General features: G+C 44.0%; 3 protein-coding genes across 4 annotated transcripts; all 3 read right to left on the bottom strand.

Annotated features, from left to right (window-relative positions):
* Positions 1-4144: 4144 nt before the first annotated feature.
* LOC310658140 (V-type proton ATPase subunit S1-like) lies at positions 4145-52997 on the bottom strand. Its single transcript, XM_083399906.1, has 10 exons — positions 52572-52997; positions 42641-42770; positions 42465-42533; positions 39591-39784; positions 33203-33243; positions 32292-32377; positions 17569-17816; positions 14372-14425; positions 11505-11742; positions 4145-6662 (listed from the first exon to the last, which is right to left on the bottom strand). The coding sequence occupies exons 1-10, from the start codon at positions 52682-52684 to the stop codon at positions 6453-6455; spliced, it is 1383 nt and encodes a 460-aa protein (XP_083256032.1). The 5' UTR covers positions 52685-52997; the 3' UTR covers positions 4145-6452.
* A 6821-nt stretch (positions 52998-59818) lies between these two features.
* IQUB (IQ motif and ubiquitin domain containing) lies at positions 59819-94589 on the bottom strand. 2 transcript variants are annotated; one of them, XM_083399510.1, is made up of 13 exons: positions 94366-94589; positions 92215-93002; positions 90724-90858; positions 90142-90309; positions 89866-90041; positions 89490-89645; positions 87333-87543; positions 79498-79673; positions 70975-71145; positions 69572-69748; positions 67438-67686; positions 61448-61633; positions 59819-60158 (listed from the first exon to the last, which is right to left on the bottom strand). In XM_083399510.1, the coding sequence occupies exons 1-13, from the start codon at positions 94572-94574 to the stop codon at positions 59991-59993; spliced, it is 2970 nt and encodes a 989-aa protein (XP_083255636.1). In that variant the 5' UTR covers positions 94575-94589; the 3' UTR covers positions 59819-59990. The 2 variants fall into 2 exon arrangements, 1 of the variants encoding a protein (XP_083255636.1); XR_014502085.1 differs by lacking the exons at positions 59819-60158; positions 61448-61633 and adding an exon at positions 64476-65979 and having other exon boundaries at positions 66395-67686.
* A 3872-nt stretch (positions 94590-98461) lies between these two features.
* NDUFA5 (NADH:ubiquinone oxidoreductase subunit A5) lies at positions 98462-103126 on the bottom strand. Its single transcript, XM_083400170.1, has 5 exons — positions 102795-103126; positions 101736-101780; positions 101172-101288; positions 99744-99809; positions 98462-98652 (listed from the first exon to the last, which is right to left on the bottom strand). Exons 1-5 carry the CDS (start codon positions 102813-102815, stop codon positions 98551-98553), a joined length of 351 nt encoding a protein of 116 aa, XP_083256296.1. The 5' UTR covers positions 102816-103126; the 3' UTR covers positions 98462-98550.
* Between the last annotated feature and the right edge of the window lie 7486 nt (positions 103127-110612).

The raw sequence follows: 110612 nt of genomic DNA, 5'->3' as shown, positions 1-110612 counted from the left end.
TTATTTAGACCCACTGTAATTAAAGGACCCTTAGTTTAATTCTGGGGACAGCACCTGATTTACAGAAGCTGCCCCAGTTTCTGGTTTCATTCGTGAATGCCCTGCTTTTCCTTAGGACCTGCCTAGTTTCATTGGAGAAATGTTGGAGGGTATGGAGTTATGTGACCCTTGAGCCAAAGAAATAAGTAACTATACAACCTTTAGAAGACATCTGAAGGTGGCCCTGTATAGGAAAGTTTTTTTTAATGTTTTATTATGTTTTTATATGTTCTGGAAGCAGCCCAGAGTGGCTGGACCAACCCAGTCAGATGGGCAGGGTATAAATGCAACAACAACAACAACAACAACAGGACATCCCTATTTTCATTGGAGAAACGTTGGAGGGTATGGTTTAAATGTTACCCTGAGCTTGTGGTTTTCTGTAAATGGATGAGGTCCGATATGTTTTGCTTCTCATTTTGCGCTCCCCCATCCTAGGGCCAACTAGAGATGGGAAAGGCTCTTAATTTCGGCTACCTAAATAGATGCACAGATCCTCCTGCTGTACATCATGCAGAAGGGTTGAGAGTGGTTACTCCTTGGTTGTTTTGGTCTTCAGCTTCTACAAGCATTCCACTATTCGTAGACAACATTGCTGGAGAGAATAGGCTATCTTCTGAAGCAGATATTTTTTTTAAAAAAAAAAAAAACAACCAAAATAAAAATGCATCCTTATTCACCATGCCAGCACTGAAGGTTAGCCAAGCAGGATGAGTGGGGTGCTGCCCCACCAAGAACAATCTGCTTTAAGCTGGCGTCAACTTGCGTGCCTCCTTACTTACATACAGTCATGTAGGTGGCACCACCTGCCAGCTTCCTTCTTCTCAGTCTCAGTGTTGCCCTTCTAGAACTCAGCAGGGAGAAGGAAGGCGACAAGATGAGAATTTGTTGGTGTCTGCTCTCATTGGTTCTGGCACCACCTACAGTTGGGCTCCATGCCTTTCTCCCTACCAAGGCCCAGCAGGCTCCAGTCACCACTGGATGTACCAGCCGCTACATTCCCCCCATTTTCTTACCATCTTTGATTTTGAGATACATCTCAGGAAATGCTTTGCACGAGATCTGCCTCATCTTCCTCAGCAGAGGTTTCCATGTTAGAACGAGCTGGTTATTCTGCCAAACCTCAGCTCATGAGACAAAAGTTGGCAGGAGACTTTGCATAATAAACTAGGTATCCATAACAGGTGTTCTTTGTGTGCCATCTACTGGTGGGGATGTGGATAACCAAAATCTAGATGGTTTGATGTTGCCTGAAGGAGCTTCTCCACCCCTATCATTCTGCCTCGACACTGAGGTCCAGCTCTGAGAGCCTTCTGGCAGTTCCCTCACTGTGAGAAGTGAGGTTATTGGGAACCAGGCAGAGGGCCTTCTCGGTAGTGGCGCCCTCCCATCAGATGTCAAGGAAATAAACAACTATCTGACTTTTAGAAGACATCTGAAGGCAGCCTTGTTTTGGGAAGTTTTTAATGTTTGATGTTTTATTGTGTTTTTAATATTCTGTTGGCAGCCACCTAGAGTGGCTGGGGAAACCCAGCCAGATGGGCAGGGTATAAATATATTATTATTATTATTATTATTATTATTATTATTATTACTACTACTACTACTACTACTACTACTGCTGCTGCTGCTGCTACTACTATTTCTCCTGCTGCTTTACCCCAGGGAATCTGCTCTTCGGCATTCAGTCAGAACAAACAGCAACATGGGTTTTCTCCAGATTGACATTTGCCCCCATTTAGCACTGAAGAGAGGGTTTTCCCTGGCAAAGGAGCAGGGCAAGCAGAAAATTGCTTGGACCTACACTTTCTAGACACGGAACAAGTGGACGTGACCAGCCAGGCTCTTCCAAATCTGCAGTGGTTGAGTGACACTCTTAGGAGATCCCATTACACGACACGATAGACTTTGCAGCCACTTGCACCAAGCCTCAACTCTGCAGGCCTCTCACAAACACAGCTCTGCTGATGCATAATAAATACAAGCATGGGCTGGCGAGTTTCCACTGAAGCTTTAATGACAGGTTGTGTGGGATGTGGAATTTTAATGGTCAGGTTAAAGAGCACACAACCCGCTCCAGCCACTCAAACATGTCGCCTGCCTCTTTCTCTCCCTGTCAGGTCAGATGAAAGAGAAACCTGAAGAGGAGAGCTGTCTTTCATTTTCGTAGACATCTGAAGGCAGGCCTGATTTGGGCACCATTCAATGCTCTCTGTCTTCTTCTTCTTCTTCTTCTTCTTCTTCTTCTTCTTCTTCTTCTTCTTCTTCCCCTCTATATGTTTGAGGGAAGCTGCCCAGAGTAGCTGGGGCAACCCAGTCAGATGGGTGAGGTATAACAAATGCCATATTATTATATTGTTACAGTGGTACCTCAAGTTAAGAACTTAATTCGTTCCAGAGGTTTGTTCTTAACCTGAAATTGTTCTTAACCTGAGGTACCACTTTAGCTAATGGGGCCTCCTGCTGCCACCGCACGATTTCTGTTCTCATCCTGAAGGAAAGTTCTTAACCCGAGGTACTATTTCTGAGTTAGTGGAGTCTGTAACCTGAAGCGTCTGTAACCTGAAGTGTCTGTAACCCGAGGTACCACTGTATTGTTGTTGTTGTTGTTGTTGTTGTTGTTACAGTCGTACCTTGGTTGCCGAACGCCTTAGAATTCATACTCTTTGGCTCCCAAAAATCATAAATCAGAAGTGAGTGTTCCAGTTTTTGAACAATTTTCGGAAGCCAGACATCTGGCGTGGTTTCCGCAGCTTCCGATTGGCTGCAGGACTTTCCTGCAGCCAATCAGAAGCCGCACTTTGGTTTCCAAATGTTGTGGGAGTCGAATGGACTTCTGGAACAGATTCTGATTGACTTCCAAGGTATGACTGTATTATTATTATTATTATTATTATTATTATTATTATTATTATTATTACAGATACTTTGCACCATAGGCAGAAATCACTACTCCTTTCCTTTAAGCTGACCCGCTTATTTGAGTATAATTTTGAGTATATACAGTATAGTTCCCTTTGGGTTTTATGCTACCTTTAATTGTTCTGTGCTGATATTAGTTGTAGTTTTTTCTCGCTCTAACTGATTTTACCTAGCCTGGGGAGCGTTGAAACAGAAATTGGTTTAATTCCATTCAACTTGCCATTAATGCTTCCCCCGAAAGAATCCTGGAGAGTGGTGTGCTATAGATATGTATAGCAAAAGGCCAAATAGCTACTGAATTACTGAACAGAGATGATGATGAATTTCTTTTTTCTTATTTCTTAAGGGTCTTGCTTAGCCAAATATATCCATGGGGATGGAATGACTATGCATAGCTGGGACATTATCTTCCACTGCAATGCTCCTCAGCCCCATTCACATTTATTCAACAAAAATCTGAACAACCAAACAGGGCTTGTTTCTACATTTACTTAAGAAACCCTGGTTCTCCGTGTAACTGGTGAGATGTGGTTTTTCCACCTGCACGATTCATTCGTTTGAAACTCTTCTATCCTCTCTTTCTACCGACAGTGTTCGCAGCAACTCCCAATAAGGTGTGCAAAGCCATGAAAACACAATCAAATATGATGCTTATGACTTTATTTTTACACCAGAATTTTCAATATACGTTAAGCACAGGTTCAGCATACACCAAATATGCTAAGGAAAATCGTTAGGGACAACACCCAGTCGTGGAAATCTCCATTCAAAAGTTACTTTTATTATGCAGCAAGCAACTAGGATTTGCTTTGTTTAATTACAGGCGCAGGGGGACATTCCTCAGACCCACAGTATGCAAGAAAAACAGTTTCAACCGTTTCCTCCCCAACAATAAACACCCCCCCCCCCTTGCAGGCCAATGGGAACTTCTTTTCTAAGCCAGAAGGGAGCCAAATTTTGACAGGATCACAACTAGATAGAGAAGGTTTTAAACTCCCCTCCCCACATGCTGCTCCCTCTGAAAACCACATCTGTAATTAAATAAATTAAATTAAATAAAAAACACAGTCACATGTGATGTATTTAGTGCAATGTGTAGTTTACTCTTTATAATAATTGAGTGGGTGGCTGTAATGTATGACCAACTTTCTCACGCACAAGCCGTTTAGTAGATGCATAAAAGTAAAGGGACCCCTGACCATTAGGTCTAGTCGTGGCCGACTCTGGGGTTGTGGCGCTCATCTCGCTTTATTGGCTGAGGGAGCCGGCGTACAGCTTCCGGGTCATGTGGCCAGCATGACTAAGCTGCTTCTGGCGAACCAGAGCAGCGCACAGAAACGCCGTTTACCTTCCTGCCGGAGCGGTACCTATTTATCTACTTGCACTTTGATGTGCTTTCGAACTGCTAGGTTGGCAGGAACAGGGACTGAGCAACGGGAGCTCACCCCATCACAGGGATTCAAACCGCCGACCTTCTGATTGGCAAATCCTAGGTTCTGTGGTTTAACCCACAGCACCACCCGTGTCCCAGTAGATGCATAGCATGCACTAATTCTATTCTTTTAGAGCCAAACTAGGCAATATTGTCCGTTCCTTTGTTTGTTTAATCTGAGAATCATTTCCCTGTACTTTATCTGATGTAGGTAATGCCTGATTTTTTTTATTTTAAAAAGTCTTCCCTATTTATCGAAACATTTTTATCCCACCTTTAAAAATGTCTCAAGGATATGGAATTTCTTAATGAAGCTTTATTTAACAAACTGTATCCAAATAGTATTTTGTTTTTTAATCATTTGTGAAGCTCCTGGTACCACCTCCCAGTCTTCTTAAAGGCTGGCAACATCTGCGACTGGTTTCTGCTTTACCTGAGGGCTTTCATTTAGGCAGTGATTTTTTAAAAAAGTAATGAACAGCTGACAGAATAAACACTGCTGCCAGCAGCCTCCTGTTTTCAGGAAAAGATTCCATTGCCACAAAAGCTTACACCTTTTATTGACTATGTTGATGCTTCCTGCTGCATTAATACAGCTGAAGTTCACAGTTCTCCTAAGTACATGCACTATGCATTTAAAGCAGTCTCATATCACATTAAGGTAAAGGCACCCTGGACGGTTAAGTCCAGTCAAAGGCAACTATGGGGTTGTAGCGCTCATCTCGCTTTCAAGCCGAGGGAGCCGGCGTTTGTCTGCAAACAGCTTTTCTGAGTCATGTGGCCAGCGTGACTAAACTGCTTCTGGTGCAACGGGACAACGTGAGGGAAGCCAGAGCGCATGGAAAGGCTGTTTACCTTCCAGCTGCAGCAGTACATATTTATCTACTTGCACTGGCATGCTTCCAACTGCTAGGTTGGCAGAAGCTGGGACAAAGCAATGGGAGCTCACCCCGTCATGCAGATTCGAACCGCCGACCTTCCGATCGGCAAGCCCAAGAGGCACGGTGGTTTAAACCACAGCACCACCTGTGTCTCTGTTAAAAAGATTAGACCACATTACACAGCCGTGGCTTCCCCCACAAAGTCCTAGGAATTGTTATGGGTGCTGAGAATTGATTCTGGGATACAATTCCCAGAATGCCCTGGGAAGAGGGATTGACTTTTAAACCACTCTGAGAATTGTAGCTCTCTGAGGCAAATAGGGGTCTCCTAACAACTCTCATCACCCTTTACAAACTACAGCCGTACCTTGGTTCTCAAATGCTTTGGTACTCAATAGTTTTAGCCCCCGAACACCACAAACCCAGATGTGCTCCGGTTTGTGAATGTTTTTCGGAAGCTGAATGCCTGACATGGCTTCTGACTGAGTGCAGGAAGCTCCTGCAATGAATCGGAAGCTGTGCCTTGGTGTTTGAATGTTTTCAGAAATCGAACGGACTTCCGAAATGGATTCTGTTTGAGAACCAAGGTATGACTGTACACCTCTCAGTATTATTTAGCGGAAGCCATGGCTGTTTAATGTGGTATGATACTGAGATGTTGCACATGGTTAGCCCCCGTGTGCTGGTGTAGGAGGGCTTAGCTGGGTTGCAGCCATGACAGAGCTCTCCTGAGGCGTAGAGGGTCAGTGCATCTGTTAACAAGAAGTTTGGTGGTTTGAGCCACCCAGGAATGGGTGTGAGCAGGATTCCTGCATTGCAGAGGGTTGGACTAGATGACCCCGTGGGTCCCTTCCAACTCTACAGTTCTATGATTCGAAGAAGGGTAGGCCTTTAATCCTTTCCCTCTGCCCCATGCTGTGGTCTGATCAGATTTGGGGGCTCTCACCTGCTATTCACAATGGGAGAAAATCTCCAGTTTGATGCTACTGGAACTTTTCTCCCATGGGAAGGAGACAGAAAGGATGTCCATCAATACAATGGAGAGAAGGATTAGAGTAGCACCCCCATCATACCATGGACCTGATCCAGTTTGGATGCCCTGCAGCTGGCTATGATGATGATGGTGATGAAGATGGCTTGCGCAGCAGGGCCCAACCATGTGACAAATGTCACATCTGCTATTCTCCTTGCGGGACTGACAGAGGTTGATCTTTGGGGTCATCAAACCTATTGTTGGTTGTGAGGTTCACAATCATGTGGATCCCAAAGGTCAGGATCAGTAATAAGACTAGCGAGGACACCAAACCCATCCAAATTCCAGGGGTGAAGAAGGTTGTACAGTCACTGGCATACGAAAATTTGTGGCCTTCAACGCTAAACGCTTGAATCTGCAAAAGAGAAGGAGGGGGGAGAGGGTTGAGCTGCCAGGAATCTGTACTTTATGTCCCATGTCCGCTCGCAAAGTGTTCATTAACCACACACCCATCTTGTTTGTTGAACCATAGGAAAGATGTAAGTTAAAACGACGGAAAATCAAGGGGTATTCTAAGGATACAGCCCTGGGGAGAAGCCATTAACTTCAGCACATAGACATTGCTAGGCCACCTTCACGTAGCTAAAAAACTTTTCTTCCACCAAAAACAAAACAAAACAAGCCCCACAGAGTGATAGTTCAAGCTGCCCTTTGAACCCAGCTCCGTTGATTTTCTAAAGGACTCATCTATCTGAGGAAGACTCCTTAGGACAATGCCTGAGGCTGAACTTGGAATCTGACACAAAGTTGGGGGTCTCCCACTGAGCTAAGGCACCTCTCAAACAGGGGTAGGAAATAAGCAGGCTGAGTGTTTACTCACAGCTTGGCAACTCTATTTCCATTTTTTTTTGGGGGGGGGAGCCTGTATATTTAGGCCGTGGTTACATTTACACCATCATTTCATTTCGTTGCTTACTTTCTCTCATACCATCCACATTTCTCCAGTGAAAATAGGGATGTCTTATTCAATAGTAATAGTAGATGATAGATAGATAGATAGATAGATAGATAGATAGATAGATAGATAGATAGATAGATATAGATAGATGATCGATAGATAGATGATAGATAGATAGATAGATAGATAGATGATAGATAGATAGATGATAGATAGATAGATAGATAGATAGATAGATAGATGATAGATAGATAGATAGATAGATGATAGATAGATAGATGATAGATAGATAGATAGATAGATTGATGATAGATAGATAGATAGATAGATAGATAGATAGATAGATAGATAGAAGAATACTTGGCTAGTTTAGATGTATTCAAGTCTCCAGGGCCAGATGAACTGCATCCAAGAGTATTAAAAGAACTGGCAGATGTGATCTCAGAACCACTGGCAGTCATCTTTGAGAATTCCTGGAGAACAGGCGAAGTCCCGGCAGACTGGAGGAGGGCAAATGTTGTCCCTATTTTCAAAAAGGGGAAAAGAGAGGACCCAAATAATTACCGCCCAGTCAGTCTAACATCAATACCAGGGAAGATTCTGGAGCAGATCATTAAGCAAACAATCTGTGAGCACCTAGAAAGGAATGCTGTGATCACCAATAGTCAGCATGGATTTCTGAAAAATAAGTCATGTCAGACTAACCTGATCTCATTTTTTGACAGAATTACAAGCCTGGTAGATGAAGGGAACGCAGTGGATGTAGTCTACCTTGATTTCAGCAAGGCATTTGACAAGGTGCCCCATGATATTCTTGTAAAGAAGCTGGTAAAATGCGGTCTTGACTATGCTACCACTCAGTGGATTTGTAACTGGCTGACTGACCGGACCCAAAGGGTGCTCATCAATGGTTCCTCTTCATCCTGGAGAAGAGTGACTAGTGGGGTGCCACAGGGTTCTGTCTTGGGCCCGGTCTTATTCAACATCTTTATCAACGACTTGGATGATGGACTCAAGGGCATCCTGATCAAATTTGCAGATGACACCAAACTGGGAGGGGTGGCTAACACCCCAGAAGACAGGATCACACTTCAAAACGACCTTGACAGATTAGAGAACTGGGCCAAAACAAACAAGATGAATTTTAACAGGGAGAAATGTAAAGTATTGCACTTGGGCAAAAAAAATGAGAGGCACAAATACAAGATGGGTGACACCTGGCTTGAGAGCAGTACATGTGAAAAGGATCTAGGAGTCTTGGTTGACCACAAACTTAACATGAGCCAACAGTGTGACGCGGCAGCTAAAAAAGCCAATGCAATTCTGGGCTGCATCAATAGGAGTATAGCATCTAGATCAAGGGAAGTTATAGTGCCACTGTATTCTGCTCTGGTCAGACCTCACCTGGAGTACTGTGTCCAGTTCTGGGCACCACAGTTCAAGAAGGACACTGACAAACTAGAACGTGTACAGAGGAGGGCAACCAAAATGGTCAAAGGCCTGGAAACAATGCCTTATGAGGATCGGCTAAGGGAGCTGGGCATGTTTAGCCTGGAGAAGAGGAGGTTAAGGGGTGATATGATAGCCATGTTCAAATATATTAAAGGATGTCACATAGAGGAGGGAGAAAGGTTGTTTTCTGCTGCTCCAGAGAAGCGGACACGGAGCAATGGATACAAACTACAAGAAAGAAGATTCCACCTAAACATTAGGAAGAACTTCCTGACAGTAAGAGCTGTTCGACAGTGGAATTTGCTGCCAAGGAGTGTGGTGGAGTCTCCTTCTTTGGAGGTCTTTAAGCAGAGGCTTGACAACCATATGTCAGGAGTGCTCTGATGGTGTTTCCTGCTTGGCAGGGGGTTGGACTCGATGACCCTTGTGGTCTCTTCCAACTCTATGATTCTATGATTCTATGATAGATAGATGATAGATAGATAGATGATAGATAGATAGATAGATAGATGATAGATGATAGATAGATAGATAGATAGATAGATAGATAGATAGATAGATGATAGATAGATAGATAGATGATAGATGATAGATGATAGATGATAGATAGATATAGATAGATAAGGGGAAAAGGTAAAGGACCCCTGGACAGTTCAGTCAAAGGCAACTGTGGGGTTGTGGCGCTCATCTGGCTTTCAGGCTGAGGGAGCCGTTGTTTGTCCACAGACAGCTTTCCGGGTCATGTGGCCGGCATGACTAAACCGCTTCTGGAGCAACAAGACACCGTGATGGAAACCAGAGCGCATGGAAATGCCGTTTACCTTCCCGCCACAGCGGGTACCTATTCTCTACTCGCATTGGTGTGCTTTCAAACTGCTAGGTTGGCAGAAGCTGAGAAAGAGCAATGTGAGCTCACTCCGTCATATGGATTCCAACCGCTGACCTTCCAATTGGCAAGCTCAAGCGGCTCAGTGGTTTAGACCACAGCACCACCCACCCTTTATTCTAAAAACATAACAAAGTATTAAGCATTTTTAAAAAGCTTCCCTATACAGGGCTGCCTTCAGATGTCTTCTAAAGTTTGTATCTCCTTGGCTCTGGAGTCGCATAACTCCATACCATCCAACATTTCTCAGATGAAAATAGGGACGTCCTAAGGAAAAGTGGAGGGACGTGGGTGGCGCTGTGGGTTAAACTACAGAGCCTAGGACTTGCCAATTAGAAGGTTGGCGGTTCGAATCCCCGCAATGGGGTGAGCTCCCGTTGCTCGGTCCCAGCTGCTGCCAACCTAGCAGTTCGAAAGCACGTCAAACTGCAAGTAGATAAATAGGTACCGCTCTGGTGGGAAGGTAAACGGCGTTTCCGTGCACTGCTGTGGTTCGCCAGAAGCAGCCAATAAAGTGAGATGAGCGCCGCAACCCCAGAGTCGGCCACGACTGGACCTAATAGTCAGGGGTCCCTTTACCTTTAAGGAAAAGCGGGACATTTTGGGATCTAATAAAAATCTGGTGCAGCTTCTGTAAATCCAGGACTGTTCATGGAAAATGGAGGGTCTGTTCTTTTCAGGCTTCAGGCAAAAGTTGCAAAGGGAAGACACACATTATCTGGCTGGCTGGATGGCTGACAAAATGGTGAGGTTGCATAATGTTGTTATGGCTCCCACAGAGCACTGAGTGGCTATGAAATAATACAGACTCAATACCATTCTCGGTGCCAAAGTGCTTGAAGCATGTAACAAGGCTTTGATGTTGCTAAAGCACTTTAGCTGAAACAGACTGAGGAGGCTAAAGGTGGGAAGACAATGTTTTCAGGGTACAGCAATATTGATCTTTTTAAAGAATAAAATAAACCCGCAACACGCCAGTCTGAGATGTCTCTTCTGAAGTTTCGGTCTGGAAGTTTGACTGTCTCAATGTGCCTTTCTAGTTTTTAAAAATACCTATTGTAATTTCTGCACTTGGCAATATCCTTGCTTATATTTTGCCACAGCAGTGGTAGGGGGCAGTTGTCTCCCACTCATAAAATAAAGATGTGCCACCTCACATCGTGTTGTTGACAAGCAAGAAAAGCCTATAAAACAATATTCTCTTTTTGTCTGTAACTCACTGAAGATTTTTCAAGGTCTTTATAAAAGAATTCCGGCTTGTGCCATCACCTTTCCAGAATCTCAAGCGGAGAGTTCACCCCAAGTACTTTTAAGTTGACAAAGATTATGGCTTTTCATGTATATTGGATATACTCTATTACTAAGCCATGATTCACACATCATTCCTTTGCAAAAATGACCCCATTCACTGAAGTGGCAAAATACCATCTTTTTCCATGTATAAGACAATCTTTTTTGCTTATATTTTTTTAGTCCTATACACAGAAAAATACGGTCCAGAGCTTCAGCTGCTCGTTCTGCAAATTGGGGGGGGGGGGGACTCAACAAGGTTGGGTGATATTGGGTGTTTAAAATATTCATTTCTTAATTTAGGGTTCAAAAATAGGGGTTGTCTTATACATGGGGATGTCTTTTACACGGAAAAATACAGTATAATTTGTTTAGTTGTTTGATAGGATAGAAAATGGATAATGATTGGTGCGGGTCTGTTGCTTTCTATGGATAGCTTTTTGGAGAATCTTCTTTTTTCCTTCTTCTCCCCATTTTTAGGCTGCCCCAACCCTGTCAATCCTTCATCTTCACGCTACTGAAGAGCTCACTGGGGATCCAAAAAAGAGTGTTGGTTAAAACTTTCTCTTAGGGTTGAAAGGGAAAGTAAGTGGTGAGGCAGACCTTTCAGAAACTCCGACAGCAAACTAATAGCTCTTAGAATTGCCTCTGAAACCGCACTGTGTACTCACCTGGAACTCAGAGATGACAACCTGCCACTCTTTTGCCGCAGCATTGTTGGGAGTCAACGTTGCCCCATAATGGTCGCTTGTTCCCACCAGCTGGCAATGGAATGAATACTCCGCAGGACCAGAGATGGAAGAGGCAGTAAATATAGCCGTTTCCTTGTTGTCTTGTTGAATGTGAACAAAATCTAAAGTGAACCACTCTCGAGCAGAGCCTACGTACATCTTGTTGGTCATCAAAAATCTAGAGAAAGGAGAAACATAGAATGCATCAATTCATTCTGCCGTGGCATCTTTTCCTTTAGGAATTACCGGGCGGCTGTGAGATAGGATTAAGCAGGCGCATTTGGGTTTAAGAGATGTCTCTTCAAACATGCCATTCGGCTTAGCAGCGACAATGAGACCCCCAAGGTTGTCTCGCGTGCTGCAGCAAATGAAGGATACAAGGGTGGAGTTCAGTGGTTCATACTGTGATATACTCACAGAGAGGCTACAGAATTTCTGGGTTTGAGCCTTCTGCTGATGGGCAATGGAGAGAAGGGAACAAGCTGATTCTCCTTGGGAAGAAGAAAAAAGGCTTCTGTTCCTTAAGGAAAGGGGCCATGTGTGAATACGGATAAATTCACTGAAGAGCCATTGAGGTGAGCACAAGAAAGCATGTGCAAGAGGCGGGAGTGTGCCTCTAAACATTGAACCAAAGATGAGAGGAAAATACTTATGCACTCCCTTTATAAGCCTGCAAGAACTGAAGCACAATTTGGGCCTTGCCATGTGATTCCCATTTCCCGTCTCCTATCCTGCAGCTTCCCAACAACAACAACAACAACAACAACAACAACAACTTTATTATTTGTACCCTGCCCATCTGGCTGGGTGGTGGTGGTGGTAATAATGATGATGATGATGATGCAAAGACCTCAGGTTCAGTCCAGGCACCTCTAGTAAAAGATTCAGGTAAGAGATGCTGGGAAAGCCCTCTGCCTTCAGATCCTGAATAGGCCCTACCAGTCAGAGCAGAAAATAGTAGGATAAATGAACAAATAGTCTGATTTACTATAAGGCAACTTCCTTTGTTGCTGGTTGCATGATTCAGCTGGTGTTGCATTTGTCCCCTTCTCTGTTTTTTTTGGGGGGGGGGGATTTTTCAACAGGCTTGATGCGATTGTGTGCAATAAAGTACAATCCACCAACTGTTTTGAAATTATCAGGGTCTATACCAAATCAATGGGACGCGGGTGGCACTGTGGGTTAAACCACGGACCCTAGGACTTGCCAATCAGAAGGTCGGAGGTTCAAATCCCTGTGACGGGGTGAGCTCCTGTTGCTCTGTCCCATCTCCTGCCAACCTAGCAGTTCAAAAGCACGTCAAAGTGCAAGTAGATAAATAGGTACCGCTCCAGTGGGAAGGTAAACGGAAGCCTAGGTAGCTAGAGCGGATTTGTAATAAATAACACAATAATCATGTTTTCCAGTTTAGCGGGGCCTGTTTACAGCTCATGATACTTTTTGCAATGTGAGTTGTGCAATGGACAAGCTCTCCTGTCTGTCAGCAGAGGGTTATTTTTTACTTATTTTTCCCAGGGTCGTATTGTGTTGATTACAAGTCTTTCATTTGGCCCAGTGCCTGAGGCTATTCTAGTGGAAGAGGCTGTGATACGGCATTGCTTACTTTGGTGAACCATTCACTGCCCGGTTAATAGCACCCTAAACCGCAGTGAGGAAAGATTTAAGCTTTTTAATTTGAAATCATCTCTGTTTTATTCTATTTACTCATACCCGCGATGGTCTTTATTACTTGTTACAAATTTCCGGCCAGACATTCTAGCCTGACCTCAATCCCAAACTGTCTTTTCCCTGAAGTACCGTATAATCCATTTGCTAAGGCACCTTCTGAGGCAGGGTTGAAGACCCAGGACACGTAGCGGCACTAGCGCCAAGTGAACTACATCCTTATTCAGAGTGATTTAAGGAGAAATGCTGGCTTTAGGTAATAATAATAATATTTTTATTATTTATACCCCACCCATCTGGCTAGGTTGCTCCAGCCACTCTGGGCAGCTTCTAACACATATAAAAACATTAAAAAATCAAACATTAAAAAATTTAAAATATGGGACTGCCTTCAGGTGTCTTCTAAAAGTTGTACAGTGGTACCTCAGGTTAAGAACTTAATTCGTTCTGGAGGTCCGTTCTTAATCTGAAACTGTTCTTAACCTGAGGTACCACTTTAGCTAATGGGGCCTCCCAGTGCTGCCACACTGCCACCACGTGATTTCTGTTCTCATCCTGAGGTAAAATTCTTAACCCGAGGTACTATTTCTGGGTTAGCGTAGTCTGTAACCCTAGCATCTGTAACCTGAAGCATCTGTAACCTGAGGTACCACTGTATACAGTTATTTATCTCCTTGACATCCAATGGGAGGGCGCCACTGACAAGAAGGCCCTCTGCCTGGTTTCCTGTAACTTCACTTCTCACAGTGAGTGAACTGCCAGAGGATCCTTAGTGCTGGACCTCAGCGTCCAGGCTGAATGATAGGGGTGGAAATGCTCCTTCAGGTATACAGGGCATTTGTTTGTACGCTACAACACCTGGCTCCGTTGCAGATATAATCACCTAGCAGGTCCTCCTCACAGCCCTGTTTCCATGTTTCCACAACTGGTACAATGATATTTGGACTAATCATCACAAGTTTTAATCGTGAATAAAACTTGAATATAAGCAATAGTGGGTAGACTATCGCCATTAGTTTCTGTTTGCCTGGGAGTTTGTAGACTTGTGGGGAGATAAGAGGATGTCCCATTCTGTAAGTGGAAAGCACCTCGACATTCATTTTATAAAAAAAATGTATAAGTAAATTAATTCATAAACATACCTGATTTCCAGACTCTCAATGCCCTTCACTGGGTTGGTGTATTTTAACGACAACCTGACAAGGGGGTTGGGGAGGAGGGAGAGATACAAGAAAATGTTACATCATATAATTTTCATATGAACCTTTTTCATTATTATTTTTTAAAAATAGGATCACATCTAAATTGGTAGGTAAAGACAAAGAGATGGCGGAACAGAAAATATTGCAGAGCAGAAAGCTGCTTCCTTATCTCCCTTTCAAACAAAAGGGGGAATATATTGAAGACCTTGATCTATGGAGTTATTTACAACTCACTTAAATTTAAGTGGTGGCAAGGATTCCCTGCAACGACACCTTACAATGAAATTATTGCCTTGTATAATGTTAATGGGAGTTTTGATCGTGGTGGTGGGGACCAAGACATTTGAATAAAATGAGGGCACAGGCAAGGAGAGAGCGTGGCCGTAAGAGAAGACATGTGGATGAATAGAAGTCATGCATAATTATTCTCTTGGAAAGGAACAATGAAAGGAAGACAAAAGAAGCAGCTATATGTTGGCACAATTCTCTTTTTTGCACCTCATGAATACATACAAGCCGAACTGCTTATTAGCTTTCTTCTTCTTTTCCATGAAAATAATGGATCTGGACACAAATCTGGCTTGATGAGAAAGAGTTTGGAAATGGGGCACGAGAAGGTCCTACAGTGTTTTTCGCTCTGAAATAGCAGCTCTCTGGGAGGAGATACCGTATTTTTCGCTCCGTAAGATGCACTTTTCCCCTCCTAAAAAGCAAGGGGAAATGTGTGTGCGTCTTATGGAGTGAATGCAGGGGGGAGGCAGGCGGGGAAAGCCCCAAGAGCCGGACACAAGCTCCGTGCAGCTCTTGTGGGCTTTTACCCAGGAGGAAGAAAGGAACTGACTGGAAGCATCAGTCCCTTCTCCCACCTCGTAGAAAAGCCCACAGGAGTCACACACCCTTTAAAGAGCACACGCCACTGAATAGGGATCACAATTCATACAAAAGTTTAGGTGCGTATCAGAATGCATATGGAACTCTGGCTTCAGTTTCGAAAAGCTCAGAATATGAGGTGCCACATTTTAGAGGATGACGACGTTTCGGGTACCAAATCCAGATCAACAAAATGAAGCAACATTGACACAGATGTTATTCCTACAGTGTTATGATATATATGGACGGGAGTTATTGTTTCTGTTTGTTATTATGGTATGCATTTTTGTGTTTTTATATTGTAAAGCGCCCTGTGATCTTTAGATGAAGGGTGGTATAGAAAATTAATAAATATTAATCATACATAGGAATGGCGTAGGAATACATAGGATACTGACATAGGTGAGTAATTGCATACAGCCTTTCCACACATATGCCAAGTGTGAGAATGATGGGAGAGGTACAGACAATGGCCTGAGCATCCCTGTTGCAGCATCCCATTAGGTCAGACCACCTGTGGTCAGGGGAGTTGGACAGATCTTGTCCCCATCAAAACCATCCCCATAGGGTAGTGGCGCCCGCCCTGTGGAACACCCTCCCATCAGATGTCAAAGCGATAAACAACTACCTGACATTCAGAAGACATCTGAAGGCAGCCCTGTTCAGGGAAGTTTTTAATATGTGACATTTTAGTGTATTTTTCATCTTTGTTGGAAGCCGCCCAGAGTGGCTGGGGAAACCCAGCCAGATGGGCGGGGTACAAATAATAAATTGTTGTTATTGTTATTGTTGTTATTATTATTATTATATTTATTTATTTATTTGTTCCCAAAGAGGTGAACAACAGCTGTTTGCTACATAGAAACATTGCAAGCCAGGCCATTGGTCTATCGAGTTCAGTATTGTCTGCACTAACTGGGAGTTGCTCTCCAGGATTTCAGGCAGAAGTTATTCCCAGCCCTGCTTGGAAACTAAACCAGGGACTTTCTGTACACAAACCAGGAGCTCCTCCCTTCTTTTTCCAGACCCTTTTTATGGAAATGAATGCTTTATGCCTGGTTTACACTGTGGAACACTGGAGGAGACATAATAAGTTTCTGAATATTTTAGAATTGTTTCTGTTGGGATACTGCCAGGGAGACAGAGTCCATCATGACTCCACGTCGTCTCCGGACGTCCATCGATCTCCCGCAGACACACAGTATCAGCAATTAGCGACACGAGCTCCAGAAATAGCTTGCCACATTCCAGAGCCGATCCACGCTCTATCAGCAGATAATGCACAGCGAAAGATGCACTCAGGAGAGCATTATTTACAAGTTTATTTCTGCATTGATCAGAACAAAAAAAAAATGACTGCCTGCTTCAGTGTTCCGGCAGAGAGAGAAAAGAAAACAAAGACACAACAGAAACATCTTGTGAAACAGGAAATGCGCAGGCTGTGACACAAACATCCTGCTCCCTTTTAAGGTGGAACGGAAATATCCTAACAGTTCCCCCCCCCAAATACATTGTTTCCTTTTCCTATAATGCTGATGGTTTCTCCTGCTTCTATTGTGCTTTGCGTGTTCCTCATGAACTGGTAAAACCAATGAGAGACTAGGTTCTTTCCAGTCCTACAGCGTGTAGTTCCATTTGTAACCAAAATGGAAAATAATTAATTCAACTTGTAAATATTGTCCGAATAAACCGTGCTTTAAATGTAACAAAGATGGCCATTTAATGGCAAATCAAGTTATACATAATATATACTGTGTTTCTAATGCAGGAAAGTGACTTTTGATCTGTAAAATATTGAAAAACTATCATCTCCTCCCAAAATTCTGTTTCTCTTGAAAACTGAACAGTAGAAAAAATTCGTTAACTGCAAGTTTTATATGTTTAGGCTGTACCAAAAACGTCTACATCTTAATGAGCAAGGCTGGCTGTCAGTGGGTTGAAAAAGGTATTTGCTGGGGAAAGCTTGTCCGTCTCTAATTTTTAGCAAGTCGACAGCCTCAGTTCTCCAGCCGCAAAGTAGTTAATAGCCTACTTCGTAGAGTAAATTAATAAGAAGGCTTGTAAAGCATTTTGGACACTTAAAATGCATAAGAATAGAGATAACCAAAGCTATGCGAGCTATGCAATTTAATCTGATCTTTCTGGGACTTTGATTTCAAGTCTTGGCTAAGCTAAATGGTAATGCTATCGGGGACAAAAAAATAATATCAGCTTCCTCAGTCAATATACCATGAAAGACAATTAGTAGTGAAAGTCGGGCTACTCACGTGGCATTGGTCCTTGAACAAGTGGAATTGCTGGTATCCACTTCGTGAGATTCAAATGTGCGATGGGTTAGATTCATGACAGTGCCATCGGCTGTAAAGTTTAAATCTGTGGCATAAAAAAGGATGCACGTAGCATTGGGGCCTGTTCCATTGGTTACATTTATTGGGGCATACAGATTAGCTTCCTGCTTTTCAACAGACATTAGGTGCCTTCTGCTCTGCCATGCTACATCAGGTCCCACTGGTACCTAAAAGAGAATTCTGAGGATTATTTCAACAGAAAACAAAACCTTGAGGTGAAACACAGATACTGAGTCAAAGCTGGCGGTTCACATGCTGAACGTATTGCTCTGCTTTCCTTTGGACCACATCCAAAGGATGTCATCTGGGCAGCCCAAGACCTCCATTTCACCCCTCCCATATCCAAGAATCTCCTGAGGAGTCTGCTGATTCTGCAGAGAGGAGGAGGTGTGTTCTGCTCTCTACTTATTCTGCTCCAGCACCACATCAGTCGGTCAGTGAGTCGGTCGGTCAGAGAGTCAGTCAGTCAGTCAGTCAGTCAGTGTGTCGGAGAGAGAGAGATTGTGTGTTTAGATAAGGTTGCTGCTAAGAGCAGCTGCAGACGCTCAGTGCGGTTCAGCATTCTTTATGCTTAGACCTCATTTAGCTCTGTATATAGTTGTATTATAGTTGTAGTTATAGAACAAAGAAGATATTCTACAGAGCTGCTCTCCGAGTTGTTTATATACTCTGCTAGACTCTGCTGTACTCTGCTGTGCGACGACTGTCTACTTGTGGAAGTGAATCCGGTGCTCACAACTCTAAGCTGTGATTCCACAGCACTTTGACTTGTTCCTGTGCAGAAGGTGATCTCTGGAAGTGCTACCCAGCTCACCTGGCCCAGTCGGGCTGAAGTGGATGAGGCCAGTTAGTGGCACTGGCTCAAGGGCGATGCTGACAACGCACTGCCCAGACTTGTGCCCCAAGGAGGTCACTTTGGTGCTATTAACACAGCAGTTTTTCACCCCTGCAGGTGCACTCCATTGTCTCTCGAGACAGATGGGTGCCAACAACAACAGTTGCAACTATTATTGCCAGAATGTGGTATTTGAAGGAAGAAAACGTTTCCTTTAAGAAAGCAATATATCGCAAAGAAATACGTTAAGTACTTCACTTTTTAATTAAAAAAATTAATCTCTCTTCTTCCTCCCAAAGTGTAGCCGTTTTATTTCACACAAGGAAAAGGTTATGAAGACTAAATTATACTGTGTTTAATCAATTGTCTGTATGTTAAGGGACACTGGGGCTAGCACGTTGTCTGGGGAGAATTGTAACGCTAATAACAGAAATAAGATTTTGTAGGAGGAACTGATGACTGAGCTATGGGGAATACTTTGATTTTGGAGAAAGAATGAAGTCAAGAACAGATTTTCAGGAATCCAAAAGCTGCGCCACAACTCCTCTAGCAGTGTTTAGCCAGAAGTATCCCACCCTTCAATAAAACAATTAAACATAAAACATTGACATGAAACTTCTTATTGAATTACATGGTATGCAAAAGTGAAGTGAGTAGCCACGTAACCAGATTAAAATAAGATCCCTGGCAAATGTGCAAATGCATATGATAACACATTTAAATTTCTGCAATAGCTAGCACTGAGTAATCCTGGCTGAGTGGGACGAGTCTGGTTAAATAGCTACCCAGATAAGAGAATGAGAGCAAGTTTTAACACAACTTTTCCTTGAACACAGGTATAACCTAAGGGAACACATCGTTCGAAAAAGTGAAAGCTGTGTGGATTATGCAAGAAGTCTCAATAAGCAGGAGATTAAATTCTTGGCTATTTCTGCTAAGGGCACTTTCCTGCCAAATCCAAGTGTTTTGCATCCCTACACAAACTTTTTCTCCTTAAATTTTCTGATTGGCTGCAGCAGAGAGGAGGATAGAGGAAATCATATTGTGAAAGTGATGTTCACAATACTTAGCACAACGTCCTATAGTGTGTGTGTGTGTGTGTGTGTGTGTGTGTGGTTGATTGGAAGTCAGGGAGAGAGTTTGGTATTTATGTGGCCACTCCAACTGGATATGCAATACTGAGATGACTGTTTCTTGGCATTTCAACCAATTCAGATAAAATAGTGCCCGCTCAAGGAATTTTGCTGCCTAAAGCAGAATGCACCTTTTCTATGGGAAATGTCTTGCTGCACCATTTAGACTCCAAGTCTTGTCTTTATTTCTCCCCTTCCTTTCGAAGGCTGCAATCCTGTGTACATTTCCCAATCTCACTTGGTGAGATTGCCTCCTGACTAAATCTATGTAGGATTGCTCTGGGAATCTTTCGCTCATGCCCTCCCCTCACGTTTTTTCAGGGGGCTGGACCCCCTCAATGTTCAGTGGGCATTCAGCTCTGCTCCTTGTGACATCACATGACATCACAAGCATGATGTCAGCACGTCATGTCGGGCCCCCTCAAGCAACTGGAGAAGATGGCAGCTCTGTTCAGGTCATTGTTGAATCGCTGTCAGTGCATGTGATGATTAGGTACCCAAACTAGAGGTTCCAGGCACAGTTCTGCATGTTCTTCACTATGTCAAGCTAGGAAAATCATCGTTTCGCAGGGTAACACATAAGCGGTACTTCTTTGCCATCTTCATTACTGCTGTGCTGGCAATCAGTAATTTTGATTTCACAAAAACAAGGCAGACAATGGTAGACTGAAACTTATTTTCAAAGCACAGTATGACAATAATCAGGGCTTAATCTTCTTTTTGATTTGTGCTATTTGATTACAAAGGGATAAATGCAGCCTCTCGGGCAAACTTTTGATTAACTAGCGGTGCTGGCTGGAATCCCACACACAAGCTGCTCACTGAAGTTAGCAGAATGTAAGCTTCACAACATATCGTGGCTGCAGTTTTCATCATGCTTCTTCAGAAGAGGAGGACACCAATGAACACAGATCTGGTAAACTTTATGATTACTCCCGAGAGGCCATTTTGGCCATGCCACAAACACCTGCCCTACACCTAACACCTAATAAATAAATAAATAAATAAATATTTATACCCCGCCCATCTGGCTGGGTTTTCCCAGCCACTCTGGGCAGCTCTCAACAGAATATTAAAATACAATAGTCCATCAAACATTAATAGCTTCCCTAAGCAGGGCTGCCTTCAGATGTCTTCTAAAAGTTGTACATGTATATCATAGAATCATAGAGTTGAAAGAGACCACAAGGGCCATCGAGTCCTACCCCCTGCCAAGCAGGAAACACCATCAGAGCACTCCTGACATATGGTTGTCAAGCCTCTGCTTAAAGACCTCCAAAGAAGGAGACTCCACCACACTCCTTGGCAGCAAATTCCACTGTCGAACAGCTCTTACTGTCAGGAAGTTCTTCCTAATGTTTAGGTGGAATCTTCTTTCTTGTAGTTTGGATCCATTGCTCCGTGTCCGCTTCTCTGGAGCAGCAGAAAACAACCTTTCTCCCTCCTCTATGTGACATCCTTTTATATATTTGAACATGGCTATCATATCACTCCTTAACCTCCTCTTCTCCAGGCTAAACATGCCCAGCTCCCTTAGCCGTTCCTCATAAGGCATCGTTTCCAGGCCTTTGACCATTTTGGTTGCCCTCCTCTGGACACGTTCCAGTTTGTCAGTGTCCTTCTTGAACTGTGGTGCCCAGAACTGGACACAGTACTTCAGGTGAGGTCTGACCAGAGCAGAATACAGTGGCACTATTACTTCCCTTGATCTAGATGCTATACTCCTATTGATGCAGCCCAGAATGCATTGGCTTTTTTAGCTGCCGCGTCACACTGTTGGCTCATGTCAAGTTTGTGGTCAACCAAGACTCCTAGATCCTTTTCACATGTACTGCTCTCAAGCCAGGTGTCACCCATCTTGTATTTGTGCCTCTCAGTTTTTGTATATGATCATATATGATCAACTCTCAGACGATCATCAGGACTTCTGTGCACAGTGCTATGCAAAAACAAATAATCAGGTGTCATGGTGACCTCAGGTGGGTAGGTCAAACACGACTCAAGGGAGTGGAGGAGTGAAGGCTCTAGTCAGATTCGGTTCCCTATAGCTGCAGTATACAATGGCTCTTCTAGAATAACCCAGCTGTTGCACAAAACTACTACCACCATTTGGAAGCCACAATATGCTGCTGCTGCTGCTCAAACATGAGTTATCGTCAGCAAATTTAGGAGCAAACATTTCTGGGGGAAGGGAATAATAACTTTGAGAGGCAATCATTTTAGTCATTATGGTCACAGGGAAGGAAAGGCTTAACCCATACACTATGGTCCTGATGGAGCCTTCCTGTGGCTGCAAAATACAGAAATGAAATGCAGTCATTTTGGGAACGTTTTTTTCCCACTGCTGCCTGAGCTCCATATGCATCACTTGTCCTCAAAGAGTTTTGGGAGCAGGTAGAAAGAAAGAAAGAAAGAAAGAAAGAAAAGAAAAGAAAAGCTAGGATTTACCTGCAGATCTGGGGAGGGGTGCTCTCTCTGTCTATAAACCCACCCCTGCTTTCTTCATAGACATGTGAACCCAATGCATCTCAATACTGAAGCCCCGTTTGACAACTAGTGAGGATGATTAGCATTATTTTGCAAAAGTAAGAAAAAGAATTTTATTTCATGCAACACTCTGAAATGTGGCACTGTGGGTTAAACCACAGAGCCTAGGACCTGCTGATCAGAAGGTCAGCAGTTCGAATCCCTGCAACAGGGTGAGCTCCCGTTGCTCGGTCCCTGCTCCTGCCAACCTAGCAGTTCGAAAGCACGTCAAAGTGCAAATAGACAAAGAGGTACCGGGAAGGTAAACGGCATTTCCGTGCGCTGCTCTAGTTCGCCAGAAGCAGCTTAGTCATGCTGGCCACGTGACCCAGAAGCTGCACGCCAGCTCCCTCGGCCAATAAAGTGAGATGAGCGCCGCAACCCCAGAGTCGGTCACGACTGGACCTTTACCTATAGGCATGGGTTACTTTGTCGACTTAAGTTTCTCTCGGCTTCTTTTTTCCAATCCTAAATTCACTTCCATATCTGTTTGCAATTTTTAAATTATTACTATTCCTCAGGAAAAATCGCCAGCATTATAGTGCATCCCCCCCCATATACACATTTTTACAAAACAATTTCCCTAATTATATGCCCTTTTTATTAATATATACATGTTTATGTCAACATGCAGAGGGCCAGGAGGCCAGCTGGGCCACCTCCTTCTAGCCATCCGCTGCGAAGACCCATCGGCCTCTGCACCAACGAAAATCAGCAATGTGGGCTTCAAAGCTAGGACACACTATGTCAGCAGATTGAACTGCGCACACAGAATAGGCATGAGGCTTGTGAAAGCATACTATAACTACAGATTTTTTAATCATAAATCAGGGCAAAGAAACATGTCGTCTCTCTCTCTGAGAGCCAGTGTGGTATAGTGGTTAAGAGCAGTGGACTCGTAATCTGGTGGACTGGGTTCGATTCCCTGCTCCTCCACATGCAGCTGCTGGGTGACATTGGGCCAGTCACATTTCTCTGAAGTTTCTCAGCCTCACTCACCTCACAGAGTGTTTGTTGTGGGGGAGGAAGGGAAAAGGAGATTGTTAGCCGCTTTGAGACTCCTTTGGGTAGTGATAAAGCAGGATATCAAATCCAAACTCTTCTTCTTCTTCGTCTTCTCAGAGAGACCAGGAAAAGCAAAAGCTATACACACAACGGAAGTTCCCAGCAAGCTGTGCTGGAATGTAAACAGACATGTGACATGCAACAGTTCCACGTGTCTGCTCCTTAAGGTGGAATAGAAATCTCAACACTTTACCCTAGTGGGATTTTGTACACATTACTAGGCTGCAAAAAGGAACTGCAAAGTTCATGGAAGTGAGAAAGTGGAAGGATTGTGCTTTGTGTTTCGTTTCAGAAAGTGTGAATTTTGTAGGCTGACCTTTAAATGCAAACTGAACTGGATTTGTCTTCTACCCCTGCTATGAAGCCTTCATTTTAAATGCTACATCCCTTTAGAGATTTTTGTCCTTTAAGACATGTGGAGGAAGATTCTTTTGTTTCATCACATGTGAAATCAACGGCTATGCATTCTTGGTGCTATCTTTTTCTTTGCTGTTGAGATCAGATGAAATCATGATGATACAGGAATTGATGATACATTAATTTCTGGTTTCTATTCTGAGGGTTAATGAAGATACAATATTCACAGAGTGGGCAATAAATGCAAAAATGAACAAGAGGGACCATTTTGTGGTGTAGTTTATATCTTTCTTTATTTTTAGTGGTTCCTTGAGTTTTGATAAAGGGGCAACAGTTATAACACCTTAAGTGGGATATTAAAATTGAGAGAGGGCATAGTTAAAGGTGGCCAAATTATATGTAGCCTATCTTTCAAAGCACTGGAGATTGTCAGAATAAATGGAATGACAACTGGAGATTTATACATTACAAAACCTTTCAAAACAGTTCACAAAAGGACATGTCTTTTCAGGCCTACTGGCAGCTCTGCACAGGAGTGAAGAATATGGGCAACAAAAATGTGTGGGGAGAAAATGTCTCTGATTTAGTTCCATGGAAACTGATGTTAATACCTATTCATCTCTCCGCATATAATTATTGGATGTTACTTGGAGCTAGCGGAAAGCAAAAACTAGGGGATGGGAGTTAATGTCTTTGAAATATATGCAGAAAACCGAGAACTGCCATGCACTACTAGAGATGTGCCCCCCATTACATTGTCTGGGGGTTATAGGTGGATAGGTGAATTAATAGGTAACCAGAAAAATGAAATATAGCACTAAATTCTGCTAAAAGAATGCCTTTGCAAAACATTGTATATGAAAGGGCTTTTAAAAATTCTCTGTAAAAAATAAACATTGCCAAAACGAGAACAGCTTGGGAAATGAGGAAGGCTGGAAGTGAAAATGAGGAGGGATACTGGCTGAGAATTTTTATATGGTGATTTTTGAACACGAGGACATGTCAACACATTAGACTTGGGGAAGAACTTTGGTTCTGTTCATATTTAAAAGTAAACTTACAAAGTCTGCATTTTCTGAAACAATTTGCAATTCGAAACACGCATATAGCCTTCAAAATTATTATCCGAATGCAAAACACTTATCTGAATTTTGCAATGCTGTTCTCCAGCCAAGTAATGTGTAGGAAAGCGCATTTGCTATAGTAAAGTGTGTGCATAAATGCATGTATTAGTTAAAAATAGCATACAAAAAGTCAATATGTTTGCAAAATGGGTTTGCAAAAATGTGTATAGTCAGGAAAATCGCATGCAGATACGAGTACAGTAGGAGAAATTCACACGAAAATGCTGGTGAATGTTCATGAGATCTTTTTCCTTCCAAAACAAAAAACTGCAAGCTGATATAGAAACGTGGAGAACTGAAGGTTAGAAAAAGGAGAAACTGGGAGATATTGACCTATTCACCAATCCCTACTTATATTGGATAAGCCAGTCATGTGCAATTGGCTCCTTCCCATTAGAGACGGAAAGTGGCTTAACATTGTGTCTGATTCAGGAACCATGGTTTGCTGTTCTCCCAACAAACCATGATCTGGAGCCAAGCCTTGTTTTGGGCTTGTAACTGATTGTTGTTGGTTAAAGTGAAACAAATCAAAACCAGTGGTTTTGGATAGAAGACTAATCCAGGGATCAGGTTTGTTTCCTCCTTGCACCAGTGGAAAGAAGAAGGAGAAGAGTTTGGATTTGATATCCTGCCTTTCACTCCCCTTCAGGAGTCTCAAAGCAGCTAACATTCTCCTTTCCCTTCCTCCCCCACAACAAACACTCTGTGAGGTGAGTGGGGCTGAGAGGCTTCAGAGAAGTGTGACTGGCCCAAGGTCACCCAGCAGCTGCATGTGGAGGAGCGGAGACGCGAACCCGGTTCCCCAGATTACGAGACTACCACTCTTAACCACTACACCACACTGGCTCACACTTTACTTCTGGAAAGAAGTAAAATATCCCAGATAAGTTAACTGTGGCTTACTGTGGTGAGGGAACTGAACAGCTAAAACAGAGAGGGGGATACGTCTTCCAGGTAGTTACTTGCAATTTCCATTTGCTTAGCCAAACAGAATGCAAAGTTTGTCTTCTTATTCCTACAAGCTACCTCTTTGTACCGTTAAAATCAACACGCCGAACCTGAAGAGCATTCGAAAGATGAAAGAAAATAATAATTAAAGATCGATATCTCCCTTCAAAAAAATGTACGTATGGTCTTAAAGCTAACAATATGCAGCCTTAAAAACTCCAGATTCTGCGGAAGATACCCTTTTAGAAAAAGATTGTTGCATGGAAAGACATGATTGGCGTGGCAATGTATAGGAATCAGCATTTAGGCGAGAGTGCACATCCATAAAAGCAGAGGACTTGAGCCACAAGGAAATGAAATCGCAGCAGTCTGTATGGATCAACGAGCCAGGAGGATGCTGGCGAGCGTTAGATTAGAGCCTATTCACAAGAAGAAAGTAGAGAAAATTGAGGCAGTGGTTGCATTTACAAGTGCACAGCAGGCACTGTATTTTCAAAACAGGATTCAGCTTAACTTGTTGAAACTGGAATGGGCTCTTTGACTTTTCGCAAAGATGAAATGAAACTTTCAGGAAATGTGCTCCTTCTGAAAAATGCACTCTTTCACATTCATGGATGACTTTGATCACAGCCGGTAACAAATCATTAGAGGCCTCTCTGGCTAGCGCCATGGCTTGTACATGCTTTGCAACTGTGTAAAGCTGCAAAAAATAACTGCTGCAGTAATAAATGAGTGCGACTTTTCTCAGGTGGGGGATCTGGGAGGTACATCCTTTCACCCATGCCTACGCCTCTCACCACTTCCTTGAAAACAGAATTGTGTGTGGTATTGAGGGAAAGTTCATGCTTTATTCTCGGGGGGGGGGTTGTGGGGGGAGCACGGTTAGCATTAACAACTTTGGTGACCTGAGTCTAAGCTTGTTTACGCAGAAGAAAGTTCTGCTGCCTCCAATGGGGCCTATTCAAGAGCCAGCGTGCTCAAGATTTTAATCTTGGCGTGCAGAAAGCATGATGACTTTTCCAAGCAATTTTGCATTGTGAGAATGTCATCTTTGTCTACAGGTGATCGAATCGTTATTTAATATGTGAAAACCTTACAATACTGATGCCCTTTCGGTGCCTGGCTGCAGTGCTTAGAGTTTTGTTCCACCATGTGTCATGAGGCAATGCCATCATTTTGTTTTCAATACTGGAATCCGGAGGCATTCCAGTCTGCGTTTTTCTTGTTCTGCAGGTTACTATGAGCTGGACCTAGCCAAAAAACTACATACTATTCTTTCAGGAATACCTTGCAACCATGTACATTCAGATGGAGTGGAATCACAGTGGCAGCCCCAGCCCCAGCCCCTAATGGATTGAGGTTGAATTTGACAAGACAGAAATACTGTTTTGGGGGGCAGGTATGGGGGACTCCTTGGTCCTGATGGGGTAACAGTTCCCCTGAAGGACCAGGTGCGCAACCTGGGAGTCATTTTAGACCCAGAGCTGTCCAGGGAGGCACAGGTCAATTCTGTGCCCACAGAAGGTCTATCAGTACCACGGAAGCTTTCTACCAGCCTGCCCGCAGACTGTTTCGTCAGAGTGGTGCATGCTCTGGTTACCTCCTGCTTGCACTACTGCAATGTGCTCTATGTGGGGCTACCTTTGAAGGTGGCCCAGAAACCACCTGGTAGCTAGACAGGTAACTAGGAGTAGCTAGACTGGTAGCTAGACTGGTAACTAGGAGTGACTGCCAGGACCATATAACACTGGTCCTAAAGGATCTTCACTGGCTCCTAGTACGTTTCCGAGCACACTTCAAATAGTTGCTGCTGACCTTTTCAGCCCTCAGGTTAGTATACCTGAAGGCGTGTCTACACTACCATCATTCAGCTCAGACACTGAGATCCAGCTCCAAGGGTCTTTTGGCAGTTCCCTCACTGCGAGAAGTGAAGTTACAGGGAACCAGGCAGAGGGCCTTCTCAGCAGTGGCATCCACCCTGTGGAACGCCCTCCCAGCAGATGTCAAGGAGATAAAGAACTACACTACTTTTAGAAGACATCCGAAGGCAGCCCTGTATTGGGAAGTTTTTAATGTTGGACGTTTTATTATGTTTTTATATGTGCTAGAAGCCGTCCACAGTGGCTGAAGAAACCCAGCCAGATGGGCAGGGTATAAATAATAAAATTATTACTAAGTTCAGTAGATTCTGTGGTCAAACTCTACACCTTTATGACTGTATGTGTGTCAGGTATAGATCAGGTGCGGGGAACCTTTGACCTTTCAGATGCTGCTGAATTACAACTCCCATCTGTGATGGGGTGTCAGAAAATGCCACCCACAGCAACGACTATAGTGTGCTGAGTTTCAAAGCAACTAAGGCCACAGTCACACCATTCACTGAAAGCACTATGATACCACTATAGGTAAAGGTAAAGGTACCCCTGCCCGTACGGGCCAGTCTTGACAGACTCTAGGGTTGTGCGCCCATCTCACTCAAGAGGCCGGGGGCCAGCGCTGTCCAGAGACACTTCCGGGTCACGTGGCCAGCGTGACATCGCTGCTCTGGCGAGCCAGAGCCGCACACGGAAACGCCGTTTACCTTCCCGCTAGTAAGTGGTCCCTATTTATCTACTTGCACCCGAGAGTGCTTTCGAACTGCTAGGTTGGCAGGCGCTGGGACCGAGCAACGGGAGCGCACCCCGCCGCGGGGATTCGAACCGCCAACCTTTCGATCGGCAAGCCCTAGGCACTGAGGCTTTTACCCACAGCGCCACCCGCGTCCCTTACCACTATATATCAGATATATCACTATATATCAGATATATATATCACTATATATCAGATACCACTATAATCAGTCTTTAATCAGTCCCACCCACAAAGAACCCTGGGTCTGTCATCTGTTAAGGGTGCCGAGAGTTCTTGGGACACCTTTCTCCCCCCACCCGCCAAGCTACAATTCCTAGAGTGGCTCAGCAACCAATCCCTGTTCCCAGGGAACTCTGGGAAATGTGGCTCCATGAGGAGAATAGGGGTCTCCTAACAAGCCTCAGCACCCTTAACAAGCTACAGCCCTCATGACTCTTTGGGCAAAGGCATGGCTGATTGAAGTGGTTTCATAGTGCTTTCAAAGGATACAGCCTAAAACACACCCATTGGTGTGGACAGAACATAGCGGGATGTACACCACGGATTGGGAACCTCTGATCCAGGGGCCAAATGTGGCCCTCCAGCCCTTTGTCCCTCTGTGTCTGGACTTCTGGACTCTGGTCCCCAGGCCATACTCCTGTCTCTGCTACACTACTCACAAGCCCTCTTTTGCATCTCCCTGAGTGACTTTGCCTGGTTTGAATATATCCTTGAACTCTGACAAAGCTTCTTAAAGACCCTCCAAGTGTCCTATTTTCCAGGATTTACAGAAGCTGTCCTGGTTTCTGATTTGATCCAATTTTGCTTAGGACGTCCCTATTATCATGGGAGAAATGTTGGAGCGTATGGAGTTATGCAACCCCCGAACCAAGGAGATAAGTAATTACACAACCTTCAGAAGACGTCCGAAGGCAGCCCTGGACAGAGAGGGCTGTCTGAGTACATGTAAAACTAGCCTACTGCTCCAATTTACATTCATTCTCCTGTCCACTTTTCCTGTCCCGGAAGAGAATGTGGACCTCAAGCTGAAAAAGATTCCCCACTCCTGAAGAAAGTGTTGAAAGTCCATTGCAATCCTGTGTGTAGCTTACAGCTAAGAGCCCCTCATCTGGAAGCAGACCTTGTCTCTAACCTTCTCCTTGCTATAGTGACAAATTCCCCAATTTAGTATCTGCTCTGGATTTTTTTTCAGGTGTCATGCTAGGAAATGAGAACAAATGTCATTGCTGGCCTATCCATTTGTGTACACTTTGTCTCTAACCTTCATAAGAGTACGGTGGCATAATGGGTATAAAATCCCCCTTTATCACTGTAAGAAAACCAAGGTACTATCAAAATCAAAAGAGATGCTATTTCAGTTCCGGCAGAAAAACAAACAACAAAATTCCAGTGCAGAAACTAGTGTTCTTCCTTTTACCAAATATAGGACTATCGCACAGAATGAATAACAAGACACTACTAACAAGCATATTTCACAGCCTCTGCGCCGTTCCGTCTACTATCTAGTCAAACTGATGTTTGCTTTCCCCAGAGTAACGCACAGCTAGCTTCAGCCAGCTTGAAGCAGTTCTGCTGTAATTATTTTAAACTCTGCTTTGTTTTGCATGTAGGATTCTGGCTGACCCAGCTGGGAAATAATTAAGTATATTGTCTACAGCTACAAGTTAAAATTTAGTTTCTTAATGTAAAGCAGTGCTCAAATGGAGAGGAAAATAGTAAAAAAAAGCTGGGGAATGGATGGGACGCCTTGTTCCCTTTCGCCTGTCTCCTGTGCATTCGTTTCCCCCCCTCCAGCACTCGTAATGCATTGAAAATGACAGTAGCTGAGTTACCCTTGCATCTGTTGGAGCCAAACTAAGGCTGAAATCCTAACCCCAACTGTTTGGGCATGAGCCCCACTGAATTAATTTAGCAGACATGGTTAGGATTGTAAGCACATAGTTCCCACTGAAATCAATGGAGCTGAAGTCAGGATTCCCCACCCACCTTTGAATGGGAACTAAATTATACAGTGGTACCTCGGGTTACATATGCTTCAGGTTACATACGCTTCAGGTTACAGACTCCGCTAACCCAGAAATAGTACCTCGGGTTAAGAACTTTGCTTCAGGATGAGAACAGAAATCGTGCAGCGGCAGTGCAGCGGCAGCAGAGGCCCCATTAGCTAAAGTGGTGCTTCAGGTTAAGAACAGTTTCAGGTTAAGAATGGACCTCCAGAACGAATTAAGTACTTAACCCGAGGTACCACTGTACTGATTGGCAGAGAAAACCAAAGGGGTACACAGGGAAGGGAATGGCAGATTGTCTGTCATGCTAACCAGGATGGGAGGTGCGGATTTTCTTATTTGCCCCTGCAGATCTCATTTTTAAAATTTCACACCCACTGAAGCTAATAAATTAACTATGACAGCTACAAGCTGATGTAGGTGATAAGCCCAACCTTGGGGCCTGTTGGAGGGATGAAGAAGCTTTAAACCTCATGGGTCCAAGGCCACTTCTGCCCTCTCTTCAATCAACCCTCAGAATGCTCTGTTCGGGTGTCTCATATCACACTACTGGGGAAAATATCACCAGCAGCAGATATATGCCTGCAGAACTCTTTGCAGTATATGCAAAGAGCCTACAGAGAGTCACCTCACCAGCTCTCCATGATGGCTCTGTTACTCTGGAATTAATCCATTATCTTTGACCCATGAATCAGACAATTCATGCCCATCTTGACCTCAGCTGCACGTAAAATTTGTGAGGTCTGTGATGCTCAGTAAAGATCACTAAACCAAAGAAGTTTAATTTTGTGTTTCCAATTCTTCAGGCACTGAACAATGCCTTCATCAGAAGGGGAAATAAAATATGTACATCAATGATGGATTATGAATGAAGGTTCTGGTTTCTGTCCATTACAGTATCACTTAAATTAAGCTCCACCAACCTTTTTTGAGAGAGTTCTGCTAAGAGACTGCTAGGTCTCTGGAACCAGATACTGTGTGTTACTTTGGATGGTCCATTGCAGGTTTTGAAGTTCATCAACCTGATGGACTCCAAAGTTTTGTTGGACTCCAAATCCCATCATCCTTGATCCCTGGCCATGTTGGCTAGGGCTGAAAGGAGTTGTAATCCAACATTTGGAGGGCACTGGGTTGGAGAATGCTGCTGTATACAAATTGTTAATTCACTCTGAGTGTGTATCCTTATGGAGAAAAACAAAACAGCACCATCCATGTACAAAATGGAGGTATCAGCAGGCTTTGGGAAACCTTCAGGTTTGCAGAAGGACAAGTGAAAAACAGGGGGTGAGAGAAAGTTGCTAAATACATGAATTCTGCAGATTATAATGAGCGCATGAAGCTCTGTAGGATCAGGGCCCAGCACAAGGCTGAGGGATCTTTGGTCCTCCAAGTCTTGTTGAACTTCACCTCTCATCATCATCAATGGTAAAGAAGGATGGGAGTTGTGATCCAGCAATATTTGGAGGATATCCATCAGGGAGCCCAGCCTTAGCCTAACCAATTAACTTCATAAAATGTCGCATTACAATACGGCGATGAGTGAATGGTTGTCTCCACAATATTTAAATGAACGAGCAGCTCCTGTTTCCACACAGCTGTGTGTGCACATTAGAAGCCATCTGTTTTTCTGTCTGAGAGCACTCCAGGGGCCAATAACCCTACCAGTGTAAAAACATAACCCATCTTATTTCATTTTTCTTACCAAATCTTGTGTCTTGTTTGAAGTTAGGATGTGGGGACTGTCCTTTCACCCAAAACATAACAGTTGCCTAATCCTTATGGCAGAACATTAGTGCTATATTTAAAGTGTTCATCGTTGTTAGTAACATTCATATTCTAAGTTTCTTGCTAGAAGCCTTGGCTGCTTTGACTTTAAGCACAGAGTCTCACCCCATTTGCTGAGCAAAATAATATACAGCGAACACAACACTTGTGAAATGGGGAAAATCAAACACTATATCTGCTAATTTGCCACATGCCAAACATTTGAGGACTCTTGGCTCTGGAAAATACTCACCTTTGAAGGTCGCCTTGCTGTATAAATGACCACAGACTCAATTCCTTGTTGCTGCAGAGACTTAGTATACTCTCCAATTATTTTGTCTGCAGACATAAAATTTATTATAACTGCTTAACAATGTCATTACGTTCACCCAAAATTGCTACGATATCTTGGAAGGCAACAATTCTCAGGCAGTAAAGAAGTGTCCGTGCTCATTTATATTGAAATATTAACCATTAAACAATGTACTTGACAAATTACAAAAGCAAAGTATAACATCTAAGTTTCCCCAATCAAAACAATGTTTCAGAAAAGGTCCAGAGGTTTAGTGACTATTGAAAATGATTAAAAAGCAAGTTGAAGTGAGGGAAAGATTAGATGAAGTAGGCAGACCACCAGCACTGCCCAAATACTATTCAGGCAGCTCAATTTTTTGCTAAGATATGAATTTGGTTGACATGTGAACTGGGGTGATAACACATGAAGTGGTTAAAAAATTCCTTTACAATAAGAGGAGATCTGTATTCCTCCATATGTTGTTGGTCTACAACTTCTGACATCACTGACCATTGACCATGAATTTGGGGAAACGGTGATGTTTCATGCCTTGAGTTCTATGATAGAGAGATTGCTGTACTAATTAATTAAATAAAAATGAAATTGCTTATTGTTGGGCTCAACTGGCATATGACCCCAAGAAGAACTTAGCGGATTTTTATAAGAACCATGGTATCTGAGGACACATACCCACAGAGTAGGTGCGGATCACAGTGGATCCACTGCAGCTAGATCTCTGTTCACTTTGTACACGTTATTCTTTCTCTAGCAAGGGAATATTCATGAAAGCCTCTTGCCCCCCCGAATGCTGATCTTTCATGCTTAATTGTTAATAACAACCTGGCTCACTTGTGGATTGTTTCACTTACCATTTTCCAAGAGCTGCTTTTGAGTGGATAGGTCATTCGTCCTACAAGGGAAACATAGAAAGAAAGAAAATGAAAATGTTGGAAGGGGAAGAATACTGACATGGCCTACCACTTGCAGTTGAAACAACAATATTACTGTACTATGACTTGAATGAAAATGAAAACACAGGAAAGAAAAAAGAACAGCACAGAAATATAACAACCGAACAACTTAGCTCTGGAATTTTTAAATTTTATTTTAAGGATTTTAGCTTTGCTAGACAGGGCATGCTCCAAGATGAAGCAACCAGTGGAATCAGTAAGGGAACAGTATTCCAGAAAGGGGGGAGGGCTGCAAAATCAGATCACATATAGAATGCAAGGATAACTCCAGAGCTGGAAATCTAATCTTCAACCAGCGGTTTAATTTAATTCCGAAAGATGCCAGTTGTCTTCAGTAGAGATTGCAAAATGCAGAATACAAAATGGGAATTGGACAGTGGCATGAGATAAAGGGTTAATGACCCCCGCCCCCCAACATCATGGTCCCAAGGCTATTTAGTGAGGGGAGGGGCTCATCCAGATTGGGACCATGGCATTGGGAAGCTAACCTTTCCCCTCATGCCACATGAATGCATTGTGACATAGAAGAGCAATCAAAGGTATGCCCCTCAACTGTTGCACTTTGACATCCTAGAATTACAGAAGCCATCCTGGTTTCTGATTGGATCCTGGGATGTCTTGTTTTGTTTCCTGTTAAAGCACAGCTCTCCAAGATGCCTATTTTGGGGTGTGGGGCGTGCTCTCACACAAGTCACCTGGCTCCCACGAGAACTCAGCCCCGAAATATGAGCAATTGGGGAAGGTGCGTTCTCAAAAAATCACAACTTACACAGGAGCACGACCCCCAAAAAGGTGCATCCCGATTTTCCTTTGTTTTATGTTGGAGGGTATGAAAAGGGATAACAAAAATTGGCAATTTTGGCAACATATGGCTTCCTTTTTTGCATATGTTAATAAGGCGGGGATCTTTTTCTCCCCCCTTATCTCAATAAAGCCTATGAAGAGGATATGTACATTGATAACATACTGTAGAAACAGTTGCACAACCCATAAATTATATAAACTGGATGTAAATGTGTATACCAGCTTTCTTGTTTTTGATGAAATTGTTGCCTTGCAATTTTTGTTTTATTGTTTAAAAAATTAATAAAACTTTCCACGGGGAAAAACAATGAATGCGCTGGGTTTAGGCTGGCCCCTTAAAACTTAGATTTGTTATTAACAATGATTGCCTTCCTAAGAGACCTAATGTTTTCAGGGTAATTTGCTGTTGAGTAAGGAAAAGCTGATTAAAAAACTAATCCAACGATGGGTAAACTGACAGAAGAACAAGCTGGTATTGGATAAGACAGATAATCAGATCCTTGTCAGACTCAATAATTTATACCTCCATTGAATGACTTTACATAATGTGACTATTGACAACACCTATAGGACAGCCTATAATGAGAGATCATGTTTGAAGAGCAAGACAGGGAGGCAGAAATGTCTATATTAGATTAACAAGTCCATTCAGGGTAGTCCAACAGAGCCATTAAATGCAATCTAGGTATCTTGCATAATACGTAATTTTAGTTTATCTAGTCCAAGAAAAATAGGGGCCATGATGTCGCCCTTGAACAGATAGGTGCAGGGGCGTAGAAATGGGGTGCAATAGGTGCAGCTCACCCCGGGTGTTACCACTGAGGGGGGTGACAAAATGGCGGGCAGCCTTCACTGTGGGGCCTGCAGCACTCCCAAGCCATGTGTCTCCAGTGCCCATGGGCCCTATGTCAGGAGTGCGGGCAGGAGCCAGGCCCTGTGACCAGTAGGGCTTCGCAGGACTAGGGCTTTCCTAAATTTGTTCTGAAGAGGCAAGGCGTGGCTGCACAGGTGAGGCCGATTGATAACTCACAGCACCTGGTGGCAAGAGCCGGGAAGGGATATAAGGTCAGCATTTCCCTTTGGCTCTTTGCCACAGCAACACACTCCCTAGCTTGCTGCGTTTGGCTTCTTGACTCCTTGCTTCCTGATCCTCAGACCCTTGGCTTCTTGACTCCTGGTTTCCTGATCCTCAGACCTTTGTCTTCTTGACTCCCGGCTCTCTGACCCTTGGCTTCTGGACTCCTGGCTTCCAGACTCTCGTTCCTGCTCTCACCCCGCCATCTTGCCCCGGTCTGGACGTCCTCCGCCAGGACTTTGACCGCCTGTAAACTGGACTGTGACACTCTATGCTGTCTGCCCACTGCCTCTTCCCCCCAGATGTAGGACAGCTGAGGCCCCACAGCACGCCCTGTCCCTATGGGTGCCGTGTGCCCCGTACGTCCCTATGGGCGCTGCCCATCCTGTCCCTCCCTATGGGAGGGAGCCAGTGTAGTATAGTGGTTAAGAGCGGTAGAGTTGTAATCTGGGGGACCGGGTTTGCGTCTCCGCTCCTCCACATGCAGTTGCTGGGTGACCTTGGGCTAGTCACACTTCTTGAAATGTCTCAGTCCCACTCACCTCACAGAGTGTTTGTTGTGGGGGAGGAAGGGAAACGAGAATGTTAGCTGCTTTGAGATTCCTTCAGGTAGTGATAAAGTGGGATATCAAATCCAAACTTCTTCTCCTCCTCCTCCTCCTCCTTCTCCTTCTCCTTCTCCTTCTCCTTCTCCTTCTCCTCCTTCTCCTCCTCCTCCTCCTCCTCGACACCATGCGCCCTGTCCTTATGGGCAGTTCACCCCGCCCCTATGGGCAGTTCGCCCTGAGCACACCGCCCCAGGTGCCCGAGAGTCTTCCTCCACCACTGGGTTGGTGTGCTGTTGATTAGTAACCTCAAGGCCCCTGCTGCTCTCCTGTCTTATAGTTCTCTACATTTAAACCATATTTGGACTTTAGATAGAGGACCGCACTTCCCGACAACTCTTGCAATGGAAATGCTGTCCTCTGTAAAGGGGAGACAGGAGCCAGCATGCCTCCCCACATGCCACTGAAACTACATGAGTTGTTTCGAAAGGGACAATGCAATTATCCCCAAGCATACCTCTGAAACTAGCCAGGTCCAGCTAAGCTGCTTGGGGGAGCAAAACTTCCAAACTTTAGCGTAGTTGACCTCATGCTAAAGATGCATTAAATTGCCACCTGGTTCTCTCAAGTTGTGCCGCCTTTTCTGGGAGCCAGAGGTGAGGATGTTGTTGAATTCCAGTACGCATGTTAGATACACATGTGTTTCTGGAGGAAACTGGCTGTATGGTATCTGTGTGTTGTGTGCATTGGGATATGGTAGGGTAGAGGGCAATGCCTGTGGAATTGTTTGCATAGGTGAGGTTTTTAAGCGATTGCTTTATACTACAAGGTGGTGCATTTGGATAAAAATCACAAGAAACACTCTCAAACCATTCAGAGTTGTGTAAATGCGTGCATACATGCATGTGTGTGGGAATTCTCAGGAGTCATTCCAAAAAGCCTTCTAAGAAAATGCGAGGCGAGGCATGAAATTGTCTTCTGAATATGATGCTACATGATAAGGCAATAATTTTACCCGCCGGTTACCCGCATTCATTTTTCTGTGGTTGTCCCAGAGGATAAAATATTCAGAAGGCAGGTTCACCATAGTACTATGAAGGTGAAAAATCACTCTGTGCTGACTTTTAACATACAACAAATGATGGCGTAAGTCAGGTGAACAGAACCTTAGGAGGTTACGGATAATGAAAGAGACACAGCACATCTAAAACATTTTTATTATATCAATATCTTTTTTTCTGTTTACTCAGACGATACTGGATTTCGCAGAACTGTTCAGGGTTCCTTTTTAAAATAAATCCATTTATCATTTACAAATGCGTCACCTATTTTATTTTTGCCTGTTTCTTGGTGTCAGGCAATAGGAGTCAAGATGAATGACTCGCCTCCCAGCTTTATTCAAATGATGCACTTGGAAAATTTAATAATATGGAATGTGTTTGGCATGTTGCTTTTCCTAACATTGTTCCTCAGTTCTTCCCCTTAGGGAAAGGCCCATAGATCAATCATAGCACATAAATTTTGCATGTGGAAGGACTCAGGTTCAATACCCGTCATCTCCAGGTAGCTTGGAAAGATGATTCTCAAAGGTCATGTCCACACCATAAATTTATAACACATACTGGGGGAGCCTGTGACTCTCTGGAACTTGTTGGACTATGGTTCCCAAAATCCTTGATCGGCTTTCTTCAACTTATAGTCCAGATGCATTGGACTACACCTCTAAACAGCCCCTGGCAGCATGGCCAATGGTCAAGAATGATGGGAGTTGTCTGGCTCAGAGGTCATGCTGGGTGATGGGAGTTGGAATCAAACCTCACCTGAAGGGCTACAGGTTTTCCACCGCAGGCTATAGAAACCAGAGTGCCTTAACATTAATTAAAGAAGTGATAACATAACGTGCGGCAATCTTGGCCTTTTGGAACATCAGTATCTGGTGGTCAAAACCTTTCACCATCATAACAACTAGTAGTAGTAGTAGTAGTACCCTGCCCATCTGGCTGGGTTGCCGCAGATGCTCTGGGCGGCTTCCAACATATATAAAAACTTAAAACATTACATATTTTAAAAAATTCCCTATACAGATAACAACAACAATCAATAAATAATTATTTATACCCCACCCATCCGGCTGGGTTTCCCCAGCCACTCTGGGCGGCTTCGAACAAAAGAGTAAAAATACATTAAAACATCAATCATTAAAAACTTCCCTAAACAGGGCTGCCTTCAGATGTCTTCTAAAAGTCTGGTAGGTGTTGTTCTCTTTGACATCTGGTGGGAGGGCGTTCCACAGGGAGGGCGCCACTATCAAAAAGGCCCTCTGCCTGGTTCCCTGTAACTTCGCTTCTCGCAGTGAGGGAACCGCAGAAGGCCCTCGGTGCTGGACCTCAAGATTCTGGGTTGAACGATGGGGGTGGAGACACTCCTTCAGGTATACTGGGCTTTTAGATGTCTTCTAAAGGTTGTATAGTTACTCATCTCCTTGACATCTGATGGGAGGGTGTTCCACAGGGCATGTGTCACTACCGAGAAGACTCTCTGCCTGGTTCCCTGTCTTTCTTCTTCTTCTTTGGCGATCACTCATCGCCGAGTAAGATTGTCTTCCATGAAGACGATCTTAACAGTGATTCCATAAGTGATTGTGGAGGCCAATTCTGGATCCACATGTCCTTCCACAGTGGGGACATAGGTTTCCAGGCAGGAGTTGATCACGGTGAGGGTTTGCCAAATGTGCGTTCCTCTTAGCTCATTTCTTCCTTTTGTCCTGAGTTTGAGCATCTTCAAAGTCCATGACACCTTTGGTAAAGGCTGTTCTCCAATTGGACTGCTCACTTCTGGTTCCCTGTAGCTTCTCTTCTCTACCGTGAGGGAACCACCAGAAGACCCTCAGAGCTGGATCTCAGCATCCGGGCTGAATAATAGGGGGTGGAGATGCTGTATCTATGAGCTGTATCCAATGCAAGTCCTACACAGAAAACGCCTCTAAATGTGACTAACTTAGTTTCATTCATTTCATGTATGATTCTTACATAAGGCCTGCGTAAAAAGCCACAAGAGTTTTGTACATGCATGCAAGAGTGCTGTGAACTTCCTGAGATTTCTGGATGAAGGGTGGTGTGGGGATGGTGGATGTAGCATGGGGGCACACCCCCACCTGAGTATAAGACATGCCACAGCTTGTCTAGCCGCCATGCCCAGTCTCTGTCCTTTGCCACCCTCGCAGGAAGCTTTGCTTAATGTTCCACTTGGCTGGAGCACGACGAGTGAAGAAGAAGAAGAAGAGGAGGAGGAGGAGGAGGAGGAGGAGGAGGAGGAGGAGTTTGGATTTGATATCCTACTTTATCACCACCTGAAGGAGTCTCAAAGCAGCTAACATTCTCCTTTCCCTCCCTCCCCCACAACAAACACTCTGTGAGGTGAGTGGGGCTGAGAGACTTCAGAGAAGTGTGACTAGCCCAAGGTCATCCAGCAGCTGCATGTGGAGGAGCGGGGAAGCGAACCCGGTTCACCAGATTACGAGTCCACTGCTCTGAACCACCACACCACACTGGCTGAAGCAGCTGTTATCAAGTATCAGGGGAACATTTGGGGGAAGCACTTGGTTTGACATGTAAATAGCTAACGCTGGAAATGTGCCTTGCTGGAAATTTGTTAAGTTCAGGGTGGTTTCACTACCGTTTCCAACTGCTGATTTCTGCTAATAAAAAGAGGCTCTGCAAAACTAGCCTGCAGCTTGCTTGCTTGGTTGCTCCTGCACAGCTCACATGCATTCAACTCCCGCGTCGTCCACCCTTATTTCTACAGGTGGCATACAAATTTAATAAATAATAATAATAATAATAGCCTTTACGGCACCTCATACCTGCTGGTCAGTGGTAGCTTTATCACAAACACATTGGGTTTGGATCCATTAACCATCAGCTGGGATGTTTCTTTGCCGTCTACATTTACCAAGGCCCAGTTCAGCGTTTCTTGGAGGTACCCTGAAAGGTGACTCACAGCATGGCAGTCCACAGCTGGCAAGACTAAAGAAGATGATGAAGTCCTCAGAAGTTCCTGTAGTAAGCACAAAGAACAGTTAATTATGAATTGGATGATTAAAGCAGGAATGATTGCTTTCTTTTTCTTTTTTACTCTGATAGGCTTGATTACAGTCTTTTAGAGCCTCCATTATGCAAAATAAACTCTGTTATCCTCAACAAGAATTTGACATGCAATTTCATTATATAAACAACCCGATAATCATCATCATCATCATCAAGCTGAACAAAAAAAATGTTCAAGTGTTCACAATTTTCTGAATGTTTTTATTGGGGGGGGGAGGTTAATTAATCTCTGTGTGTACATGTGAAAATTGGCTGTTTTGCAAGCAGTTTATAGGTTGATGAAAAAGTCAACCTTGTGTTTAAAATATTGTGTGTGTGTGTGTGTGTGTGTGTGAACTACGAATGGTCCTGTCCTATGATGTGACATACTAGCACTTTAAGGAAGCCTCACAAAGCCACTTCCGAGCTGGAAAGGAGGTGGGGTTGCGGGCTCCACGCCCTCCCCATGTGTACGGGGGCTGAATCACAGCCCCCGAGAGACTGGGGGAATCCTCGGACGCGTCATCTCCCTGGCCAGCCAATCAGCCCGGGCTATTTAGGGCCAGCGTGGCCGAGGATTCCCCTCTCTTCTTCGCTCCAGCTGCTCCGGTTTCCCACCCCGCCCGCCCTTAGGTTTGGCTCTCTGACCTTGCTATGGACTTTGGTTGGTCACCGTCAAGGGGCCTGGTAGGAATTTTTTCCACTTGGCAAATTGGCCCCAGCCATTTGGTTTTTCGCCTACCTCGTAGCAAATCATCACAACTTCCTCGGCATTGGCGGTTAGGCATTGGTAAGGGTATTGTTATGCAGATGAGGGGGGGAGGAAGCGCCATCACCTTCCCCCAAATTGAAGGGTAGTCTGGTAAAGGATTCCGGGGGGCGTTGCCCTGTCCGAAGCCTATGGAGGTGTGGGCCTAAGGCACGCCCCCAAGCGGTGACCCCGGGGGAGCTCCTAGTTGATGTGCATCAGCAGGACTCCCCCTGCTGGCGGTTAACCCTTGCCAGTCTTCAAGCAATCAGGCTGAAGCCAGTTAATCGATAGAACCAATGCCTAAGCCCAGTGGCGTAGCGTGGGGGGTGCAGGGGGGGCCGGCCGCACCGGGTGCAACATCTGGTGGGGCACGCTCGCACTCGCAGCTCTCTGCCCCTACCTGGCTCACTCACTCTCTCTCACTGCAGTGCTGGCTGTGTGAATCCGATCCGAGCCGCCGGGTCGCCGCCCACTGTGGAGGGGAGGGTGCCAGGCGTGCGGTGCGGTGCGGAGAGAGAGACTATCTGGGGGAGGAACAGTGCAGCGGGGGGGGGCGCAAATTACTTGCCTTGCCCCGGGTTAGGGGGCGCAAATTACTTGCCTTGCCCCGGGTGCTGACAACCCACGCTACGCCACTGCCTAAGCCAATACCACTCAATTCCTGCAATCAATAAAGTTGTGGCCTTTTTTTGCCCATTAACCTTAAATTGTGTCTTTATTTTCCAAGGGGAGAGGCGGGTACTCGCCACGCAATTCTCTCATGATGATTATTACAGTCATCAGGCAGTGAAGTGACCTGAGGTTCAGGTGATAACACAGATCTCCACATCTCTCTGGCCCAGGTCCTATTTTACTGTATTTAAAGCCTCATGCTTCAGGATGCAATTGCATCCCTAAAATTGCATGCACTTGCAAAATGCACGGACTACTTTTTCCATATTTACAAGGAACACAAAACCTCTGAGACATTTATCACAGCTGATCTTCTTACAGATCTTATCCAGCCTCAATTGCTGGATAGCTCAGTTGATAGAGCATAGGACTCTTAATCTCAGGGCAATGGGTTCAATCCCCATGTTGGGTGAAAGGTTCTTGAATTGCAGGGCATTGTGGTCCCATTTAACTCTACAATCCTATGATTCTACAACAGCAAAATCCTTTCCTTTCTAACCTGCTCCCCACTGTATCCATACATCCCTAAGAAATCTGGCCGTGGCTTGGGGTTCCCCATTCCTGTTTATAAGTATTTTAGTTACAGTACATGTTCATTTTCCAAAACACAGACTCATTAGTACTCTTTGTTAAAGGAGATCAAAGAGCCATCTGTTTCCTCTCAGGTAATGGCTATGTGAGCATCATCAAATCAATGGATAATTGGCATCACTACGTTCCTTAAAGCATTTAGATTGCCTATCATCCAGGTTTGTTTGTTTTTTAACATATGCCCTATTGCTGGAATGAGAATTCTTCTACCAATCATTCATTTAACTCCAGTGGAAATGTAGGTATTCAACTCAGAGTAAATTCATTCATTTCAATGGGTCTACCGTGTGTAAAATTTAGTTGAATACAGCCCTTAGTTATCACCTTTAATTCAGTTCACAAAATATTCCTCTGAACCTGACAGAATCTCCTCAACTGTACCACCCCTGAGAAGCTGAGAAACTCCCACATTGCCAAAGATCCACGCACAGAAGAAACAGCAAGTCTTGGGTAACTTCAAACACTTTCCTAAAAATTGCAGGTGCTTAAGTTTATTTTATGACTATCGCTTTCTCGAGCTGCAAAGAGCCTTCAGCCTGTTACCAGAATTGCAATGTCTCTGTCATTCCTTTCAGGCGTCGTTTTGTTTTGCTTTTGAAAACTGCTGGGAGACGCCATATGAGATAGTTATGCTTGCCTGAACATTGCGAAACGGTGTCTCATTTCCAGAGGAGCCGGCGTAACGTGTGAAGTCATCCACACTAAGCTGAAAAACAAAAAAAGATAGCATAGGTCACTGGGGGGGACATCTCGGCTCATTAGACACAAGCTGCACTCCTCGGCTATGAGACAAGACAAATTGCCGACACCTACCGCATCTTGAAGAAACAAGGCGACGTTTCTGGGGTCTGGAGATGCCAGAGCTTGCTTCAGCAATGTATGCAGCTCATGCTTTGAGATAACATGCCCTTCATGTAAAGTGGTTGCCAAGCCTTGGAAGGATCTGAAAGAAATTAATTTTTCAAAGGGCTGTTTACTTTTCTTTTAACAGGATCGAAAATTTCGCACAGCAATTTGTACGTGTGTGTGGTGTTTGTGAAGTGCGTGTGTATGTATTCTTTTCCGTAAAAGAGAGAGAGGTGCAGATGTTTGCATGTTGATAAATTAGAAAATGGCTTTCTTACCGCTGCCCCTTCCGCTTCTCTACTGAATTCTACACAATAAAAATATTATTTACAACATTTTAGAGATGATGTTTATCACTGTGAGCTATAGAGACTTGAAAAATGAGACCGGTGCCAAGGGTCCCAGTCACAAAATGGCCACCGTGAGGTGTGCGGCCTAGTACACAATGTCTGTCACAGGGGTAGAGCATTGCACCAAATGAGAGTGAGTCATTGGTGCTTGCCCCAGCTCCACTACCATGGGAAATCAGTACTATGTCCTGCGGGCCTTCACAATCACAAAATACTGATGCTGTTGTCACCTATTAACAATAGGGAGCATTTCCTGGTACCAAAGAAATATACAAGATGGCCAACCATCTTGGACTACTGCAATGCACTCTACGTGGGGCTACCTTTGAAGGTGACCCAGAAACTACAATTAATCCAGAATGCGGCAGCTAGACTGATGACTGGGAGCGGCCACCGAGATCACATAACACCGGTCCTGAAAGACCTACATTGGCTCCCAGTACATTTCCAAGCACAATTCAAAGTGTTGGTGCTCATCTTTAAAGCCCTAAATGGCCTCGATCCAGTATACCTGAAGGAGCGTCTCCACCCCCATTGTTCAGCTCGGACACTGAGGTCCAGCTCTGAGGGCCTTCTGTGGTCCCCCCCCCCTTCAAGAAGTGAGGCTACAGGGAACCAGGCAGAGAGCCTTCTCTGTGGTGGTGCCCGTCCTGAGGAACGCCCTCCCATCAGATGTCAAGAAAATAAACAACTCTGACTTTTGGAAGACATCTGAAGGCAACCCTGTTTCAGGAAGTTTTTAATGTTTGACGTTTTATCGTGTTTTTAATATTCTGTTGGGAGCCGCCCAGAGTGGCTGGGGAAACCCAGCCAGATGGGCGGGAAATAAATAAATAAATAAATAGTTATTATTATTACCACACACTCTCCTGCACAAACAGAGAGCACACACATGCACTCACCATACAGAGAGGCTGTAGACACACACATACATGTCCCTATATCTCATCACTTGTGCACAATCACACAATCATGTCTCCATCTCTGCTCAGGAATGTCTCTCCCTCTCTCACCCACAGTGTGCAACTTTAAAGTAGGCTAGTTTTGTGGCAGGATCCATGAAAACAAATGCATAAGCTGAGAACTATTTATATATTTGAAAAACTAATATTAAAAAAACGTGAATGCATATAATTTTGTAAGTCTTCTTTTGATTCTGTTGGTGAAATGAATTCCAGCCATTTAATGTGAGGGTGCAAGAGGAGTTACGTAACACAATGTGAAGCCGTTTTCCCAAGAGTTGCTTCCATAAGCATTTTAAAACATGTTCCATTTACCGTCTTCAAATTCATTTGTGTCTTGAAGGTGACATTAAATAGGCACATACATAGCCCATGAGATTAGAAATTACTTCAGAGCTATGCCTAGAACTTGCAGACAAAGAAGCATCTACTATCACAGTGTTCAGAGCAGAAGATATAAATAAACCTGTAAAATCTCACCAGCGAAAGCCATCAGAATTCTGAATTGTTTGCTCTCTGTTCTTAACGGAAGGAACTGTTGAACATTATGTAACTAGTATTGCACAGCACATTTTGCTTAATCAGTGTACAAACCATATATTAACTTTATTTTCATAAGGATGACTCCCAGTGCACAGGAGAGCAAGGAGAAAATACACCAGGGCTTTGCCAGCAGGGAGCTATTGTGTGTTCTTCATGATCCATCATTTCGAGGATGAAGGAAAACATTCCTTCATTGCACTCTTGAGGCAGCTTCAGATAGTTAAGTGACTGGTGACAGAGGAAAATGCAAGGAATCTCTATGATGATGGTGATTTATTAAATTTGTATACCGCCCTATACCCAAAGGTGTCAGGGCGGTTCACAGGATAAAATCAGAATATAAAACCACAAAATACATAATAAAAAAACCTAATAAAACCCAATAAAACACACACACACACATTTTAAAAGGGCATAGGATGCGGTGCGGTGCTGAAATTAGTTCAGCCATCCCTACTCCTAAGAGTGTATAAGATTTCAGGTTGAAGGAGCTAATTATATGTGGTTACATGGGATTATGTTTATCTGCATGTTTTACAAATATATAATTCAGACTAATATAATTATATTTTACAGGTTCTGTAAGTGGCTTTATAAATCTGATAAGCTCTCTAAATCAAGGGAAGTTCTTCCTTTAATTTAATTAGTAGAATCTCTGAGGGCTCATTGGTGTTTTGGGTCCACGGTAGCATTTTTGGCTTTGTTAAATTATCTACGTGGTTCACATCAGAGCAGAGAAATAAATAAACACCATCCAAAATGATTCTGTAGAGAACAAACACCCATCTATTTTGTTTTAAATAATGTGTGAAAATAGCACAAGTTTGTGTGAAATAAATACTCACAGATGGATTTTTCCAAGGGTTTTTTATTTAATTAAAAAAATCTGCTATTAATTTAAAAATAATATGTGAAACATGAATCAGAATTAATTAGATGTAACAAAAATAATAAATGACATTACATTTGAAGGGATATGAGCACAGAAAACTTTTGGGAAACTAGGATTCATTGTTAAAATGCAGCTCATTTTACTTCTCATGGGTTCATGGCCTATTTAGAATCCTACTCTTAGAACAACTGTTTTTCTTTCAGAACTGTTTTGCATTTTCGAGACAAATAGTGGAAGCCAATCTTCTACCAACCTCCTCCCTCCCCATGTTGTTATTTCCAGGTCAACCTTTCTCAGCTTGGTGCCCTCCCCATGTTGTTATTTCCAGGTCAACCAAGCTGCGCTCTAGATTTTGGGTGGTGCTGGTGGTTTCCCCCCACAGGGTGCCAAGCCGAGAAGATGCAAAATTGAGAAGATGCAAAATTGAGAAGATCCATTTGTGGGCGCCAGGTTTTTGTCTTGCATGGCTCCCTATTATAAAAGATTACTAAAGTCCACCCCTGACAGATGCTGTGGACTACAATGCCCATAAGCCACTGCCAGCATGGGAATACGATGGTGAGGCTATTGAGAGCATAGCTTCACTGGCTGGGGTTGATGGGAGTTGTAGGCAGAGACACATGGAGAGCACCAGGATGAGTAAAGCTGATCTATGTGGTTGCAGAACTGCTTTAGATGAGAGAAAAAGAGAAGGAATACTATTCCTGGCATCTAGAAAACTGCTGAAAGGTAAGGACCATCACTATCCCACTCTGCAACTGTCCATAGTCACTTCCGGCCAAACAACTTGCCAACCAAACATTTAGAGCTTGCAAGTCCACAAGTTATCTATCAGCCCAAACAGTGGGGATTTGTTGAGTTTTGACCATTTTTGGTATGGTTTTCAACCCAGAGAAGGCCAACAAACAAGAAGACTCCTCTCCTGCTCGGTCTCATGTAAACAGATGCCCCAATTAAAACAATTTCAGGATCTGCATTCGGCTGCTAGAAACCGACGGAAGATGCTCTGGTTGCCGACGGCGGCAGTTGGAGCTACATAATTAAAACCAGCGGCTGCTTTAGTGGAATTTCAAACAGGTACTGAAGCAGCTCGCTGAGTGATATGACTGTGACAGCCCAATTCACTTCCAGCCGAGGGAATTTTATTTGGAGTGGCAACCCAACAATGGTCTGATATGAAATGTCATCTTCAAATTTAGCACGTCTGATTCCTCAAAGAAAAATCTCCTGCCCATGCAGTCAGATAGCTCACCTTGTTGGTATTCACCAGATCATTCCATATGCCAAATAAAACAGCCCGCATCTCTCGTTTAAGCAGGAAGGGGGAAATATTGGTCAGAGTGGCACTGTCAAATCGGGGGAAATCATTTAGGAGCTTCTTTCACTTCCAATCTTCGCACAAAAGCAGGCCGTCACTATACAAACTGTCAAAGTTTTCCTCTGATTGAACGCTATGGATATTTCAAAAGAACAAGGCATGTGGCCTTCTTTACAATTGCTCCTACCTACTCTATGGCTGAGGGTTGCGGGTGGCACTGTGGGTTAAACCACAGAGCCTAGAACTTGCCGATCAGAAGGTCGGTGGTTCGAATCCCAAAGACAGGGTGAGCTCCCGTTGCTCGGTCCCTGCTCCTGCCAACCTAGCAGTTTGAAAGCACGTCAAAGTGCAAGTAGATAAATAGGTACCGCTCCGGCGGGAAGGTAAACGGCATTTCTGTGCACTGCTCTGGGTCACCAGAAGCGGCTTAGTCATGCTGGCCACATGACCCGGAAGCTGTACACTGGCTCCCTCGGCCAATAAAGTGAGATGAGCACCGCAACTCCAGAATCGGTCACAACTGGGCCTAATGGTCAGGGGTCCCTTTACCTTTACTCTATGGCTAGCAAACAGCGGTGGAGGAAGCTGCTCGGGCACCTGGGGTGGCGCACCCAGGGGGTGGGGTGAGCAATCCATAGGGCTGGGGGTGTCAGGAGTGCGTGCAGAAACCAGGCCCCGTCACCGGTAGGACTTTGCAGGCCTGGGGCTTTCCTAAGTTGGTTCTCAAGAGGCAAGGCACGGCCACGCAGGTGAGGCCGATTGGTAACTCACAGCACCTGGTGGCAAGAGCCGGGAAGGGATCTAAGGTCAGCATTTCCCTTTGGCTCTTTGACACAGCAACACGCTTCCTGCCTTGCCACGTTTGGCTTCTTGACTCCCTGCTTCCTGATCCTCGGACCCTTGACTCCTTGACTCCTGGTTTCCTGACCCTTGGCTTCTTGACTCCTGTTCCTGCTCCTACTCCACTGTCTTGCCCCCAGTCCCGATGTCCTCTACCAGGATTTTGACTGCACATAAACTGGACCGTGACAGGGGGAGAGGCAGCAGGCGGACTGCTTGGGCAGCGTGAAGCCTGCGCATGCGCAAGCCACCGCATCTATTCCAGGAGAGACACGTGGCTCGGGCATGCTGCAGGCCCCGCGATGAGTGCCACCCATCATTTTGTCACCCCCCCCCTCAGTGGTGACACCCGTGGTGGGCCACACCCACCTTACCCGCCCTTCCTCCGCCCCTGCTAGCAAACTAGCATTTTTTAGAAATAAACTGTTATGTACTGAGTTGAATAGGATCCAAACTGCAGCAGTCTGATTTGTCCTAGAACAATAGGATCCAAATTGCAGCAGTCTGATTGGTCCTAGAACAATAGGATTCAGAATGCAGCTGTCTGATTGGTCCTAGAACAATGCAGCAGTATGACTGGTTGGCAGGAACCACCCAATCATGCTCCAGATATAAGTGAATCCACAACCTGATTGGCTTACAGTAGAATTCCAGAATTAGCCAATCATGTGCAGCCCATTGTGTAAATAATGTATATAAAGCAGATACTTTAAGGGGACTTTCATTCATTCCTCCTCACCACTATGAGCTGAATAAAGAGCATGAAATCACTTTGCGACTCTGAGTATATTTCATAAACAAACTGACCTTTTCTACGTTGAGCAAGAGGTGGTAGTGAGCATTTCTTAGAGCTGCTATCTAGCTGGGGTGGGGGGACCTTAGTCAATGAACTGTATGAGTTTTAGCTTGATTGAATTTGCACACATTTGCCTCTGGAGATGCGTGCATTGTTGTGTTAGATGGCAGACCAGGTTTGTTTCACCATGTAAGATAATAACAAAGGCATTCCCTCTTCTCCCTCTTTTCAGGTGGTGCATGCTCTCTGCTGGTTTTGAAAGGTACCTGCAAAAAAGGAATTAAGGGTGCAACTGTGTGGTCCCTCAGGGGCCATGACATGTTGTGGATCTCTGTGGCCATGGCAGTAGAGGGAGAATCCCTCTGCCCAGGTAGCGTGAAAAGGACTACAGCTATTGCCACTCTGCTGTTAGTGCACCAACAGCAAGGGTGTGGGTGTGGGTGTGTGCTCTGAGGGAGGGGTTGGTGTGGCTTATTTAATTTCCCTGCCACATTCCCCAAACATCTGCGGAGCTGGCATAACGATGTCCCCTTCCATTGGAAGCATTGGAAGGGATTTTTTTAAAAAAATAAACTGATGGAAGGAGAAGGGAGGAAAGATACATGAATCTGGCAGTTCTTCAACCTTTGATTTTTTCCTTGCTTGACCCAACAAGATTTCTCTGCCCCAATCTGCTCCCTGACCAACTAGCGAACCAGATTTAGGACTGAATGGACTTTCAGACAGAACAGGGATGAGGAACATGTGGCTCTCCAGATGTTTCTGAGGAGATTTCACCCCTCCCATATCCAAGAATCTCCTGAGGAGTCTGCTGATTCTGCAGAGAGGAGGAGGCGTGTTCTGCTCTCTACTTATTCTGCTCCAGCACCACATCAAAGAGTCCGTCAGTGAGTTGGTCAGTGAGTGAGTCGGTCAGTCAGTCAGTGTGTCAGAGAGAGAGAGTGTTTGAGAGAGATTGTGTGTTTAGATAAGGTTGCTGCTAAGAGCAGCTGCAGACACTCAATGCGTTCATTTATGCTTAGACCTCATTTAGCTCTGTATATAGTTGTATTATAGTTGTAGTTATAGAATAAAGAAGATATTCTACAGAGCTGCTCTCCGAGTTGTTTATATACTCTGCTAGATCTGCTGTACTCTGCTGTGCGACGACTGTCTACTTGTGGAAGTGAATCCGGTGCTCACAACTCTAAGCTGTGAGTCCACAGCACTTTGACTTGTTCCTGTGCAGAAGGTGGTCTCTGGAAGTGCTACCCAGCTCACCTAGCCCAGTCGGGGCTGAAGTGGATGAGTCCAGTTAGTGGCACTGGCTCAAGGGCGATGCTGACAGTTTCATGCGGGCCAGGGATAATGAGAGCTGGAGACTGAAAGAATCTGGAGGACCACAGACCACTTCTGAATAATGTCTTCAAGTAGAAATAGGATATGGGCATACTATGTCCAGACCTGCTTTATGGGCACATCAAAACTATGCACAAAATGATTGTGCAACCCACAATCACAGTTCAAACCACAGCAGTCATTTCCTATCTCAGCAGAGCTTCTTGACACCATAATAGAGGAGATACAAGAAGGACAACCACACCCTTCTTCACCCTCCCCCTTCCTGTTGTCAAACATCTCCTAGGTCAGGCTGTTGGATTCCTGAAATTCAAAGTTCACGGATTCCTGATTGCATCACACTACAAACATAAACTGGCTTTAGTATGGAATTGGGGAGAAAGAAACTGCACAGAGCAAGTTTCTGGCTGTTCTTCAGGGAGAAGCCTGGCTTTATTACCTGCATGAACTGAAGTTTTCTAATTCTAGGTCATCTTATTTCTACCGAGAAGAGCTCCTGTTTCACCTGTTTGTGGTGACAACAGGTGCAGCCATTATCAGATAAGGATAAAGGGCGAAGGGAACTTGAAAGCATTTTCATTTTTAATAAGCAGTGTTATTTCAGAATACATTATTGTTTTTCCCCACTGACTATTTGCTTTCAAAATTACAGAACTTAGGTTTTTTTTAAAATGCACTTAGCCTCTCTCTCTCACACACACACAAACACGCACACACACACACACAAGCTCTGGGCTGGCTCAATCAGGCAGCAAATTTTCCAGGGCCCCCAAACCAGCAGAGGGCACATTGCCCTAAACAGTTGTTAATATTTCCATTTTGCAGAAAATTATCTAAGAAGATGTGATTCTGGTTAACAGCCAAATGCGCCACAGAAGGCAAGTCAATACAGCTTAATAAAATTATGTTGCCATGTCCTCTGTGTTCCAGGTTTAGCAGGTCCCACGGAAGGTGCCAGACCCAAGCCCCTCACCCCACAAATCCTGAGGAAGCATTGATTAGCTTTCTTCCAGAAAACGTATCCTCCTGCTAGCACACACTGTGCTTGAGGTCTCCACACAGGGAAGCGTCCTTCTTCAGAGGCACAAAGAAGAAGCGATACACCCCTTTCCACATGGCATTTTGTCCCCATCTAGTTATTTCTTTCGGGCCTCGGAGTTCTGGCAGGCATCCAGAACCCCTCTTGCCCACATTGAAAGGGACTGTCCCTTTCATTTCAGAACTGCAAGAATGGAGAACCTCCTGGGAATCGCATGTTCAGTTCTTCCAGTTCCGTTGCATTTCACCGATGAAAATATGGACATCCTATAGCTCAGACCATTTCCTGGACTTGGTTCACAAATGGGGTCCAAGGCAATATATATATATTCAGTGGTACCTCAGGTTACAAACGCTTCAGGTTACAGACTCCGCTAACCCAGAAATAGTACCTCAGGTTAAGAACTTTGCTTCAGGATAAGAACAGAAATCGTGTGGTGGCGGCAGGAGGCCCCATGAGCTAAAGTGGTACCTCAGGCTAAAAACAGTTTCAGGTTAAGAATGGACCTCTGGAATGAATTAAGTTCTTAACCCGAGGTACCACTGTATATCTACCCAACCTGATGCCTTAACCAGTGCATATAGTGACTGAATAGTAGTGCCAGATTAAAATCAACACACACATCATAATGGAGGTGGGGGCGGGAGAGCCATCTGGCCAAAACAGGGCTCAAGAATCAAACGTGCCATAATAGAAATGTCTTAGAACAAGGCTATCAGCACAAGGTGGGGGGACAAACAGATTCCCCCTCAGCATAGCCTTAGAGACTGCATGCCATTGCAGAGCCCCTTCAAATATCCTGGCCTTAAAACCGTTTAAGCTAGGGGTAAGGAACCTATGGTCATCTACATCAGGAGTCAGCAACCTTTTTCAGCAGGGGGCCGGTCCACTGTCCCTCAGACCTTGTGGGGGCCGGACTATATTTTTTTTGGGGGGGGGGGAATGAACTAATACCTATGCCCCACAAAAAACCCAGAGATGCATTTTAAATAAAAGCACACATTCTACTCAAGTAAAAACACCAGGCAAGCCCCACAAATAACCATGAGATGCATTTTAAATAAAAGGACACATTCTACTCAAGTAAAAACACCAGGCAAGCCCCACAAATAACCATGAGATGCATTTTAAATAAAAGGACACATTCTACTCATGTAAAAACACGCTGGTTCCCGGACCATCCGCAGGCCAGATTGGGAAGGCGAATGGGCCGCATCCGGCCCCCAGGCCTTAGGTTGCCTACCCCTGCTCTACATGATGCTAGTCCCCGACTCCTACCACCTGTGACCATTGGGCATGCCAGCTGAGGCTGCTGCGGGGCTGGAATCCAGCAACATCTAAGGTAAAGGTAAATGTACCCCTGCCCGTACGGGCCAGTCTTGACAGACTCTAGGGTTGTGCGCCCATCTCACTCAAAGAGGCCGGGGGCCAGCGCTGTCCGGAGACACTTCCAGGTCACGTGGCCAGCGTGACATCGCTGCTCTGGCGAGCCAGAGCCGCACACGGAAACGCCGTTTACCTTCCCGCTAGTAAGCGGTCCCTATTTATCTACTTGCACCCGGGAGTGCTTTCGAACTGCTAGGTTGGCAGGCACTGGGACTGAGCGACGGGAGCGCACCCCGCTGCAGGGATTCGAACCGCCGACCTGTCAATCGGCAAGCCCTAGGCGCTGAGGCTTTTACCCACAGCGCCACCCGCGTCCCAACATCTAGCAACATCTAGAGGGCCACAATTTCCCATCTCTTGGTTTTAGGCCTTTTTTAAAGGTAAGGAGCAGCATTCTTAAATGGACTGTACTGAGGCTTATCAGAAAGTCTCACCTGTGTGTCGACCAGAGCAGCATTGGCACATGATCCAAGGACAAAACTCCTTTGCAAAGCACGCTGGAGAAGCAGATGAGTTGTATCCACGAAACAGTGCTGCATCTTGCCATGATGCTGGCAGGGTTTGTGTGTGGTCTGCCGCTTGAACAGGAAACTATAGCCAGTCAGAGAAGGTGGGGAAGTAAGTAAGAGAGATTTTGACACGGCTGGGTACTGAAGCTTCTGGCTTCCAGCAGGACTGTTTTGAGCCAACAAAGGTGGAATTGTTTTATGACAACAAGAGAAAGCAAACCAGCTCTAACGTGGGTGTGAACTTTCAGATCACTTTGACGTCAAGGGAAAGTGTTATTCTATCCGGCTTCACATACATTTTTTGGAGGCAGCAGTTAGTAGTTTGCTCTGAGTTAGTAGGCTCATGATTACCTCATCTGAATTTCCCACAGCTATAACTTAAGCAGGGACATGGGTGGCGCTGTGGGTTAAACCACAGAGCCGAGGACTTGCCGATCAGAAGGTCGGCGGTTCAAATCCCCGCGACGAGGTGAGCTCCCGTTGCTCGGTCCGTGCTCCTGCCCACCTAGCAGTTTGAAAGCACGTCAAAGTGCAAGTAGATAAATAGGTACGGCTCTGGCGGGAAGGTAAACGGCATTTCCATGCGCTGCTCTGGTTTGCCAGAAATCGGCTTAGTCATGCTGGCCACATGACCCGGAAGCTGTACGCCGGCTCCCTCAGCCAATAAAGTGAGATGAACACCACAACCCCAGAGTCGGTCACGACTGGACTTAATGGTCAGGGGTCCCTTTACCTTATAACTTAAGCAGAGTTTGCTGGGAGCCATTGGCAAGGCTGGATTAACGACTGAGTAAAAGAAGCACGTGCTTAGGGCCACCACAGGGACACCACAGAAATTCTCCATTTCTGGATTTTTAACGGTCACAAATCGCTCAGCTGAGCAATCATTTTCTTACTTGAAGTACATACCCCCAACATTTCTCCAAAAATAGGGACACCCTATTCTATACCCCCCAACATTTCTCTGATGAAAACAGGGATGTCCTTTTGGGTTCCAGAAATTAAACTCAACTCATTTCTAGTTTATTCTTGTATCTTTCACTTTTGTTCTCCTTCACACATCCTCCAAAAGCTCATGTCACACATTTTGGATGTTGGCAAGTTGAAACTACGGCATATATTTGTACACAACCACTCTTCCTTGTGGGCGACGATGAGAAGACAATAATGCAAGCTCTTATCAGCTGAAGACATAGAACTGATTTAAGTAACCTATTGCTTGTGAAGGAGGGTGAAGCCAGTTCTTATCTCATGTCTGTATGGGCATCAGAACATCCATAAAGGCAACCTTTATGGATAACTTTAATTATCCATAACATTAATGGTAACCTTAATTTTGTCTGCTACTGTTTGGGTCACCATCCGAGAGTCCTATCTAATAAAGCTCTTCCTATGTCCCACAATAGCCTATGTACAACAATACAGTTCAACGGCAGCAGTTTTCCAAAATTCCGTGCCTCAGGAAAATCCCCCTTTCCCTTGTAGTTTGTAGTTATAGGACAAAGACAACATACCAAATTCATTTCATATATTTGCAATTTTTGCCCAAGTGCCTTTTATTTCCTCTCCTAAATCCTGTTTTCTCTTTAAATTTGTAGGGCAAAACCATGCATTGGTGCAGTGGTGACTAAAAACCGTCCCCTAAGAGTCCATTGCTGGACCAAATCCCTAGACAGCTAGGCAGCTCTGGTCCTCTTTAGCGGTTCTGCCTGAACAGGAGGACTAAAAGTGGAGAAGGGGAAAGGGAAGCAACTGTTGATCTTCACCCTTCAGAAAACCCAACATGTGTGCTTACAGGTCACACGGCTGTTCTCACAGCCTCTGCATACACTAGAGGCCAAAACTGTGGAAACCTTTTGGGGAAAATGTATTTCCGAGGTTTAATGGTCATAACACATGGTTGTCTTTGTCCATGGAGCATAGCTCACAGCTTCTCTGAGTTATTCAAGCCCCTTCACCATGGCAAGGCAGTGATCCATGAAGGGGACCATAAAGAAGTCTGATCGCCGAAGAATTGATGCTTTTGAATTAAGGTGCTGGAGGAGACTCTTGAGAGTCCCATGAACTGCAAGAAAATCAAACCTATCCATTCTTAAGGAAATCAGCCCTGAGTGCTCACTGGGAGGACAGATCGTGAAGCTGAGGCTCCAGTACTTTGGCCACCTTATGAGAAGACTCCCTGGAAAAGACCCTGATGCTGGGGAAGATGGAGGGCACAAGGAGAAGGGGACGACAGAGGATGAGATGGTTGGATAGTGTTCTCGAAGCTACCAGAATGAGCCTGACCAAACTGCGGGAGGCAGTGGAAGACAGGAGTGCCTGGCGTGCTCTGGTCCATGGGGTCACGAAGAGTCGGACACGACTAAATGACTAAACAAAAACACCACCACCTGGTTGGCTCTCTAAACACTCATGCTCATTGGCTACATTCAAATGAAGGAAAGCTGCTGCATATATCAACCTAAGCAAGGTTGATTATTTTTTCTGGTTCTTGACAAAATACAGATAATTGAACAAACTTTGTTGCATTACATTCTTCATTATATTCTCTTTCCATTGATAAATGGTATTACTCCAAGAAAATTTATGAGCCATCAAACCTCGGAAATGCACTTTCCCCCAAAGGTTTCCACCATTTTGCTCACTAGTGTACACACTATACATTTAAAGCACACACATCCTCCAGGAATTCTGGGAATTGTGGCTTACCTTAGGCTGCAAAACTACAAATGCCAGGAGCTGCCTGGGAATGGGGGCTGGTGCTCACGTTGGCAGAGAGGACCTTGGCCCTGAGGATCCCCTACTATGGTTGAGGGAAACCTTATGGAAAACTCCAACCCACGTGGGGAGCAACTATGGATGTGGGGCTTGACCTGTGTCGCCCGGTGTCCAAAGTAGGGTCAAGAACTATGCAAGCCCTGTTGGCGCAATCTCCTTCCCATAGGTTGGATAGCTCCCTCATATAGCTTGGATAACTCCGTTGGTTAGAGGATGGTACTGAGAACGCCAAGGTTGCAGGTTCAATCCCAGTATGGTACAGCTGCATATTCCTGCGTCTGATTTGCTACAGCTGCATATTCCTGCGATTCTGATTTGTGTCAGTGGGAGAGGGGGTGAGAGTAAAAAACTGTGGGGTAAAAAGAGAAAAGGTTGTTCTCTAATTACATAGGGAGTGGCAGTAATTCTACCACTGATGACTTCCCCCTCTTCCATAGGAATCTTTTGCTAATGGTGATTTTATCTGCTCCTTAACCTCTAGCTTTGACCTTAGGGCCCTGCCCAGGTACCAGATTTTTGTCTTCCAGTAGTTGACAGCGCTAATCGCGACCTTTCACTGTGGTACACAAGGCAGGTAATAGGTGAGGATGTTCAGAATTATTTGGTCTTCAGTTCTTTTACAGATATCCTTCCTGCATATTGAAATATATTCTCCAGCTGTATAAGTGTTTACTTCCTGATGTAAATTATTTTGACTGCGAACACATGTCAACACCATATTCGTGTGGTACAATGATAAATTTAGAGATCTAAACTTGGATAAAAGGGGTACTGCTGTAAAAGAGACAATTTATGGGTATTTGCTAACTGAATTTCTGAAGAGGCATTTTTGAGATGTTGTGCAACAAAAAATACAGGCTCTTTGATGAAGAAATCAGCTTTTAGGGCAAAATGAAAGTAAGTGCATATTTGATTTAGAGAGTCACTTTAGATAAATTTTAAGGGTTTTTTATATATATAATTTTTTTAATGGTGAAATGGATCCAGAATAACTTAACTATGCTTTAGTCCCACTGAGATCATTTAAATTTGACATGCCTGACCTATCCAGCTAATTTCAATAGGATTGCAGTGTGACCCAATTAGCATAATATTAACACTATAGGAATCCTGTACTTAAAAAGGTATCTTCCTTCTTACTCGTCGGGGTAAGTTCATTAATTATAAGTCTTAAATTATAAATCTTCAATTAAAAGCCTTCCCAAGTTTTCAATTAGCAACAATCATGCATGCCTCAGATTAATCTCACTGGCTAAGGTATATCCTAAACTGTATTCTATGCTAAAAGGCAATTGTAAAAACCGTGTAGCTAGAAGTGTGGCCTATTCAGTGCTCCTCTTGGGGCCAAATGCTCTGTTCTGTGTTGAACATTTGACCATCAAAGTGCAGCCACTTCTGTCCTATATATTTACTTCACAGCTGGTTTTATTTCCTTACTCAGCCTAAGATTTGATGAGACTGCAAGCTGGGAGTATTTCAGTCTGACTCCCAACTCTTTCAGTAAAGTGAAGCACCTCCATAGACCTTTGCTGTGAGCAATTGCTATGCCTTAGCAGGTCTCCTAGAAATTGTACATCCCCATTTACATCAAAAGACACATTCAGTCATTTCAAAAGGTCTCAGACATGCACACAAATCCACGCTGATGGTGCGCACACAAATCTTGCTTGCGGAAAATTGATGAAAGTGTGAAATCCTGTCCTTGTCCACTTTGCTGTTGAAAACAACTCTTTTGACATTGCAAATACGCAGTACTTCCTTCCATGATAACTGGATATTACCCTTTTTCCTCGCTGAAGACTTAAGATTTGATTGTGACAAATGATTGACTGGAAGTGGGTGACATTGCTGTACACCATGGGTAGGCAAACTTAAGGCCCGGGGGCCGGATCCGGCCCATTCGCCTTCTCAATCTGGCTCGCAAACGGTCCGGGAATCAGCGTGTTTTTACATGAGTAGAATGTGTGCTTTTATTTAAAATGCATCTCTGGGTTATTTGTGTGGCACAGGAGTTCATTCATTTCCCCCCAAAAAGTATAGTCTGGCCCCCCACAAGGTCTGAGGGACAGTGGACCGGCCCCTGCTGGAAAAGTTTGCTGACCCCTGCTGTACACCAAAGCAGGGGAACTGGTCTGGAACAAAAATGGAAGAATCTCAAGCAGAAACCAACAACTCTTACGAAGTGTGTTTTGATGACAACATTCGTGATTATGTTATGTGCATGTGTTGTGCCTCAAAACCATAGCTTGCTGACAGTCAACATAGATTTCTATAGCAACGCACCGTGACCCACTGCAGAATCTTGCAATAGGCACTGCCTTGCTTTTTAAAATACTTAATTTAGCCAAATTTAACTAAAGTAAACTACTACAGTGGTACCTCGGGTTACGTACTTAATTTGTTCCGGATGTCCGTACTTAACCTGAAACTGTTCTTAACCTGAAGCACCACTTTAGCTAATGGGGCCTCCTGCTGCTGCCACGCTGCTGGAGCATGATTTCTGTTCTCATCCTGAAGCAAAGTTCTTAACCTGAAGCACTATTTCTGGGTTAGCGGAGTCTGTAACCTGAAGCGTATGTAACCTGATGCATATGTAACCCGAGGTACCACTGTATTTTGCATTAATTTCTAACTCAAGATCTTTCAGGGGAAAAGATAGGTTCAATTGCACTTTCTTATGCAATATGAATGAATAGCGTGAATAAATTTTGTCCAATCAATGAGATACGAAAAGATACTATGTATATAACTTAATTGTTTTCTGTGGCAGTTATCAAGTATTTGTGGTGGTGGTCATCCAAGCTATAGTAAATGTGCTGAACTGGCGCTTACTTCACTCTTTTCAGAGATTATTTCATTTCAGTGAGCTGAATTTTTAAAAGCAATATATAAGACACATCGAAACTTTGGTTCTTTGTATTCTCCTGTGCCTTCATTGGGTCTGAACGCCAACGGAAGACTGACTTTGGTTTGATTTTGCATAAACAAACACAGCTTTCCACTTGTGCATTGCCAAGCCAGATGTTTCTCTGAATACATCAGGCAGGAATCACCCCAATTAGCAGTTCAGTATAAATAGTATACAAAAGCTGACAGCCAACATTTTTGAAGTCCTTGTTCTGTGGCTGACCAAGAGGTTCATGACTCCCAAGTAGATGTCAAAAAACTTTTAAGCTCAACAGAACACCTCTGATGTTCAGAAGAATTTGTGCACTCATCCAGGTGTGTGCGTGGTATTGGGTTGTTGTTTTTATTCTGATTATATATGTTGTGATCTTTTCTGTGAACTGACCTCCGGGTATAGGACAGTATGTAAACTCAATAAATAATAATACTCCCAGAATAAACTTCAAGTGCTGGGGGCTATTAAGGAGCTGACGCCAACTGTATGAATGGAATTGAAGATGATGCTATTGACTTCCTTAGTGTGGAGGCGGACTTGAAAAGGGTGTTGCTCTTGAGTTGCCCCCAAACGCAGCTCACGTAATAAATATTGAGGTTTAATGAGATCACAAAGTACTGCTTGACAGCTCTGCAAAAGGCAGCAGATATTAGCGATCGGGTTTCCTCTTTGCAAGTTCAGTTAGCTGTAGTTTGCTCCTTAATAGCCTGTTAGTACCTGCATGCTGATCACTTTGATTCAGCAGCTCCAAGTACGCCAAATAACTAGCATGTAACTAACTTGGTTATATGTAAAGGTGATGTAGCACTAGTTAGCTACCAAACAGGCCACAACAGCAAAGGCCCCTCTTCCTAACTCCAAATAAACTCCTTAGCCAGTTCTGGGGGTACCCTTGGGCTTGGTGTTTCCTGAACAGCAGTTCCATGCTGCCTTCTGAAAATGTGGAGAGTTTTAAAGACAGTTTGCAATATAGGATAAAGCCACTGAAAGCCAGTCAAAATTCCACTAGGTGCAAGGAGGTCTATGTGTGCGATTAAAGTAGTTCATTCACTCTAACCAAATGCGTAGAAATAGTTCTTTATAGGGAGGTTTTTGAAAAGTATTTCCCCAAAAGTAACCTGTTTCGTATCAGTATTTAATGCTGAGGAAGTGGTTTGGACAGAATTTGTGCGCTTGCTAATAATATTGATCACTGCGCCTTGCGCTAAAGGGCAGATTTAACATCCACTGCGGCTATCTCAATTCTGATTTGATTTGAAAAGTGATGCTTCCTTCAGCTGAAACACTGGTAGTAAAGTAAAGCAAAGGCTGATCAAGGAACCAACTGATATTATTTCCCTACCTCTAGGGGTTGCATAAGTAGGATAATGCAGCCCTTTTCTGTTGAATAACAAGAATGTTTAACAAAAGGGTTTGCTTGGTTTTTGTAAAGACCAATGGGGCTACATATGAAGCAGAGTTAAATTTCAAAGAGATAAACGCAGCACAGCAATAATTATTTGGAATCCATTTGTTGCATGCTTGCCAAGGCACAATTAAGAAAAAGACAGAAAAAGTGTTTCTGCCTCTTGAGATTGCACTGGTTCTTCAAACAACAAATCAGTGCTGTGAATACTTGTATGTATATCCTTCAAGCAGAAGCAAGCTTCTAGATGCTTGGAGTGTTACTTGGATGGGCCAGCCGTTAAAGACCTTGTTACTAAAAGATCATCAGTGTTGGTCTGCTTGTCATCCCTATGCAAAGCTGCTGCCAGCTCTGGAAACTGGGAGAAATAGTTTCTTGCAAGGATATGCTTGTGCCTTATCTTATGGATAAACATCATCTCATAAGCCTGAAAGGAAGAAAAATATCCAAGGTTATTAAATGAGCTAAAATAAAATAAGAAGGTTAATTAAATCTATTTTAATTAACCTTATTATTTTGATCACATGTCTGTATTGCAGGCCCAAAAGCCCAGAATTTAATAAGTCATAAACTTTTTTAAAAAATAAAAAGCACAATAACAATCTTGTTTCGTTTGTTTCTGAACAGAATAGCCCTACAATGGAAGTTCATAATGCCTGCAAACCAACTTGTGCCGAGTGTTTACAAAATACTGAGAAATGATTAATTTAAGCTGCAATTTCAAAACACCACACGAGAAAGTACATCCGACTCGACATAATGGAACTTGTTTTTGAGTAGGCATGCAAAGGATTGAACTGTCAGTGAATACTTGTTAAAAAAATAAAATTTCCTGCAGCAACATGGGAAGCCCATGCTTATTGAGAGCTGCATGTGAGTGCTGGACATTGCCGTGGGACTCTGAACTAGGGGAACCGGCTTTTATGTACAGTGGAACCTTGGTTCTCGAACAGCTTAGTTGACAAACAAATTGGCTCCCGAACACCGAAAACCCGGAAGTAAGTGTTCTGGTTTTTGAACACTTTTCGGAAGCCGAACATCCAATGGGGATTTCGCTTGAGTGCAGGAAGCTCCTGCAGCCAATCGGAAGCCGCGCCTTGGTTTTCGAACGGTTTCGGGAATTGAACGGATTCCCGGAACGGATTAAGTTCGAGAACCAAGGTTCCACTGTAAATAAAGTAAAAACCACAAAACCTTTCAAAAACCGACTTCCCAGAACAAGAATATAGTCAAGAACACCTGGTGAAGAATGTATCAGAAATGACTAGGACAAAAAGGGCAGGATTTAAACAGAGATGAGTAAAGCATGGGAAAAATCTTACAAATTAGATTTAGAGGTGAACATTCTCTTTTAAAACTCCCTAATGCGACATGAAATGATTCAGTGTTTGCAATTAAAAGCAGCCCCAAAGACTTTAGAACAGAGGGGACCTTTTTCAGCTTGGGTGAAAGCAACGAATACAATTTCACCACAGGGTGTGAGGCTTGGGGCTTCTCAAGAGCCACACAGTGATGCCTGGATTTGGCCCCCAGGCCTCAGGTTCTGCATCTCTACATCAGAAGAATGGGAAACCCAGCCAAAAACTAAGGAATACTGAACCCTCATGAAGTATATGAAAGAGAGCTTTCCATTTCACGAGTCTGCAGAGGTGCAACGCGTACAGAATTTAGTCACTATAACACAGAGCACATTTTGAATTTTAACATTAACTATACCTTTTCGAGATCCTTCAGTCTGAGGTGAGCCTCTGCCTCGCTCTTTTTGATAAGGAGAGTGTTCCAGGGAGACCATTCTTGGTATTTATTCCACCTGACCATGACAAGATCGTGCAGATCACCCCAGGCACTGATAGCTGACTGAGAACCCCAGAAATTTTCAACCATATAGCGCAGGTCTTGCAGCTGCAATGGAAAAGCAAGGAAAGGGCGGGGAGGAGAAATAAAGCTCACTACAAAACTGCCACATTCAAATAGCATTTAGACTCTTATTTGAATAAATAAGGCACAGTTTCTATTATTCTAAGACATGCACGCCTAAAATGCAAGTTTCTAAAAGCTTATTTTTGGATCCCTCTGCAGATGGAAATTCTGTATCCTCCCTTGACAGTTTGCTTAACTATTAACTTGCTGTCAGAACTTTTTCTTACAGCTTGCCCCACACCAAGTCCATGCTTTTTAAAAAGAATAAACAATCCACATTGTCAAGCCTTCAACTATATGCACATAATTCAATTCAAAGCTATAGCAATATGTTGGTGAATGAAATAAATCAAGGTACTCTGTGCTTCAGACATGCGAAAGCCTGGATGTTCAAGTTGGATTTGCCAAAGGCTGCTGACTTAATAAGTGAAATTGCATATTTGTGCAACAAAAATAATAAAGGTAATTTATACACTGGATGATTCTGGAAAGGCAGATGCTCTGCCATAAATGTTTGGAAATCCACCACGATCAATCAGGAAATGTCCGCCAAAATCATTTGCACACTTGTTTAAAATTACAGAGGGCAATTCATCTGAACATCAGGAAAAACATTCTGACAGTAAGGGGTGTTCAACAGTGGAATGGTCTCCCTAGCGAGGTTGTGGACTCTCTTTCCGTGGAGGTTTTTAAGCAGAGGTTCGATGGCCATCTGACATGGCCTTCCAACTCCACAATACTGTAAATCTATGATTCTATTATCTAATAAGTTCTGTGGCTTGGGTAATGGGGTTTCCCCCGTCTCCTCAGCCCATGCCCTTCTGAAATGGGCTCAGAGGATGGGGTCAGAAGAACCCTCAGAACACCAGATGGAACCAGATGGAACCATCACGGTTAGTGTGACGCTGAATTATTTCCTTACAGCATAAGCTAAAATGATGAGAGCAAAAACCTGATGTAAATGGTTAGAGAGTGATGTTAGAAAGATTGCAAAAAGTCCACTGCAGTAAGGTGCTGTCAGGGAACTGCCATCGGAGCTGGAGGCGGAGAGAAGGCTCCAGAGGGATGCCGGAGAGGGTCTCAGTAGGGAGAGAGGCAGCCCATCCGCTGGGGAAGGAAATCAGCGTAACACCAGTGGAGAAGGGGGGCAGATGGGGGAATCGGAGAGGTGGCTCCAGGACTCCTCGCCGGAGACCAGCGGAGAGAGTACGGGTACTCCACTGCCCACACCCTCCCTGCGCAGAAGACTTCCGCGCAGGGAGAGTAGGAGAAGACTGGGCGTCAAACAGCTTTTATGCTGGAAAAGGTTCAAGCAACGCCCACTGACGGATTCTGCCAGCGATTGAGGCAACCACGAAACTTGAGGCTGTCCAGACAGAAAGGGTTCAACCAGGTAACCTAGCCAGGAGTGGCGGCAACTTACGCACGAGCAGCCCCTAGAACCATTACAGGTGCTTATAGAACAAATGTGTCCAAATGACTCAAGAAAGTGGGCTAGGCAGAGAACAAAAACCTCCAGGTTCACTGGGCAATCTGGGCGTTTATGGGGGGGCGGGGCGGTGGGGGGGGTATTTTTCCCACGAGAACCTAAATATGAACATGAATAGTTCTGTATCTGTATGACAAGCATCACAGCAGTTCTAGCAGTGAATTTAATAACTGTCGTGGAAGATGGGAGGAAACATCCATGACTAAATAAAAGAATATCGCTAGAAAATCTAATAATCATAATAAAAAATATTTTTTGCCACCAGCATTGTAAGGCAGTATATAACAGTCCACAGAATAAAATCCCTTCCGCAGCACAGATCAGAGACTGAAGAATTCTTTATAAACTTAGGATAGCAGTCTATTTTTAAATCCGTGCCAATTAAAAGAAATCACTCCCGAGTTCTAAACAAAATGACAACTAGGTAAGAGTAAGATGAAATCTAATCCAAGCAAATCAAGGGACATACGCTTCTCACTGAAACAAAATCTAGAATGTGAGCTGCTGCTAATATTTTCATCTCTATATTATTCTTCTTGAGTTGCCTGACCTCTGCGCATCATGGCTTATGAATAACCTCACTAGGACTTTGCCGAACGATGATAGCTTGTTTATTGGCTGTCGGCAATAAGTGGGGTGGTCAGAGTAATGGGGAAGAGCCAATGAATGAAGCCCAGTTTACCCATGTGGCAGAAAAAGATGGCAGAAACCTGAGCTGGCAGAGTGGACTGAACCAATTCAACGCTCCAGGTAGGAGATCGTATTTTTGAATGTTTCCCTATGTGAAACTTCCTGCACCGAGAAAACTAGCACAAAGAGAGCAACCTAGGTTGCAATGTAACTCTCTGACATACCAGATTTCTTACTGGAAGGTGTTCCCCTCTCCCCCGTACAGTAAGGCAAAGGTAAAGGGACCCCTGACCATTAGGTCCAGTCGTGACCAACTCTGGGGTTGCGGCGCTCATCTCGCTTTACTGGCCGAGGGAGCCGGCGTACAGCTTCCAGGTCATGTGGCCAGTATGACTAAGCCACTTCTGGCGAACCAGAGCAGCGCACAGAAACGCCGTTTACCTTTCCAGCAGAGCGGTACCTATTTATCTACTTGCACTTTGACGTGCTTTCGAACTGCTAGGTTGGCAGGAGCAGGACCGAGCAACGGGAGCTCACCCTGTCACGGGGATTCGAACCGCCGACCTTCTGATCAGCAAGTCCTAGGCTCTGTGGTTTAACCCACAGCGCCACCCGCGTCCCGTACAGTACCCCCGTACAGTAGAAGCATTTAAAAAAAAAAGTGCCATTGACACTCAGTCTCATAATGTTCTGTAAAGTCTGCTGTATTGTGTAAAGCTGGCCTCAGTGGTTTGGGGATCCAGAATTGCCAAGTAGAACTGAGATAATAGGAGAACAAGAAAGGGGAATGCAGAAAGGAAGGGAAAGCCTCACATTGGCCTGGTAATATGGTACTAATGCAAAGAGAGCCTAGAGATGTGAAGGCAAAGGGGAGGGGGATATCAGAATGCCTTCCTTTTCCCTCATTTTTCTCCTGAGGCCTGAAGCGGAGGAACTGAAAACTTGGGAGTAAATTAAAAATTCATCTTAAGAAACATGCTCTTTTGCAGATTATGCTGAGATGTTTTTTAATTTTTTATTTCATTTATGAATCTGCTTCCTGTAAAACGTCCCCAAGCAATTTAACCATAAAAACATATATCAAAACAAAAATCAAGTCCGATACAAATGAGGACTGGGATAAAAATCTTCACTGAAAAGGCTTGTTGTAAAAGGAAACCTAAAAGACGAGCCTGAAATGTACTGGGAGGCTGCTCCAAAATGTAGGTGCCACCACAATAAAGGTTTGGGGTGATAGGAAATTTAACTAGTTCTGTCAGTGCCTGTGCAAACAAGTTTCACTTTCAGACAGCAGCTGAGTGTGGCGTGGCAGAGGAACTGAGCAGCTTGTCAGAAATGAGAGGCAGGTTTTGGCAGCGGCAGAGTAAGAAGTAACACAGGCAAAGTGAAGCATGTCTCATCCACTTCTATAAACCCCCTTCCCTTGCTTACTGTTCACTTTTCTTCTGAGTGGGTGATGCAGACAGAATACAGTGGTACCTTAGAAGTAGAGTGGAATCCGTTCCGGAAGTCCGTTCAACTTACAAAACGTTTGGAAACCAAGGCGCAGCTTCCGAATGGCAGCAGGAAGCTCCTGCAGCCAACCAGAAGCTGTGGAAGCCACATGAGAACGTTCAGGTTCCAAAGAACTTCTGGGTATGCAGCGTTCGGGAGCCAAAACGTTCGACTCGCAAGGCGTTCAGGAGCCAAGGTACGACTGTATCATACTGGATTAGGTAGAACATCATACTTAAGTAAGGTAGGATGCAGCTCAAATTCCAACAGTGGCACTAGATTGCATCCAATGGTGTCCCTCTGCTCATGGAAGGCTCTTTGGTCCAGCTGATGCTTCTGTGAAGTGGGGGAGGAGTTATCCATCCCCCTGCTGCCCCCACCCATCCAAAATCTGCTCCAGAGGGTCAAGGGACCCTTTGGATCAGAATGGGACATGGCATGGGGAGCTGCAAGAGAAGGAGGAATTTATAAAAAATAAAAAATTGTCCTCTCCCTTCCATGCATGGAAGCCTCCACTGTAAAAAAAGAACATTCTGTAAGGTAAGGGATACAACTGAACACAACCCTATATTTGTAGCTATTGTTTTAGTAAAACAACAGCAGTTATGCTGTTTTATTTCAGGACTGTTGTTGCTGGCATCCGTCTGTCTCGAGAGACAAGGGAGTGTGACTCCAGGGTGAAGTCAAACTGCTGTGCCAGCACCACCAAAGTGACCTCCCTGGGGAAGATTGGAAAAAATTTAAAGACTATTTACAGAAATATTATAAAATCAATGAATGTTAGAATGATGTTGCATTGAGGTTAAGGGGTTTTTAGTAACAACGGTACGAAGGAATATGTAAAAATGGAATGTTAACAGGTGAAAATTTAAAGGTATAACATATTAAGATCAAGATAAGGATAAAGTAAAGAGGGAAAGGATTTGCTGAATAAATAAATTGAATCGGAATACAAAGAGGGGAGGTGTGGGGAGGTCCGGGAAACAAGCAAATGCAAGATATGTTATGAAAAATTGAATTGTTTTTAATTGTTTTTCTTTATTATTTTTGTATTTGTATTTTTCTTTTTTCCTTTTGTAATGTTATGGAAAATCTTAATAAAATATTATTTTAAAAAAACCCAAAGTGACCTCCCTGGGACACAAGCCCGGGAAGCATATATGGAGGTTCTGGGCTGCCCAGATGACAACAACCCCCACCCCCGCCAAAGGAAAGCAATATGCTTGACACAAGCTTGGCTGTAGGAGTCGCCGGAAGGAGGCGTACAAGGTGCCATCCAATCATCTACGGGACTCTTCTCCAGATTTCTCCCAAAGATATCCCACATGGCAGCGGAGGTTTAGGGTCAACGTTTTCCTTCTCCTAGATGGGCTACCTTCCCAAGTTGACAAGTCCCATCTGCCCCCCACTTCCCTCTAACGCACGTGCAGAAACCACCTTCTTGACCTTTAGACCCACTCTTGGTCTTGTCCACTCAATCCACCGGAATCTGTCTTTGCATGCAGAGGAAGTCCCTAACTCATGGAGAGTTTGAGACCCATTGGCTACCGTCACCTGGTTTAGCTGGCCAGTCAAAGCTGTTGCCTGGGGTGTGACTGATGTTCCTAGGAGCCACGGGTGAGAGCTGAGTGCAGGGTGGGAACCAAAGGTGGGCAAACTGCCCCAGAAGAAGCATGACATGTCCCCACCCAAAAAATCCCTGTTCTAGGACTACATTGAGCAATACAATTTTATGTGCTGCTAAGTTGTCTTTCACGTTCTTAAAGTAGCAAAGTAAGGTCATATTTGATGAGTATTTCTCTCCAAAATGCCTCTGGAAACACACACACACCATACAAAATCTCCATGACTCAAAATTTCCACAAATGTTCATCTGATTGGGTTTAGACTTGGATTTGGTAGCACGCCCACGTGTGGAAGCAAAGACAAGCCTTTATGTGAAGCAGAAATAGCACGACTGGTGTCACAAAAGGGTTGGGAACTGCAAACGGGCCACTGGCAGAAATTGATTTATCATCAAGGCAAGAAACAAAACGAAAAGGAAAGTTCCGTGTAATGTAAAAGCCTCTGTGCTCTGCCACTACTTACAGCCGGCACAATATAAAACTCTGTTCCATTTTGTGCTGTCTGAAAATATTATCTTTAACAACACTATTCTCTGTCCTCTGCATACCTGTAATATGAAGGCAATCTTAGCACCGTCCTTATAATTCAATTCTGATTCTCGGAGATTTCGGAGCATACGTTTGTATTTCATGAAGGCTTCCCTCTGGCGAGCCTCATTATCCAGCTTGCAGCACAGACGACAACGGCCAACAGTGTGTGAACTAGCAGATATGGCAAAATCCGTAGAGGGCAAGTACCTTTTGCAACCAAGGCAAAAGTGGATGTTGTGGTAAAGCCTCATGGGATCAGGTGGAACCTGCAAGGAAAGCAGTTCAGCTAATGAACGTTAACAGTATTTTCCACATTCAGTCATTAGCCTGGCCCACAGATCTTGTCCCAAAGTACAGTAGTCGCTGACAACTGTATGCATAGAAACCTTTGAAATTGAAGAAATATATATCTACAAAACAATTCTGCTGCGGCACAGCATGCGGCCTGTCAAATGCAATCTGTTTCCCCATTATATACAGTAAACCGAGTGATTATGAACATATTTTTGAAGTTTGATATGTGAGGATGGGTTTAAAGGGCTAAATATTCTGCTAAATTATATAAAAACACTTTGAGAAGAATGAAATTGTCCATATGGACTACTATGGTTGTGTTTTTGAGATGATGCAGAGCGAGAGATGGAGGCGGAAACACTAAAGGTTTCAGAAACCATTGTTTAGTCATTTATTTTATTTTTATTTCTTTATTCCTTTATTGTCAATGCAACCTACTACAAAAATTATATAGAATGATCTCCTTTTAATTTCCATAACGATTTTGAAGAAGCAGTAAGTGCACATTTTAGTTATGGTCCTTCTCTTTATTTGCCAATAACAACAAGCGTTTGTTTTGAGGAAATATTTTTCAGTTTTCAGTTTTATATGTGTGCCCTTTCACTTTCAGTGCCTTCAACCTTTTACAAAACAGAGAGAATATCAGCTGCAAAGCTGATAAAACCCTTATTTCCCCTGCCCTCCAGCTAGCATTCAGTTGCTTTGACAGAAACACTTTAAAATACTTTATTTTAAATAGTTTTAAACACACACAAATTATCAGATGGTTAGAACGCTATTCTCATGTGTGTTTTGTGCAATAAAGTTAAATAAGAAGAGAAGCACCCATTTCTTTTCAATGTGGTTTCATGCACTCAAACCTGTCTGGCATTTTCAGTGCCAAATGAGCAGCTCTTCCAGCATACTAAGTAAGTAATTAGTTTGGTTTGTCTGGTTGCCACTAATGTTCTTAAAACTGCTTTAAATGTTATTTCTGAGACTGGCATTCCTGCCAAGGTGTATTAAATCCAAACACAGCTATCCTACAGCCTTGGTCTCCAGATGCAATGACTCAGAAGCCCAAATTTTGGGGGAGAAATAAAGCGGTAGCCAATAACCCTGTTCGACATTTCTCCATTCTAGTTTCATGATGCTGGCTGGGGGGAAATGCCTCTGGCCTAAAACCAATCTGCTTGTATCAGCAAAAAGTTACTTGTTCTTCTGACAGATGTCATAATCACCAGAGAATGGTGACATCACCATGAAAATGACATATAAATATGAGTGCCATCTGAATGATTTCAGCAAGGCACCTTACATTTTGTAATCATGTTCATCTTACCTTTTTATGGAACCTGAGTACTCAAGCGAATTACGCTAAGTTCAAGCTCAGTAACAATGGCAACACTAACATTTATAGCTCAACATGCTTGAACCATACAGCCTTGGCAGTATTATTATCCTCATATGATAAAAGGAAGACAGAGACTGCGAAAATAATGACTTGACTAAGGCAATTTAATGACTATGTGTCTAAAGTGGAACTTGAGCTTCTTGACTTCCCAGCTCATACTCTTAGCCACTGTTATCAGTTTGTTTTACCGCTTTCCATGTTGATCTCTTCCTATTAACTAGGGGCAAGTTAGCATCCGTTGTCCTGCTGTTTAGAAGCAATACCTGGGTTTCATTCATATACACAGCACAGCCTTCTCAAAAAGTCTTCAGCTGAATAACTGAATAAGGAAAAAGAAACCATTCCTCTCTCCATTATGCAGAAATTCAACTGCCTCTGGGTAGACTATGGACTCTTTAGCGAGTAGTTTCACTTAGCTGCATGCCAAGAAACAAGTGTAACGGAGAAGAAAAGGAACAAAATACCTTGAGATGTCTAGCAACCTCTGGATTAAAAAGTGGTGTTTTGATATACTGAAGAAATAATGTACATATTCTTTGTCTGAGCCCGTCTAAGTTACATTCCTTCACTCCCCTCATCATGAGGTCTGCTTCCCTGTCAATCAATTCCACTATCTCATGTGTGAGTTTAGAGTCATGTTCCTGCAAAGGCAAGCAAGATGTTTAGCAAATCACATGCACATCATTTCTTAATTCCTTACACCGATTGCCTGTCAATTATCCAAGGCTTCTTAAAGCTTAGCTTTTTGGGAAATGGGAATCGTGTAGCCACACACCTATCTCACTGTCTTTAAATAACTGTCTGTCCAGATCAATTTTATGCTATGTTTATATATATAGGAAGTGTTCACTGACTGGAGTGAATAAGAGCTCTTTCCCCCAATGCAGTATCAAGCACAGTCCTGCCCAGACCAGACTGGTACTACAGTGTATGTGTTTGTGAGAGTGCATGTGTGTGCTTGCTAGCTCTCGGATAGCTCAGTTAGTAGAGCACGAGACTCTTAATTTCAGGGTTGTGGGTTCGAGCCCCATGTTGGGCGAAAGATTCCTGCATTGCAGAGGGTTGGACTAGATGGCGCTTGTGGTCCCTGCCAACTCTACAATTACCATATTTTTTCCTCTATAAGACTCACTTTTTCCCTCCTAAAAAAAAGTAAGGGGAAATGTGTGTGCGTCTTATGGAGCGAATGAAGGCTGTGCAGCTGTCCCAGAAGCCAGAACAGCAAGAGGGATTGCTGCTTTCACTGCGCAGCAATCCCTCTTGGTGTTCTGGCTTCTGAGATTCAGAATATTTTTTTTCTTGTTTTCCTCCTCCAAAACTAGGTGCGTCTTGTGGTCTAGTGCGTCTTATAGAGCGAAAAATACAGTATATGACTTATTTAACACACCTGTGTTCTATGACTCTATGAGAGTGTGCATGAATAAGAGGATTAAAAGTCCCTACACACCAGGCTCTTAATGTAAATTGGACAGACATGCGATATTTACTTGTAAATAGCTGAACAGTGTGTGGTACAGTTTGGCTCTGATACTTCCTGAAATCAAAGGGATTTTCCTTCCTGGCTGTTTGGGATTGAGCTCAGGCATATTTTGAACTGTAAACTGCCTTGGCAAAAAGGGGATACATTAATGCAGCAAATAAATCCTCCTATACAGGTTTATTCAGAAGTCCCGCTACGTTCAAGTGTGCTTAGGACTTTGGTTTTACACTTCTTAGCTAATGTAAAAGTATCGGTATATAGTGGGCACCCTGGTGTCGAAAGATGAAAGCAGGGGCCCCCTTAAGCCCTTGCAAACCGTCCATAATTGACAGTGTGCTGTGTGTGATCTCAGTAGGGCTTCTTTAAAAGCTTGAGAGAGAGAGATACCTTCACCGTGTGCTTCAGCGTTAGCAGCACATCCAGCCGTTCATCCTGCGGAAGGTCTTTCATACTAATGCTGCGGTAGATTTCGAGCAGCTCCCTGGCCCGCAGCGTGAACTGCGTATCCATCTCTGTAACTTTGCCATCAAATGCTTTCCACTTTTTGGGGGCTGCACACTTGAGAAACATTTTGAATCGCCGAGTTAGAAAGGAGAAAGGAATCAAGGACAATGCTTTACAATGTGACCAAAGGAAGCTTATAGAGTCTACAGATCTGACGCCCTGCTAATAAGAACTGCCGCTGTCCCAAGAAATGTGCAACTATCTGAAATGAGACATTTTCCTGTCCATTTCAGTAGATTTGTTGCCAAATTGCGGTTTCCTAACGAACACAAATCCAGACAAACAATAATTAGAAGCAGGGGGGCAGGGGGGAGAGAGAGACTGTTCATTCCATACACTATAGCTTCCTTGGTAATTTACTGGTTGCTATCAGAGCACAACTAAAAACCAGTATTATGCCATAATAAACTCTGCTAACGCATGGAGATGAGCGAACATCAGGACTGCCATCAACATTCTCAAAATATGGAAACAATTCGTTCATCTTTGAACAATGTAACAACAATAACATCAGCAGTTTTATTATTTATTACAACAACTTTATTATTTATAACAACAACTTTATTATTTATAACAACAACTTTATTATTTAGACCCCGCCCATCTGGCTGGGTTTCTCAAGCCACACTGGGAGTCTGGGAATTCTATGAGTGTGATGATAACTTTATACAGTACCTGCTGAATTTCTGCCTGCCTTACTGCTGTTGAAGCCACAGCCCTTCTTTCAGCAGAAGGGGTTGTGATGCTAGATGAAAGATCCTTCATAAGATAACGGAAGTCAATGGAGAGCAAATAACCATAAGAACACCAGAGCATCCCTGCAGGTTCAGGCCAAAGGCACATCTAAGTCCAGCATCCTGTTCTCACAGTGACCAACCACATGCCTGAAAGCAGAACCTGAGGACAATAATGCTCCTGAGTGTGATTCCCAGAGACTGGTATACAGAGGGATGCTGCCTTCAACTAATAGCCTTATTGTCCATAATTCCCTTTTAAAGCCATTCAAGTTGGTGGCCATCGCCACGTCTTGTGGGAGCCAACTCCACAGTAGCCATGTGCTGTGTGAAGAAAGAATTTTCTATCTGTCCCAAATATACAGCTTCATTGGATACCCCCAAGTTTATTGGATGTCCCCAAGTTCTAGTACTATGAGCGAGAGAGATAAACTTTCCCCCCATCAGGGGAGTGAATTGCTCCATCCCCCTGAATATATTGCCATTTTTCTAAACCTTTTGCAGCTCTGCAATATCCTTTTTGAGGATAGATTCCTTTTCAGCCAGAAGTTGGGTCCTTTTTCTGTCGCTGTGCAAGCTTGATGATGTCATGCATGGGAAAGGTGAGTTCTCGAGCTCCGCTGGCTTTGGATAAAAAGCCCTTTTCTCGACCCTTGGACTGACAGTCAGCTCCCTCCAGATTTCAGAATCTGGCTGTCTAGAGTTTGACAAAAATGCCACAAATATTAGCCTCAGACCTATGGCCCAATTTTCATGCTCCTTTTCCAGTCAATGAGATGCACAGGAGCCCATCCACACTTACCTCTTGCCATGAGCTTTTTAGCTACAGGTCCATGCTTTCAAGCTCTATGCCAGAGTGCGTCCCCCCTGGCCCTGCTTTCCCCAAGAAAACCTGCTCTTTAACACTGAATCGGAACAAACAGCAATTCTGTGGATTGCCGTTTGCTCCAATTCAGCTGCAAAGAGCAGGTTTTCGTGAGGGAAGCACTGCGGCAAAAGAAAAAGAAGTGCTAGGACACAGCGTAAAAATAGATATATTAAAACATATATTCATAAGTCACAATACAGCTTTGTCCACTGCCCTGATATCACAGAATGATCACTCCAATCCTGAATCCCACATCACTGTTGTGTTGGCTCATCAAATCTCCTCAATAGGAACCCAATTACTGATCTGGTTGGCTAGACATTGTCAATCAATATATCCCTTCCACAGACACCTCTGCGATGATGATGGCATTGAAATATCCTGTTCTTCTTCAATAAGAGAGCTTTAAAGCATGGACCTATGCCTAGAAATGAGCCCCTTGTCTGTGTGACTAAATCCTCAGCCCAGGGCTAGCCTTTACCTCCCAGCAAAGACCAAGGCTGGCATGAATAACTGAGCAAGGATGGGTGGGTAGGGAGAGATTTCCAATCCTAGCTTGTGGCAATATTCTTTCTCTCTTTCCCCTGCCCACTCAAAAAGCTTCAACTGATCCAGATTAGCTCAAGAGCTTGCTCCTTGTTCTCACACTCATAGCAACACAAAGAGCTGTCAGGCGGTTGGGTCTAGCTAGCTGAGTATTATCCACACTGACTTGCAGTGGGTCTTCAGGGTTTGGGGGCAAGGGTCTTACCTGGCTCTACCTGTACATGCCAGGGACTGGACCAAAGACTTTCTGCATGAAAATCAGGTGCTCTACCAACGAACTACATGTACTCCCAAACAATCTCTCACCTGCCTTCAGCAGTCCACCCCTTCTTCCCTGACCATTCAGGTCCTTAAAAAAGGACCTTTTAAAAAAACTCTCCAAAGCTGATTATGCTATGTGCTGTTCCGAACCCAAGAAGTAATATTCTCAGTTAAGCTCTTCTCTGTACAAAACTCAAATGCTCAGCCAGTTTCCTCTTGGAAGCACAAATCTGTAGAGTGTTAGCATTCATCCATTTTTTCAAGTTATGTAAGCACAAAAAGAGGGAAATAAAAGAAAATAAGAGTTCATAAATGAGAATTTGACAGATTCTTAGCAGGCTTAGTTCTATAATTAAATGAGGGGCTGATAATTGGAACTGACGGGTTGCAGCCAAAACTGATTAAAAAATCCGACAGGAAACAGGCTTGTCTAAATTATGAAGTTCTAAATCTTTCAATTAGAGCTAGCAAACTCCAGCAAAATCGGAAACAGAGGATTGTTGCTCTAGCATAACTAAAGGTTTATTAATTTGTTTTCCCAGGCATGCATGACAAAACAAATCCTTCATATAGGACCATAAAGCTTAAGTTCTAAGCCTGTATTTTAGTAAGTCGGGTTTTGGTTTTTTTAAAGCCAATGCTAACAGATGAGTTTTTTGTTTGAAAACACAACTAGTTTTAGCTTATTCAGCTAAGCAAGTGTCCTCTTGCTCTCCTAGCTTAAGATTTATTTTTAAACAAACTATAGGCTTGTATCCAACTACGTTCTACTCAGAGTAAAAGGTAAAAAGGTAAAGGACCCCTGGACGGTTAAGTCCAGTCAAAGGCGACTATGGGGTTGCGGCGCTCATCTCACTTCAGGCCAAGGGAGCTGGCGTTTGTCCACAGACAGCTTTCCAGGTCATGTGGCCAGCATGACTAAACCACTTCTGGCGCAACAGAACACCGTGACAGAAGCTAGAGCACACAGAAACTCCATTTACCTTCCTGCCACAGCGGTACCTATTTATCTACTTGCACTGGCATGCTTTTGAACTGCTAGGTTGGCAGAAGCTGGGACAGACCAACAGGAGCTCACCCCATTTCAGTGATTCGAACCACCGCCCTTCCGATCGGCAAGCCCAAGAGGCTCAGTGGTTTAGACCACAGTACCACCTGCATCAGAGTAGACCCACTTAAATTAATGGACTTAAGTTGGTTATGGCTACTAACCTCAATGGGTCTACTCTCAGTAATTCAAGCATTGGATAGAACCCACAAATAAGAACATAATGGTTTTGCTCCAAAGAGATCCTAGGGTAAGCAGAAGGTGCTTCTCCTCAGCTAAGTAAAGGTAAAGGTACCCCTGCCCATACGGGCCAGTCTTGACAGACTCTAGGGTTGTGCGCCCATCTCACTCTATAGGCCGGGGGCCAGCGCTGTCCAAAGACACTTCCGGGTCACGTGGCCAGCGTGACATCGCTGCTCTGGCGAGCGAGAGCCGCACACGGAAACGCCGTTTACCTTCCCGCTAGTAAGCGGTCCCTATTTATCTACTTGCACCCAGGGGTGCTTTCGAACTGCTAGGTTGGCAGGTGCTGGGACCGAACAGCGGGAGCGCACCCCGCAGCGGGGATTCGAACCGCCGACCTTTCGATTGGCAAGCCCTAGGCACTGAGGCTTTAACCCACAGCGCCACCCGCGTCCCGTCCTCAGCTAAGTAGAGACCTCCAATTTCTACCAGCTCCTCTGAGGTGAGGAGCCATATGCACTGAACAGTGTGTGAAAAGGTTTCCTTGACCTTCAGAGACAGATTTTCAACAGAAGTGGATGGAATGGGGATGCATAGATGGAAAACCCCAACATGCAGCTGAACTCTGCCCAGAGTTCTTTGGAGACAAGCTACTATTCATTTTAGCTTCTGTTAAATTTAGATAAAAACCTGGAGGTGTAGCCATTTTAATTCATATAGTAAACTAAATGTATAATGTATAACGAAGGGTCTCACTCCACATGTTCATAAGTTATGATAAGAACATATAATTTTCTAAATAAAATGTGCTCATCCTTTGCCAAAGAACTCAGTGTCCCCTCAAGGCCTTTTATCCATACCCAAATTCGGTTTTCGGGCTTTTTTAGATATATGCTCAAAACTGGTTCAAGAAATTCTGAATCTCCAGTTTTCTCTTGCCAGCTGTCTTCTGCTTTTTTAGTTGGCTGGCTGCAACATGGAAATTACAATAATCCTGTTATCTAAATTGCTTCAGAGAGCAGGTCTATTGTAAGCTGCATTCCAGTTGCCACCACATGAAAGCTGCACAGAGTGTTGCCAGAGGGGTGGGGAATACAACTTGCGCTGGGAGAGAGAGGAGGAGATGCAATGAAGAATTGCAGAGAATAAGGACAAACAGGGAAGGAAACAGCAAAATATCTATGAACCAAGATTTTGAGTAAATATCTGGTGCTATTAGCAAAGCTGACCACTTGTTCAGGCAAGTGAGGATGCTATTTAAGGCAGGATCTCAATTGAATAGCTAGTGTAAGAAGGAAGATCAGTTCTCCTACTGCTGCCCCAAAGCATTTCATTTCCAGAGTATATACATTTACTAGAACAGCTGTCAGGATTCTCTCAACTGTCATGGAGATTGAATAGCTTATGGAGGTAGGGGGTTTCTGTATATTAAATTGGCAGAAAGTGGAGAACCTACTACCCCCTTTTTCCTCTATCCAATGACAGCCAAGAGTTCATTTTAAATCCCTTCACAGGTAGCTACATTCCTACTATTTGGAGGGAAAGTAAAGGTAAAGGGACCCCTGACCATTAGATCTAGTCGTGGCCAACTCTGGGGCTGCGGCGCTCAGCTCGCTTTATTGGCCAAGGGAGCCGGTGTACAGCTTCCGGGTCATGTGGCCAGCATGACCAAGCCACTTCTGGCGAACCAGAGCAGCGCACGGAAATGCCGTTTACCTTCCCGTCGGAGCGGTACCTATTTATTTACTTGCACTTTGATGTGCTTTCGAACTGCTAGGTTGGCAGGAGCAGGGACCAAACAATGGGAGCTCGCCCCATTCGAACCACTGACCTTCTGATCGGCAAGCCCTAGACTCTGTGGTTTAACCCACAGTGCCACCCGTGTCCCATTTGGAGATAGGGTGGATATAAAATAAATAAATAAAATTGTAAATTATGATGTTGGCCTTAACGTCTACATCATGCATGCAGCATATCTATTTGACACATTCACATTTGATCTAAATTGGTGACTTCAGTTAGCCTTAAAGACCACAATGGAACAATTTGTCAACGAAGTCTCTTTGGTGCCTAAAGCCCAAGTCATGGTCAGAGGGGACATTTGATTCAAGGAGGTGGGGAGGTCAGAATTCTTTTCAGCAAATTTTATTTCTGCAGTGAAACTGAAAATGGTTATCTAAAAGCATCATTCCAAATCAAGTGGCTTTTTTCAAGAAGGAGAAGATCCACAAAAATTCGAAACCAGTATCAGGGAAGTAATTCTGTGCTTAAGCCCAGAATACTATAGTACCAAGCAGAAAGAATAGAGCCACTTACCTCTTGGGCTTGCACAATTAGGATCATTTTGCTCTTTCCTCCAAACCAAGTAGCTGCCAATCCCTCCCCCCTTCTTACTAGTCTTCATTTCCAAAAGCTACTTCCTCTGTCTGCTTCTCTTATCTCTACGAAATATCTCGCTGAATTCACTTCTATATTAAATGTGTACCAAGCTCCAGTTGCCAGCCTTGAAGCCTTGTTAAGCAGTTGGTTCGTCCCTAATCTCCTAGAAGCAGGCTGGGCCATCAGCTAGGAACATGTGGAAATGCCAGAATCATGAATCACCGCTAAAGCATAGGGACTGTATATAACGCCCACCATGATTTGTGTGACTGTACATGCACCCCTTTTTTGAGCAGCAGAAACTGTACAAATTTCAGTATATGAAGACACTAGTTTGTTCAGAGCCTCCATGATAATCCGTCCAGATTGAAAGTCTGCTTTTCACCATATGCACTTCCAGTGGAGTTTGGAACAACAACAACAACAACAACACAACAGCTGAATGGTGGCTGAATTGTTATTATTCTTTACTCTAGTGCTCCACTCCTTCACATTGCTCTTCAATATCCATTTTCCTTCAAAAGGCATTTCCTGAGCCATCATACCTTCACCTACACCTGACATTAAAGGCGAGCAATGAAGTATTGCTGTACATACTGAAATTTCAAAACCTCCACGTTTATTTCTACTATAGTGGCCGCTAGTGACATCTGGTGGTGGGTAAGTAAACTTAACATATTTATTCTGGGCGGGGGGGGGGGGGCATTCTGACATACGATAAATTGGCCAACTTTGCTTATCCACTACACTATTCTCATGGTTATCGTATTTTATTCAAAAGGAGAGATGAATTAGATATTGCCTACCTTTGAAGTCCTATTCTTATTATGTCTAAAATGTATGTTGAAGTATGGTGAAACCACCCTTCTGGTTTGCAAAACCGGAATTGTAAGAACAGAGTAGAAATTAAACCCTCCTGTTTTCAGGCCATATTTTGAGTGATGCAGCTGTTCTTTGAAGGATACAATTACTGGATGAGGCTTGCATCAGTAGAGCACTATGGAGGATAACAACGTAAAACTTGAAACCCAGCTAGAAAGTCAGTAGTTTGATTGAGAGAGGTTTATGGCCATCTAATTTTTATAGAAACTGACCATTCTACTAAGCCACTGCTCTAAGCTTAAGCCACTACAAGGACGACTTGCACAACACTTTGAAAGGGGCAGGATGGGGGTTGTTCGCTTCTGATGATCAGGGTACCCATAGCGAAGTGGTCCTCCAACTGCTGTTCCATGCCCTTATATCACAGCTTATCATATCACTGCTCAAGCCACTTTAGACAGTCTGCAGTCATGTGCCAATCTTGGCCGCACATCCAAACAATCAGATGGATTCTGGTAGAAGCTTTTGCATACCAAATACAGCAGAACAGATCAAGGGGGAAGACGGGTTGCTATTCTTCTCTCTCAGTGTGCAGATAGCAAGATCCACTCAAGGAACTGCAGCATAGCTTTTCTATTCCATGCACTGCTAATATCACTCTGGGCATGTCAATACCACTGCCAAGCTGTTCATGGCAAGTTAAAACCTTCCAATGCCTCACCCTGAAGTATCCAAAGTATTCTCCCTGAGACTCAGGCTTGCAGGCTTCTCTCCTCACCAAGGCATGCGAGCACGGAGAAAAGAGTGGACTGCGGGATGCTTAAAAGGTGAGGCCTAAGAAGGCTATGCCATCAATTGCCTGGCATGCTGCTGTGCCCAGCACAGCCATACACCCTACACGGGAGCATCTTCAGAAGAAAGAGGGACTTGGCATGAGGTGCCACTCTCCTCTTCCGTCCATATGAGAGAGCAAGATTGTGACCATAATTAATGAGGGAGGACCTGGCATCACTCAACAGATTTCAAGTCTTTCAAAAAAACCCAAACAACCACTCTTAATAGCTAATCTTCACAAAATCTGGAATACCACATATCTCCCTGTGATGGCATCGAACTGCTGGATCCTCCAAGACTCTAAGAATGGCCCATCCATGCAAATCTTCTTAGAATGTACATTCAGGGAAGTATGAATGAGACTACCGTAATACACTGAGTTCCTTGTGCCTCTAATGTAGCATTAATTGAGGGTTGCACAGGGCACGGTACTCATCATCTCCAATGAGACGGCACAATTAAGTAAATTAAGATGTAAGTGGTGGTTTTTCTGTGCTTAGGTGAAAAAAAGCACTCATCAAGTTTTATAGGCGTATATAAAAAGGCTTTTAATAACTGTACCTAATGAGCCAATTTTACTGCCAGACATGCATGAAGCCCACAAATCATATCTTCAACTGGTCAAGTTAATTACTGTGCTTTTCTTCAGTCTGCTGCTACTTTGTAAATGTTAATTCAGGTTTTTGAACTCTGGGTGCGTTCAGTGTTCAGACAGAAATTATCTCACTGACCTTTTCCAAGAAGGACAGGATTGCTTGGTGCGTGTTCTCTTCATATGCGTTTATTTTGTGTCTCCCGATGGTGGCAATCAGCTGGGCCTCTTTTTCTAACAGTCCACAGAGAGCTGCCTTCCGTTCGGCTCCAGTGAGAGTGCTGTTGATATTCTCAAGCTCCTCTTGCCTCCATACTACATCAACAAAAAGACAATATTATTGATTTTTTTTCCAACTCTTGTTTTCTTGATTTAGCCGTCACATGCTATGAATAGGAAATGTGATAGCCAGGTGCTTTAATCAGCGGTGAAAGGGGATTGTGCTTTGTTATTTTGGTACTCTGTTTTTAGGAGCATAGGTAGCATGCCTTAGTGTGCTGTTTTCCTGCATCTCTCCAATACCAGCTGGTGTTTTGTACCTATGCATTTATGCCCACTTTGCTTCTGTCTTTAACATACAGTACAGTGGTACCTTGGAAGGCTGCCCAGAATGCGGCAGCTAGACTGGTGACTGGGAGCGGCCACCGAGACCATATAACACCGGTCTTGAAAGACCTACATTGGCTCCCAGTACGTTTCCGAGCACAATTCAAAGTGTTGATGCTGACCTTTAAAGCCCTAAACGGCCTCGGTCCAGTATATCTGAAGGAGCGTCTCCACCCCCATCGTTCTGCCCGGACACTGAGGTCCAGCTCCGAGGGCCTTCTGGCGGTTCCCTCACTGCGAGAGGCCAAGTTACAGGGAACCAGGCAGAGGGCCTTCTCGGTAGTGGCGCCCGCCCTGTGGAACGCCCTCTCATCAGATGTCAAAGCGATGAACAACTACCTGACATTCTGAAGGCAGCCCTGTTCAGGGAAGTTTTTAATATGTGACATTTTTGTGTATTTTTCATCTTTGTTGGAAGCCGCCCAGAGTGGCTGGGGAAACCCAGGCAGATGGGCGGGGTACAAATAATAAATTATTATTATTATTATTATTATTATTATTATTGGAAGCCGAATGCCTTGCCTCCCAAACAAATTGGCTCCCGAACGATTGAAACCCGGAAGTGAGTGTTCCAGTTTTCGAACGATTTCCAGAAGCCGGTTCTCGAACGATTTCCAGTTTTTGAACGATTTCCGGAAGCCGAACAGCCAGCACGGCTTCCGCAGCCGCACTTTGGTTTTGGAATGGTTCCAGGAGTCAAACACATTCTGTTCGAAAACCAAGGTACCACTGTAGTAGAGATCAGCAAGGATGGAGAAACTATGCGAAAAGGGCATCTGCACAAAGCTTGCTACAGGGTTTGTGTGTGCTTATGAAGCACACTAATTCCTGCAGTTCTTTCACCTGTGGGTCTCATGCCCCCGTATAGGATATGGAAGTGGAAATACACCACAAGTCCAATGTATTAGTCACTGCCAATACAAGTTGTGTGATATACCCATGCTAAGATCTAGAGAGCAGTTGTCCTTTGCCATTTCAGAATTTCTTTTGGGAGAGAGTTCTCCAATTGTCACTTTGGCACTGAAATGCAAGAAGAGAAGGTCTGATGTACGTACGCACATTTATTCAACAAAAACAGACAAAACCCCCTGACGTTTTTCAAGGTTCCTACTCAACATAAGAATTAAGCAGATTACATCTTGTATCACTGCATATTGGCATATTGACTGGCACTCACTGAATATATTACACAAACAGCTATTTAAAATACATCAAGTGAGTAAGCTGAAATTTACAAAAACTGTATTGTTAAAATAATACGGGCATTCAGTTACAATGTTGTAACTAAAAACCTGCATCTGTTGAACGCCATCCTATACAGCATTCCAATGCCTGCTATTACTATACAATAGTATTTTCAATGTGCATTAAAATGAGAACACAGCATTCTATTATGGGAGCATTAGCAAAGGAGACAAATACTTCAAGCAAAACCATAAATTATCCAATTAGGAATCTGTGCCAAGGTTAATAATCTCCTTAGGAACCGAAGATGTTATTATTCTACATAAGAAACTGCAGCAGTGGGAGGCAGAAACACGGGATGTGCATATTTTTAATAGCTCCTAAAGTAGGAAGAAGAATGTAATAGTCTCAGTTCTGCAATGCTGTGATCTGTATGATAAACTCGAGCTAAATTCAAGCTACTCAGGTGAAACAGAATTTTTTTTGGATCAGAAGACTAGATTGTATTTTACTCCTGGCAGTACAGTTCTGCTCTAGCAACAAGAACTAATTTTGGTACCTATATAGACAGCTATATGCATAGCTATCCAAATTGAAATCAGTGAGCCTCCTGGTGCTACAAGTGCTTGAGAGATTTATTGGAGCCCTTTTCCCCCTCCCCAATCAGCATAACAAGATAAAAAGAAGAAAATATGGAAATTCACATAGGTGCATACCAAATATATATATGCACGCACCTAAAAGAATATGGAATAAAGTATGGTGATCCCAATGTTTCTCGAGTATTGCTCTTCTTCAGATCAGCTATAGCTATTTTATTATAATACAAAATGAAGGAGATGAACTTTCCTCTCTCCCTTCATTTTGTATTTTCACAGGCTAATAGTTACAGTTGATCCCCGAAGAAGGCATTCTAACAATAAGGCAGGGCAAGTGGGAAGATCATATTTCTTCCATCTTGAAGCAGTGAAGAAAGCTCTCCATCAGTCTTATAGGCATGTGGGTTATCCAATAGTTCAGTATTCATTACCCTCAACTTACTCTTTCAGGATGTGACCAGAAATGTAAAGCTGCTGCCATCTGATAGGAATACTAAGCATGCATCTTTAATTTCTGTCTCTTTGGGGGAAAGTCTTTAAATGGGGTGCTGAAGTTTACTGGGTTTACAGTGTTTCTCTGATTTTCACTTTGAGCAGAAGGCTCTTGATTTACCATGGACCTATTTCAGAACCATTTACAACCAAGTAGCCTTGATGCTAATTACGTTACAACACACATAATCCATATAATGTGGTTATTGGTGTATAAAACTCACAAGCCTTTCTTTTTTAAATTATAGGACCTTTTACTTTGCTCTGTAAATGCTTGAGAAGCCTTATGGATCTGGTTCAGTGGCTTCTTTATATCATAGCATTACAGAATTTGAAGGGATCTCAAAGGTCACATGATCCAACTTCCTGCTGATTCAGGAAATCTACTACGGTCTGCATAAAAAACCCTAATGAAGGAGAGTCCACCACCTTCTAAGGCCATCCGTCTGTTCCACTCATATTGTCAGTAACCCCTTCCTTACATTAAGCCCCTGTGCTTTTTCTTGTAATTTGAACCAACAGAGCCCTTCCCCATGTAGCAGAAGAAAACAAATCTGCTCCATTTTCTATATAACACCCTTTACATATTTGAAGCTGGTTAGATTGCCTAATAGCTGTCTGTTCTCCAGGCTAGACATGCCCAACACATTTAACCTTTCATCATAGGACTTGGTCTCCCATCACCATTTCTGGTTTTCTGTTGCCCATCTCTGGACATGTTCTAGTTTGTGGATATCCTCTGCAAACTCTTGTTCCCAGAACTGCACACAGTACTTTGTGTGATATCTGACCAAAGCAGAATGGAGTGGTACCATTATTTTTCTCAATCTGAGCATTATACTTCTGTTCACACAGCCCAGAAATCCACTGGCCTCCTTAGCTGCTGCACTGAACTACTGATTCTTGTTTAGCTTGTGATCTGCTAAGGCCCTAAGGTCCTTTTCACATGTACAAATGGATGTCAAGCCAGGTGCTTCTGATCCTTCCCACCTAAATGCAGAACTTTATACTTATCTCTGTTGAAATTTATTTTGTCAGTTTTCGCCTAGTGCTGTCAATTTGCAGACAAAGTCATCTGCAAACTGGATAAACATCTCCATAAAGCCATTTATATTTTTATCTAGGGATCCTTACAGCTTACCTATGTGGGTTACTACATCTGCCCAGCATTTCACGACCACTGCCGTGATTAGAATGATTGATGCCTTATTCACTGGCAGGAATGGAAGTGATTTAGATGGGGTCATGGAGCATTTATTCTCCTAGGCAAATCCCCTGCCCAACTGAAGCTGCTATTAGCATGGAGGGGGAAAAATCAAACAGGCATCTACAAGTGTTTTCTCCATAGGGGATAGTAACTGCTTCTGGAGGGGTGTGTGATTTGCATTGGAGGATCATTCCCTTCCCCCATCTCCATTGCCTAGACACAAATCACACATCCAACCTCAGCTTGCTTTTTGAAAAAGATCTGAAGAGCTCCAATTATGGAACTCCCATGCAAGGTCTACTTTGACCTTAAGTCACTGCTATCACCATTAGTTATCTTTCCAACAATATAGGTCATGGGTAGGCAAACTATGGCCCGGGGACAGTCCAGGAATCAGAGTGTTTTTACATGAGTAGAATGTGTCCTTTTATTTAACATGTATCTCTGTGTTATTTGTGGGGCATAGGAATTTGTTCTTTTTTCTTTTTTCCCCAAAATATAGTCCAGCCCCCCACCAAGGTCTGAGGTTCAGTGGACCAGCCCCCTGCTGGAAAAGTTTGCTGACCCCTGATATAGGTAGATTCTCCCTGTCGTATAGTGTATAGTGGCTCTGTTTTAATGGCCACTTGCTCTCAGTGGGCAGCAGAATTGCCATGTTCTTCTGCTTCAATGCACTGAATCCAGCTTTTGATACACTGCAAGGTGGTTGAGGGATACACCAAGGCAGAATTCAGTGTGTGGTGGCAAAGCCCTATTACAAGAAAACCTATGAAGAAGCCTTTAGCTAGGCATTTTTTTCTTTAGATATTGCTTTACAAGGTACATGGCACGTAACCTGTCCAAAGTTCCCGATAAATCCTTTTCTTATTTGTCTTCACTGAGCCCTGTGAAGTAGGTTATTACTCCCATTTAACAGATGAGGAACCAAGAGGAATAAGCAATTTTTCCAAGACCGCCCAAGTGAATCCATGACAAAGCCAAAATGTGAACAAATGTACCAGTTGAACGCAACTTCCTCTGGATCACAGCACCAGATCATCAAGATCGTGCTCTCTACATATTTCTGAAAAGCTCAGGGAAAATACTAATTCAAACACTGTTATAGAATATTCTCTCAAACGTTTTCATTCTAATGAGTAACAACCATTAGTGTATCTCAATCGAATGAGAGGAAGAAAACATCCAGGATATAAAAAAAGCAGCACAGAGGAGAGGACTATCAAGATCATGCTTTTATCACTGAATATTTCAGCTTTACTCTTTTTTATTTGGTTAGCTGCCACCGCTGTTCAAATCAATGCAGCAAAGTCTACACAGCTTTCGAGGACCCACGAGGGGGCAGCCAATGCAAAGAAAAGAAACTGTTCCCAGCTTCCGGAAAATGATTTTTCAAAACAGATTTCTTGGAGCTGGTTTAATTTGCAGCTCTATATGCAAACCAGTTTTCACTTGTTTTGAGAACTGGCTTGGCATAGTGGCTGTGTAAGCTATAAATCATTTGTCTGAATTGGTACCTCTGCCATGAAATTAGATACTTTTAAACCAACACAGAAAGCTGCCTTTTTCAGAGTCAAGCAATTGGCCCATTCAGATCAGTATTATTCATGCTTACTGGCTCGCCAGGATTTGGTGAGTTTCCTGGTCCTGGAAATGTTGGGGATGGAACCTGCGACCACCCTTATACAAATGCGGTCTTCCACTGAGCTAATGCCCTCCTGCAACTTTCTGTCCTCAACCTCTGGTCCGCAACACGGGAATAGTAATCAGAGTGACACACATTCTAGGTAGCTCTGGTAGCCACTCAACATTTGTGTCCACCATTGCCTCAGCATTGGTCCAGTATAGCTACAGGAGTTAGTAAAAGTAATAGTGCCACTGTATTCTGCTCTGGTCAGACCTCACCTGGAGTACTGTGTCCAATTCTGGGCACCACAGTTCAAGAAGGACACTGACAAACTGGAACGTGTCCAGAGGAGGGCAACCAAAATGGTCAAAGGCTTGGAAACGATGCCTTATGAGGAACGGCTAAGGGAGCTGGGCATGTTTAGCCTGGAGAAGAGGAGGTTAAGGGGTGATATGATAGCCATGTTCAAATATATAAAAGGATGTCACATAGAGGAGGGAGAAAGGTTGTTTTCTGCTGCTCCAGAGAAGCGGACACGGAGCAATGGATCCAAACTACAAGAAAGAAGATTCCACCTAAACATTAGGAAGAACTTCCTGACAGTAAGAGCTGTTCAACAGTGGAATTTGCTGCCACGGAGTGTGGTGGAGTCTCCTTCTTTGGAGGTCTTTAAGCAGAGGCTTGACAACCATATGTCAGGAGTGCTCTGATGGTGTTTCCTGCTTGGCAGGGGGTTGGACTCGATGGCCCTTGTGGTCTCTTCCAACTCTATGATTCTATGATTCTATGACTTCATCTCTCCCTGTGCTCCAGCTCTTAGCTTGGAAAGGTAAAGTGTGAGATGAGTAAGATTTTCCCCAACCTTCTCTCAAGCACAGAGATGGGAAGGAAATCTTTCAAACACAGTACCAGCTTCAGAAAGGATGAGGAAGCTGCAGGACATCTTGGGTTGTATCCAACACTAGTCCTACTCAAGAGAAGACCTATTCAAATTAATAAATACTACTAACTCAGGTGCATTAAATTTAATGGGTCTACTCTGAGTAGGACAACCCCTTGTTAACCATTTAGTATTATTTAATGCATTTCTTGTTTTTAATAGAATGACTCATTTTTGGTATGAAATCAAACCATACATTTCGCAAGCTGCACCGTGTCACCTAAGCAAAAAGCTCCCATCACTGTAATCAATAGGCATGCCCTTCGCAAACCTCAGAAGGACAGTAAACTCAGTGGATCGCTGTCTCAGCAATTCAGCGCAACAGTGGAAGAATGTGAAAGCAGTTCTACCAGCAAGTTAAACAACGCTTCCTAGAATCACTAAGCTCCCATATGAAGATGAAAAGCAGCCACTGCAGGGAAGCAACCAGTCAACAACAAACAGAAATAGAAGCAAACAACAGGGCAGGACTACACTATTGGCAGACAAGGCAGCGATATGAGGCAACACAATCTGAAGCTGTTCCATCTCAAGCCAGAAGCAGCATGTGAGTCAATCAAGGCTTATGCTCAACTTCTGCAGGCAAGGTGTTCTCCTGGCAGAAAGTGAGCATGCATTCCAAGAGCTTCTGCAACATGACAGCCTAGCTCAGTTCACATGGGAATTAAAGACACACCCCATCTTCAGCAACAAACAAACTCTGACTCCTGGAAACCAGCCCACAATTTACATGAAACCTGATGTCTATGCAGCCAATGAGTGTCTTGAGTTCATTTCATTAGTTAACATTGGACTCAGCTACATTGGCAAAGAAAAATCACTTTACAGTCAAACCTCAGTTGTCGAACGTAATCCATTCTGGAAGCCCATTCGGCTTCTGAAATGTTTGAAAACCGGAGCATTTCCTTCTGGGTTTTTGGCATTTGGGAGCCAAAACATTCCAAAATGGAGGCGTTCGGGAGCTGAAGTTTGATTGTACAGTCCTACCTTGGATCCCGAATACCTTGGCTCCCGAACGATTGAAACCCAGAAGTGAGTGTTCCGGTTTTCGAAGATTCTTTTGGAAGCCGAACATCCGACAGGGCTGCACTTTAGTTTCCAAACATTTTGGAAGCTGAACGGACTTTCGGAATGGTTTTATTGAAAAACTGCATGAGCTATCCCATTTCAACAGTGATTTCATGACAGCCAGTGTGGTTTGGTGTAAAACCTCCCAGAAAAAATTCCAATGGTTATATCCTGTTTTCGAACAAGCAAATTTCAGAATTTCCAAAAATATGCATCTCTTAAATGCAAAAACAAAAAACACACCATCTCTTACATTCTAAAGCATGATAGAGTAATTCAAAATCATCCTTTGTTCTAGGATTCAGCCTTCGATTATACTCCCTTAGCAGTTTTTCTTCCCTCTCTCTCTGCCTCCTTAGTTCTTCTTGTTCTTCCCATTCCAGTCTCAAACGCAATTCTTCTTTTAGTTTATTTACTAAAGTCTTAGCTAGCCATCGCCGGAAATATGTTTGTATCACAATTACCTGTAGACAGGAATAGGAGATAGCGGGAAAGAAAAAAGCAATATTCTGCTGCATCTGTTATATGTTTTGGCAATTACGAGAAAAATACATTTCAAATTCGCTAGCTTTCTTAGTAAGTAATTTACAACCAGAATGCCACATCTTTAAATGAAGCAATAGATGAATTGGCCCTTATTATAAAGAGTTCTTTAAAATGTGTAATGCATACATGGTTGTTTAAATTGTGACTATGGGCAGAAATTAAGCTTTGAAATGCAACGGAGGACATACCCTTAGAAACTAATGCTAAACATGTTTAAACACAAGCTCCACTGTGTTCAGCAGAGATCCCTTTCAGAACAGCTGAGCAGCTCTTACAGTTTGTTGCATTATTCTGATTTCTTTGTTCCACAATTTAAGGTGGAAGCAATTCAAGTATAGAGGCCACTTAGAATGCTTCTAGATTTAGAACAGATGGTTTCTGCAATCTAATGCAGCTCTAGCAGAGCTGAAGAACCTGTGGCATTCTAGAAGTTGTTGGACTCCAATTCCCATCAGGCCCAGCAAAAGTGGCCTAGTAGTCTGGGATGATGGAAACTGTAGTTCAGCAGCATCTGGAGTGTCACAGATTCCTCATCCCTGAGCTATACAGTGAATGCTAACTAAAATAATGAATGTGTGGAGTGAGAGGGACGGATGGGGGACTTGCTGGGAAGTCCATATATGCATTGTTGATTTGGGTTTGTTCCTTGTTACTGAGGTTAATGACTGCAATGTAAGAAGAGGCCCTGAGCGATAGCGACTTGACAGACAAATATCTCAGCGACACAGATCGTGGACAAATCCCACATATTCAACACAACCATATCAGAGCGCAAAAAAATGATAAATATGAAAAGAAAAACAAGCCTTTATCATATACTTGCATAGCTGTCAACGTTTCCCTTTTTTTAAGGGAAATTCCCTTATTCCGAATAGGATTCCTCATCAGAAAAGGAGAAAGTTGACAGCTACGGACTTGCCTTTATAAGAATTCACTTCTGAGACACACACTATTCTGCTGATTGACTATCAAATTCAAAGCTAGTGAAGAATGGCTTCAGATACTATTTATACTGAATATGCATTTCAAAAAAGAAACAAACAGTTATGTGCCTTCTCCATACCAGGATATTGTGAAGAAAGATTATAAATTTGGATCCAGTGCTGCTTTTCTGTTCACAGAGCAGACTTCCACTTGCATAACCAATTTCCCCTTCCACTCCTGACTGGTGCAAGCTCCTTAAAAAGGTAAAGGTACCCTTGCCCGTACGGGCCAGTCTTGACAGACTCTAGGGTTGTGCGCTCATCTCACTCTATAGGCCGGGGGCCAGTGCTGTCCGCAGACACTTTCGGGTCACGTGGCCAGCATGACAAAGCTGCATCTGGCGAGCCAGCGCAGCACACGGAAACGCCGTTTACCTTCCTACCAGTAAGCGGTCCCTATTTGTCTACTTGCACTTTGACGTGCTTTCAAACTGCTAGGTTGGCAGGCGCTGGGACCGAGCAACGGGAGCGCACCCCGCCGCGGGGATTCGAACTGCCGACCTTTTGGATCGGCAAGCCCTAGGCGCTGAGGCTTTTACCCACAGCGCCACCCGCGTCCCTTCAAGCTCCTTATGCACCCTGAAAATCTGTTCCACAGGCCGGGGGGACCCTCCAAAGAAGATTTGTGCAAGGAAGGAGATGAAGAGAAAGTCCTGTTGTGTGAGTAGAACTCCACTTGAAGCACTGTGTGTGACTTGCAATGTATTAAGATGAATGTGAGTCCCCTTTAAATGTAAATTTCACTTATCACATTCGTGATTTGCAGTTTAATGTTATAGGTGTCTATCAATAGGACTTCTCTCCAGGTAAGTGGATATAGGATTGCAGGGTCTTTTAATCTGCTGGGTTAAAGATGATAATTCAATGGATTGAGTACTTACTGCCTGAAGTCTTCTTGCATGGTATTCATCAGCTGTCACATACCCTTTTGGTTCTATCAATCTGTCAGTGACATTTGAAATATAGACACCAATTTTGGTCATCTGAGTGGAAGTTGAATTTCTCGTATTTTGCAGCTTTTTCCTCTCAACAACTGTCTAGAAATAAAATTATTCATTTTAATGATCACATAATAAAGAGAGGCTGTCCTAGAAACATTGGACAAATTAAAATGACTACAAAGCACATTTACAAATGGATGAAGAAACAACTCATATAATTATAGGATTCTAATTTGTTAGAAGCTACTTAGCTTTCCAATTACTTTATACGATTATTTTCATATTAGTGCTTTATTTTGTACTCTGGCAAACATACCTGTGTTGACCTACAGAACTCTTCATAGCCTTTGTCTGGACGTTTTTTGGGGTCTGTCTGTGATCCTGCATTATGATATTCTGTGCCTGTTTCTTTATGTCTATATCCACCCAAAAACGGTTTCTGAAAATTTGGCCTTTTAATTGACACATTTACTTCCTTAAATGTTTCTGCATCTGTTCAGATTAAACAGTATTATTAAATTATACAGAGGATGTTACAGAGTAATACCTGACCAGAATGAGCTAGAGTGCATGTTGCAACATTGCTGTCTACCTGTTTGCACTTTAAAAGTTATAACATCAGGCATGTAGTATTCCTCTAGGAGTTTAGATGCTTTAAGGGGAAAGTTTTCTTCATCAAGGGAGAACATATCAACTTGTATGGTCCCATAAGGTTTAGCATCAAGATTCCATAGTGTTTCACTATTGTCAGTTATTCGCCCTAAAAGTAAACAGTGATTATTAATATTTCACATCAAATAAAAAGATCAACATTTTCTTTTTTTAAGAAAAGAAAATTAAGGATGGTTTTGGAAATGCAACCAAACTTAGGGGAAGCCTGTGGCAATGCTGTCCCAACTGATATCCCAGTCAAAGCCTTTTTCTCCACATCCATCTTCTATCTAGTTCGTCTATTATAAAGCAATAGTTTAACAAAGGAACTACTTATCTTTATGAGAATGACTCAAATTAACATCAAGACAAATTGACATAGACCAAACAAAAATTGAAAACTAAATAAGACAACAGCAAAATACGAACTCTCTCTAGCAAATTACAACTTTTCTGTTGCTGTTGTTCATAAGCAAACCTTGATCCATACTTACTCTAATTCTCACTAGTGGTTTATACATACCTAGCAACATAATTTGTAAAATATCCAGTGGTACTTTTAAGCGTCCTGCAAAGTACTTCTTCATTTGTTCCACAGTTTGGTTAATGTTAAAAGACTTAGTGAAAACCTGGATAGCAGGATGTAGCATGACTCGAACTGAAAAAACAAAAACAAAACATCTGTTATTGTATTTCATCAACAACAGATTCTAAAAACTGTACGGTTTAGTTAGATGAATTAAGTCAAGTTACTGCTGAATTTACCTTTCCTTCTCTTCTGGCCTTGGTAGAATTTTTTTTTTTTTAAATGCAACAGATTATGTGACATGTTATAATCTACTTCTTTTAAATGTAATTATTTCAAGATCTGCTATTATAGAATAATAACAATGACACCATTTAAAATAAAAACATACAGAAAAGAGACAATGATATATAACCCTTTAGCTGTTATAATGATCAGAAGCAGCAACAATTTACTCTATGCACACACCAGCAATATATACCTTGTACCCAGAGTGGTGTCTCTGGATATGAACAAAACTTAATTCCACTTGCACGGGGTGTGCGGGACCCAGACCACTGAAATCAATTGGGAAGCTTTTGCTCATATGGACAGCTTTTGTACAAATGCTGGAGAACATGTATACAAAAAATAATTATTTCTCCCACATACAAATCTGACAGTGCAATTCTAGGCACGCTTACTGAATATCAAAAGCCACATTTAGGAATGAGCCTAACTGGGTTGAGGTCACCATGTAAGTATTTGTTGCCAAACCCATGGAGGCTTGGCAAGCTCCTGAAACTGACCCTTTTCAGTTGAGGGACCCAAATGGTAGCATTCATTCTCCTACTCCATAGCTTCAGCAAACTGCATCGCAGTGATTTTGCAAGACATGACTCTTCCATGCAGCTTTCGGCATTTTTTTTCTTGTCACTTTTCTGTAAATTGGTGGTTGCTATACAATCTTTAGTTTTTGTTTTTAGATTTATTTGCTGATTTATTTTACTATCCTCCTTGTACACGGCATTGGGCTCAATTTGTGGGAAAGAAGCATATAAACTGAGGTCCAGTGCCAAGGGCCTTCTGGCAGTTCCCTCACTGCGAGAAGTGAGGTTACAGGGAACCAGGCTGTGGCGCCTGCCCTGTGGTATGCTCTCCCACCAGATGTCAAGGAAATAAACAACTATCTGACTTTTAGAAGACATCTGAAGGCATCCCTGTTTAGGTAAGTTTTTGATGTTTGATGTTTTACGGTGTTTTTAATATCCTGTTGGAAGCCGCCCAGAGTGGCTGGGGAGGCCTGGCCAGATGGGCGGGGTATAAGTAATAAATTATTATTAATAAAAATAATTATTATTATTACTAAGGAGCCACTAGCTGGAAGTGATTTTAGTGGACCTAGGAAAATGACGCATTTCAGTCATCAACATTATTAACATCATCTAATCAGTAACAGTTCTTAGTCGTAAAGGCAGCGGCAATATATGGTATCTGACAACTCCCCACCTGTTACAGTAGCTTCTTCGATACTTGCTTCAGACTCTTCTCTTTCAGATGCTAACGCTTCTGTTAACAAAGCACTTGCAGCATGCATATGTGCTGCAAAATCAGCCGCCCTTTCAGAAAAACTTTCAGCAGCACCAACAGAAGCAGCATCAGCAGCAACTGTGATATTAGATGCATCTGTGTCAACTATAAGTGGTTCGATTTTGACACCAAGATCTTGGACCTCTAGAATAGCTTCCTGAAACCCTGGGACCACATCCTGGGATTTTGGATGAGCTTCCTCTTCTTTTTCTATCACTTCCAAACCCTTTGTCAGTCCGTCTGCAGTAGCTGGCTCCTGAACCCCTTCTGCAGCAGCGCCAGGTTCCTCAGCTGCAGGAAGATTCTGGTCCTGTTCCCCAGCAATGCTTGGCCCCTCCACTAATTCCTCCGCAGTGGCTAGTTCCTCAGTGGCAGCCGGTACCGCAGCAGCGGCTAGTACCTCAGTGGCAGCCGGTTCCTCAGCAGTGGCTACTTCTGCCATGGCAGCTGGTTCCTCAGTAGCTGTCAGCTCCTGTAGTGGTTCCTCAGCACCACCCAATTCACGTGTTGCTAATTCTGGGCCTTGTTCCTGCTCCATAGGCAGGTTTGTTTCATTCTGCTGTGTTGCACCTGTCTGCTCTTGTGTAGTTCCTATAGTCTTGGCACTTCCTTCTGCTTGGTTTGTTTCTGAAGTGTCCTCTAAAACTTGCGTTTCAGCCTCTGCTTCAGCCAGGCCACCTTCCTTTTCTTCTGGATCAGCCATTTTCCTGAAAGAAGAAGTACACCTTTTTAACCTTCACATGAGCTGAAAGCATAATTTACAGGGAAATGTGAACAAAAAGGTACATTTAGTCCTTTGTCTTGAATAACTGGTTGCCCTTTGTACAACACAACTGCTGGGTGGGTGGACCTCGTCCTACTAAGCATACACAAACTATAAAATTTCGCTGTGTTGTGGGGCCGACTACTTTTACATTCCAGAATGCAACTTTAGAGACTAGTTAAGGGCATATCCCATGGACACTAAATGAACAGCATGCTTTTCTTCCTCGTCCACTTTCAATTCCTACTTTTCTATGTTAAAAGACTTAAAAGTAAGCAATCTACATTTTAAAACTTGTCATTTGAAATATACTCAGAGTCGCAAAGTGATTTCATGCTCTTTATTCAGCTCATAGTGGTGAGGAGGAATGAATGAAAGTCCCCTCAAAGTACCTGCCTTATATACATTATTTACACAATGGGCTGCACATGATTGGCTAATTCCGGAATTCTACTGTAAGCCAATCAGGTTGTGGATTCACTTCTATCTGGAGCATGATTGGGTGGTTCCTGCCAACCAATCATACTGCTGCATTGTTCTAGGACCAACCAGACTGCTGCATTCTGAATCCTATTGTTCTAGGACCAATCAGACTGCTGCCTTTTGGATCCTATTGTTCTAGGACCAATCAGACTGCTGCAGTTTGGATCCTATTCAACTCAGTACATAACATCATTGAAATTAGATTTCTTAACTAGTGAATCTACTCATTAAATTTAATCTCCCATCTATCAACATCGGTACATTCTGAGGGGGCACATGCAAACTATTTGCACTACACAGAAATGATTGCATTTGGAAAGTTAAGCCTGAATAAAAGAGAAAAATGTTGTTTAAGGAGCAGCAGCAATCAGCAAGCAGCACCTTTATTTTTTAATTATAATTTTTAATTTTTTTATTTTATCATCATCAATTAAATCAAGCGGTATCACATGTACCACGTCTTTAGTGCCCGACGCGCACAGGAACTACAGCTCCCAGAATGCAACACGAGCTATCCATCATTATTTATGTGAGGCGGAGGGAGGGGACAAGGAAAACCCGCTGCTCAATTAACCTGCTCAAAACCAACCGACTACTTGTCCCGAGGTGCTTTGCGCCGCCGCCATGACGCCTTTTAAACGTAGCCCTCGCGCACAGCATGTCGGGAACTGTAGTACAGCGCTCAGCCTGCCCTTCACGTCATGGCGGCTCTGCCTCAGCTCCCGCTCCCTTCCAGCTTCTCTGCGTTATTCTCACGCCGGGTGGTTAATAATGATAATAATAATGATATTAATGACGCCATTAATAAAGGCGGAGGAGCTTACCGTAGCGCTAGGTCCTCGCGTAAGTTCCCCGAAGCGGCCGCTGGATCAGCCCGACCCGCTCCGCCTCCAAGCTGGAACGGAGAGTCGCTGTATCCATAGCAACCGCGGCGCCGCCAACTCTCGCGAGAGGAAGGACAAAGCGTGCCAATCAATGTGTAGCTGAAGGGGACGCATGCGCGACACGCTCTTGCATGCCCGGAGTTTTCCATACAGCGGGGCTGGCGAGGTGGAGGGTGCAGGCGTTTGACTGCTATGCGGTGCAAGCGGGGCTGTCAGTACCAGCGCCAGGCTGTTATTTTGCGCTCTAGGCAAGGCTCACTACTTGCACACAACCCCAAAAAGAATCGCTGACTTTGATCTTCAAAAACAGATGCCTTGCAGGAAAAAAGCACAAAACCTGAAACTGTTCCATTTATTCTAACGTGCAAGAATAATACTGATGAATTGGAAAAATAAAAATGCAGCTCCCTTCAACGATTGAAGACTTACACAAACTCGCAACATATGAACAAGTTGCATATAAACGCAGACTTGCCATGGGCAAATTCAATGGTTTTTGGAATCCATTCTTAAAAATACTGTTATGTAGTTTTGTAGTAGTTTTATGTAGCTTTTATGTGGTTTTGTGGTAGTTTTTATGTAGTTTTATGTAGTCTTTCAATTTCATTGTCCTGCATGGGACAATGACAATAAAGATATATCGTATCGTATCGTAATAGGTTAAGATCTGGTGAAGTACAATCACGATTTTGTAAAGTATACAGTTTTGGGGGTTTCCCCCCCCCCCTTTACTTTCCCTTCTACAGGTGCTGTTTCTCTTTTATTCTCTCACAATGTTTAGTGCACATATGGTTATGTACTTTTTAACTTTCAACAAAGATGTTTGGGGGGGGAATAAGTTATACCACAACCTCTGATTATCTTCCTCAAATACAAAAGAAAATGTTTTAGCACAAAAACATCTTCTGAATTGTGATGTAAAAATTTAAGTCTCTTCAGAGTGTCAAGTTTCAGGCGCACAAAAATCTTGCTTTGCTTGCTGCTGAGCTTTCCCTGCCTTTCAGAGGGCTGGACTAGATGACCCTCATTCTGTGAAATACTAATTCTAATGTATGAATTGCTTTTAAAATGATAAAATGCTTCAACATATAGAAGTAAAATATCAGAATTTTTTAAGATATAACAAAAACTAATGGGTATAAAGCTGCCCTCTGAGATCTGCATCCCAGACAGTTGCCTAGCTGATCTAATGATAGCACTAGCCCAATAAGAGAGTTGTTTTTGCAGCTGCGCCTCTTGAAAATCCCTCTCCACACTAAAGGCATCACTGTCCTCTTTTACACCTGTGTATTTTGTACTTTGGACTAGGTGCATAAAGCTGCATTCTAAACTTTAAAGCACACTAAATTGGAAGTAAAAGCTTTACAGGTTTGAATGATTGGCTGCCTTTATAAACGCTCATTTTGTTTTAAAAGGGGCATAGAAGTGCAGTGTCACACTATGGCAGAGTATGAGTTCACCACAATACAACTTCCGGGAAAGCTACATGGCATTTATTCCCTCTATGTCAGGGCTTGCCAAATTGTGGCCCGTGGACCACCAACCGTCCAGTAGCATCACTCAGGTGGTCCCACGCCACGGTGAGCCTGTGAATTTGTGATTGACATGTGATGGGACATTAACGATCCAGATTTAACTGTATTTTCATTGTTTCTTTCTTATATTGCCTTTCTTTTCTTTTATTAGTTGGAATTCTATGGAATTCAGTTTAGATTGCTATGGAGAACATGGTAACTGTATAATATTTGATAAGCGAAACAATGTTTAAACATACCAGAAATTAACACAAGAAGTTAGCCACCTTCACAAAAAGTGCGGAAAGGAGCTTGAAGCCAATAAGAAAATTCAAGTTTTAGTCACAAGGATACAGGCTTTTCATCTTGGTGAAACTTGCAAGAGCATTTGTGTTGCGCTGATTTTATGTTTCTTTTTACTATAGTCATCTTCATCCAGTTGTGACCCTTCCTTCTGTATTTAACATTTACCACATTGTTACACTTGATGCCCTCTAGTGGCTTTCCTTCTAAAACACAGTATTTTTTACAAGATAGCAAATAACTGTGTTTACAGGTGCCATCTAACACCAAGCATTCTTCAGTCACAGTGATTTGAAGAATTGCAATACTTTAAAATATCCAAGCAAGCAGCAATCAGCTTCAAATGTCAGTAAAGCATAAAACCAGGGGTGGCTCCTTCATATGTTGTTGGGACTCCAGTTTCTTTCCATCTCAGACAGCATGGCCAATGGTCAGAACTGATGGGACTTAAAGAACATTTAACGGGCACAGGCTCCCTACCAGTGTCATACAGAGTAAAAGTTTTATTGTTGCACGCACAGGTTTTTGCTATCCCCAGACTCATCTGTAGCAGCCTCTTGCCCTGGTGGCATCACTTTGGCTGGTAAGATAGGAAGGAGCAAATCTTTGCTGTTTGGGAAGCCGCCAGTTCCCATGCCACAAAATGAACTCACCAAGTCACTTCTGAAAGCTTCCCTTTCTCATCCTACCCAAGCTAGAAAAGAGAACAAGGTCAACTACAGTGGTACCTCGGGTTAAGAACTTAATTCGTTCCGGAGGTCCGTTCTTAACCTGAAACTGTTCTTAACCTGAGGTACCATTTTAGCTATTGGGGCCTCCTGCTGCCGCCGCAAGATTTCTGTTCTCATCCTGAAGCAAAGTTCTTAACCCGAGGTACTATTTCTGGGTTAGCGGAGTCTGTAACCTGAAGCGTCTGTAACCTGAAGCGTCTGTAACCCGAGGTACCACTGTACTACTTGGGGGGAAAGGCTAATTAACCAGAGAAAGCAGGCAGCTCTGCTCTGCCAATGGAAACAGCATGGAAATTGAGAACTGTTCCTTCCTCCACAGGGATACAAAACTTAGATAGCTCTGACACATAGGAAGCTGCCTCATAGAGTCAAGGCATTGGTAATCTAGATCAATGTTGTCTACTCCAACAGGCAGCAGATGCTTTGCCACTAAGCCCTTCTCCTCTTCCTCTGAGAGTGGAGGTAATCCATGGATGACCTCCTCCTCCAATATAGCCTATGTTATTAGCAGCTTGTTCTAGAACAGGGGTCTGCAACCTTTAAGACAAAAAGAGCCACTTGGACCCGTTTCCGAAGAAAACAACAACTGGGAGCCGCAAAACTCGTCATTATAAAAATAACTTTTTTGTCACTTTTTTATTATTTCTTTGTTTGACCCCTCAGAATTACTCCTCCTCATAGAAATAAACGTTAAATTAACAAGTTACCTTTTTGTGTGTGTGTGTTCTTCGCTCCCCTTCAAAATAGTGACCAGCGTACATGCCCCTTACAATGTAGCGGGCGGGCAGGCGACGTCGGGACGGTGCGTGACTAACACACGCACCGCCCCATGTGACGTCACAGCCAGTACAGCGCCCGCCACAGTGGGGAGTGTCGGGGTGCACAATGAGCCTCCTCCCCTCGCTAGTATCCGCCCCGGAGCCACGGCAAAGGTGTAAAAGAGCCACATGCGGCTCCGGAGCCGCGGGTTGCAGACCCCTGTTCTAGAACCTAATAGACTCAGTCTTTCTCCTGTGTACATAAGAAGTCCAGTAGGGAATAACAGAGTTCTGGGGGGTTTTTGCACTCCCTCTCATTCCACAAGCATGGAGACTCAAACAGGTACTACACCAAAGCAGTCCAAGGAACAGGAAACCTGTTCATTCCTTCCAAATGCTCATCTAGCCCATCTGCTTGTTCAAGAATGCACTGGGTTAGAACCCATGCACTGGGTTGTTGGTGGCAGAGTGGGGGAAGAAGGTTCTTATATGCCCTATACAGATTCCCATACATGCAAGTGTCTATAGAATTTAAGATTATAACAGTTAAATTGTTAAGAACCATTCGCACCTGGTGGTAAGTTCACAGTGATTTTCCAACTAATGGGTTGTAATCAATGCTAGTCATATTCAAGGAAGATGCACTGAACTAACATGCCATTAATTTCAACAGGTCTGCTTTGAGTACAGCTTACTTGGATATATAACCAATAATTATAGCAAACAAATCTTATGAGTAGAATTAAGATATTTTTCATTCATGTCCAGCATACTTTTGATTACATCTTTTTCACTTCCAAAAGCTACAAATAACATTAACTATATCGGCCATTTCCACTGATCAGACGGAGGTTCTTCAACCAAAGGCTCCCAGGGTCGCCACTGCACCATTTTCCTCGCTAGGCTGAGCTCACTTTCAGCCTGTTAAAACAAAAAAGGATATTATTATTTTTATTAAAAAAAAACCTTCCCAAAGTTGCTGCATCTAAGCTAGACAATGAACATCTATTAGATCCACTAATTACATACTAAAGATTTTTGTTGACACTGCTTGTTGTTAAACAATTTAATTGGTACAGCACTGGAATACATAAACACTGTATATCTTTTGATCAAGTCAGTGGTCCCAATCCTGAAGACTGTTAATGCATCAGAGATGAGCAGTGCACCCAGTCTGGTAAAGCCAGCTTAGAGCTCCATAATGGGGTAACATAGAAAACAAAGGGGGGAAGTCAGCATTGTGCTCTTTCAATAGTCCCACCCTCCCAAATATTTTAGTTTGCCCAATGGAATGATCTCTCCCCCCCCCCCCAATGCTGTTCTGAGGATTCTCCAGGCACCCCCTCCCCAAGCCCATTTGGGAAGTATGCGGGGGGGGGGGGAGATTATTCCCAGTTGTGCTAGCAGGAGTCCTTGCACTGAATCCTGATTGCACGCCTAGTTAGTTGTATGCAGCCCTCAACATTTTTGTAATAAGGGTTTTTGCTACCAATATTTCAAAGAGTACCATAGTTTCAAGAGGCAGTATAGACAAGGTTATGTTAGAAAAGGTTCCATCAGTATAGCAAATGCTGTAACACTCATCTTTATGTCTGCCTTATTAGGACGTAAGAGGTTAAGTGATTGGCTACATTGTAGGAAATTCTTTTTTCTATTCAGCAGCAAAATTTAGTTTGCCATGTATAATAACACCATATTTGGTGAGATTCAGTGAGACTTACTTCTAAGTAAACAAAGGATTGCATTATGGTTTTTTTATATAGTGACAGTTAACATTTCATATTTTGCTGCCGTAAAGGCTAGTCTCCATCTTGACAACAAACTGACTAAATTTTCTCTACAGAGAACCACCCCCCCCCAAAAAAAAATTATGTCTCACTTTCAAAATTCAGCATTTTAAACAGATAATTGGATTCCTTTCATTTTTTTCAGTAGAGCCTATAAGAAACAGTTGCATATTTGGCAAATCCTATATTTGCTAAATAATTAGATATTTGTGAAGAAGATATTACCTGCAAAATCACTTCTTCTATCTGTCCACCATTGATTTTACTTTCCAGTTTTTGCACATCAGGTTCCTGCAAGTTGAAGTAGAAGTGAAAGGCTCAGATGTGCTCTGATGTATGTTCAAACAGTATCTTTCTATATCTCACTCAGAGTAAAAAATAACCCAATGAGCCTTTTCCAAAAGTGGCATATAGTCTAGAATAGTAGTTCTTTCTCAGAATGTCAAAAGGAACAAGAAGCCATAGGTTGCCAGCTGCATATGTCCACACCCTTTCAATTCAACAAGCAATAAGTAGTTCAGATTACCCTTGTGGAAAAGTTAAGGCTTTTCAAACATCAGATATGATGGGGAAAGCCAGCCAGATGGGTGGGGTATAATAGAGGGAGAGGGAGGGAGAGAGAGAGAGAGAGAGAGAGAGAGTTGTTGGTATTTTAACCATTCAAGAGGGGGCAGAAATTAAGTTATCATGGAGGACTAAAATGTATATCTTGATCTGATATTGACAAACTTACTAAAAGAAATTAGGTTGGTAGACTATTCCTATTCTGGTCTCCAGAGAACACACAGACAATACAAACCCATACAATACAAAACAGATGCACTGTATAACCTATAATAGTTCTTCTGGGATGAGTGCAAGATGAAACTAAAACCAAGGCTGCAATCCTGTAAGCCCTGCTGAATTCACTGGAAACATTTGAATGAACGATCCTCAAGGCATCTTAAAACAGATTGTAAAAACATATACACTAAACCCACACACCCAGCAGCCCTTAGTTCCTGGCCCAGTGTTTGTGGAAGGGGGGAGGGGTTAATGTTTTGCTGCTTTTGTTATAACTACAGTGGTACCTCGCAAGACGAATGCCTCGGAAGACGAAAAACTTGCAATGCATTCCTATGGGAAACCGTCAATACACAGCGGTGCTTCGCAAGACGAAAAAACTCGTAGAACGAAAAAACTCGCAGAACGAATTAATTTCGTCTTGCGAGGCACCACTGTATTTATTTGTGCTTTTCTCTTGCATTTTTATTTCGTGAATCACCCTAAGATATTTTGATGAAGGGTGGTATATAAATCTAATAATAATGATGATGGTGCCAAAGTGTGTTTTCCTTCAGCTCTGCAGTCTTAAGAGAAGCAAACTTGCTACAGCTCCTTCTCAGGTCAATGGATGATCACCTTGCCTTAATACCCTACTTGGAAAGGGGGGGGGGTGTATGTGCGCAGCCTCCCAGCAGCCCTAGATTTTACAGCTGATAGGAGAGGCCAGAGTGGCCTTTCTGTTCAGCTCTCCAGTCCCATGGCAACTAGTGCCAGTTTATGCATCTCTATTTGACAGCAATCAAAAAGCAAATCTGGTAAGTGAAGCAAGGGACAACAGGCCACTTGAACAATGTAATTTGAGATGCTTAAAATGTATGACATACTTACTGTTTTTACTATATCAAGCCGCTCATTTACAATGTTCTCCGTATACTTCCTATATGATGCATCTTTAGGCATACTATCCAGAGCAGCAAGGATTTTCGAGTAGAGTACCCGGAGGCGCTGAAAAGATCAGATAGCATACATTGATTTAATGTGAACCATAAAAGTCTATACAGTGAACTAAGAAGTGTAATAAAAATGACTATAAAGTTCACAGCTTTCTTCAGTAGCAAAGGGAACAATTCTGCAAAACTCTATTAGAATCTTAACCACCTCAAATTCAAGATACTGGAGAAATTGCATGTTAAGGTAGTTAGAACGTTAAGATTAATTACTTTAATAAATCTAATGCAACATATAAAATGAGCCTACTTAACATTCAGAAGCATGGAAAACTCTAGTTATTGGAAGACTGCTGATTTATTTCTTGGCTCACACAAAAGGGGCTGTGTGGACAGTCAAAACAGTTCTTCATATCTCAACTTATTAAGATGAAATATGCTCCTGGTAAGCCATACTGTCCTCACGTTTTCTTCAATTTCAAATGAGCAAATGCTTTATACTTACCTCATGTGGTGCCTCACATACAGCTAGCCCAACTAGTCCAGTGGTCTGCAGAGATTTAAAAATAGATAAGTTTAATAAGTATCCTTAATTAAGGATCGTTTTAAGATGAGTTTTACATTTGTGTGTGTATAAAAATATTGTTTCTGAAGCTCAAAAGACGCTTTTGTTGTTTGGATGCTGCACCAAGCAACACATTTACCACATCATAGAATCACAGAACTGTAGATTCTATGGGTCATCTAGTCCAACCCACTACAATGCAGGAATCTCAATCCATGACACCTGCTTAAAACTCTCTAACGAAGAAAAGTCCACAACCTCTCAGAGTCTGTTCCATCGTCAAAGAAGCTCTTACTGTCAGAAAGTTCTCCTCTTTCCCACGCTAAACACACCCACCTCCTTCAACCATTCCTCATGAGGCTGGGATCCCAAGCTGGAAGATCACAGAACTGTAGAGCTGGAAGGGACCACGAGGGTAATCTAATCCAAAACCTATTGCAATGCACAGGCTTCCAGACCCTTGATCAACTTGATCCTCTACACCCAGGATAGTACCTCCAAAGCTACTGGAAACTTGAGGCGAGCAGCTTCACTTGCATGGACCAGAGTTTTAAAAAGGATAGTTACAGTGCTCTTTTTCCTGGGGGTATGCATACCCCTAAACATTTTGTGAATCTAACGGGGAAAGAAACTAAAAATTAAAAAATGTATAGTTTCTTCCCTATCCATTCTGAAGGAAATCAGCCCTGAGTGCTCACTGGAAGGACAGATCCTGAAGCTGAGGATCCAATATTTTGGCCACCTCATGAGAAGACTCCCTGGGAAAGACCCTGATACTGAGAAAGATGGAGGGCACAAGGAGAAGGGGACGACAGAGGACGAGATGGTTAGACAGTGTTCTTGAAGCTGCCAGCATTAATTTGACTAAACTGCAGGAGGCAGTGGAAGACAGGAGTCCATGGGGTCACGAAGAGTCGGACACGACTAAACAACAACATGAGGGGACCCGCCAGCTGCCGCACGACGCCCACCCCCGCGACCGACCTCAACCCTTCTCACCTTCTTCAGGACTCCGGCCATAGCTACTATATGTCAGCTGCCGCGTGCAAGGGATTCTGGGGCAACAAAAAAAACAACAACAGACCAATCCTGAGAACCTACGGAAGCCGGCGAGCCAGCGAAGGCGACGCGCGTGCGCAAGCCGCCGGCTGTAGGGCAAGGCAATGCCTCCGAGGGCGGAGGAGCGCGCGCCAGCGCTTCTATCACATGACAGGGTGGGCAACCTCCGCGTGAGCATGCGCAAAAGGGCTCTGCGTCGGAGACGTCGCGTAAGGTCGCTTCCGTGTCAGAGACTTAAGATGTACAGCTCTATATGCCCGTAGGACCAAGCCAGGATGCGCATGCGCAGAGCGAGGTTTTGTTTTAAACGGGAAGCGCTTAGCCTGTGTCGCTCCGAGCGGCTATTGGTTGGTTTCCTCCCGCTGATCTCCATATTTTTCCAAGAGGGCGGGGCCTGTTGCGGGAGAGGTTGTTTTGCACCCGAGTGGTTCGTGTTGGGAAGGAGGGTCAACGTTCGCGCGCGCGCAGTTTAAACGATATACTCAGGGTAATTTTCAAGGAACTCGGCGGAACTCAGTTCCGGCTCCCATCAGGTGGGCGCCATTGCCATTATAAAAGAACGAGGGAAGCGTTCATGTTGAGTTCTGGCACCTCTTTTTCTAGGAAAATAGCACTCTATATATTTATATATATTTTATATTTATACATATGCATATATATATATATATATATATAAATAATATTTATACATATGCATATATATATTTAAAAATATTTTATATTTGGTTGGGATTGCTAGGGTAAATTCTAGGTAGGTTTAAAATAAAAATCCCCACCTAAAATACGGAGCTGGCGCTACCGCCCTACCTTTTCATAACGGTGGTAGACGGCTGAGCTCGTTTTGAGAAGTGCCTCTGAATATGTTGAAGCGCTGCACAAATTCCTAATTTCTGTTGCTCTCCCTCCGGTTGTTAACACATATTTGGTTCTTCGCGCTCTCCTTTTGCCTCCAGCATGGTCCCCTCGAAGGACCATTGCATTACTTAACTCCTTGCTTTTATAGGCTGCCTTTCTGCCAAGGTGCCCAAGGCGCTTTGCGATTGCAAAATACTGAAGTAATCAAGTAAAATGAAATAAAAGCTGGTTGTGCAAGAGGTCCAGATGGAGCAGACTTAGAGGTTGCTTTTCCAGCCAACTCTACTCTCTTCTTCCTTCCCGCAGGGATCGATGGCTGCAAAGGAAACGTCCTTGACAGAAAGAAGACTGACCCCTCCATACACAAACTACCATCACTGCCCCGGTTTAAAGCATACTGTATCTGTTGTATGTTTGCAATAAACTTAATTTTCTGCATATGAAGGTGCCGCGTGGGTTGGCAATAAGGTGAACACGGTTTATAGTCACCTGATAGCCAGTTGGCCCGCTGCATATTGATTCAACATAATAAAGTGGCTAAAGAAAAGGGCTGAAATTATGAGTTCTATACCTGTTAAAATCCAAGTTTAGTATAAGGAGCTCACGCTAAATTTGATTTAATGATTAGGGTTTCCACCGTACCCCATTCATGTTGTTGCCAGCTCAATAATCAAGTGCTTTTACTGGAATGTGGCCTAAGATTGCAATCGAAGGTACAGTTATTTGGAAATAAGTCCCACTGGGGCAGATGAAGCTGATGGACTACATGGAATTGGCGGAAATGACTGGCAGAATCTGAGACCAGGGAGAAGAGTCAGTGGAAGAAGATTGGGAAAAATTCAAAGTATATTTACAGAAATATTGCAAAATTAATGAATGTTAGAAGAATGCTGGAATGAAGTTATATGGTTTTAGCAGAAATGTTATAAAGAATTAAGCAAAAATTGATTGTTAATGGGCTAAAGTGGAAAATTTAAGGTTAGATTGTGTTAAGATAAATTATAGAGCAAAAAATTGAGAAAGATGGAAAGGATTTGCTGAAGTAGCTAATTGAACTAGAATACAAAAAAGGGAGGTGTGAGGAGGTCGATGAAACAAGTAAATGAAAGGTAAAGATATGGAAATATTGGATGTGTTTTTAAATGTTTTTGTTTTTCTTGTTTTGTTGTTTTGTTGTTTTGTTTTTCTTTTTATTTTCAATGTATTGTAAGGTATTGTTTTGTTCTGTTAAATCTTTTATTGTTTTTTTCTTTTTTCTGTAACTATTAAATCTCTAATAAATATTATTTTAAAAAAAAAAAGGAAATAAGTCCCACTGGACTCAGTAAGATGCTTCCAATAAAAACTTCAGATGATTGTGTTTAATCTCCTGTGTTCTATGTGCACACATGTACAAGTAACGCACATCTTACGCTTATTTACTTAGAATGATAGAATTGTAGAGTTGGAAGGGACCACAAGAGTAATCTAGTCCAACCCCCTGCAACATGGGGCTCAAACCCACAGCTCTGAGATTGTGTCTCATGTTCTACCAACAGAGTTATCCCAGCTATCCTGTGATCCCAGCTTTACATGCATAAATAAGTAGGAGAGTGAGAAATTCTGCCCTCCTAGGGCTGTCTGGAGTGTTCGAAACTCCCATTGTTCTAGGCGCATATTATGACAGAGAATTTCATTAGCGTGAGCAGTTTCTGAGCTCTGGGTGCAATAGTGCACCTGAGATTTCAGATTAGAACTGCAGAATGGAAGGAAAGGAGGACCTTTTTTCTGCCTCCCCACTTCCAGCTATCTCTGAGGACTGGAGAAGAGACCTTAAAAATATTAGGGGGGTGGGCAGGGGAAGGACTAGACCATGTGAAAAATGGATACAATATTTTAGCTGCAGTTCATTCATTTTCAGCTTTGTATTCTTGTTATTAAAACAAGCGTGGCTAGACATTACATTGTTGCACCCATAACCTAGGTTCAAGGTGCCATTTAGCTCCTAGCTTTTATATCTCAGTTGCTAACACTGGCTGTCTGAGATTTTGTGGGAGCCCCCTTGCAACCTCAGAGCCTTGGGGATTTAGAAGCTTTCCACATTGCATGACAAGGACTGTTGGGCACTGGCTTCAGGCAGGTAGAGCTGTTGCAGGGGTTCTTCTGGCTTTGCAGGTTTTTGCTTAAACGTGATAGCCAGGAGCATAACCCCTGTATAAGAGGGGAACTACCTGTTTGTAGGTAAATAAATGAATAATTACCATCCTGTGCTGAACTAAACAAGGACATCTTCACAACTATTTTGTAGCCAGCAACCATAGAAGTATTTTCCTAGCTGCTTTCTGTTCTATTTTTAAAAATTAGCCTAGCAGTTAAAAGGTAAATGTAAAGGACCCCTGACAGTTAAGTCCAGTCACGAATGTCTCTGGGGTTGCGGCGCTCATCTCGCTTTACTGGCTGTTATGTACTGAGTTGAATAGGATCGAAACTGCAGCAGTCTGATTGGTCCTAGAACAATAGGATCCAAATCGCAGCAGTCTGATTGGTCCTAGAACAATAGGATTCAGAATGCATCAGTCTGATTGGTCCTAGAACAATGCAGCAGTCTGATTGGTTGGCAGGAACCACCCAATCATGCTCCAGATATAAGTGAATCCACAACCTGATTGGCTTACAGTAGAATTCCAGAATTAGCCAATCATGTGCAGCCCATTGTGTAAATAATGTATATAAAGCAGATACTTTGAGGGGACTTTCATTCATTCTTCCTCACCACTATGAGCTGAATAAAGAGCATGAAATCACTTTGCGACTCTGAGTATATTTCACTGGCGACGAGGATGGGATCCCGCTGAGCTGACTGCCACACACCGCACCGCAGCACCGCCACCTGCCGCACCGCTGCCTCGCACCGTGTATCCAGGCTTCAGCTCCGGGACACAAGGAACTCAGAATGGCAACCAACAGCAGCTTCTCGCCGTTCAACCCAGCATCTGGAGACTGGGAAGCGTACGCCTCCCGTTTCACCTTCCTCCTAGAAGCCAAAGGGGTCACCGACGAAGAAGACGCCAAGAAGAGGGCAATATTCTTCAGCGTCTGTGGAGAGGAGACGTTTGAAATCGCCCGGGCTCTCCTTGCGCCTGAAGACGTTGCTACAGTTCCATACAAAACAATAATGGAACAGCTGAAGGGGCACTTTTCGCCACAGCCCTCAGTGGTGGCTCGTCGAAATGCCTTCTACGCAAAGCGGCAAGCCCCTGGGGAAACCATAACTGGGTTTGTGACCTCTCTCCGCCAAGCCGCCCGGTTCTGCAACTTCTCAGAGCTGGAGAACATGCTTCGTGACCGCCTCGTCGGTGGCCTGAAGGATGAGAAGCTGCAACGACGCCTCTACGCCAAGAAGGACCTAACGTTCCAGGTCGCTCTGGAGGAGGCCCTGGCGACGGAAGCTGCTGAGAGGTCGACGCAAGAGGCACGGCCCTGCCAGCCGTCCCAACCGAGGGTCCACCACGAAGACCTCACCGACGACTCAGGATCCAACAGGGAGGAGGTGCACCGTGTACAGCAGCGCACTCAAGCAGCCCACATACCACAGCTGCCTCGACGAGAAGGAGGGAACTGCGCAAGCTGTGGAGAAAGTCACGAGAGGAGGACCTGCCGTTTCCGCAACGCAGAGTGCAGGCAGTGCAGAAAATCGGGACACATCGCCCGGGTGTGTCGGGCTCGGCCTACCCGACGCCAGGCATCAGATGACCACTCCAAGAGCCCCAGGTCCCGGGGCCCAACGCACCAAGGCAACTCAACGGAGCTCACGGACCTCCAGGTATACCAGTTGCCCTACCCCAACGTAGAGAAAATTTATGTAGAGGTACAGATAGAGGGGGCCCCATGCCGCATGGAGCTTGACACGGGTTCAAATCTATCCATAATCTCGGCAAAGACCTTAAGGAAACTGTGTCCTACTGGGGGTCCCAAACTCAGGCCGGCCCCATTCACCCTCCGGGACTTCCAGAAACGTAAGGTCCCCACAATGGGGGTGGGGACCTTCAGGGTGCAATACCGAGGGCGGACGCGGCTACTGGACTTGCTTGTGGTCAAGGGCCCCTACATTAGCTTACTGGGATTGGCATGGTTTGGACCACTGGGGCTAGCCGTCACTGGGGTGAACAACACTAGCTTACAAGTGGACGTGGACGCCATATGCAAGGAATTTCCGGGGGTTTTTGATGGGAAATTGGGACAGTATACGGGCCCCCCCATTGCTCTACAGCTTGACCCCGCAGTACGACCAGTCAGGCTCAAGGCCCGCCGGGTCCCGTTCGCCCTGAAACCCCGTATAGACGAGGAATTGGACCGGCTCGTGGAGCAAGGAGTGCTGGAGCCGGTGCCTAATGCCCCCTGGGAAACCCCAATCGTCACACCCGTCAAGCCTAATGGTTCGGTCCGCATCTGCGCAGACTACAAATGTACCATAAACAAGGCCCTCACGGCCCATGCATACCCAGTGCCAGTGGTCAGCCATGTCCTTGCCACCCTGGCTGGGTCGAAAATTTTTGGCAAGCTGGACTTGGCCCAAGCATATCAACAGCTACCAGTAGATGAGGCCACAGCAGAGGCACAGACGATTGTGACGCACAGAGGAGCGTTCAGGGTAAAGCGGCTGCAATTCGGCGTCAGCGTGGCACCGGGCATATTCCAGAACCTAATGGACTCTCTCCTTAAAGGAATTCCTGGCGTCACCCCCTTCTTCGATGATGTGTTGATTGCCGGGCCCACACCAGAGGAGTTTGAGGACCGCCTCCGCACTGTTCTGCACCGTTTCCAGACGGCGGGTCTCAAGGTAAAGCGGGAAAAATGTCTACTAGGAGTGCCTCAGGTGGACTTTCTGGGATTTATGGTGGACGCAGAAGGGGTCCACCCGACTGGGGACAAGGTACGGGCCATTTGTGATGCCCCAGCGCCCAAGAACAAGACTGAACTTCAGGCCTTCTTGGGACTATTGAACTTTTACCATTCCTTCCTTCCCCACAAAGCGGCGGTAGCAGAGCCCCTACACAGACTTCTGGACAAGCGGGCCCCTTGGGTGTGGGGCCAGCGCCAGGAGGCTGCATTCCAGGCAGTCAAGGACTTGCTTGTCTCAAACTCGGTCTTGGCACACTTCGACGAGAGGCTGCCGGTGGTGCTAGCATGCGACGCCTCACCCTATGGCATTGGCGCTGTCCTGGGACACCAACTCCCGGATGGAAGAGAGGTACCAGTAGCATACTTTTCCCAGACACTCAGCGCAACCGAACGGAACTACTCACAAATAGACAAGGAGGGGCTGGCAATTGTGAAGGGAGTAAAAAAATTCCATGATTTCTTATACGGGCGGCCCTTCACCGTGGTGACTGACCACAAGCCGTTGCTTGGCTTGTTTGCCCCCGAAAAGCAGACCCCCCAAGTGCTGTCTCCTCGCGTCCTCAGGTGGTCAATTTTCCTTGCCAGCTACCAGTATGCACTGATTCACCGACCTGGGAAGGCGATGGGCCATGCGGACGCTCTCAGCAGGCTACCACTACCGGAAACAGGCCCCGACCCAGCACCTGCACAAGAGGTTATGAGCCTGGAGCTGCTTCCCGACCGCCCCATTCAGGCACAAGAAGTTGCACACCATTCCAAGAAAGACAGGGTCATCTCCCGGGTCCTGGACTGGGTGTGGAGGGGATGGCCCAGCAACAGCCCTGGGCCAGAATTCGCTGGCTACACAACCCGCAAACATGAACTGTCGGCCCACAAGGGGTGCCTGTTATGGGGAAGCAGGGTCGTTGTTCCCCAGCCCCTCCGCAAAAGGGTCCTCACAGCCCTACACGAGACACACCCAGGGGTAGTAAGAATGAAGGCCCTGGCCAGGAGTTATGTGTGGTGGCCGGGGATCGACGGAGAGATAGAGGCCTGGGTCAAACACTGCCAGGCCTGCCAAGAATCCCGCCCAGATCCCCCAAGGGCCCCAGTCCAGTCCTGGGAGTCCGCCCGAGCACCATGGTCACGCCTGCATGTGGACTTCGCTGGCCCCTTTCAAGGGAAAACATTCTTCATAGTGGTGGACTCCTACACCAAATGGCTGGAAGTCGCACTGGTACCGTCCACTTCTACTTCCGCAGCCATCCGGGCACTACGCAGGCTGTTTGCAACCCACGGGCTCCCTGACACTCTCGTCTCAGACAACGGGACTGCATTCACGTCAGGAGAATTCCAAACCTTCACAGCGCAGAACGCCATCCGCCACATCCGTTCGGCGCCATTCCACCCTGCCACCAATGGCCAAGCAGAACGCATGGTGCGGACCACCAAGGACACCCTTCGCCGCATGACGCAAGGGGATTGGGAGTACCGCCTTGCCACATTCCTCCTAGCACAGCACAGCACCCCCAGCTCAACGACTGGCCGGAGCCCCGCTGAACTACTAATGGGTCGGCGCCTTGCAATCAGATTGGACCGCCTTCACCCCGATAGAGCTCAGGATGAGGTAGTGGTGGGGGAAGGCAGGAACCCCCGGACCTTCGAGGCCCAGGACCCAGTGTACGCAAAGAATTTTGGGGCAGGCCCAGCATGGGTACCCGCCACAGTCACCAGGGTCACTGGCCCCGTGTCATACGAGGTGCTAACGGATGGGGGGCAATGCTGGCGCCGCCACTGCGACCAGATACGGCGACGATTCCCGGGAGAAAACCAGGAGGAGGAAAGGTCAGAGGAGTCCCAAGGGAACAGAGCGGCAGTGAGGCCCATAGAGCAGGAGGGGCCAGCAGGAGAGGCAGAATCAGTAAATACAGAGAGGACCCACGAGGCCGAAAGGACACTGGAACCAGAACCACGACTGAGCGAGCCGGTTGCGCCAGACCAAACAGGCCCATCACAGCCAGCATCCTTGGAACACGAGCCAGA

This window comes from Podarcis tiliguerta, assembly GCF_965153285.1.
Source record: "Podarcis tiliguerta genome assembly, chromosome: 10".
Taxonomy (NCBI): Eukaryota; Metazoa; Chordata; class Lepidosauria; order Squamata; family Lacertidae; genus Podarcis; species Podarcis tiliguerta.
Note: the sequence above shows the minus strand (reverse complement) of the source record. Positions and strands in the feature narration are given on the sequence as shown.

Excerpts from the sequence above, each read along its gene's own strand:
- LOC310658140 (XM_083399906.1), bottom strand. The coding sequence starts at position 52,684 with ATGGCAAGATGCAGCACTGTTTCGTGGATACAACTCATCTGCTTCTCC. Across the intron at positions 11,743-14,371 it reads ATTGAGAGTCTGGAAATCAG|ATTTTTGATGACCAACAAGA; the intron begins GTATGTTTATGA and ends TCCTTTCTCTAG. Across the intron at positions 6,663-11,504 it reads TTGTCATCTCTGAGTTCCAG|ATTCAAGCGTTTAGCGTTGA; the intron begins GTGAGTACACAG and ends TCTCTTTTGCAG.
- IQUB (XM_083399510.1), bottom strand. The coding sequence starts at position 94,574 with ATGGAAAACTCCGGGCATGCAAGAGCGTGTCGCGCATGCGTCCCCTTC. Across the intron at positions 93,003-94,365 it reads CGCGAGGACCTAGCGCTACG|GAAAATGGCTGATCCAGAAG; the intron begins GTAAGCTCCTCC and ends TTCTTCTTTCAG. Across the intron at positions 90,310-90,723 it reads TTTACAAATTATGTTGCTAG|GGCGAATAACTGACAATAGT; the intron begins GTATGTATAAAC and ends GTTTACTTTTAG.
- NDUFA5 (XM_083400170.1), bottom strand. The coding sequence starts at position 102,815 with ATGGCCGGAGTCCTGAAGAAG. Across the intron at positions 99,810-101,171 it reads GGCTTGATATAGTAAAAACA|GAACCTGATGTGCAAAAACT; the intron begins GTAAGTATGTCA and ends TTCAACTTGCAG. Across the intron at positions 98,653-99,743 it reads TAGAAGAAGTGATTTTGCAG|GCTGAAAGTGAGCTCAGCCT; the intron begins GTAATATCTTCT and ends TTGTTTTAACAG.